The sequence below is a fragment of the Drosophila miranda genome, chromosome 2, assembly GCF_003369915.1.
Source record: "Drosophila miranda strain MSH22 chromosome 2, D.miranda_PacBio2.1, whole genome shotgun sequence".
Taxonomy (NCBI): domain Eukaryota; kingdom Metazoa; phylum Arthropoda; class Insecta; order Diptera; family Drosophilidae; genus Drosophila; species Drosophila miranda.
Window position 1 is genome coordinate 19,395,562 of NC_046675.1, and position 106,924 is coordinate 19,502,485.

Here is a 106,924-nt window from a genome sequence, read left to right on the forward strand (position 1 = left end):
TTTCAGACCCATTAGTCTATCGTCGTTTCTTCTGAAGGCGATGGAACGGCTTCTGGGGCTGCATCTAACGGCGTGTATTCGGCCCAGTCTGATCTCAGACTCCCAGCATGCCTATCGGAAGGGAAGATCCCCCGAAACCAAACTGTGGAAAGCGTCCGTGGTTGGGCACTGGGTAATCCTGATAAGACTCCCGCAATTACCAGAGAGGACAGATTACTGTATTCCTAGTGATCACCTCTCGACGCCCTTCCAGGTATCAATCCCACCTAGGGAGGACTGGGAGATGGGCGAACCAGGACCTGCAAATGCGGTTCACTTCTACACTGATGGCTCAAACTTAGACGGCCGCGTGGGAGGCGGAGTCTACTGCAGCGAGCTGAACATCCCGGATCACTGTAGTGTGTTCCAAGCGGAGGTTGAAGCCATCAAGGAGGCCATTTCGTCTTCTCGGACAGCCAAGTAGCTATTAAAGCTCTAGGCTCAATATCGTCGAACTCGACGACTGTAAATGACTGCCGCAGGTCTCTGCACGAGATCGCAGAGCAGTTAGATCTCTTCCTTATATAGGTCCCCGGCCACAGGGACATCGAGGGGAACGACGCCGCCGACGAGCTAGCCAGGCAGGATACTACGACTCCTCTCCTATCGGAGAGGGAGCAAGTAGCGATGCCCTTGGCTATGTGCAGGCTCCCAACGCACGATTTGTTCGAGCAAAATGCCAATAGGAGAAGGCAGCAAACCGTTTCCTGCAAAGTCTCAAGATTGATATGGCCATATCGATCGAAAAAGCGCTCAGCAGAGCTGTATAGACTCAGCAGAGCACAGTGCTCCGCAGTTACGCGAGCCATTACGGGACACTGGCAGATTGGCACTCATGCCTCTAGACTGTCAATCCCTCATAACGATTTCTGCAGGTGTTATCGCGACGAGGAAGAGGAGGAATCGGTCCCCCACTTTTTCTGCCACTGCCCAACCCTTGGAATTCGTATTCGTATTCTCGGGGCCGTTTTCCTCACAGGCCTAAGTTATTTTCCTTCTCTACGTAGGTACTGGGAGTATTTGAGATATCTATGCGTCTTAATAGTGTTGAGTCTATCTTTTTTGTTTTTGTTCAAAAATTTGGCTTGGTTGGATTTCGGCACACTAATCTTCAAGTTCTATATTGCTAAAATTGATACACTCATCTATACCACTAAACGATCGACTAACATATAATTGGACGTCATCGACTGCACATCACAGTCGGACAATACTATTGGGAGGTCATTTATATAACTGAAGAACAATAACCGACCAAGTACTGATCCCTGTGGGACAACACACTTAACATAAACAAAAGACGACATTTTAGCTTCAGTGATAACAGCCGGACACCTATCTAGAAGATAAGACGTTAGCAACCATACTGCTGCGACAGAGAAACTATAGGATTTATGAAGCTTTGCAATGAGAATACTATAATCAAATGAGCCAAAAGCTTTAGTGTAGTCAAGAAAATTTAGGAATGTTACATATCCGTCGTCCATTCTTTAACGTCTACAATTTTTATTATGGCGGCTGTACAACTTCTATTTTGTCTGAATCTAGATTGGTTGTCGTAATTAATTTATGCTCTGAAAGAAATTTATTTATTGAATTATGTTATTTTGTTTTTGTTATGAGGTTTTTTTTAAGCTTAAATATGGTGTTGCATAGTGTAATCAAAACATCGGGCTTAAAATCCCACTGAACAATTCACATAAAATATAGATTTTTTTTGTGTTTGCAAATACAATTTTATTCATTTGATTTAAGTTATAATTGCTTTCAAGTTAAAAATGTTTGAAGTGTCTCAAATGATAAGCCTGCATTATTTAATGATGTTGGATTCTGTATATTCTTATACCCTTTAAAATTAAAGCAGCGATGAAATCCCGGGTCTAGTCTTAAAAGTGATTGAATTTTTGGATTCGATAAGCCAAAAAAAGATTCTCCCTGCACATCAAATGGTATTTTTACTCTTTTATTAGCATACCGCTGAATGTTATTCAAAAGTTCAGCATGACACATATTAGGGGTTTCTCCAAAATACACACCATCCAAATCATTATCAGGGATTATTTGAAACTGAGGAACTCCAGCGTTGTTTAAGATTTTACAAGTGTATACACACTTTTTGTATGGATCCTTTGGATGGGCATAAATTCGTGTTGCCACATAACCAACTGGATATATCCAACACTCATTATGGAAATTTAAATTCCCTGATATATCGCCTAATGAGTGTAGCAACAAATTATTTAAATTAATTGGAAAAGACTTTTTTAGTTGTGCCGTAGAACCATTTTGAGTATCCTTGTTTATTTCCCTTGGATATGAAACACTTTGTTTATTTTTGTTCAAAGCTCTTAAAAAATTATCATTGGATTCGAGCTTTCCATTTGAAACGCAGTTCGGTTCTTTATGGGCCTTTTCTAAACCTTCGTAAAACATTAGTCGCTTAATTAGGTAAATCCTTTGATATCGAGTAGCAGCTAATTCAGACTGTAGATGGCAAATTTCATCAGTGAGGCACGAGTTTTCCTTAAAAAAAAAAAAGATGAACAATTTAGTCAAATTTGGAAAGCGGGTATAAAGAATTCCGACATGTACAAGGTGCACCATCTTTTAGTACGGTATGGAAACATCGAAAAACTTAAAAAAAAAAAAAAAAAAACGATTTCCATAAGTGAGTTATTTGCAGAAGCTGAATTGTTTCATTGGCAGTGTAGCATGGCGCACCGTCTTGTTGATACCAATAACCGTTTAGACCATTATTTCGCATTTGCGGGCAGACATAATGAGACAACATCCACCGATATCGTAAGGTAATGGCAATCGCAGACAAACGAGCGCAATTTGTAATTGCTAATAGAGGCGGCCACTTAATTAATATTGTTTTCGAAACATAGTGTAAATATATTGTAAAGAACCAAACCAAATAAAAATACCTCACTTATGGAAATCGGTTGTTTTTTTAAAAAGGTATTCGATGTTTCCATACCGTACTAAAAGGCGGCGCACCCTGTTCAATATTTACAATGTATATATGTAAGGTACAAATGTAGTCGAAAATACCACTTAGTACATATAGTTTATTGTTGATGCTTAAATAGGGTTATAATAACGTTTACATAATTATACTAGCAAAAATTTTCAATTATTTTATACCTTTTTTAAATTATGGCTTTTGAGGCTAGAAGTTCTAAGTTAGAACTGATGTTTAAGTCAGAGGGTCGGATCAATGACAGAAAGATGTACATTTTTGGCTATTCAATAGTTTTGGAGTCTCTCGAGAAGGATATTATATCATTTCATTTTAAAATGATTGGAAATTAGAATGGCATAGTCTAAATAAGGTATATGCTTCGATTTCAGTACAAGACGGCTAAGCGACGAACCTCGCATTTACAGCACTCGTCGGTACTATTCGATCGCTCACAAATTTGTATTCCCGATACTCAAAATGAGTATTGGGGTATATTAGATTTGTAGTAAAAGTGGATGTGTTGATTCTTGATCAGCATCAATAGCCGAGTCGATTGAGCCCTGTCGGTAGAATTGTGGTTTGGGGTGTATATGAGGGGAAATTTGGCGATCATCTTGGCTGTAGAGTCGGCGAATTAGTTGCCTTTTATGCCTATATGACTGGGTATCCAGATTATTAGGATCTTAGGGAAGAGGGTGGATAATAAGTTCCTGATCGAGGAGGCGTAGTAGGAGTCATTGTTGGGGTTCCTGATTGAGGTGATAGAGGAGAGGGAGTCGGTGCAGATAGCATATTTTCCACGTTTATTTCGGGTTAATAAGATGGCTTCATGTATTGCAATTATTTCGCTGGAGAGTACAGATGAGTATGCTGGCAGCAATCCAGTTTTTATTACTGCTGACTCGTTTGTTATACAGTAGCTGGTAATGCCCCCGGCTTTGGAGCCGTCTGTGTAAAGGAAGTTGTGTTTGGGGAGAGCTGATTTGATAGATTGGAAAAGTTGGTGGAAGACTATTGTAGGGGTAGTGTTTTTATTGTGATTGGAGAGGTTGATGTTTGTTGATTTGTGGATGGTAAGGATGTTGAATTTTTTGGATGTGGAGGTTCTGATTGGGGAAAAAGGGATGAGGTGTTTTTGGGACTCTTGTATGGCTCTCTCTACCGTGCTGAGAAGTCTGTTTTCTTTTATGGGTTTTGGTAAGGGTATTTAGGGGGGTGGATTTACCTTGGATGAGGTTTTTGGAGATTTTCCCGGTTAGGTAGTCTCGTTTGCTTTCAATGGTGAAGATGTTGGTTTCAGCTAGCATATTATTTATGGGGGTGGTACGGAATGCTCCAAGGGCGGCTCTTATTGCTGTATTTTGGATGGGTTTTAGGCGGTTAAGTTGGGATTCGGGAGCAAATCTATATATGGGAAGGCAGAAATCTATTTTGGAGATGATTATGGATTTTATGATTTGCACTAATGATGACGTGTGGCAGTTATATTTAAGTGAAGACAGGTTTTTTGATAATGCCTAGTGGCTTAGCAAGGTAAATTTTGAGTTTGTTAATGTGAGAGATCCAATTGTATTTGTTGTTGATTGTGAGCCCTAGGATTCTGAGTGTGTCGGTAGCTTGGATGCCACAACCAACCGGTGAGTATCTTGGGTTTGCAGTTGTGCTTGCGGCATATATGAAGGAGTTGGGATTTTTCCTTAGAGAGGATTGAGCCTGAGTGATTGCACCAGTCGTCTATTTGGTTAAATATTGTTTGGATGTTAGTTGTGGGACGTTTTTGTTTCTTGTGATTGATGAGTAGGTGGAAGTCGTCGATTTGTTTGTGGAGGGAGATGATATCGGTGAGTGAGTTGTAAGCTATTCTGTCGAAGGCTTTGGTGAACTCCAGCGAGATGATTGTGAGGTGTTTTTTCAGGGCGATGGCTCTGGTAGCTAGGTGGTCTACATAAAGTAGACTGTCTAGTACAGATTTGCCTCTTTTGAGCCCTAGTTGGTTGTTGTGGATCAGGTTGTTATTTAAAACAAACCACCACAACCTTTTTGCGACAATCTTGTCCAGAGTTTTGGCTAGGCATGAGTTTAGGGAGATGGGTCTCTATGATTTGATATCGGTTTGGGGTTTTTGTGGTTTAAAGATGGGGAGGACTAGGCTGAGTTTAAGAGATTGTGGGATGGAGGAGTCGAGTATCTTGTTGTAGAGGGTTAGGATTCTGGTTTTGAGGGGGTACGGTGAGTTCTTTAGCATGGAGTAAGAAATCCGGTCAAGACCAGGAGTGTTTCCTTTCAAGGTGGACAGTGCTGATGTGTATTCGGTTAGTGTTATGTCTTTCTCGATTTCTAGGGCTGCTAGTTTTGGGTTATAGTTAGAGGGGGTATTAATGAGGAGTTTGTTGGACAGGAATGTTGGGGAGAAGTTGAGGTCGTCTGCTTCTTCTGACCATGTCTGGGCAAAGGAGTTGGCTATTTCGGATTGGCAGGTTGTTTGTGATTGGGTGTAGGGGTTATGTATGGCATGGATATTTTTAGTGGGGTAAAGACCGCAGAGACGTCCGATGTTGGACCATGTTGTGGTTGGATCTGAGTTAGGGTGTGTATGGGTTGTGAACTCAAGGATCGATTTTCGTTTGGCTTCTCTAATTGCTATTTTAAAACTCGCTTTTGATTTTTTGTATTCTAGGAATGAAATTGGCCGGCATGAAAACTGGTCGAATCGCTTCGCTAATCCAATTACTATTTTGAAAATTTTTAATACATTTAATAGATTCTCAATCAACAGCAAAAGGACTAAACGGCACATGCGGCAGTTTGCAAGAGATGACTTGATGAGCTTGATGAACAAAATCAAGACAGAACTCGGATTAACAATTCCTAGGTATGGCCTAGTAGGCAACGTGTGAGCCAAATTTTAAACGAAAATGTTAACCTTACATATCATTGCATTTTTTAAAAACACAAGTTTTGGGACCTCCCTTCTGTATTGTGTCTGAAAAGTGATATGGCATAACTTTTGCGTGTCTATTGTTATTAAACAAAACAATAAATCGAAATAAAAATTTGTCCATACTTTTTCATATGTATCTATACTAATGAGTGTGCCGTCACTTAATTGATTTATTGTATGTACTGTATGGATCTATTTTTATCAAGAGACAAAAGTAAACTTAAATGTTCTACTAAATTGTATAAAATCCACTAAACAAACTAAGCTAACAATAACCATATTGATAAAATCGTTTTGACGAACAAATTTCTTATTCTAATCGAATAAATTTTTAAGGGTCTACGAATATACATACGTATTTACATATTTGTATTACCAGTATGTACAATTTAATACACCGTTTCAATCTGTCGTATTTTCGTTTATAATTAAAATGCATGACTGGTTGAACTGGTTTTGAAAGAGATTTCATATTGCTAGAAGCAGAATTAGAAAAATCATATCTTTCATATAGTGATGGGAAACTATCGAGTCACTATCGATTGTTTCTTTGCCTCGATGACCATCGAGGTTTTTGTTATTCAAGTGCAATAGCATTATGACATTAGACTTTGCTAAGTTTCAAGCGAAGAGAGAGCATGTGAGATAGAACGCCAAATTTTATTTCCTAGCCATCTCCAGACACGTCCACCGGATATTAATCGAACATTTTGCTACCCTGCAATATTGAGTCTAAAAAGCATAACGATAATTTCTCTCGCAGCGATGCTCCCAGCTCAACTGGAAAGCCAAGCGGACGCATATATTTCCTCCGTTCTCACTGAAAGATTTTCCCACAACGTAAGATATTTTTGTTTTTTCAGCTGGTCAGTTAGAAACGTGTGATAACCATAGCTCGCAAACGACGGTCAACACTTTTTCCCTTTGCTGTCTCGTCACTGACAAAACCGAAAAAGACCACGAAGACACGGTCTCTCACTGAGCAGAACACTTTTTGTCTCTTCGCCTGTGTTATGTGTTTCGGGTTTTCGGGTGAGCCCGACACACGATCGTGTCTCACAATAACAACTTAGAAAGACACTTTGGTCAAGCGCTCACAGCAAAAGTGTCTTTAGATGAGCAGAACCAAAAAAGTGTCTGAGTAAAGTGTTTTTAGTTTTTTTTTCGTGTATATGTTTATTTATTCATGTTTTCCGCATCTTTTGGGCTATTGTATTGTAATATGTATATTTATTTGCAAAATTGGCAAACGAACATTTTCGTTTTGCTTTTCACGATTCATTTTAAGCTCCAATAGTCAAACCGTATAGAATTCACAAAAATTGATAGTTGCCATAAGCATCACACGTACAAGCACGCATACATACGAAAAAGACACTTTGTTCGTTCCCTCGCGACAAGATGCTCAGTGAAAAACAGGAACAAAAGAGAAGTGAAAAAATCGGTCTTTGCTTGAGCGAAGAGCGAGTTGAGCAAAAACAGATTTTATCGGGTCTTTTCAGTCCATTTTCTCAATGTGTCCGTCAATGAGAGGTTTTTATCAGACACGCCGAAAGTGACAACAGTTATTTGCGAGCTATGGTGATAACATATAGCTATAAAGAAATTTTAGGTAAGAAGTATATGCTATATTCATAACATGCGGCAAAGGCCGCGGGTCTTCTTTCTACCCAGTACTCAGTCAATATATATAAATATCTTTATAAGGAGTCTTGGCATAATACAGAAGCAATCGAATCTATTTTGCTATCCACGTGCGAAATTTAGAAATATTCTATACTCGGTACAATTTTCTATATTATCATTAGGCAACAATTTATATTTTTTAAATTGGTCGGCAGCGGAATTAAAAATAAATCTTGCAAAAAAAAAAAATAATATAATATTATTGTTGACGGTTGGTGAATGTTGGGAATCGAGTTTTCACATCTATCAAAAGTTTCCACCGTTATCAGGACATGTTCTGTGTGGGAAAATGCTTTAAGTTCTTAATAGCCTATTCCCACAGGCGACCTTCCACCATCCATTTTAAGATGGTCCGTAAGGTTTTCCCGTTCGAAAAATTGCCCAGTTAATCCGCTATCCATCTTGGATGTTACTAAATCACTTGTTTCTATGCGATATTAAGCATACAGTTTACTAATGCAATCCTAAAAACAATTTTGGGTTACGCAGCTCAGTATTCCCAAAAACTCATAGATGATGGCCAGTGGTGCAGCAATGAAGTAAGTCCCTAGTTTTGTTGGTTTGTGCACTGCCCACTGTACCGATCCGACACAGTCATGAACCGACACCCGAGCCTTTAATCGACACCAATCGCGATCGACTCTATCGTTTTCAAATTCTCTCACCTTTCCTTTTTTTCGATATGCTATTGGTCATATATTTAACCTAACAATCGTCGCCTTTCAAATAAATTGATCGCAACATACTCTGCTAAAGAAGCTCAGTAGCTAGAAACAATCTTTAACCAAATAGGTGACTGGTGCATACACTCGGGCGCAGTCCTCTCTAATAGGCTAATGGCCCTCGGTGTCGCAGTCGTCTCCGATATTGGTTGTTACTCCTTGGTTGTTACTTTGGTCACCTGGCGTAGTTGAAAGTACTCATCCATGACCTCAGAATATTTGACTTGCAGCTCCGGCTGCCGTTGGAATCTTCGTTGAAGCATTTTTAATCGATTAATTGCGATTTGACGTGATTTGCCTAGCACCTGCGAAGGGTCAAACAAACGCTTAAGTGGTAACCGTACCAAATACTTGCCGTTCCGTTGACGGATGTGAGTTCGCTTAAAATGCTCCTCGCACCATCGCTCTTCTGGTGTGAGCTGTTTTGCAGAACCGAGATGATCCATTTCGAAGAATTTCTAGACGAGATTCTCTAGCCTGTTGTGGTGACATTTAATGGTGACAGCGTATGAGCGTGTGGAAGTGGCTCGACCAAAGACTATCCAGCCAAGCTGGTTGTGCTGTGCAATTGGTTGATTCTCCTTTCCTCTGCGGATATCTGAAAGCAGGATCTGTGGGATTACGTCCGCTCCCAGCAGAAGATCAATCCGCTGTGATTTGTAGAGCCTGGGATCGGCGAGTTCTATTCCGTTCAAATGAGGACATTGCTGCAATTTGATGGATTGTGAAGGTAATTGCGATGTAAGCGTTTTAAGTATAAACGGAGTTCCAATGGTGGTACAAAACTGTGAAGTACAAGAACTTAATGACAATTCTGTAGTGTAGGTACACCTGTTCTTGCAGGTGGTCCCAACTCCAGCAATTTCTGCCGAAATTGGATGCCGCTTGAGGTTAAGAGCCTGCACTGTGTGCTCTGTAATGAGGGTTCCTTCCGAGCCTGAATTCACTATCGCACGTACCACAGCTGATTGGCCAGTGTGGGGGTTGTGGATTGTGACCAGGGCAGTGGCCAGAAGGACAGTGCTGGGTCCGTGATGTGTTGCCGTAGCGGAGACTAGTTGCGCAGAGTGTGTTCTCGCAGACGAGTCGGTCGCTGCAGACTGTGGATGACCACTGGAACTAGTGTTGGGAACCACTGGGAGAGGCTGTGCAGTGCTCTGAGTAGGAAGTGGGGTCCTAGCGTAGAGTTGCGTAGGTGTAGCCCTGCCAGACGAGTCGCTTGTTGTATACTGCCACGAGTTACCGGAACGAGCGCTATGGAAGGCTGCGAGAGGGTGTGTAGCCACCTGAGCAGGAGATGGGAAGTGCAGCAGTGTATGGTGTCTTTGACCACACTGCGTGCAGTTCCTTGTACTGGTACATTTTGAAAGTCCATGGGAACGGCTCAGACAGTTGAGGCATGCCTTTGCCTGATCGACGATGGCTTTCCTTGCAAAGCAGTCCTTAGACAAAAGGTCCGGGCAATGCCGAAGATTGTGACTGTCGCTTCAGTGCGGGCAGCGAGTGTGTTCGGCAACCGAAGTCTTGACGTGGAAACTGTTGCCCTTGTATGTATGTTACGTTGCCAACTGACTTCTTCGGGTGCCTTTGTTTGACAGGCTGCGGCGCAGGTGTCCGCGTCGTGGAGTGGACACTACTACCTACCTACTTACTACCTACTTTAATCAATCAGCAGAACCGATACGATCTGCAATCGCAACATATTGTGTAGTCCGTAAAAAAAATTAATAAGTTACTTATTATTATTCTTTGTTTTTTTAACTTCTAACAAGTTGCTTTGGAATTTCTCCTGCCTCAGGTCGGGCTCTTCCTTGTTACCGTGGTGGCCCTTCTGTTTTTCGAGTCGGTCTCTGGCGATCTCTGCCAGACACGAAAAGTCGTCGTTTTTTGTTTTCTTTGCACCGTCTATCGCGTAGAAACATGCGGACCATCCCGGACCATCCCCGAAATGGATGGTGGATAGTCGTCAGTTTGAATAGGTCAAGATTTCAGACCTGTGAAACAAACCTGTGGACAAACAAACTTTCAAAATGATTTTGGAGAAAAAGGATTTATGCTTTTCCCTGAATGTAAAGAACATAGTGGGAATTTTAAAGTAAACAATTTATTTGCTGCACTTACATTTCGAAGTCCGTTTAATATGAGGCGGAAAACCGCTGTGCCCCTCATGTTAAGCGCATGTTACAGTCTGAGCTGTTCCATGCACATTTGTGCTGTTATGCGCCCTGGCCAATATTTTTCGAGCTAAATTTGAGCCCCAATTTAAGTGATTTCAAAAGTAAATTGGAAAATTTTGTGAATGTGATAAACGGAGCCTGGCTGATATCATATAGATACCCTATTCCACCGTTTCAATTAAAATCTCACGTTTGCAATATGACACTTATCACCTTTTTCCATACTTCGATTACCGCTTATATCGTTTATATATATATATATATCGATACAACTTACAATATCAATCTCTTTTGGGAAGAACTGTGAACTTTGGCGTGAAATGAAAATTAGGAATATACATTCTTCTTGTTTATTAAAAAACTAAAATGGTTTCTATGCAATTTGTGTTGCAACCTCTTCCAGGCAATGATGATCAATTTATTGAAAGGTAAATATAATAGTGGAGCTGCGCTCATACGCACATGGGAATATAAAATTACTTGTGAAAATATATACATACTAATACGCACACTTATGTTAGCTGCATGTTGTTTCTTTTAACAAGAACCATAAATATATACACAATTTGCATATATCCTTAGATAAGGAGGGTACATATGTATATCTCGTGCAGTATGGCTATAGATATGTATGTACTTCATGTAGGTGTATGTATATACATATGTACATATTTTCCAGAATGTGCACCGAAAAGTATGAATATAATAGTTGAAATCTGTTCCTATCCTTTTTTTCGAAATGATATAACTTAATAATTTTAAGTTATTCTATTATATATTCGTTTAGTTCTTCTATGTAAATTACTACATAAGTCATCTTGCGATCCTGAATACATATCTACATACATGCATACACATGTTTAAGCGCACATATATTTTTAAGTATATAACATTTTCGGCAAACTATGCTGTGAATTATCAAGCTTAATACAAAATGTTCAGAATATTTGTGTACAGCTTTGTTTAATGTAAATACATATATGTACGTTGGGTCGCATATGTATTAGTTGCAAGCCAATCAAATTTTATTTATTTTTTATAGACGGCTACTTCTAACAAATGATTGTTACTTACGCTGTAAAAGACCACGCAAAAAAAAAAAAAAATCTAAAATGTTTAGTTAAAAAATATTGGGATATTCTCCAGGCAATCGTTAACATTGCTCCAATGATATCCATGCTCCAGAAATAATCGTTCAAAGATATAATCGTTAGTATATTTCAACAAAACGCTGACATGGCAAAGACCTGTCGAGGCTTTAAAACTAATTACAGAACTAAATAAAAATACGAGAATTAGGCTAAAGAAATGTTATTTTTAAAGTATAAATATGAAATAGTTAAAATTAAAAATAAAAAGTTTCAATTTCGACGTGGCGAGCTGCGCACAACTTGTTGTTTGACCGATCGTTCCTATGCGAGCAATGTACTATAGTGGTCCTATATGGTCGATTCCAACGTATCATCTGTCTATTTCTTAGGGAAGACTATTATATTGAAATAGCTTTAAAACTAAGAGACTAGTTTACATAAAAACAAACGGCTTTTGTTAAAGTATTGCAGTGTGTGTATCGCAATCCAGCATATTCTTCCCGGCCTGAGACTATTTCTCGGTTCTGAAGTGATTCCCAGTAGCAGGTGGCACTCGACCCGCTATTGGCAGACTGCATTGACCACGCCGGTGCGTCTATTTCCGTTAATTGGGCACAACTGTTCTAGACTGACGCTAAGTTAATGGCTCCGCACTGGTATAACTTTGCTGTGAAAGGGCAGCGATCTTTGATTTAGCTGGTTCCAAGCTGAAGTCTTACGAACAAACGATCAACAATTCGATTTTCAATTATTGTTTATGTTACGCCCTGCCCTATATTCTTAGATCCCGACACAAATTCTCGAATGGTGTTACACTGTTTTAAATTAACGTATTTGTTTATTTATTAACCTTCAAAATTTTTATTGTAGAGTACGGGAAGTTTCGGAAAAAGTGAATCGATTTGGGTATGGCACTCATCGTATATTTGAGCAATTGAAAATTCCAGTAAGAGAAGTCGTTATTGGGCCTACCCATATTGGTGTACTTCTTGAGGATGGTAAAGCATTTCGAGTATCATTTTCTATCAACTCTGAAAAGCTTGATTTGACTAAATCTGATACTAAATGGTATGTTAAGAAGTTATGTATTTTTGTACGATTTTATGTTTACATGGCTTTTTTTTTTATAAGTTCCACAACTGGTGCCGGTGGAACAACCAATGCTTCAAAGGCTCCTTCATCATCGCGTCCCATGGCCCGTTCTAGGGCACGTCTTTTGCGTGCAACAGGCCGGTCAAGCTCAAGTGGTCAAGGATCCGGATCAAGAAGTACCGGTGTAATTATAGGAGGCAGCACATCTAATCGTCCTTTGGTAACTGTACCAGCTACGTATGTCCCAGAGGAACTTATTTCACAAGCAGAAGTAGTTCTACAGGGCAAGAGCAGAAATCTCATAATAAGAGAATTGCAGGTAAGCGTTTAATTTCTACAAACTAATTCAGAAATTATAATAAATTATTTTAAAAGCGCACCAATTTAGATGTAAATTTAGCTGTAAACAATTTGCTTTCGCGCGATGATGAAGAAGCTGAAGATACGGAGGAAGGTGCAGACAATTATGTGCCTGAAGACCTTATATCACTGTTGGACAATGGGTTTAGTGCAGATAATAGCAGCGTTATCATCGATCCTTCAGATGGACTATTTTCAGAAGAAATATTCAGTAACTATTCAAGCATTCGAAAGTAAGTTTAAAAAAACTTCGTTTTTGTGGTCCGATCGAGACGGTTCCAACGCATGATGTGGCCATTCATGAATGATGTATGCAAATTTCGTTAAAATGGTCGCTTAACAAGTCTCGGGCAGCTATATATTATACAACATTTATATTATTTTTAGTTTACTTTTCGACCGTATACGCAGTGAACGCAGTAATTCCAACACAAACGCTGCAGAAAGTAATCAATCAAACCGTTCAACGACATCAGGTGGTCCTATATCTGGAAACAGTGGACTCTCAGCTCAAATATCTGTTAATGCTGATCGCGAAGCCTTCAGTCGCTGGCGGGATCGTCAGTACTACGGGCCGCGCCGCTGGATAAATAAAGACGATTATACATGGGAGAAGGATGCAGGTAATTTTGAAAAGATATATTTTCATTTCATACTTTATAACTTCTCCAAACCATTTTATATTAGATTCTAAAAAAAAAGAACCTTCATCAATGTTGTCTCCAATATGGATATCGGAGGAACTGCAACCATGGCCTGATAAAACTTCGGTCCGATTTAAGACAATCGGAGCTTTATTTTCTGAATTCATTGCACTGTCTGATAATGGAGATTTATACCAATGGCGTTGGTCCGACTCAGAGCCTTATAAGTCAGATGTAAGTGAATGCAAATTAGATATTACTATTATTACTGAAATTGGTAGCTACTAGAGGTTTGCATGAATAGCAAAACACCGGCTAAAAATGGCTAAAATCGATCAAAATCAAAAATAATTTGAAAAAAGTGCTAACTTCGACGTGCCGAGCTGTGCAAAACTTGTTGGCCGACCGAAATATAGCTAAATATATATTTTATATATTCTGACTTTCAACATTCACAATTTTAAAGATGCGAGAAATACGACTGTTCTCACGTTATTTTAATGCAAGAAGTCCTAGAAAGCTACGCATTTGGGTCAGAGAGTATGTACATGGATGCACGATTTATGTTCGCAAAAGCGCATAATTGACTGGACTGGGTCACACTGAAAAAACTATGAGTTGATCAAGTGAAAGAACACTTTTTTTTTTGAGTATACATTACATTCGTATTCCAGTTGAAAAATGCTTCTCAAAGGGATGTTTCAACATGCTAATGAGCCAAAAAATTCGCGAAATTTCGCTAGGAACTGGGTTCCATTCGAAAATATCGACATTCTGCCATGTTTTGCTCAGTCACTAGATTTTAATCTCAGCGAAATCTTGTGGAGAAATGTCAAAGGTATTGTAGCAACTAAAAATTTTTCAACCAGAAGTAAGTTTTTGCAAGTGGTTTAAAAATTGGCTCAAATCTTATTGAAACGAATCAGGACCCTATTGACCCATGCCAGACCGCTGCAAGACCATAATAAAAACAAAATGCATTAAATATTAAATATTTAACCTCAAGAAACATTTAGAACATCTAAAAACGCTTTAAGTTTAAGTCCCGTTGTTTATTTTGATATTCTTAAAAAAAAAACACTATTTTAATGAACAGCGATTTTATAGGTTATTGTATTCAGATTGTGATAAAAACTAAGGGTCTTTAGACAAAATATACAAAAAATATCAATTAAAAAATGGCAAACGTACAAAAAGTTATACCTGACTTTTGTATATGTATTTCCATTTCACATTTGTAAGTGAAGAAACATAAACGATTCTGCTGGTCCTTTTGATTCTGAAGAAATTACAGAGCCGTGAAAAGGTCATGTTTTGGGGAACTTGAGAAAGCAAATTTTTTTGCACGGACCGTAAATAATGATTTTTATTTTTTTGAAGAATAAAACCAATCAAAAAAGAACACAGGAAGACTTAATTTACAGTTATTTTATAAAAACTTAATCTTAATGTGCATGCCCCAGATTTTCGTCCTTTGCGGGGGCGGAAAGGGGTGTGGCGAAAACCGAACGGTCAAGGTCCGATATCACAGGAGTTTGGATACCAAATTTGGTTGCTCTGGCTTTTATAGGTTCTGAGATCCTTGAACTCACATTTTGCAATAGGCAAAGCCGACCAAGAAACCTGTGTGTTAGAGAGACAGAGCGAGCGAGAATGAAATTATTTTCTTGATTCTGGCTATAATAATTATACGATCTGGTTCAGATTTTGCACTCTAAAAGATATAGTCATCCTCTGCGATTCTGCATTTTTGTTTTGTGAATGCCACGAAGCTTTGAAATATACTTGTAACAGTGACATATCCAGATATAAAATGTCGTTGCTCTAGCTCTTATAGTCATTGAGCACTAGGCGCTCATAGGGACGGATAGACGGACAGACAGACAGGGCTCAATCGACTCGGCTATTGATGCTGATGAAGAATATATATATACTTTATGGGCTCGAAAACGATTCCTTCTGGACGGTACACACATCCATTTTCACCACAAATCTAATATAACCCTATACTCATTTTGAGTATCGGGTATAAAAATTCTGCTATTAATCCCACCGCTTTGTATCTTAACCTTACCGTCTGGACAATATTAAGCTTTCAAATTCAATTTTGCAAGGTCCCTTGCTCTATGGCAATGAGCAGCTCCGCCGACGCTATCTTGCTTTTATGGAGGTTGAGCTGCAGCACCCTTAGTGTCATGGGTGGCTAACTCAACCTCACTCGACGGGTTGACTATAATTGTCAGGTCACCGTCCTCCGAGTCGTTCAGCGCAAGACCCTGGGCGGCCTCCACTATGGTTTCAAGACCTAGGTCTTTCTCGACCTCGCCTGACTGAAGGGTGTGCGCATCATTATCCTCGGGGTGGCGCTTTTGCAGTCGTAGGTAGACGCTACCTACGCCCCACTCCATCTTCCCGAACTTGAGATACAAAATATCCTCTGCCTCCTTGCTGATCTGAAAGATCACATGCTGGCCCCCCTCGCTGGGTAATGGGTTACCAGCATGTATAACCTTCCAGTCAGCCGTTGGCACGTCCGAATTTTGCCTCTGCAGCAGCTTCAGTGCTCGCTCCCCTTGGACAGCAGTGAGGAAGAGCAGCTTCGCCTTTGGGATGGACGGGATCAACTCCCTGTCTACCACCTCCAGCTTCGCCCACTCCCACAGAGCTTCCAGTTGGGATACCTTCTGCACCAGCCACTGCCGCGTTGGGTCGTCGTTCCATTTGAGGATCTTGACCCCGTTCAGCCATCCCGCTCCATCAAACGTGGGCATGGAAGTGCTGGGGTCTTCCTCCATTCGCGAGAAGAGGAACTCAACGAGCTGCGCGTGGACTAACTTCCACTGTGCCGCCGTCATCTTCCCATTCTCATCGCTGCGGTCGATCAAGGCCACAATGAGATAGATGTCTTTTGGACACTTCGCTCATGGCCTTCTGTCTCGGCTTCCTCGTCTTCGGCTGGGGGGGTGTCCATCTTGGCCCCGCGTTGCCGCTTGCTTGCCGGAGTGTCTTTGGCAGCACTCTCGATCGAGCGTTGCCTCTTGGTGACCAACATCTCCTCCACCTTGTTGGCGAATCCACCGTTTGTTGCCTTCATCTGGGGCAGCTGCGCGTAGTGTTTGCGGCCCTCATGTACCCGTTGCTCAGCCCAGGCTAGCTTGGATTTCTTCCTTGGGAGATATCCGTCTTGCCCTGGAGCCGGCTCAGTAACTTGAGGGCCGCCTCATACTAAGCTTTACCTTCATCCCCTCCCTGGAACGCTTCGGCCCTTCCCTACGCAGGGAGCTGGTACCTGGTTCTGGCGAGCGGAAAAGGATTTCCTCTTCGGTCTTGCTAATGGATAGCACGCTCTCCGGGTCCGAGTCTGTGTCAACAGCGGCAGCCACGCGGCTCACCCAGCAACGCGTCGTTTTTGTGGCAGTAGTATTACAACTAACATGGCCTGCTCCCACCGTGCCCGAGGTGTGACCGCTGGCGACACGCAAAGAGGATTGCTCCTTCCCGTGCCCGCCGGTGGGCAGTCACGCTTTCCGCCGACGTTTGGGTTGCCATCCCAACCCGTGTTTGCTCCTATCCAGCCTCCATGTTTGGCCCGAAGGTCCATTATGGCTAATATATTTCGGGGGGACCACCCCCTAGCGTTTTATGCCGCCAGGCACCTCTAGCCATGGCCCTGGTTCAGTTTCCCCGAATTTGGATCGGGAAAACGCTGGACCATTGCCTTAGCTAGACACTGCATTACCCCGGACAGATCAAGCGACAGTGTCCATTGCCCAGCTGGCACCATCGTGGAGGGTTCATCTAGAGGGTTTTTGCCAGCTCAACAATAAATAAACAATAAATAGTTAACATTAAACTTTTCAGACTAATGTGCAATTACACGTGCAAAATATTAAAATATCGGATTGTCACCCTCGTCTACCCAAAATGCATGTGTGAATGGGAATGAAATTGGGAGTAGTTGATCAAATTAAAAAAGCCTGTTTTGATACAACTGTCTCCAATTCTAGACAACTAAACAACTAGACAAAAGACACTTATACCACCCATGCGGACATCACACCAGTGAAATACATTTGCGGGCAGCATTTGAGTCATGTTCCGAAGCTACATCAGGTACAAACGTTGCACTCTTTGCCAGATTCAAAGATTCCTGGAAGACTATTGAACAAATCAAGTTTATGTTTGGTGTGACTGATCAGTACGTTGCAGCATTTAAATGACAGAAGAAATTCAATAATTAACTTCTGCCAAGGTTAATCGAGAACTCATGCGCGTACTGATTACGTTGAATTGTTAGAGTTAACTCAAATTTGTTTAGGATTGGTTCCGAAAGGTTATTTTTCCGACTCCTTGGATGCAATGCACCATCCAAGCTGGATGTAATGCACCATCCAAGCTGGATGTATAAGGCGATTTATATCTTTAATATATATTTTTCTAGAGAGAAGTTTAAGTTAACAACGACTTTTCTATTTTAATAGAGCGTTCTTATATAAATTAGCTCAATATCTGGACTTTCAATTTATATGCGAAATGTACAGTGGCGAGAACGTGTGGATACATGTTTATCACTTTCATGGATTCTTTAATTTAGTGAGAAAGAAAAAAAACAATAATTTCAATTCAAAGAGATCCTTTGCCCAAAGAGAATTTAATTTTTTCAAAAAAAGTCCATGCATCCACTTATGCTTTTCAAATTTTTTTAATATAAAATTAAAAAAATATTTTTTTTCCAGAGGGCCTTAGCTTTTGTCACATTTTGAATAAGTTTTGGCATGCTCCACTCCGACTGCACGCGCTCCCAAAAACTCATCGCTTTGGTTCAGACTCTTACTTTTCCAAGTTTTTTAAGCAGAGCCCATCGATGTTCAATCGGATTTAGATCTGGGCTATTGAGCAAGCCACTGGATTAAGTGAGAACTCGAATTATTGGACGACTTTTCACGAATTTAGCCTTGTGCGTCGGGCTACCGTCTTGCTAGAAAGTGATCTCGGATATGGGGTAGACACATCTGTCTACAAAATTTGACAAATTCGTTCCCAAAATATGAAGATAATATTCTTTCTTTTTAACCAATTGGATAACGTCCCATGAGTGGACGCTTACTTCGTCATTTTCTTATATTCTGATAAGTAAGATAACAAAGAATGAAGTTTTTTTTAATTGGATCAAATTAGAGCGAGACGATGAGTATGGACCATTGTCCTGATTACTTGGCAGAGTTATAGGGTTTTATTCTTCTTCTAAGCCCTGTAGTCTGTCAATTCGACCAAGTGCTCCGAAAAAAAGGGACAGAGGAAATGGTTTCAGGGTTAGGCTTATCTTAAAGGACGCTCTCTCCCTGGCATAAGAGAAACTAAACTTCTCCACCTTGTTTCCAACGGCTTTTATTTTACATTGTATAAAAGCATTTACATACATCATTAGATGTGACATGCCGCTTTGGCACCATAGGCCTGACACTACAGACGTTTCTGGTTGTATGGCTGAATTAAGACGCTGAGTTGAGTCTCCCTGGCTAAGAGCTGATCTTACTACTTTTTAAAGCCCCATTCAGCTCCATTCAGCTTGGAGTTTTCCCTCCAAATACTCTACTACTATAACCCGAGCACATCGCACACCAGATTTGTTGAGAACAAAAATCATCGAATTTATAGGTCATCTGTCTTGGGGCCATGACACACATATTTTGTTGTATTTTTTCCGAAATGCCGAAAGAGTATTGTCAAGCATTATTTTAGAGTCAGTTTCTGAGGGCCAAAAGTGCTCTGAAAATTCATAAACATTTTTAAAATGAATCAAGTAATTTTCCATATGTTGTTCGTTTTCTCTTATGATATAAAAACAAAAAGACTCGTTTATAATTATTGACGAATTTTAACGGTAGTTGTAAAACAAATATTCATTTGTGCATTGCTAATTTTTTGTTTGTTTCTGGCTTTTGTTTCTATATTGCATAGCTCGCAAATAACACTTTCGGCGTGTCTGATAAAAACCTCTCATTGACGGACACATTAAGAAAAAGGACTGAAAAGACCCGATCAAATCTGTTTTTGCTCAACTCGCTCTTCGCTCAAGCAAAGACCGATTTCTTCACTTCTCTTTTGTTCCTGTTCTTCACTGAGCATCTTGCCGCGACCAACGAACAAGGTGTCTTTTTCGTATGTATGCGTGCTTGTACGTGTGATGCTTATGGCAACTATCAATTTTTGTGAATTCTATACGGTTTGACTATTGGAGCTTAAAATGAATCGTGAAAAGCAAAACTAAAATGTTCGTTTGCCAATTTTGCAAATAAATATACATATTACAATACAATAGCCCAAAAGATGCGGAAAACATGAATAAATAAACATATACACGAAAAAAAAAACTAAAAACACTTTACTCAGACACTTTTTTGGTTCTGCTAATCTAAAGACACTTTTGCTGCCCGAAACACATAACACAGGCGAAGAGACAAAAAGTGTTCTGCTCAGTGAGAGACCGTGTCTTCGTGGTCTTTTTCGGTTTTGTCAGTGACGAGACAGCAAAGGGAAAAAGTGTTGATCGTCGTTTGCGAGCTATGCTATATTGACATAATCATATTTTTTGCCTACCCGAAAATAAGGCAAACCGCTAATTTCTACCCTTTACTCACCGTTCAAAATATTATGTGTCCTCATTCTGTTTGATAGCATATTAAGAAACAGCCTTTTTTGCTTTCAGGTGGACAATATGTATCATCCAAAAACCTTGGCACTCAACATTAACGAAAGGGTCGTGCATATTTCAGCTAATTTTATACGGTGTTCCGTGGTGACTGAGTCAAATCGAGTTGCCACCTGGATGGACGAACAACTGGGATATCTTGGAGCCAAGCTGGACCATACTTGTTGTACTTTCAATGAATTTATTTCAGATCCAATAACAAACATTTATGTTTGTTCATTGTATACAGTGGTTAGAACGGACAGCAACAACATTTATTGGTGGGGCGTTCTTCCATTTGATCAGCGCCGATATCTGTGGGACAAATTTCGAACAAAAACAAAGAAACCGTTTAAGGTTATTGCAACGGATATTAATGTAGGGGCGCAGGTCATAATGAAAAAATGTCCTATATATCAATCTGGATCAATTGGTTTTACATGTTCCAACGGTGTACCCAAAGTTGGGCAGCTCTTAAACTCGGTTTGGAATTTCACTGATGTGTGTCGTATGAAAATTATAAATATTAGCACACATTTGGGCCCAGATAAATGTCCAGCAACTGGGGTAAACCAAAATATCCAAGGAGCATCTACAGATAAGGATCTTTTGAAGGCAACAGTCATGCAAAGCACAAGCAATAGTAAAAATGGACAAATGAGTTCATCGAGCAAGGAATCAACCGATAGGATCGACATGCCTCCACCACCATCTCCGGCTTCTAGCACCTGCAGTGATACTGGTAGTGTTACATCACACAAACGCACTAAGAGAATGACTGCAAAAGAGGACTCCAACACCAATCAAGAGAGCAGAAAGGACGAAGAGCTATGGCAGTTAAAAGACGTTGTTTTTGTTGAAGATAAGGTCGGCCCGATTGGAAAAGTGCTTAAAGTCGATGGTGACTTTTTAGCCGTTCGGTTTCCAGCATTGAACAACGCCTCTAATGCAGCTTCAACATCCAAAGACGAATGTAAAGAAGACGACTGGCAACAATGTCGTCTGCTTCGGCGCGAAGATGTTCAAGTTTTTCGGACTGTAATGTCAACGCGTGGTCCAGATTGGTTGCAAAAGCAGCCAAAAAAAGTTAATGTTGGTGCTGATACAGCTGGCGTTCAGTTGCTCACAATAGCTGTTGATATGCGAGGTATTCACGTAATCAAAAAGGTACTCGGTAAAATACATTACAGTTTGTACAACTTGTACAACAGTAAGCAGGAGCAAAACTGCCAATTTCCTACAGACTGCGCTTCATTTATTGGCGTTTCTCCTACAAATATATTAATGGCTTGCAATAACGATTGTAGTGGAAATAACAGTACTATTGTGCTCAGAGATGGCAATGGTGCCCTGTATCCATTAGCAAAGGATTGTCTTGGCTCAATAAAGGATCCCCAGTGGTTTGATTTACCCCCAGTAAAATCAATTACCATGGCAACGATACCGCTACCGGCAATGGTTTCTGGATTAAACCTCAAATCAAAGGTGTGCATGACGGCTTTGCTTTTTGACACACAAAAACTCATGCCGCATATACTACGTTGTGATATAAAGAATAGCTTCGCTGCTATAGCCCGGCTTGAAAAGGAAGATCACACTGATACTGCTTCAGTTGTCGAAGAGCGCTGCGATGGGGCTCGTAACATATTCCATGCATGTGTTATTATGTGTGCCCCAACCTCTAACAAGGATTCGCATGCAGATTCTCCTAGTAGTAGCTCTGATAAAAAGACACTTTCGGCTGGGCTTTCGATCACACGTTCTATTCCAAACGCACCAGCATATGTTAGCGGTAACTCTTTTGGAGCGAATGCGTCCACTGCCAGTGACAGCGCTAGTTTCACCACAATGACGGCTGGAATAAGCGCGTCTGGTGCAAGAGACAATCGCATTAATTTGCGTGATATGATGCAACGCCTTATTAATACTGATCAACCTGAGCAATCCGGTCATCCAACGACGAGCGGAAACGAAGACCATGCTTATATTCCATGGCCAGCAGAGGCGTCTTCTGCTAACAATCTAAGCGGGGTCTCATCGCAAAACATCGCAGATGGTATTGAAGATATTTCCAAAGTAATTCCGTCCTCTACCCAGAGTTCCATTTTATCAAGCATTAAATTAGGGTCCCCAAACTACACATTCGATCTATCACAACGCCGTGAGCATGCACTCTTGATTCTGCAACAAATGTGCGCCAGTCCTGCACTACGGCCTTACCTCTACCAGATGCTAAGTACCAAAGATGCGCAGGGTCAAACTGCTTTTATGCTATCCGTTTCATGTCGTGCCTATGAAGCAGGGATTATAATTTTGAACACTATACTCATGCTTGCTGATCAAGATTCTCAGTTTAAGGAATCTATGATATTTCCCAATGGTTCTCCAGCGGATCAATCACCATTACATGTGATATGTTACAATGATACGTGCTCATTTACTTGGACAGGCGCTGATCATATAAACCAAAACATTTTTGAATGTAAAACATGTGGTCTGACTGGATCATTATGCTGCTGTACAGAGTGCGCTCGAGTATGCCACAAAGGCCATGATTGTAAATTAAAGCGCACAGCACCGACAGCCTATTGTGATTGCTGGGAAAAATGCAAGTGCAAAGCACTTATCGCTGGCAATCTCACAAAGAGATTTGCTTTGCTCTGCAAACTAGTTTCTTGTACCGATTTGGTCACGAAATTCAACTCTAAAGGGGAATCTATACTACTATTTCTGATACAGACTGTGGGTAGACAAATAGTGGAGCAAAGACAATACCGTTTCAATGTTAGGGTTCGTAATGTCGGAAATACTACGGGGAACACGAATGGGAACAACACAGCTATATCGAATCGAAAGTCTTCCTCGCTGGACGTAGAAAGTGAAATGCCAGACCATGATCTCGAACCACCGAAATTCGCCAGAAAAGCACTTGATCGACTCCTAATTGATTGGAATGCAGTACGCTGCATGATAATGAGTGGAGCTGAAAAAAACGATATAAATTATCATAATTCTCCGAGCAACATTTCAGAAAGCCCTAGTCCGGATAGTTTCAACACGTTTATACAGACCCAGCAAGGTTCTACACTTCTGGACAAGTTTACTCACAGTTTAATTGTAAAATGCACAGCCGAACATCTTGACACTTTGCTGACTACATTAGTACGCGAGCTACAAAACGTTGGTATTACTAATAGATGTAAGGAGGCTGAGGAAGTTGCAAGGCGCTTCGCTCGCTCCGTTGCTCGTGTTTTCGTTATTTTTAATTTAGAAAAACAACCAAATCCAGAAAAAAAAAAACCACACTCTGCATGCAATAAATATGTTCAAAGCTGTCTGAAAGTTTTTAAGACGTTACACACAATATCTATTGAAGAACTATGTGAGGTTTCTGAAGCACTAATTGCTCCAGTACGACTTGGTGTTGTGAGGCCTACCGCTCCTTTTACAATGTCATCATCAAACCTAGATGTAGGTATATCGCATATTTTCCTTGAAGATGCGTATCACTAATGAAACAATTTTATAGAACTCGGATGATCTATTTAGTGTAGACCCGTTAGCACCCTCGAATGTAGAGCCCCTTTCCGAGAACGTATTGGGACACGATGCTGCAAACGATCAAAGTACTAGCTTTAATATCCAGCAAAACTACGACGTTGTCGCAATGGAAAGTAAGTAACTTCTTTGATTAATCATTCTTATTTAAAATGAATCTACAACAATAATATTATTAGCGATTCGCGATGCTTCAGAATCGGAAGAAGCTATTAATCGAGAAGCAAATTCTCATACTCAGGACGATGATTTGATAGAAAATCAACGAAATGAGGATGGGCTCCAGGATGATGAAAGTGATAATGATTTTACTTTTAATGATGCTGAGACCGAATCAGACTCTGATGACAACCAGAGTAACCAGGAGGTGCAGAGAAACGTTCCAACCGGTGCAACCGCTGGATCCGAAACAGGTGATTGGCTTTACTCTAAAAGTTTTTTAAAAGTAACATTTGATATAAACATACACATTTACTCGTTCTGGATATGGATGGAGAAAAAGAGATATTTTTTGCCCTTTCTAAAACAATATCCAATATCAGCAATTCCAAATGTTCGACTTACGCATACGATTATAATTATTTAATGTATCAGTATAAAGCATGGTATGTTTGGCATCCGATTCGATTTGTCCAGCTTTTGGAAGTTATAGTATATTCAGAAAAAAGCTTCTCAGAAAAGACTCGATCTTTCACTCGGCTTAGCATCAGCGCCGAGCAGCACGGTAATTTGGCCCTTGTATTTTCAGTCTCGAGCTAATCATCGCACCAATTAGATTAACATCCCCACATGTAAATATTATTTTAACTCTCGACTTTCATTAAATTTAAAACTCGCAACAGTTATTAAAAACGCTTAATAGCTGTTAAGCATATATTTACATATTTTGCAAATTTTCTTCAATATATATATTTATACCCGATACTCAAAATGAGTATTGGGGTATATTAGATTTGTGGTAAAAGTGGATGTGTGTAACGTCCAAAAGGAATCGTTTCCGACCCCATAAAGTATATATATTCTTGATCAGCATCAATAGCCGAGTCGATTGAGCCATGTCTGTCTGTCCGTCTGTCCGTCCGTCCGTCTGTCCGTCCCCTTCAGCGCCTAGTGCTCAAAGACTATAAGAGCGAGTGCAACGATGTTTTGGATCCAGACTTCTGTGATATGTCACTGCTACAAGAATATTTCAAAACTTTGCCCCGCCCACTTCCGCCCCCACAAAGGGCGAAAATCTGTGGCATCCACAATTTCGACGATACGAGAAAACTAAAAAAACTGAGGGCCCCATACACAGGAGCCGTGTTCTAAAATCGTACCAACTAGCAAAGTATAGAAAGTCTTTGTTATGTAGGGGTCGTCAAATTCCTTTTTCCTCGTTATAAACCCCCATGGCCTTCTTTACCATGGTCGAAATTTGTTCAGAAAACTTTAGCTTGACGTCTAATATATCACCAACATCATCCACTAGGGCAATTCTCTCAATGCCATTAATTTGCATTTCGAGTCATCAAGGTGTAACAAGGTTGATGCAGTCATATAGTGAAAGAGGTAAACTCTAACAAGTTCGTGGTGTTTGATCGCCGCCTAATAAGCCCTTGCAGAGTTGGAGATATATAAATGCATGTGTTTATTGTATCCAAAGCGTTAAAAAATTCTCGAATTTTGCCATCTCTTTTCGTCTGATTCTCCACTGTGCGACATTTATATGTGAGTGCTTGCAGTAATGAAGCACTTGTAGAAAAATGTTTTAATGGTACCCCCTGGTCCATCGATAAAAAATATTTTTTATCGGACAAACCCCTACACGCTTAAAAACTTCTGGCTTTTCATTGTACGTCTGCTGCATAGTCTTGTAAATTTGACAATGTTCTTAAAGAGACATGGATTCCTCTTCAATTGCCTACTTTTGGATTTTTCGTCTATCAAGTGTAATATTTAAATCAAAAGATTTCAATATAAAGCCCTTTTTGCACAATAAATTCTCTATTATTAACAAAGCTGTCATTTCATTATAATCTTTGGCTAATGTAACTGTTACACACTCCCACATAGAAAATGCATCAGTTTCCCCGTGAATGTGAAAATAGTCGAAAAAATTACGCAGTTTATTTGCCAACATGACAAAAGCGTCATTGATCAAAACTTCCTTGATGATTTTAACAGACCCGCCTCCCTTGCAGATTCTTGAAACTTTCAATGCCCAGCAAATCATTAAAGATGTCTTGTCCCAAAGAGTCAATGGTATTTGCGAATAGGTATAATTTTCGATTGAGGCCAAAAAACGCCATTTACGGTTTTCCCGACTTGATAATGCATCCTTTTCACATTCCAATATACATAAACACAACATGATTTTGCCCCGGCAATTGAACAGGAACAAATGAACTCCACTGCATGATTTCGCAGGTGCATTGGAAGATCCTTTGTATGCCAAGAACTTTAAGCACACACAATGTTTGGATTTCATCAATGTTTTTTTTGTCCAATTAAATGAGCATAACCTTTATCGATGTACTTTTATATATACATATTTGATACTCATTACAGAAGCACAATAGATCTTCTATTTCGAAATTGCGGAAAACCCAGCTTTATCATATCCGTTATAATTGAAAATTGTTGCTATCTTTTTATATCCGAAACTCAAAAAGAAGCGTTGTCGACCCCATAAAGCATTACAAATATATATATATATATCAGCATCAATAGCCGAGTCGATAGAGCCATGTCTGTCTGTCCGTCCCTATGAACCACTAGTTCTTAGAGACTAGAGCTAGAGGCAACGACATTTTATATTTACTGTTACAAGAGTATTTTCAAATTTTGCAACGCTCTTTTCTGCCCCCACAAATAACGAAAATCTGTGGCATCCACAATTTTGAAGATGCGAGAAAACTATAATAATGATAGATAATAACCTATCTAGCAGATTGCCGAAGCTGGATTAGACCAAATTATTATTATAGCCAGAAGGAACAAATGAAATTGCATTCTCGGTCTCTCTCTCACAAATTTTTCGTGTGAGTATCGAGTATAAATGTAGTGTCGCGGCACTAGGTGCAACTCACAACGTTCCTGATCATTTTTTTTTTTTTTTAATTATTTGTCTATGGGGTAGATAGATCAATTTGAAATAAAAAGCAAAACGGCTGACACGACGATCGGCCCGTTGTGATACCGTTGGACTTCTTAATTTCCTTCTCTTCTCCTTAGTGAGACGTGAAAATGTATCCCATCCGGATGCCCATCTAAAGTTTGCTTTCCTTCTCGAAAATATTCCAGAAATTTCGGATTTGTCAATAATGTAACCTTCTTCTCCTAAGAAGATGGACAGGAGTAGAATAGGTCGTCTCTATAACTATATCTGTGTACTTCTTCGGAATTTTGTATTGAGATCTCGGCGTCAAATGGAACGCACGGACATATCGACATCTCTACATTTACCGGATTTTAATATAATTCGTACTCTATAGCTACTATAAATCACATTTGTATGTTTCTGTTGAAACACAAAGAAAATTATAGCAGTTTTACGCACGTAAAATATAGATCTTTAATATTTTATTACTTCCTTTAAAGATATTGGTGTTCTATTTTTGGAGGACGAATCGGGAGACTCATCAGCACAAGAGGAAGATGGTTCAGAAGATGGTGAATCTGATGATCATTCCGATGAATTTAATTTTAACGATCAACAACTTGAACGTCGTAACACTAGTTCAAATGCACGTAGTGATCTAGCTCCCCAGACAATGCAATGGGCAATCAGAAGCCGTGACACTGCTCGGTCATCGGTACGCGTGCCAACGGGTTCCAATTTAGTTTTCATTGACCCGATGGCTTTAAGACGCTCCACAGCACCAGCTTCTACCGCGGTTACTACGCCATCCGCAGAGTCTCATACAATGGCTACAACTGCTAGCAATTTAGCACGGGCATTTGGAATTACAATTAGACAGATTTCTGAACTTATAAGTATTCTATCTTACAATATAGTAAATGATATAGAACCATCATTGAAAATTCAAGGAGAGGAAGTAGTTGCTGTCCAGGCAAGTTATATAATATATATAAACAAAACAGTAATTTAACTTTAAACTAAATTAAAACTTTTTGATTTTAAAGGCATTTGTTGAAAAGCGATTAAAGTCAACATGGGACTGGATGTTTACAGTGATGGACGGAACGGAAGCACAGCTAAAGTTTGGTGCCTATTTGACCAACTATACTGACCCCAATCATCCTCTGCACCCCCTTAACCTTAGCGGACCATCGACCAATAATCAAACACCTACTCCTACCACTTCTACATCCATTGGTGTTAATGTGCTGGGTAAGACAAATTTGTATATTGTAATTTACTTGAAAATTTTATAAAATGTAATTTTCTAAGGATCTAACTCACGTCGAGACTTCTTTACATACTGCCTGTCTCTGATGCGTGCGCACACCTCTGAACATAGAGATGCCCTTCCAGTATTGGATATAACTGCTCTTCGACATATTGCATACGTGCTCGACGCGTTTATTTACTATATGCGCAATGATACAGGATTTTATGATAAGCAGGAAAATATCTCTGGACGTATAAACAATGTGTCACCAATGTCTGAAAATTATGATACGGACGATGAATCAACGAACTTAGAAGAGTTTAGTGACGTACAGCCGTCTACAAGTACCCTGTCTTCAAGCAATCTCGGCACACGCAAACATGCCTTTTTCACTAGATCTGAGTCGACCCTCAGCTTAGGCTGCTCGGCGCCGGACGGCTTTGAATTACCGCTTGATATGGCAATGCCCCTTGCCGATAAACCTCATTTGCTGCAGCCTAATTCCAAACGACAGGAGCTTTTTGCCAATCTACCACTCCTTGTAGTTGCAGGTGCTAATGCTAGTATCGATGACCCTCCTACAAGGCTCGGATTTTCCAATTCCTTAAAAACGGATGGGCCTGTTTTTGAAACTGTCCCATCCCAACAGCCTGTGGAAGTAAAACAAAATCCGGTGAATAGCATCTTAGATGATGATAATATCGCATATGAGGCTGATGAGACTGCAGAAACCAATATTTACCTGCAATTAAAGAAAAAACAGTGTTTCGAAGATTTAAAATCCCGTAAGGACGTTGATGGTACGTTAAATTATCCTTTCTTGCTAACTGTCTCCAAAAACCCATATTTTTCTCTTAGTAGGAAGTCAAAGCTGCCAATTCGATAGAGTGGTATCAATGGATACAGATGAGTTGGAAAAATTAGGCAGTGGTACAAGTACATCAAAAACGACTGATGCGTTAATGGCTACAAGACCAGAAGTTATAATTGCGCCAAACAAAGCATCATTAACGTCGTCGACAGCCGATCATTGCAGCGTTATTGTACTGGCAGGAGGTTCTTGTTTAAAAACGGTTGACTCGGAGCTCAACAGTTCTTCTTCCAATTCCATTTTATTAACTTCGGAAAAAACAAAATGTGATACACTTCAACCAAAGACACCACCGCAGATGTTTGTGTTTCCTATTCGAGGTTTTTTGTTTTACAAAAATACACTTTCGGAACTGCCGTCTTGGAACTTTTTGTTAAGCCGTTGGAAACTAACACTTGATATCTTCGGACGTGTATTCATGGATGATGTTGGAATGGAACATGGGTCTGTATTGCCAGAACTGAGAGGTTTTCCTGTTAAGGAAATGCGTTTTCGACGCCACATGGAAAAACTGCGAAATGGTCAACAGCGTGATTTAGTGTTCTGCAAACTCGAACGAAACCGAGAGACGTTAATTGTTCAAACTTTTAAAGAGCTTAATACCCAATTTGGCAATCAAAACAGGCGACCTCAGCCTCCTATTGCATTCAACAGAGTAAAAGTAACATTTAAAGATGAACCCGGTGAGGGATCTGGTGTAGCCCGCAGCTTTTACACATCCATCGCAGAAGCTTTGCTGGCTAACGCAAAAATGCCTAGTCTTGAATCTATACAAGTGGGGAGCTCGCATAGTAAATATGGAGTGCCGTTTTCGAGTATACTGAGAAGCAGAACCGTCTCCGGATCTAGTCGCGACCAGCCCACATTACAAAGACGTGGCACCAGTAGCAAAATTCTATGGCGAACAGCTCGTGACCGAAAAGTTTTAAATGTAGATGCCAGACCGTATACCCCATCCAACAGTACAGGTAAAGAATATATTTGTAAATAATCTCTTTCTTTTAATTTTAAATATTTTTCAATACTTTTGCAATGCTTACTACTTACATAGATAATTCAATGGCGGAGAGCGCAAACGAACATTTATCTGTTCATTTGCAACAACTTGGAGAACGTTTATACCCTAAGGTAGCCTATGTTCAGTTAATATAACCATTGAAATAATTACAAATGTTTTACTTACCAGATCAACTCGATAAACTCAGCACATGCACCGAAGATAACAGGAATGCTCTTGGAGATACCAACCCCCCAACTTCTATCTGTTCTTTCCTCAGATGAAACACTGCGTCAAAAAGTTAATGAAGCCATAGAAATTATAACTTTTAAGCAAAAGTCGGAATCATGTTCTCAAAATAGTCAACAAAAAAAATCTGCACCAGTAGTGCTAGTCGAACCCGCAGATGACGATAATGAACCATTATTTTACTCTCCGGGTAAGCGAGGATTTTATACACCACGCCAGGGCTTTGCGACCTTTGAGCGCATTAACGCATTTAGAAATATTGGAAGGTAAGACTTTTGCGAACTATTTAATCAGATTTTCGTTTACAGCTTAATTAATTTTTCCCCGTATATGTTTAGACTAATTGGACTTTGTCTGTTGCAAAATGAATTGCTTCCACTGTTCCTACAAAGGCACGTGTTAAAGTACATACTTGGACGTAAAATTAAGTTCCACGATTTGGCGTTTTTCGATCCAGCATTATATGAATCTTTCAGGCAAATTATTCAAAATGTCCAAACAAAAGATGGTGAAGAAACTATCAATCGAATGGAATTATGTTTTGTGTATGTACAAATTGTATTTCACGGAATGCATATTATACAATATTTTTTTTTAGAATTGATTTAATGAAAGAGGAAGGTTGTGGCAACACAGAGTTAATTCCGGGAGGTCGTGAAGTACCGGTAACATCAAGCAACATATTCGATTATATAAGACGTTATACGGAATACAGACTGATTAAATCGCAGGAAAAGGCACTTGAGGTAGGTTACTATTAATGGTACTAGAAAAACATTTTTAATATTTTTTTTTAGGCATTAAAAGAAGGGGTTTTTGACGTTCTGCCTGATAACAGTATGCACAGCTTAACCGCAGAAGATTTACGTTTGCTCTTGAATGGCGTCGGAGATATTAACGTATCAACATTGATTTCATACACTACCTTTAATGACGAGTCTAGTGAAGGTCCTGATAAACTTCTAAAGTTTAAACGATGGTTTTGGAGCATTGTTGAAAAAATGAATATATTGGAACGTCAAGATTTGGTAACTGTTCTTGCATAATTCAAATATTTATATTAACTATTTTTTTTTTTTTATTTTAGGTTTATTTTTGGACAGGTTCGCCAGCCTTACCTGCTTCGGAAGAGGGATTTCAACCCTTGCCCTCTGTTACTATAAGACCTGCGGATGACTCTCATCTCCCCACTGCAAATACTTGTATATCTCGACTGTATATCCCTTTGTACTCCAGCAAATCCATTTTACGCACTAAAATGTTGATGGCCATCAAATCCAAAAATTTTGGATTCGTATAAGCTAAAGAGCACTTCTTTGTTTATAAGTTATTCTCTTTTCCTTGATTCTATTTTAAATTTTGTTTTTGTCTTATAGCAGCTTTTTGCAATTAACCATACCATTCCCATTTTTGATTATGTAAAAATTACATCAAGTTTGATAATTTTTCTCAAATAGATAAATCTTTTCGTAACATTATTGAAAGCGATTGTCGAAATCATTACAGACTAGTTTGGAAAAACTGGAGAAGAATCAAAACTGAAAAAATTCAAGCAAGAAAAGCAATTAGGTATTAGAAAACCTATGTTTTAAATTTGGAATAAAGTATGTTTTCTTACACAAATGTATACAAATCAATTCTAATTTTGCTCTGAAATTGTGTGACACTTTATTTAAAACCTCCATCCGTCGGTTCGTCAGACCTGACCATCACACACTCACTGTAATTGAGATAACAAGATTACAGGATAACACAGCTTGTAGTTTGGTCGTGCTTTACATATAAGAAAACGTTCCAGCAGAATTTGAGGCGATAGCTGTCGATTTCGGCTATCTTCGGTTCGATCCATTCATTATTAGACATAACATACTTTTAATATACGAATATAATAAGCGGATATACATACTGTAGCGGACAGTAAAATGTGGACAGTCAAAAAAAGTTTTTTTTTTTTTTTTTTTATAAAGTTTTGGTTTGTTTTCTAAGAAGAAAGCTCATTAAACTAACTAAACTATATAAAAGGCTAACGAAACATATTAAAAGTTTGAATCCAAACATCCTTGATTTAAAAAGAATCCTTTTATCAAAAAGTAATCCCTTGGGTATTCAATACGAAAAAATTCATTCTAGGTTTTCAGCCCTTTTTAAGTTTACGTAATGAATAAGTTTAATATTTTTTTTAGCCTCTGCGGAACTCATTTTCTACGCGAAGGATTGGTACCTCCTAATTTGCAGATTGATTCGATATTTATATCGTTATACTACGCTTTTTCAAATATTTCTTTCAGTTCAGATAAAGTTTTGGGTCACTGCTTTCATATTAAAACGTTCATGATGTGCTAAAAATTCTCGATCGGATTAAAACCAGTACCATTTCCCGGCCAGTCCAATGTCTTAATTGCAGGTGCGGGTTTTACCTGCGGTGTCAGCTACGCATAGCTTCTAGTCAGGAGTCCTCAGACCAGATACCCTGTTTCCGAGGATCCAGGGCTCCTGAATGAGAACTATGTCGGCTCCACCCTTGGCTAGGTGGAGCAAGAGAGCAGCGCATGCTGCCTTACAATGGTGGAGGTTTATCTGCAGGAGTATCAGTGACATTCCTGAGGTTCACCTCCACCATTTTCTTGTCGTGGTCGCTTTTGGAAAAGTCCAGCTCCTCCCCAACCCCGATGTGCTTGAGATCCCTAGTAAGATCGCTCACGTCAGACACGTAAATATCTAGTATGTCATCCGACACCACTGATGCCACGTCCGAAACCGGTTTGATCTTCATGCTAGGGATCTCCGGAGGCTCCAGGTCTGGCTCGACCTCCGGTTGCATGCCCTTAGAGTCGGACTTGTACGGTACTATGACTACCTTCTTGTAGCCGTAGTCCACAGTGCCCTCGGTGTCATGGAGAAGTCTAACCGACTCCTCGTTCAGGACGAGGATGATTTGGCGCCTCAGTCCATTGCTCTCCTCTACCTTGGCCGCCTTCCAATCGGCTGTAGGAAGGTGGGGGCTGCAGACCTGCAGAATCCGGAGAATCTTTTCCGGCTCTGCAGGCTTCGCTGAAACCCAAGCTCTGGCCCTCGGCTTGCTGGGGATGTCTTCCCATTTTACGGCCTCCAGCTTGGCTCCTGGGTAGACCTCCTTGAGCGATGCTACCGCTTTCGTTTAGAGGGCCGCCGAGCGAGCATCTTGGCAGGCGATGGCTTTCACTATGCCTTGGTGACCCGGCGTCCTCACACTTGGGTAGTGTTCCTCCATTTTCCTCCAACTGCTGGAGGAAGCGGTCCTGGAGCTCGTTTTCTTCGTGGTGCCATTTGTCCCGAGGAATCTACCTGTCTTTAGAGCCCCTGTCTATGACTCCAATTAGGGTTCTTCCCCTCGCCACCTCGGCAAACGAGCGGTTGGTCAGGGTTTTCGTCCTCTTGGCCTGTTGGACTTGCGTGGTGGTGTCTTCCGCCGAGCGTTGCCGCTTGCTTGGGGACTTAGTCTCCTTCCTCGTCGTTTTGGGCACTGGTTTCCCAGATGCGTTTGAAGAGGGATGGTCTTTTCCCTCCGGAACTTTCGTAGGAGTACCGAGCTCCTTTGCGGTGTTTTTTTTATTTATCTTCAAATTTGGCATTGTTAGGGGTTGTGAAGGGGTTAGTCGCCCGGGGCATAGCCCGCGTGCCCCGGGAAGCCTTATTAAAACTGGAGGTCGGTAGGTATCCAGAGTCCGCATATTAACGACCAAGCACTTCCTCGGCCATGCATCCCTCGGCATATGACAATGTCACCTTGGATTGGGGTTATTTAACTGATAGTTTTCTTCTCTCCGGCCGACTACAATTAGGCAGCATCCTGACAGAGACATGACCGTACCAGGACCTGTTTCCAGCCGCCGTCACGGGGAGAGTATAGTCGCACTTCCACTGGTGTGTACAGTTACGGCGGGTGCCGGTTTGCACGTGACCACCTGTATCCTATGGCGTGAAGCACAGTCGCTTTGGATTCAGCGCAAGCCATGAACCCGAGGCGCCTGTGCCCCGTTTCGAGCTTACAGTTGTGACGAGCCGACCCGTCATCCGATTATCCCTCTTTAGCACCCGATGGCTCACGTCCTGATGGAACTTAAGTAATTTTAAATCATGATGACCTTCTTTTAACAATTTTAATTATTTTTTTTTAACTTATCCATTTCATCTGTATGGTTAATTAATAGTACTGTTAATGGATTCCAAACAATTTTTTGTCTTTTACTTATATTACTTATATAAAAGGATGAAATTGGCTCGTAGCTTTCTGTTTGAATACTTTGATGAGGTACTAGTATTTTATCATCGGTTCGCACAGTACAACCATATATTATTGTTAAAATTCCTTGTTGCGGAAGATCAATTAGTTCTTGATTTGAGTTACAACATTGAATTCTAGCATTAGTGTTTACTAGAACTTTGAAGATAAAACTACCCTGTATATCTAAATCGACCCAAAGTGACCTTGTCTCTGCTATCTTTCTACGAGGCTTGTCCGTAAAAATAAGTTCCACGGGCTGCCGCTGGCGCTAGGATCGTTTCTTTGCGCCGCCAGGCAACAGAGGCAGGTTGTTTGGTTTTACCACTCCAATCCCTTACCAAGCCAGCGTCGCTGTGACGGTTAGTCTTGGCTCAGCAGCCGTCAGCGATGGAGCTCCCTTCTGCGTCTCCAGCGAGCTGCGAGTTGCGGTCTGTTATTCGTTTCCTGGCCGCTAAGAAGAGATCGTCGAAGAAAATTCACGAAGAACTTTGTCAGATGTATGGAGAAGAGTGTATGAGCTCCAGGATGGAGCGCAGATGGGTCAGGGACTTTAAAAACGGCCGAACAGACGAACACGATGAAGCCCGTGTATGGTGGCCATCGGTTTCCGATGAAACAATTGTCAAAGTCGAAGCGGCAATGCTTGAAGATCGACGGATTAGTGTTCGGGAGCTGTGCGAAAAGATTCCGCAGGTAAGCAAAACCACAATTGACAAGATTTTGACTGAACATTCTACACGGAGGCGGCAGAGTTCTATGACTCTGCTTTGAAGAAGTGGGTGCATCGAATGCAGAAGTGCATAGAACGCAACGGCGATCATGTAGAAAAATAAAAGTAATTCTGAACTGTCCAAAAATGTACTTTTCTTAGCTATTAAACCAGTTTTTTGATGTGAAAAAAATTCATGGAACTTATTTTACGGACAAGCCTCGCATAAACGCAATTTGAATGACCTCATGGCATCTTTTTTATTCATTTCTGAGTCTTGCTTTTCTGATTCAATTCCAGCCAATGCATTGCAATGGACAAATTTTAGTTATAGGTCGTTTTATCAACCCGTCTTGATGTTTTATAGTTACTACTCTGACTATATCGTCCCTACCTCTATGTATTTCTTCTATTTTTACCAACGGCCATCTAGCTGGGTTCATTTCTTGTTAACACAATCTGTGTCCTTTTTTAATATTCTGCATTCCTATTTTCCATTCCAAATAGGAATGTGTGAAAATAATCTTCCTTCCATTTAATTCAAAATTCTCTTTTCATTTTCTGAATTAATCATCACCTATCCAGATTCCCGATTTTTTCCTCTGAAATTGTCTCAATCGGGCCAAATATTGGCCTTCCAATAATAAAATTACCTGGTGTTAAAACATCCAATTCGTCAATATAATTTGTAGCTGTATGCAAAGGGCGTGAATTTGGTACCGCTTCAATTTGACATGATAGAGTTTCCATTTCCTCATAGGTTAAACTATTGTCCCTAATTACTCTTTTTAAGGGATATTTCACTGATTTTACCCCAGCTTCCAAAATACCTCCAAAGTGAGGTCCTGCTGGGGGAATGAAGTGCCACTCGATCTGTTCTTTTTCTAATATTGGCAACAGTTTTAGGGCTCTTTGGTATTCCTCGTCTAATTTGCGCGAAGCTCCCACAAAGTTGGTTTCATTATCGGTTTCATTGCACATTTTCCCCCTTCTTGAGAAAAATCTTCTAAGTGCAGCCAGAAATGCACCTGAAGCAAGATCGCTGACGACTTCCAAATAAATAACCTTTTTCAACATGCACACGAATACGGCAGTATATCCCTTATAGGATTTCTGCGCCCGGTTTTTAGAGCATAATTTATTCTTTAATAATGAGTTTTTTTCGAACATTATCGAGTCGAATCTGGACGGATCATGTAGCTCCAGCTCCTTTTCTTGCAACATAGGCCTCGCCAAAGCGAACCAAAAAAGTCGACACTTCATGGATGGCAGAGATCGCCAGAGAGCAATTCGAAGAGCAGGAGGACCTTCACAGGAAGAAGGAAGAACATGATATGAGGCAGGAAAAGATAGCCTCATCCACACGCAAAAAAATTCCAGAATGATTTATTGGAAGTGCTGAGAAATATAAATAAATAAGTTTATAATTTGCATTATGGTCTAAACAATATTTTGCGATTGCAGATCGTATCTGTTCTGCTGACTGATTAAAATCACTAGAACTGTTGCTGCTATCGGGCTGTTCGCATATTTTGCTGTTGAAACACGGCCGAAATAATTGCTACATCTTGATCATCCATTATAAGAACCAAAAATTAATAAATCTTCCGCGCAAATTTAATGCACTTGTTATTGGCATTAGCTGTTTTTGACGGATGGTGGATGGTGCCAGTGTGAATCGGAGTTTCACATCTGTCAAAAGATCCCACCATTCCCCCGGGATGGACTCAGTGTGCAGAGCCTATAATCCTATAAATTTTATTCCTTACCACTAAGTGAAATTTTACAATTCGAAAGAAAACTGTGGTCATCTGCAATTTGTGCCAGTGGAAATCAGTTTTTCACATCTTGAAAAAAGTTCCCACCGTAACCCCTAGATGTTCTCCCTTTAGGTAACAACCAGCGTCAATGTAATGACACCTAGTCTGCGTCATTGTGTCTATTCAGACATCGATAGACAACGCGCGGTGTAAAAACGATATTATCTCTTTAAAACATCGCATATACACTTTATGAAGTATCGATAAGATATCGAGAAAACATCATTGGTATTCATATTTGCTTATCAAAATACATATGTTATGGGAATAGCGCAATTAAACATATTTTAGTGAAGCGTAACCGGAAAATTGATTCTGTATAGAATATGGATGTTCATACCAAAGTATTACTTGTAACAGCTAATGTTGGGAGTTTATTCGAAGATGTAAGTAGAAAATATTTGAAAAATAGAGGTTTGTTTACATTTTAACATTTGTATGAACATTTGCATAAATGTATACATCACTATTAGAATGTATGTATATTAGAAATTTTCATGTACATACGAGCATTATTTTAATTATTTCATAATGCAGCCAGAGGGACTTCTTCAGACATGGCTACACGAATTTCTTTCCAAGGTTTCGTATATTCAACCAAAATTTTTAGCTTTACACCTTCAAGAAGTGGGAGGAAAAACTTACGAGAAATCAATGGAACACGTACAAGAATTTATCAGATGCTTGTGTGATGATAGTGTAATGGCAGCTTATTTATCCGTTCATGCATATTTGGATGAAGATTTTAAGTCAGCTGAACACTTTACGGTAAGTAAATAAAGCCAGTCGCAACTTCATAAGCGACCATTAGATACCCCGATGGTATATGTACACTCGGTTTCTACATACATATACACATATGTACACATGTACATATAAATCGAATGGTTTAATTTATTAATATTCGTTTACATGGGTATATATGTCAACCATTACCTTAATGGTAAATAGGGCAGGTTACCAAATACTACTAGCCTGCTCTAGTACTAATCTTATTGGGAGAGAGCGGCCTTCACATGCCAGGCATCAAAAACCCACCCTTAACTGATAAGTCTGACCAATGGAGAGTGTTTTCCTTATTCCGTCCTCCATCTTAGGAGTGAGTAGATAACATTAATATAGATACGTTATGGTGGTATTCCACCAGTTTGAGAATAAACGACGGGGAACGTTGTGAGTCAGTATGGCTCTCCTCCGGCAGACGTCGCTAATATTAAACGACACGACAAGGAGTGCGTGCAAGAGAGACAGAAAATCAGTCGAGCGCTGCGTAGCCAGTGCAAATTGATTTGTTCCTTTGGACTATAAAAATTATCTGATCCACATTCAGCAATCTGATAGATATGGTCATCATCTATGATTCTGCGTTTTTAGTTTCGCAACAGATTTTCGTCCTTTGTGGGGGCGGAAGGTGGTGGGGCGAAATTGGCAGATATACGTTTTATAGTGAGATCTAACAGGAGTGCTGATACTAGATTTGGTTACTCTAGCGTTAATAGTCTCTGAGATTTGTGGTTGCCCCAGATTTTCGTCCTTTGTGGGGTCGGAAGGGAGTGTGTCGAAATTTTGACACAAAACGGTCAAGGTCCGATATCACAGAAGTGTGTATACCAAATTTGGTTTCTCTGGATCTTATAGGTTCTGAGATCCTTGAACTCATATTTTGCAATTGGCAAAACCGACCATGAAACCTGTGTGTAAGAGAGAGAGAGCAAGAAAGAATGAAATTGTTTTCTTGATTCTGGCTATAATAATTATACGATCTGGTTTAGATTTTACACTCTAGAACATATAGTTGTCCTTTACGATTCTACGATTTTCAGTTTTATTGTATCTTGGAATTTGTGGATGCCACAGATTTTCGCCCTTCGTGGGGGCGGAAGTTGGCGGTGCAAAGTTTTGAAATATTCTTTTAGCAGTGACATATCACAGAAGTCTGGATCCAAAACATCGTTGCTCTAGCTCTTATAGTCTGTGAGCACTAGGCGCTGAAGGGGACGGACAGACGGACGGACGGACAGACGGACAGACGGACAGACAGACAGGGTTCAATGGACTCGGCTATTGATGCTGATCAAGAATATATATACTTTATGGGGTCGGAAACGATTCCTTCTGGACGTTACACACATCCACTTTTACCACAAATCTAATATACCCCAATACTCATTTTGAGTTTCGGGTATAAAAATATACAATGACGGAGAGCAAAAACGTGGTCACTATTCAACATTTTTTGCACTTTGGTGTAAAATAAAGTAGTTTCTAAGAGAAGTGTGCTTACTTTTACAATGCTAACGGATCTTATGGAAACAGCAACAAAAAAAACACTAAAAACGCTTTTGAATAATGAATTTTATTTTTCTGATCGTGGTATTTTGACTTCTTGATTGAATTAAAAAGAAGTAGTTATTGGTGGTGGAATGCACTGAAGGGAAGAAAATAGTGTAAGGATGAAAATATTAATTTCAGAAGACAACACCTATGCTAAGGTGGGGCATGATATCCCCGTGATACCATGATTCCCAGTAAAACTATGGGCTGGAGAGAGCAAAAAGGACCCGTTGAAGCCGGTCACACAGCTAAAAAAGGATCTTAAAGATCCTTGCAAAAAAATAAATTAAGTGCCCCGTAGTCTGTGAACAATTCCACTTTTGACTAGAAAGTATTTACATAGCAAAACGAATTCGGAAAAACTTCCCGTGGTCCGACGAAAGCCAAATTTTTTATTGGTATCAATGGGTCAGTCTTATAAAAGACGACTACCTAATGCAGAATACAACTCTCTAACTCACATGTTAAACCATTGAACACAGAGGAACAATCACGGTATGGTCATGAATTTCGTATTATGGAGGTGATCCAAGTCATGTTGATATACTATAAGAAAGAGTGATGCTACCTTATTAGGACGACAGCATAGCTCGCAAACAACGGTCAACACTTTTTCCCTTTGCTGTCTCGTCATTGACGAAACAGAAAAAGACCACGCAGACACGGTCTCTCACTGAGCACTTTTTGTCTCCTCGCTTGTGTTATGTGTTTCGTGTTTTCGGTTGAGCCCGACACACGATCGTGTCTCACAATAACAACTTAGAGAGACACTTTGGTCAAGCGCTCACAGCAAAAGTGTCTTTAGATGAGCAGAACAAAAAAGTGTCTGAGTAAAGTGTTTTTAATTTTTGTTTTCGTGTATATGTTTATTCATGTTTTCCGCATCTTTTGGGCTATTGTATTGTAATATGTATATTTATTTGCAAAATTGGCAAACGAACATTTTAGTTTTGCTTTTCACGATTCATTTTAAGCTCCAATAGTCAAACCGTATAGAATTCACAAAAGTTGATAGTTGCCATAAGCATCACACTTACAAGCACGCATACATACGAAAAAGACACTTTGTTCGTTGGTCGCGGCAAGATGCTCAGTGAAAAACAGGAACAAAAGAGAAGTGAAGAAATCGGTCTTTGCTTGAGCGAAGAGCGAGTTGAGCAAAAACAGATTTGGTCTTTGATCTTTGATTTGATCGGGTCTTTTCAGTCCCTTTTCTCAATGTGTCCGTCAATGAGAGGTTTTTATCAGACACGCCGAAAGTGTCAACCGTTATTTGTGAGGTCTGGACGACAGTAACCTAAAATTTACCAGAAAGACAGTTTATTTAATGTAATGAATTGGTCTGTTCAGTCTTCAGATTTAAACCCCATTGCAAATATTTTGAGTAAAGCTCAAAACAATGTGAAACCAAATAACAATAAAGATCTGCTTGATTCGTGGATCAATATCCCAAAGTAAATATGCGAATTAGTCTGCATTTTATGTGCAAAGCAGCCGATTTGCGAGCGGAAAACTGTTTCATGATGATGCCTACTCTGATGGTGATTGATACTGAGATCATCGTCGAATGCACAAAGCGCTTCATTACGAAAGTTATTTGTGCTGAGTACATCCAGAACATCGGGAACTTCTGTAATTGCAGAAAAGGGAAGAAAATATAGCATGATAGAAATTTCAGATGTTGAACTCTGAATTTCGTGGATAAGGGTGGATACATAGTGTTTTGCGTTATCGGAAAGTTCTCTCTCCAGTTCCTGGTTTTGGTGATTATGTTCTTTAAGATTCATATCCTGCACAAGGCCGATCTGAACCGGCTTCGTCCCTAAGTCATTCTTGAGCTCCTAATTCTCCGATCGCAGTTATTCCATCTGCTGCTGGCACTCGTGCATCTGCTTCCTGTATTGCTGCTCTTGATCGTCTGCCTTCTGGCGCCATTCCTGAGTAAGCCTGTGTCTATCGTTGTGGGACGAAAATCCTCAAAAGAGGTGTGAGCGGAATTTTTAAATTGGCTAACGATGCACGTTTTTCCTTCGCAAGATGCTGGATAGCTAGAACATCCGCTTGCTAGAAGGATAATCGCGGCCTCTTGCTGTATCGATTCCTCTGTCGTTGAAGAGGAAGATGATGCACCAGCGCTCGATGGGATGGGGAGCAACGTACGATGTTTGGCCTGGCAATGCCTGCTGACCTACACCTCTGCAATGTACGGCCTTTGGTGAGCCAGTTTTACATTGGTGGCTCTCCTTTGTTTCTTTATGTCGATGAAAAGCAGAGAGATTTAGGATCTAGATATGTAATACTCATAGGAATTGCAATGGTTACATCCGAGGTTGAGGCTGATAAAGCTATTCACATTCTCCCACCTGCTAGCTATGACTTTTTACCATAACCGATCCTAAATTTTGCAGCATCCGAAATCACGCTTCCAAGAATAAGGCCATGCTTGACCACAGAGACAATCTTGATGTCGGTTGGTTCTACTCCTCCCCCACCTTCTCCAACTTAGTTCCAACTAAATCGAGAAAGCTGCATCTCGGGCAGTCGAGAACGGCCTATAATATCATAGCGAATGCTCCTCTAAAGTATGCCGAGCCGTTGAATTAGCTAGCTTTAACCGTGTATTCCGCTTTGTATTCCATTTGTATGTATTGGTTAGTTCATTGCACTACACTCATCGAATTATTGCAACAGGCAAATTAATTGCCAAAAATGTGTGTTTGTGTGTATGTTAAAGCACCGAATTGTTCTCAAAACGCCGAAGGCTAACGAGCGAGCGTTTATTCCGAAAATGATTGTTTACTGCTGGTGTCACACGGGCCACTTGATGGTGCAGTAAATGCATCGCCTCTGGAAAGATGCAGTCATTGCATGTCAACGTCCAAATTCAAATTTTGGAAAAATATACCACAAAAATTATTACATTTGAAAGCTTAATATTTTCCAGACGGCAAGGTGAAGCTACAAAATGTTTAGGTCCAATATATAGCTGCATTTATCTGCTTTTCAGAATTGCAACGTTCAATACAACCAGATGTAAGATACTTAAGTTATGTTGGAAAAATAAAAAACGAAGTAGTACTGATAACGAAACAAATTTAAAGAAAATTGGGAAATAAAAAAAACAAAAAATGATTTTTAGGGGTTTTTGAAGTGCAGTATTTGTATTTGTATTTTAAAAATTATCGTCTTGTTTTACCAAAATGTATGCATCACATAGTTTGTGGTTTCAAGTCATGTTAGCGGGCACCCTAGTTTTAAATGTTTAATGCCTGTGTTTGGTTGAGCAACTGCTTAAAATCGTGGTTTATGTCAAAGAAATGTATTGAATCACTGTTTTGATGAATTACGTGACCTTTTTCAAGTCAACGCCGGAAAAATCATTTAATCTATTGGCGCAGAAAGTAGATTATTTTTTTATTATTTTTTAGATTATTATTTTCTTTATTCCTCACCAACTTCTCCGTCTTGTCGATACAGCAAAAGTGGCTCTTGAACCCAGCTCCGATCTCTAGTTCTCGCATAGTTCTATTTCGCAGAACTACCATATAATAACCGTAACTTTAAGCATTATTATTGTATGAGTAGAGAGAGCCGCCTATGTTGTAAAACGTTGACTTTCTGCAGAGCTGATGCGTTCTCCCGCTAAAGGGGCTCTCTGCCGCCGCCACTTCGGCAATTACCTTGATCTGCCGCCGCCACTTCGGCAATCACTTTGATCTGGCGCCGTCGTCTATTTTAGTTATACGCTAACCCCTCTGCGCATTGGTTGAATATCGATCTCGCCTAAATTCTATCTGGCCATAGCATACAATCAGTTTCCGCTAAGCCACCAAAATTAAATACGAATTATAAAGATTAAACCAAATTCTCTTTTCATTTTTGAAACAATAGGTGCCAAAAAAGCTTGGCATCTCAAACAGGATGTTGCCATGGAAAAAAGCCACCGAGACCAAAAAAATTCTTATTGAATAAAATCACATTTTTATTTTTTAATTATATATATTATTATTATATATTATTTTCCAATATTTTTTCTGTATATTTTAAAATGTTTAATACCATGTTTCCTTTATTATTATCGAACGTAGAGATCAATTATCTTAAAAAAAATCGAAGAAAAATGGACCAACGGCGGCTAACGGTATATTTAGTATCTGTTATCACCACAAGAAATTATTGTCCCGTGCAAGATGTCTAGCAAAAATGCGCTTCACATTAAACAATTTTTTTTTGTATTTTTAAAGATTCAAAACTATTTTTAAGACACAGTTTGCTTTATTTGAAATTTTTATAAATATAACATTATATAATTTATATAAACATAATATTGTCTCTTATAGGCACTTGGAAATCTATACTTCGCTCATATAGACATAGTGTCTTTGAAAATATGGAATTTTTTAACTCACAACTGGGAAGAGCAAATCCAAAAAGATAAACACATATATTGCGGCAATATTGAAACAATTGCAACAAAGGAAAAGTCAAAATTCCCGCAAAACTATTTTCCAGAAGTAAGTATTTATTTATTTTGCGTAATTAAAAATACGTAACACACTCTTGAATTCTGAGAAATGTCAGGACTTAGCATGAATCGCACATTGACTTGGGTTGCACGTTCGAGCCTGATGCTCCTTATGGAAGCATATCTTGACCTTTTATTAAAATTAAAGCATGAACACCGGATTTCGTTTTGAAATTTCGATTCCACCCCCGCTTCTACCGATCGAGAAATACTTGTCATCAATCTCCGAAAGCACTGAAATAAACGAGGGGGAACGTTGTGAGTTGCTGCGAAGACCGCAACTCTACATTTATACCCGATACTTAGTCAGTATGGCTGTGTGTGTTAGAGAGAGACAGAGCGAGAGAGAATGACTTTTTTTTCTTGATTCTGTCTATAATACGATCTTGTTCAGATTTTGCACTCTAGAAGATATAGTCAGTCATACATTAAACGCAGGTTTTCTGTTTTATCGTATCTTTGAAATTGTGGATGCCACAGATTTTTGCCCTTTGTGAGGGCGGAAGTGGGCGGAGCAAAGTTTTGAAATACAATTGTAACAGTGAGATCTAACAGGAGTATGGATACAAAAATTAGTTGCTCTAGCTCTTATAGTCTCTAAGCTATCGGCGCTCATAGAGAGGGACAGACGGACGGACGGACGGACAGACAGACATGGCTCAATCGACTTGGCTATTGATGCTGATCAAGAATATACATACCTTATGGGGTCGGAAACGTTTCCTTCTGTACGTTACATACATCCACTTTTACCAAAAATCTTGATACCCCTATCAACACAACGGACCTTTTATAGGTCCAAAAGAGCTTGGGGGCGGGAGGCTCTTATCCCCCCCCCTCCCGGCTACCGCCTTAACCTAACCTATACTCATTTTACGTATCGGGTATAAAAACAGTTTAAATAAAAGTTCGGGGAGAGTGCGACCATGTGAGATTCTGGTGGTTGACTACTAAGTAACTGACTGTTAAAATAGTTGTGGTATACGACTGATGTTTGGGGGACTTACATCACTATCATCATCACTCAATGGCCGCCTCAATAATCCAGGACTTGAGGCAGGCAGCAGTGTCGCTTCAAGGATACGCACCTGGAAAATACAAAAAAGAAAGGAAAAATGTTATAAAATTTGCTAGCTATAGATCCTTAATGATTTAAGTACATTTAGTAAGGGACACGGCCAATGCCTTTTATTTATGCCCAAGAATCCAAAAAAAATAAAAAATTATAAAAATTAAATGAAAATCGATTATAAATAAAGGGGTATGAACTATCGCGGGAGTGTCTATGTGGTTTTAAAGTCCACGAGAACCGAGGTGAACAGCACTTCCTCTGGCGTCCTCTTGGAGGCATCTTCAAGCGATACCAGCACCGAGCCGCCTGGGTATTTCCTCCATGCTCTTAAGAAAGCCGGTTAGCCGATTACCCCAGGTTCTACACATTTCCTTCAGCTGTCTCGGCTTGTGATTCTTCAGGTGGTAGTACTCCTCCACCTGCTTTCGGTCTGTAGTCTGGGCTGCATCTCTAAGTCCCTTTGCAGCGTTCTAAGTGAAACACCCATTCCCGCCCATTCTAGGTTCTCTCCTTCGCCAGCCCAACGCCGTCCTTAGCCAGGACGTCAGCCATTCCTTGGTGGCTGGGAACCCAAGAGATTCGCACTGACTTTGTCGTGCTTAGGGTGTCTAGTGCCTGCCTACTCGCCAAGACACTTCTGGAACTGACCGCGGACGCCTGCATGGATCTAATTGCCGCTTGGCTGTTGACGAATAGGTTTACCGTATCGTGGGCTCGTTCTATAAGCTGTGCGCGCTCTGCTGCTTTTCTGATGCATCGGTCCGGTAGCTTATACGACAGCCTTATCTCAGGGGCTGTGCAGAATAAGCCTGCTCCTACTCCTCCGTCCATCTTGGAGCTGTCCGTATATATGTTGAGGTGCTTAACTTGGTCCCTTCCCTTTTTGCAGTCTTCGGGTCCGAGAGATGAGATAGTTTTGATGTCGAGGCAAGTTTTTTTTCTTCACCCTTTCCACTACATTGGGTCTCCATGCCAGCTTGCTGTCCAGTACTGTGCCTTGGTATTTCACCTGTGCTTTTGCAGTCAGCCTAGTTTGTTCAATTTTTGGGGGGGTGTTCTATATCGGTACCTTGTACCTCTTGGTAAAGAGAATGAGGTCCGTCTTGTCCGCGTTGATTCTGAGTCCAACCTCTTCCCCCACTCACGTATCTCCCTGAGTGTACGTTCCATTAAGGAGCTGAGGGGCGATACCAGCACCGAGCCGCCTGGGTATTTCCTCCTTGCTCTTAAGAAAGCCGGTTAGCCGGACATCGCCAGCCATTGCGGGGGACGCCGCAAACTGCCGCAGTCGGAGGAGATGTCCCACGCCGTGCGCTTCTTCAAGCGATACCCCCTCTACCGGATTCGTGCCAAGAAGTCCCAGATGGCGGACTCGGTCAAGTACCACTTCGTGGAGGACGGGGCCCAGGCCGACGACAATGCCTTCATCCGGCACACCATAGCCAAGGAGTGGGTGAAGGTCTACGCCGCGAGGAACTACCGCAGCTGGGCCAGTTGGTGGAGCGACTTCCAGGACTGCGGCCGGGACATTGCCAAAGAGCTGGAGCGGTTCGATGGCTTCACGGTGAAGCGGAACTTCGAGCCGTCCGAGGGGCCCATTTACTCGGAGGCCTATCTCCGCATGGCCGTCGTCGCCCTGGAGGAGAACAACATCACGTATCTGAAGAACATGCGCTACCTCTACCGCCTGATCGACTTCAATGTCCTGCAGAACCTGAGCGCCAACGCCTCCGGCCATCTGCAGGACATCATACGCTCCATTCCGAACCACTTGTGGCGCTACAAGATGCGCTCCTTCCTCTTCCTCTGGTCGTGGTACCGCAAGATGGCCAACAGCAAGGCGCCCCACGGCCAGACGAACCACCAGACCATCCCAAGCTGTGGAACAGCCCCGTGCTGCACTGGCTGGCCAAGCAGGCCTTCGACGAGATGGTTGCCATCAGCAAAATCGAGTACAAGGGCTTCAAGGCGGCTCAACTCCAGGGACCACCCAAGGGCCTGCTGCCCCAGCCCCAGCCCCAGCCCCACCCGGAGGACCAGTCCTGAATCTTTGCTTGTACTTTTGATACCCCTAGAATAAATCGTATATAGATTATATAGCCCGTACTTAGGCATGCTGAGTATATTGCGAAGAGCCATGGGGTAATAACCTCTTTGGTCAACTGCATCATGGCCGGGAATATCCCGTCCAGTCCTGGTGCTTTTATGCCCGCGAAGGAGTCTATGGCCCAGTGGATTCTCTTAGTGGTTAACAGACCTATTGGGGGAGCTGTTCCTCAGTTGCTAGGTCCTGATGCTCCTTGGCGTCAGTGACCTCGGTGCATCCAGGGAAGTGCGCCTCCATTAGTGCTGTTAGGGCTTCTTTACTGCCCTCTGTCCACTGTCCGTTGTCTAGTTTTAGTTGGCTCTGTACTGTGGGCTGCTTTGAAAGCAGCTTCCGGAGCCTAGCGGTTTCGGGCACTTTCTCGATGTTGGAGCAGAAGGTCCTCCACGAGTTCCTTTGTGCCTTACCTATTTCCTATTGTAGCTCCTAAGTAGGATTTTATATTCCTCATGGATAATCTCTTCGTTCGCTTGTTTGGCGATCTTGAAGAATTCCTTGAGGTTGTTCCTTTGGAGAGAGAGATCTCGGTTCCACCAGAGTGGCTTGGACCTCCTCTTCGTTCTCGAGGGTTTGCACGATGCATGGTAGGCGTTCAGTAACTCGTTGGATAGGGTCTTTAGGGACTTCACTATATCCTCCGCGGATTTCACTGAGCCCGGATTCGCGAGCATCGAAGTAACAGTCTTTTTAAACTTTACCCAGTTTGTGTTTCGGGGGTTTCTATAGACTGTTATCTTCGAAGAGTGTTTGAATTCGCACTTGAACTGAATGTACTTATGGTCTGAGAAGGATGGTCTTTCGAGGACTCTCCAGTCAGATACCAAGGTACTCTTTCTCGTTACAAGAGTTAGGTCTAGCACGTTTGACGAGGTGGGACAGACGAAGGTCTGTTCCTCCCCCACGTTTGCTACGTCTAAGTTGGTGGATAAGATAAAGTCTAGGAGTGACTCACCTCTATCATTAATGTCGGGGCTTACCCCACACATTGTGATGGGCGTTGGCGTCTGCGCCATTGAGGAGTTGGAGATTTTTGGAGCCGGCTACTGTCACCAGACTCCTAAGTTCGTCCGGTGGAGCGGGCCTGTCGTGTCCCATGTAGCAGGAAGCTGCCATAAGGCGCTTTTCCTCGCTTTCCAGCATCACTACCGTCAGGTCATCCGTGCTGTAATGAGACATAAGATTCCCTTCCACCTTGGGCCCGTGTTGCCGCTTGCTGGCCGGAGTGTCTTTGGCAGCACTCTCGATCGAGCGTTGTCTCTTGGTAGCCAACATCTCTTCCACCTTGTTAGCGAATCCACCGTTTGTTGCCTTTATCTGGGGCAGCTGTGCGTAGTGTTCGCGACCCTCCTCTACCCGTTGCTCAGCCCAGGCTAGCTTAGACTTCTCCTCTTGGGAGATATCCGCCTTGCCCTGGAGCCGGCTGAGTAACTTGAGGGCCGCCTTATACTGAGGCCTTCATCGCATTCCTGGAACGCTTCGGCCTTTCCCTACGCAGGGAGCTGGTACCTGGTTCTGGCGAGCGGAGAAGGCTTTCTTCTTCTGTCTTGCTAATGGATAGCACGCTCTCCGGGTCCGAGTCTGTGTCGACAGCGGCACCCGCGCGGCTCACCCTGCAACGCGTCGTTTTTGTGGCAGTAGTATTAAAACTGACATGGCCTGCTCCCGCCATGCCCGAGGTGTGACCGCTGGCGACACGCAGGGAGGATTGCTCCTCCCCGTGCCCGCCGGTGGTAGCAGTCACGCTTTCCACCGGCGTTTGGGTTGACATCCTACCCGGGTTTGCTCCTTTCGAGCCTCCATGTTTGGCCCGAAGATCCATACTGGTTAATATTTTTCGGGGGGACCACTCCCTAGCGTTTTATGCCTGGCACCTTTAGCCATGGCCATGGTTCAGTTCCCCCGACTTTAGATGAGGAAGACGATGGACCATTGCCTTAGCTAGACACTGCATTATCCCGGACAGGGCAAGCGACAGTGCATTACCCTCGCCCGGGATAATGCAGTGTCCATTGCCCAGCCGGCACCCTCGTGGAGGGTTCAGCTAGAGGGTTTTTGCCAGCCAATTTTGATGATAGATATGACTTTATTTATTTACTTATTTTTGTTAATGGTGTAATTTGTATTTGAATATAAAATATTATCACAGATACGAAAAAAAAAATACAATTATGGTATGGTGCTTTTACAGTTTGAGCAATTTATCTAACAGTCAAAGCAAAATTTAGTTACGATAATTTGTATACCCGATACTCAAAATGAGTATAGGAGTATATTAGATTTGTGGTGAAAGTGGATGTCTGTAACGTCCGGAAGGAAGCGTTTGCGACCCCATAAAGTATATATATTCTTGATCAGCATCAATAGCCGAGTCGATTGAGCCATGACTGTATGCCTGTCCGTCCGTCCGTCCCTATGAGCGCCTATAGCTCAGAGACTATAAGAGCTAGAGTAACGAAATTTTATATCTAGACTTCTGTGATATGTCACTGTTTCAAGTATATTTCAAAACATCCCACTTTCACCAGAGACAAAAATCTGTGGCATCCACAATTTTTAGGATCCGAGAAAACAAATAACGCAGAATCGTAGAAAATCGCAGAAAATGACTACACCTAATTCTGTTTTTACACGGTAGATTGGTTCCTGAAAAAACCGTGTAAAAAATTCATTCCCTACCGGCAAGCGAGGTGTAGGTTGCCGCTTGTAGCGTCCTGTCAGCTTCCAAAGGGCGTAATTTGAGTGTACGTCTTCTGTGGCCTCCGATAGCAGTAGCCTCCTTACCCAGTTAGCCACTCTACTGAAGAACCTGTCAACCTGCGGGTTATTGGTGTGTATGTACTCGTACCTGAGTCGTTTCTTGAGCAGAGAAGCCCTTAGATCTCACTTGAAGTGTCAATTTTGGTCACAAGAGTGTCGACTGCAGCATCTACATTTTGAGCGGTCCTTAAGTATGTGTGTAAGTCTAGCGAAATACCCAGAATTTCCTTGAACAGGGGAATGTTTGAGTTGGGTTTCAACAGACTCGTCATGGCTGGGATTGTCTGCGGAGTTTTTGATAATGTAGCAATAAGAGACAGGTGGTCGGAGCTGAGGTCATGCTCCTCACCGATATTTAGGACGTCGCCCAGCGCAAACAGGCTGCAGCAATGAGGATTTTTCCGCGTAGCGTTGAATCCATGACCGCCGCAAGCTGAATCGGCTCCAATTGCACAGCGTATTGGTGAAAGTGGGAAATATCCTTCCGAACGAGTACATCTCGTCCTCCTCCAGACCTGTTGGAAGGGTGGTCGGCTCTGTAACACTCGTATCCGTAGAGAGTGTAGTTTTTTCGTGGGTATAGGTAGGTTTCAGCCACTAACATGATGTCAATGTAATGACGCTGTAAAAATAGAGCCAGCTCATTAGTGTTATGAGCAAGGCTACGGGCGTTCCAACATCCGATCCTTAGGTCCGACAGCATTATGGTTTTCTGGTGTACCTGCGTTACGCAGTTGGTCGAGGAATTGCAAGATACCTGCTGCTCCCGTTGTGAGGCCCGCTACTGACCTTTGCAGTTCCATAAGAGCTATGGAGTTTGTATCCGTCTGCGGTTCAGGATGAGAACCTTGAGCGTTGGTGGACCAAGTTGGTGGTCTGCGTACTCCTTGAAGCAGAGGGAACTGGGTGATGTAGTCCTGGTGTGTCGAGTAGTGCCGGCGAGTATCAACGTAGTCCTGTTGGGGTTTGTTTCGTCGGAAAGCATCCGCGGAGCATATCCCGCGCTGTACTGCCTTTGAGGGGATGCTTGTAACACCCAGAAGGAAGCATTTCCGACCCCATAAAGTATGTATATTCTTGATAGCCTAGTCGATATAGCCATGTCTGTATGTCCGTCCGTCCCGATTAGCGCCTAGATCTCAGAGACTATACAAGAAAAGATTTTTGGCATCCACAATATTGAAGATACGAAAAAACACAACATAGGACCATATCCATCAAATTGCAAATTTGAACCAGATCGGATCATTATTATAGCCAAAAGGAACAAGTGAAATTGCAGTGGCTACGATAGCGTAGCCACGCGCTTACTTATTCCCTCTCTTTCGCACACTCTTCATCGTGCAGTGTGCGCCCTACTGACTGAGTATCAGCTATAAATGTAGAGTCGCGGCCCTAGCTGCGAACACCAAATTCTGTTTTTATACGGTCTTTTCTTACCCGGTTTTGATTTAACACGGTTTGAAAATCAACGAGGGCGAACGTTGTGAGTTGCTGCTGCGACCGCAACTCTACATTTATACCCAATACATAGTCAGTATGGCTACGTGCGTGCGGGAGAGACAGAAAACGTGTGTGAAAGTGTCGTCCGGCGCTGCCTAGCCACTGCAAATTGATTAGTTCCTTTTGGCTATAAAAATGATCCGATCTGGTGCAGATTCGGCTATCTGGTAGGTGTAGTTTTTTCGTATCTTCAATATTATGGATGCCACAGATTTTCTTCCTTTCTAGGGGAGTAAGGGGTGAGGCGTATTTTGAAATACTTGTGCAGGTTCGATATCACAGGAGTGTGGATACCAAATTTGGTTGCTCTAGTTCTTATAGTCTCTGAGATCTAGGCGCTCACTTTTTGCGATAGGCAAAGCCGACCATGAAAATAAATTGTTTAAATAAAAAAAAAGAAAATAATAGATTCTATAGATTCTGCAGTCTAGAAGACTATTGTCTATTGACTATTACCATCTCGACTCCGCATTTTTGGTTTTCTCGTATCTTTCAAATTGGGGATGTCACAGATTTTTGACCTTTGTGGGGGTGGGGTGAAGCGTTAAAATACACTTGTTACAGTGACATATTACAGAAGTTTGGATACAAAATGTCGTTGCTCTAGCTCTTATAGTCTCTGAGCACTAGGCGCTCATAGGGACGAACAGAAGGAAGGACGGTCAGACGGACGGACAGACATGGCTCAATCGACTCGGCTATTGGTGGTGATCAAAAATATATGTACTTTATGGGATCGGAAATGCTTTCTTGTGGACGTTACACACATCCACATTCACCACAAATCTAATATACCCCTATACTCATTTTGAGTATCGGGTATAAAAATGTTAAATTTTTGTACACGATTTTATTCTATTTTGCATAATTCAAAATAACACAACACAAATAAATAAAAACACACAGCTCACAAACAGCTAGAAACCAAACGAAAACAAGAAATAGCATAACGAGAATAAGTACATATTTGTTTCTATTTACTGTAAATAGAACAACTTTGGCGAATTCACTTTTTGTGGAAATTTAAGAGGATTAAATTTTTGCAATAGAAATGTGTTAGTATTTTGTGAATTATCACTGCAATCAGACGTGTTTGATAAAGAAATTTTTCCAACGCTCCCTAATTATTTTTTACACGTGTTTTTTAGGAACTAATCTACAGAATTAGGCGTAGTTCCCTAAATCCTAAATCCTGAAATCCTACATAATCATAAAAGTTATTACTATTGCTAACAGAATTCATTTTTTAGATGTACAAAAATACGAAAAATTATATTATTAAAAAAGCAACTATGGCTCCGCATGTTTAATACTGTTAAATCTATTCCAATAAGATATATATTCTTGAACTTTTTTCCTGCTTTAGTGTAAATGGTCTCGGAAAGGTTTTATGCGCACACGTTGGGAAATTAATGGTACAGTGATCGATCTAGTCAATATCCACCTTTTTCATGATGCATCAAATTTGGTTGCTTGTGAAAGTTTTCCATCTGTATATTGTAAAACAAGGAGAAGAGCGTTAGTTCATACAATTGAAAGGTACTATTAAATAAATAATTAAATACAAAAATGCAATTCAATTACATATATTTTAAAACAGATTTCATTCGGATGAAAAGAATGGTTCAGTACCATATTTCCTATTTGGTGATTTCAATTTTAGATGCGATACCGACGGCGTCGTAAAAGTAAGTTAACAATATCAACCTAAGAATCTGTATTTTTGAACTTTTTGAACAGGAACTAACGAAGAACCTAAATCGCTATCGCGCTGAAGATACCAGGATTGAAAACAATAAAGTTCATTATCGTAATTCAATTGGAGACACCGTACTTACTATAGGAAAGAAGGAATTTAGTCATGTCGATCATCAACTGAAGTTTAAGGAAGATTGGGTAACTATTTATTGCAGATCGTAAGGCTATATTTTATTATTTGCTCTAATTAGCTCAAGAAGTATGACAGAGAATTGGAGCCACTTAAGGATACTCTAGACGAATACCCGATAAATTTTTTTCCAACTTATCCTTTTGAAGAGGACCCACACATGCCCATGGACTATATGTCAACTCGTTGTCCGGCGTGGTGTGATCGTATTTTAATGAGTCCCCAAATTAAGGAAATGGTCGTAATTGATGAATGGAAATATGGCATGATCGGTGAATCTGCATGCATGGGAGATCATAAGGTAAATTCAATAACTATGAGAAGCTTAAAACCAAACGTTGGGTAGCTAAACGTTGTACATATATGTACTTAATAGTAGATAGGAAAAAACCATTTTTACAGAGAATGACTATTGTATTGTAGTTTATTTTGTCAATGACTTGGTTGGTCCAGCTGATCGTAAACTTAAATATGATGTGTTTCATTAAACGGTGCGCGGAAACTAAACGACTTTACACATTATACATTATATTCCTATCTTATTTGTCTGCTGTTTGAATACGGTTTAGATGCTTGGAGTACCCCAATGAAAGGTTCACCAAGAATGGATTCATCGGGAAATTCATTTCTAGCAATTTATATTAGAGTGCACAGTCTGTTCAAAAAAGATGTTAACGCCATGGAAATATTTTAGAATATTCTTATATACATGAATGAACGCATTGAAGTCTTTAGCCAAATCTAGTATATTCTATATTATATCGAAGAACTAGAAATAATTTTAAATGGTTTTATTGTTTCTATTCTCTAAAACTTGCCCACTCAATATTAACCAACCATTGACCATTGACCCAACACAGATCCTATTAAAACGGCAAAAAATTACATTAAAAATCTGTTAAATTTGAATACGTATTAAGCGGAATATAGAATTATTTTGTGTTTATATGTTCTTGAAAAAAGAGCAATAAAACAAACCTCACAAAAATCAATTGCACAAATTCGGGTAAAAAGAAAATTAAATCGAAGGTCGGAAGTCTGCCGGAATAGTACAAATATACAACCGTTTTCGCTTCAGGTTGATTGTCTCAAGCAGCTAGAAAACAAAGTTTATAACCAGCACCTTATATAGCTCCGGCTAACTATGCAACACCATATTGACGCCTTGAACCAAACAGATTTTTTCTGATAGATTTGGGGCCTTCATTTGTTTTTTTTATACCCGATACTCAAAATGAGTATTGGGGTATATTAGATTTGTGGTAAAAGTGGATGTGTGTAACGTCCAGAAGGAATCGTTTCCGACCCCATAAAGTATATATATTCTTTATCAGCATCAATAGCCAAGTCGGTTGAGCCATGTCTGTCTGTCCGTCTGTCCGTCCGTCCGTCTGTCCGTCCCCTTCAGCGCCTAGTGCTCAAAGACTATAAGAGCTAGAGCAACGATGTTTTAGATCCAGACTTCTGTGATATGTCACTGCTACAAGAATATTTCAAAACTTTACCCCGCCCACTTCCGCCCCCACGAATGGCGAAAATCTGTGGCATCCACAATTTCGACGATACGAGAAAACTAAAAAAGCAGAATCGTAGAAGATGACTGTATCTTCTAGAGTGCAAAATCTTAACCAGATCGTAAAATTAGAACTCAGAACTCTCAGAACCCATAAGAGCTAGAGCAACCAAATTTGGTATCCACACTCCTGTGATATCGGACCTTGACCGTTTTGTGTCACAATTTCGCCACACCCCCTTCCGCCCCCGCAAAGGACGAAAATCTGGGGCATCCACAAATCTCAGAGACTATTAAGGCTAGAGTAACCAAATTTGGTATCCGCACTCCTGTTAGATCTCACTATAAAACGTATATCTCCAAATTTCGCCCCACCACCTTCCGCCCCCACAAAGGACGAAAATCTGTTGCGAAACTAAAAACGCAGAATCATAGATGATGACCATATCTATCAGATTGCTGAGTCTGGATCAGATCAGATCATTTTTATAGCCAAAAGGAACAAATCCATTTGCAGTGTCTACGCAGCGCCCGACGTCACGCTCAGACTGATATTCTATCTCTCTCGCACGCACTCTTTGTCGTGTCGTTTAATATTAGCGGCGTCTGCCGGAGTAGAGCCATACTGACTTAGTATCGGGTATAAATGTAGAGCTGCGGTGTCCGCAGCAACTCACAACGTTCCCCCTCGTTAGTGATAAATTTCTTTTACTTTTGAACACATCAGTTTCACACGGAGTGTTAAAATTCTTGTTAAATTTGGTTTGTATATAAAGATTTTCAAAAGATCCCGTGAAATAAATATATACAGTTAATATAAATAACACAGTGCGACATAATAAAACTTTTGGAATGTGTACTTTGTACGAGACAAAAATTATGTTTAGGCCTGGTTGAGTAGATCACACTTAGATCACATCACTTTGTCTCGTGCAAAGTACAAAAGCTCCGTCGCATAGTGTAATAAGTAATACTAATTGAATTTAGCGATATTGAAAAATGTTTTTAATCGGTCTAATAATTATTATCTCTTCTCTTTTATCATGTAGCCTATTTACTTAAGTGTTCGTCTAAAGGCAAACAAAGGTACTTGTAGATCTTGTGTTTGCACATATACACAAACTTATGCAAAAAGCGAAAACTTCCCAACATCACCTCTACCCGCAGTCAGAAACATATGTCCCTATTCCAATAAATTATTTTTGGAAATTTTATGCGAATGTAAAAACATACCTAGCAGTGCAAAGCTTACAAATGTAACCGATGTACGTAATGTATTCGAATCCTTAAAAGTAAGTCAAAGTGAACATAAAGAAGGAATTACTCCCTCAAATATTCCGAATATAACTATTAATGTAATTGACTCTGATAATGTCTGCTTGTGCTTGTGTGCACAATTACCTAGTACAATTTTGCAATTTGACGATCAAATGGAAAAAACTGATGAATTAAATTGCGTCATGTGTCGTAATATAGGGAAAATACAGACAACCGCGTACCAACACAAGCTTTTTTCGGAGCGCCTTCTGCTCCCCCAAGACACAATAATCAGCACTATCGATCATCAGCATCTCAACACAGATATTGAACATGTTCATGATGATCCATATACTCCAGAAAGCAATGAGTCACACTCACCTCATCCTGAGATGACATCAATCTCAAACCAAATTCGCAATCCGTTTGATCCTACACTGTCACAAGACAGATATTTTGAAATTAAAAATACGGAATTGGACCCTTCGGATAGTGAAAAGCTAGCAATATCAAGAAATTTTGACTCTGAAAAACAACCGAGAGGAACTGTACCTCCTGACCAATTGAAATCTAGGTTAGAAAACTTACAGAAGTTATCAATACGTTCTTTGGGGCGTGATGACCATTTTGTTCGGAATGGTGATGTTGAAAATGTTAATAACGTATGCTCAAGTGCTTGTCCATCTCGCACAAGACGAAACTCAATTGTTATCCCTATGTGTTGTAACATTAATTAACATCAGTTTGTTTTTATTAAATGATTTTGCTAAAAAAAAAAAAAAGTATTCCAAGGTCGTCTTCTTTTCATTCTTTTCTTTCATTCTTGTCATTCTTTTCAAATACAGCACATTATCTCTAATATGTCGATTTTTCGGTATCAGTCCTAGAATTTTAATATTTATATTAAAGGGCTTACTTAATAGGAATACTCCAATTCGAAAAATTCAGCTACGCAGATGGAGGGTTTTGATTCCGGAAGAATATGGGTTTGAATATGATTCAAAAATAGTTAAATAACTTATTTGAAAACAAAAAGTCGAAAGAAAAGAAAATTATATTTTTACATACAGACGGACGATGCTTAATTTTATTAAACTCAAATAAAACTAAGAAGATGAATTTACATTTGAATTAAATATCTTTTTCAAAAATTCAGCAAACGAATTGTTAAAAAAATTGTTGGGTTAAATTTGTATTCAATTTGTTTCATCTTTATTATTTTGAAACGAATATAAATTTGAAAGATATAAAATAAACATGGTTGGATAGGTCTAAAATGTTGAATTTTCAAATGACAGCTTTTATTTTCTAAAGATAACTTTTTCCAGATTATTAAAAAAAATCCATCTTTTGGACCATAGTTACCTTTGCTGTGGTATAAAAAATCATTATCATAAATCAATTTAGCACCAAAAAAAGTTGGTTTTCTTTTAAAAAATGTCATTTATACATTTTTACATATGTACGTTTTTTTATAAATTCATTTGACAACTCATTTTATTTAATGTAATATCGTTTATTTTTTCGCAGTGGAAGAAATTCAGCATAAGCCCGTTCTTAAACATTTGTTTTGGATTTATATATTTTTTATTTTTTGTCGATCAATTTAAGAAAATAAACATTTACAATATACCTTCAAAATCGTTTATATTTTTTAACTATTAATTTAATAATATTATTGTAGTTAATTTTCAAATATTTGCGTATTTGTGTAAGATCAGTCATATATGAATGTAAACGTAAGGAATCAAAAATGCCTAGGCTCACCCAACATTATTACAAAAAAGCACCCAAGCATTATAGGATTTATTAACTTTTTATTGAACATTTTATCCAACAAAATTTTTTGTGTTACATGTATGCTCAAAATTATGGTGTGCCTAAACTTTATTGATCCACTTACAAGTTAGTCTTTTAATTATACCAAAGACTTTACAATACCAAGATGTTGCATGATGGAACAAAAAGCTTTTCATTCAGGGTTTCATTTTTCTTTTCACATACATATGCTTCGACTCTGGCCGTGGCCCGCTGCCTTGTCGGCCACAACAAATACGAAGGCGCAGAAACGGCGTACTTTTCGGTCCGGTAATTTTCCAGCAACAAATACACATTCTTTGGCGACCCACAAAGTCTATCCTCTTGCACAAGAGAATGGTTCGAAACGGAATTTGCAATAGTGCAATAACAAATTGTAGGTCTCGGCATGATAGGCTTATTTTCTCCGAGACGGTGACAAAATGCGCCTCGCCAAAAACCGAGTATTTGTTATAGGCCGAAGCCGAGTAGGCAGCGGAGCCGACGGAAAGCGAAGATAGCCTTAAAGTGAATTGTACTACATACAAGTACACCGCGCTTAAATACCAAGAAGCGTCAAACGAAAATTTGAATGGAATTTGTTCCTGATGCAATACCGTATTCTATAGTCTTTGATTATACACCAACAAAATTATTATTCACGAAATTTAAATTTTAGTGGTTTTAGTGACTGGTATTTAATGGATTTAAATCTAATTTATTTTCTATTGTTATAGGCTCTGCGCATATCCCTTATGTTCCAGAATCGTTAAAAGTTTTAGGGCATGAAGCCTTGAATGATGATAGCCTTTGGATGGAACAATCAAACATTGATACTTGTTGTTCTTCGAACAGTTTGGTTGCCAATACGCATTATATACGTATGAAGCCCGTCTCTACCAGCCCGAGTAAAGACATGAAAGACAAGAATGGTATTCTTTCTTGCAACAATGAAGATTGCAAAAGTCTTGACAATGATAATGCACTGCTGTTAAAGGAAACAACCGTTTAAAAAAATCACGTCAAGAATTTGTGTAGACTGGCCCAATTACTTGTACCTTAAAGTATTGTTTTTAAATTATGTATGTTAAATGCGTCCATCTTAAATAATGTTTTTAAATGGAGAGCTTGGAATATTAAAAAAATATATAAACATGTGTACTTTATTGATTCTTGAATTTATTTTAAACGAAAGTTAAGAGAGGATTCATGTTTTTTAAACTATTCAATAAGTTTTTTTGCTTTAAAATATCTGCGAAGATACAGGACTTGCCACGTAGCCAAACCAAGCAAACAGCACATGCTGAAAATGCTAAAGAATAGGACTCGACTATTTGTTTTTTCTGCAATAAGAAGATTAAAATTTTTTTTTATAAAGTTATCATTCTTAACTGGCGAAGACTGTTTTCACTTTTACCATTTGTGTCACGCATTTCTTCCTCTCGCTTGCGCATTAGAATAAAATCCCGCACTATTGAATCGGAAAGGTCTTCCAAGCGTTTAAGGTCGACTTCAAGAGGTTTCAATTTGGAAGCCTCACCAATCTATAGAATAAGAGTTTAAAACTAAACGTGGTACCCATTTAAAAAAAAATCAGTTTGACTTACACCCTCGTAGCTTTTTGTTTCTACACCTTTTTTTGTCACTAGCGAAACCTCTTGCGGAATCCCTCGTTGATCTGTAGCAGTATTATTTATATAATATTTATGGGTAGAAGGCATTGTTTTACATACGTGGTGGTACTTTTGAGATGAAGCATATTTCGTAGGCGTCATATACTTCTGACATAAAACTGAATTTTCCTTTGGTAATGTGCTCCTTTTGTGACAATATATGTCCTTTTGTGTCCCGTGCCTAATTTTATTGAATTTTAGTTTCGATTTCGTTTTAAAAAATGATGATCAAACTTACAACATAGTCGATGATTTGGCCAGGCACATCAGAAACTTCGTATTCCCCCATTACCAATTGATTTGCCTGAATGTCTTCTTTGAGGCACTTTTGGGTGTTTGGCGCCAGGTTAAACATAACACTGCCAATTGGCCAAACATATCCGATGAATACAAAATAAAAAAACGTTGCTTTTTCCATGTCGTGAGTTTCAATATAAATAACTTAATGAATGACAAAGATGAGGTGGCCAACTTTTCTTCTTCCTACTTCATACTCGACATTCAAAGTAAATTTATTGACATTCCAACAATTGCAACCCTGCATGAAATTTAATTTTAAGTGTTGAAAAAGTAAGAGCATTATTACTGGTATTCGTTAAAAGGATTTCCATTTGCTTAAAATATCGTAGCTATCGGTTGAGAAATATAATTGTCACTCATGTGATGAAACTGTTTATTTAGAATAAAAAAACAATTTTTTTTCTTCAGTTAAGTATTTCCAACCCAAAAAATAAAAATGTTATACATACAGACAGGCTCCTTTTTTCACATTCACAAAAGTTTTCCGATTTACTTTTGAATACACATAAATTGGTGCTGCCGTTTTCACAATCCGCAAGAGTTATTTGTTTTCAAAACGAAAACATTTTCTTTGACGAAATGATCAGTAAACGGCTTTTTATAGAACGAAACGAACTTTAATTGCAAAAAGAAAAAAATAGATAACTTATTGATGCATTAATATAATCTTGACACCTATATCAGGGTAATTTAACTTTTGCTTTCTTTATAAATAATTTTATTTTAACCCAACCTCAAATTTGACTCGGAAAACATTGGCCTGGACAACATCAATTTTCGTTTTGGTGCAAACAGCAAAAATATGTGAAAACTGGAGAACCTTAAAACGAAAACGAAACATTTTGGCTGAAAACGTAAGCCGCAACAGTAAATGAAAAACGGAGCCTGTCGGTATATATCGTATGATTCTGTTTTTGGTATCTTTTATTAGTTTCATTAATTCTTAGGAAAACTTTTAAAAAAATATGGTCAGTTGTATAGGCAGTCGTCTAGAAAAGCTTGTTGTGTCAAATGTCAAATAATTCTTAAATTACAATTGAACTTAAATAATTTGTAAGCAGCAGTTTGCTGTGTAACGAACTTCATTTTTTCTGTTGTCTGGTCACACTCTGCTGCGGGCGAACAACTAGTTCAACTAGTGAAATTTGTATCTTGTATCTGTTAGTCATAATTCAGTTAACTGATTCTGAGTTTATTGACAGCCAATCAAATAAAATAGTTCAACTAGTGAAATTTGTATCTTGTATCTGTTAGTCATAATTCAGTTAACTGATTCTGAGTTTATTGACAGCCAATCAAATAAAATCGAATCAAAAGTAAATGTAAAAGTCCTCAATTGTCGAAACGATACTATACGCATGTAAAAGTTCACGCAACATATTGGTTCACGACTGGTCTCGGAGGCACCGCCGCTATAACAATTTACGGCTTAGGACGCGTTAAGCATTTTATCTACATATACTTTTGTAGAAGTGCGGGTGGTGTCAGTGTGTGGTTCTTTAAGTAGAAAAAATCGCAGTTTTCTAAAAATTTTAAATAGCAAAATATACCAATCTTGAGTTTTTTATAACTTATTTTTAAAGAGGTAACTTCAATAATTTAAAATTTTAAAAAGCGGTACACTTGTAAACTTGGGTATCATGTATCTTTTTCCAGGTAGCAAACTGCTGCAAATGTCAGGCGTGGATCAGGTAATTTTATTTTTCATAAATACATATGTATGTACAAACATATTTGTACATCTAAATATATGAAACTTTAAAAATCCGTGCGTGAATGGATGTACACACATGCGTTTGCACGTATGCATATGCGTTTGTTACATTTTGATTTATATGACTCGTTGACGGAACATTTTTTAAATTATGTGTTCACTTTTTTTTTGCAGATGAAAATATCAGGAAATACAGGTATTCTGCTAAAAACGATACATTAGGCATTCTAATAGTTAAAGACGTAAAAATGGAACTTATATTAAATTAGAATATTAAAATTTAACGTTTTACGGAATTTCATGTGTGTATACATTTATATACATACCCTTGCAGAGAATACAATTCCTATGGCGATACGATTACAGCCCAGGGAATAAAGCGTTAAGTATATGTACATGCATGTATGTACATGTATGTATGCATGAAATGTACATATGTACATAAATATGTACTTTAGGTACTTTAGTGCCGAATCGATATAGTACTGTCCGCCCGTCTGTTTCTACAGAAACTTTTCACTCAGTTTTTAGGCTACATATGTACATATGTATCTGACCATATCTGCACAGACTTCACAGAAGAAACCATACTCAAAACACTAGTTTTATGTGTTTTCCATAGCTCGCAAAATTAGATCGAAACAAAGATCTAAATTTAAAACTAGAATAGGAAGGTTTCATCTGCAAGGGTATACATATGTAAAAGCTTTGGGACCCCCGATGCGAGACTTACTTCTTGTACCATTAATGATACCAAAATCTAATAGCAAAATCGGTTGAGGAGCGTAATATACCATGGAGCCAACAAGTTGATGAGGCATCGTATGAAAATTTATCTTCTCCAAGCGATGAATTCTCTGGTATGATAAAAACTGCTGTTATATAAGCTACATTATTTAAATTTTGTTCTTTTCACTATAAAAAGTACATGAAAACTCGATGCAATTCCAATATCCGCCGTTTAACCTTAAAGAGAACTATAATTTACCATGGAGTAACATGAAGGGTCGACAAATTTCTACAGACCATGGTATGTATTGCTAATTTACAGTACTAAGTAATACGAAATTAATCAATTAAAAAGTAGTCAAAATATTCTCTGATAAAAATGTAATTTTCGAACTTGTTTATTTTTAACAAAAAACTACATCCCCAAGTAAAACTGTTTATAGGCGGTCAAAATAATATTAATGTGAACTAGGAACATACTGCTCGCTTTAAGAAGTTGAAAGATCTTGTTAGTTGTTTACAGATCCATGAGATCAATACAATAATAACGTTATCAAAATAGTAAAGCAAGAGTAAAACAATTATACCAAAAGATTTTGCGTGTTGGGAATACTATGTAGTAGAATGTGGTAAATTTTAAATTTTCAGCATCGCCAAGCAGGGTAAACTTGATAAAACAACTGCTAAACTATTTAAAATAGCGGCCAGGCTCCGTTTTTCACATTCACAAAAGTTTTCCGATTTACTTTTGAACACACATAAATTGGGGCTCTCGTTTTCACATTTCGCAAGATTTATTCGTTTTCAAAACGAAAACATTTTCGTTTTGGTGCAAACAGCAAAAATATGTGAAAACGTAATCCCCAAAGTAAATGAAAAACGGAGCCTGCCTGAATAAACCGAATTTCAATATGCTCATCTTTGACCAAACGGACTTAAATCCATCCATTTCTTAAACGGCTACTTCCTTATAAGTAAACACGAACCATCTAAGCATCTACAAATATGTAAACAACTGGACTGTTTTATGATAACGCTTAGTTGGTATTGTTTCCACATATTGTAGTTTGAATCTGGCGCCAAGGAACTATCGTCGAATAGACGGAGCTTTTCAGTTCCAAGGACCAGACCTATGAGATAGGATTAGATGTGTGTTAATTGCCATTCATTAATCAGTGTCAGTCAGGGCAAACAGATCTAGCTTAGTAATCTAGCGTCGCTTCCATTTAAAACCTGGATGGCATGTTTTGTCTAGAACAAATTCTTTAACAAAGTCTAGGTTTTTAAAAACCCATTTTTGATACTGCTTCTTCATGGATTTATTTAAAAATTAATTTTCACGATAATTTTATTTATTTCGATTTGCAAAATTACTGCACACCAATATCTGTAAAAGTTAGTTTTATAACTGTTGTGCTTATTAAGTATTAAAGCGGATCTTTACCTTAGCTTTCAAAATATCTTCAGACCAGTCCTCTTTTGAAATATTTGTTATTGCTTTGCTCAGTACCTTTTGGAGTTTTTCCACTTTGTTTTTAAAAACATATATTATTTCATGGGTAGTTGCAATTGGTTGCTTTGCGCACCAGCACTCAAGGTTAGTAACCAGCCCTATCGAGGCATATAATATGCCCGCTTCCTTGGACAAGGTGGCTTCAGGAGATAGAGTCATACTGAGCAGATCTGCTCCCCATTTGCGATATATATTGTTTTCAGCAAGTGTCGAATAGCGAGGTCCTTCGAGTGTAAGAACTGTTGCTTTGGAGTGCGTGGCGAGGTCAAGTTCTTGTGCAGCATTTAGAAGATGCTGCCTTGTACGCTCGCAAAATGCAGGATACATTGGTAGATGACAGACACCAAAGGGACTGCCCAGTGCACCATCATAGAAAGTCTGAGCACGCCTTGTTGTGTGATCTATTAAATCGTGTGGCACGACAAAGTCTCCTGGCATAATATCCTCCCGCAAAGAACTAAGGGTGTGGGTTACTAAGATGTGTGTGCATCCTAATTTACGCATGGCCCAAATGTTAGCTCTATAGTTAATATTTGTCGGCATGATATCATGCAAACGGCCATTTCTAGAGAGAAGGGCACATTTTACGCCATCGAGTAAGCCTTCAATTATAATGTCAGAAGGTTTTCCAAAAGGCGTACATACAGCATATTCCATTCGATCTTGTAGTGAGATTGTTGTATCCAGATCAGCGTCTCCAATTATTCCAATTTTAATTGGGAAAGGATCTTCATTTATCGGTGCTAAGTTGTTTTCCATGTCTAACTTTAAATTTTATGTGAACTTTTCGAAAAGTTTTTTTTTTTTTTTTAATTTTATTTGTTTTTAATCAGTTGTAAAGATGATTTGTGTTTCTCAGAACACTTGTTCAAATGAACTGTATTTCTTTTGAAGAGGGCTAAAATTTAATATAATTGTATTGTAGTGCGTTGTATATGCTTACCAGACTTGCCATGATGGTTAGTTTTTTAGACAGTAATTCATTAATCGCAATGACAATCAGCTATAACAAGCCCAGTATTCGAAGATTTTAGGGATATAGTATTATTTTTGTGGCAACACCCAGAAAGAAGCGTTTCCGAACACATAAAGTATATACATTCATGATAACTATCAATAGCCGGAAAAACAATTGAAACAAAAAAAGTTTTCTTCAGTGAGTATATATTTTTTTTAGGTTTTATAATTTTGATTGAAGATGTATATCATTTACGTATCAAAATATAAAAAAACAAAAAAATATAAACGAAAACAAAGGTTCTTATATTGTTTTAAAATTATAGAAATCGAATTATTAAGCCAACATTTTATAAATACACACAAAAGAAGATATAAAATTATTCCTGTGGATACAGGTGTTTTTGTTGCTGTTATACGTTTCAGAATGGGTCGTTGAGTACATTGCACGGATATTAAGAGAAATCATATCCAAAATCTAAATGAGGGGCAACGTTTGTGAGTTTGTGCTTCGGCCGCGACGCTACATTTGTACCCGATACTCAGTCAGTATAGCTCCTCTCCGCCAGAGGGCGCTGATAATTTACGACAAAGAGTAGTGTTGGGTAAACATTGCTCATTTTGGTGAACATGTTCACTTGTTCTTTTTTAGTAAGTGAGTCAACTCACTCATATTGCTCACTTGCTCTCTTAGATTGCTCAGTTACTCACTTGCTCAGTTGCTCACTTGCTCTGTTGCTCACTTGCTCAGTTGCTGACTTGCTCACTCAGTTGTTCACTATTCATGCACAGATGGTTCCAAATTTCACTATACTTTCGAATTAGCGACATACTGAATATTTGAAAGAGTAAACAGCTTTGCCGGTAACACAAAAAGTGTGAAGTAAACGCAAATATGAGCAACAGCTGCCAGATCGCGAAATGCCCTTTGAGGAGCAAAATTGCGCAAAAAGTGAGTAGAGAACAAGTGAACAAAAATGAACAAGTGAACAACAAAGAACAAGTGAGCAAAAAAGAACAAGTGAACAACAAAGAACAAGTGAACAACAAAGAACAAGTGAACAAAAAAGAACAGCTTGGAAGGAACATGTTCAGTTGCTCACTTAAGTAAACAACTCTTTTTTGTTCACTCACTCATGAGCAACACAACACTTACAAAGAGTGTTTGAGAGAAAGACAGTCTGGAAGGTATGGTCATTCTCTATGGTTCTACGTTTTAGGTTTCTCGTATCTTTAAAGTTGTGAATGCCACAGATTTTCGTCCTTTGTGGAGGCGGTTTTTGAAAGGCGTTTGTACCAGTGCGATGTCACAGGAGTCTAGCTACAAAATTTGGTTGCTCTATGTCAATGAGAACTAGGCGTCAAACAAGACGGACGGACAAACAGACAGACATGAATCATTCGACTCGGCTATTGATGCTGATCAAGAATATATAACATATACTTTATTACACACATCCGCTTTCCCCACAAATCTAATATACCCCTATAGTCATTTTCAGTATCGGGTATTGTCCAAAAATGGTGAGCTTGGTGTGGCCAATTTTCAGTCTATTTATTCAGTATATTTATTATGACTTGGTGCCTTCTATAGGATAGTGTTTGAGGGGAGAGTTAGTGATAGATAGATTGCTGATTTGTTGGTACCACGTAGCGGTATTTGTGAGGAGGTCGGTATTTGGAGGATTTGTTTTAGGAAGTGTGAAATATCGCTAGAGTTGTGGTTTGGGTACTTACGAGTATGGTTGCAATCCAGTTTTTATTACTGATGACTCGTTTGTAATGCTCTATCTGGTAATGCCCCCCTTTGGAGCCATCTGTGTAAAGGAAGTTGTGTTTGGGGAGAGCTGAGTTAGTGTAGTGGAAATGTTGGTCGAAGACTATTGGAGGGGTAGTGTTTTTGTTGTGATTGGAGAGGATTATGTTCATTGATTTGTAAATGGTTAGGAAGTTGAATTTTTGGCATGTGGCGGTTCTGATTGGGCAAAATGGGATGAGGTGTTTTTGAGATATTCATATGGGTCTGTAGTCCGTGCTGAACAGGCGGTGTTTTTTTTGTATGGTTCTTTGTAAGAGTTTTTAGGCGGGTGGATTTTCCGTGGATAAGGTTTTTGGAAATTTTGGAATTAAGGGGGTGGCGTCCTAAGGCTCCTAGAGCGGCTCTTAATGCTGCATTTAGGATACTTTTTAAGAGATTAAGTTGGGATGTGGGAGCATATCTATATATGGGAAGGCAGAAGGGGTTTCTCTCTAGAGAGGATTGAGCCTGAGTAAATGCACCAGTCGTCTAATTGGTTAAACTAAATTTTTTGTTAAGGAAATATGAAGTGATATACAGTGGCGAGCACATGTGGATACATGTTTATCACTTTTCACTTTAAGCGCCTGTAAAATCTTTAAAAATGAATCAATCCTTGGGATTTTTTTTTCATAGATTCTTTAATTTAGCGAGAATGAAAAAAGACAATAATTTCAATTCAAAGAGATCCTTTTCCTTAAGATATTTTAATTTGTTCAAAAAAAAGTGAATATATCAACATTTGCACGTTTCAAAGTTTTGCTCCCAAAGGCTCACCCAATCCCTTTGGTGCAGACTCGTACTTTTCCAATGTTTTTTAAACAGAGCAGATCGATTTTCAATGAGATTTAGATCTGAGCTATTGAGCAGGCCACTGGATTGAGTGAAAACTCGACGAATTTGGGACGAATTTAGCCGTGTGCGTCGGGCTATCGTCTGGCTGGAAAGTGATCTCGCATATGGGAAAGACACATTTGTCTATATAATTTGACAAAATGGGTTCCTAAATATTAAGATAATATTCTTTCTGCATTATTTCATCGATTTTAACCAATTGGAGAACGTTCCACCAAGTGTAGAAGCCCTACACCATCAGGCTTCCTCGTCCATGCTTTATTGTTTCCCTGACCTGATGATTTTTCAGCTTTCCACTTGAGCTGTGCCAGTATTATTCATTTCGATCAGACTGAAAACGGTATATTTTGGTATATCTGACCCAATTACCTTCTTACAATCTTTCGTGGTCCAGTTCCTAAGCTCCTCGCTAAATAGATGCGCAGCCACTTTTTGTCAGAGAGGGCAGGTTTTATCTGCCTATCTGCCGGTGTCAGTGAAGAATGCCGCACATTCACGTCCTTTGCGGGAGCGGAAAGGTGTGGGGCGAAATTTTGAAATATACTTGTGCAGGTTCGATATCACAGGAGTATGGATACCAAATTTTGGTTGCTCTAGCTCTTATAGTCTCTGAGATCTAGGCGCTCACTTTTTGCAATATGCAAAGCCGACCATGAAACGTGTGTGTTAGAGAGAGAGAGAGCAAGAAAGAACGAAATTGTTTTCATCATTCTGGCTATAATGATACGATTTGGTTCAGATTCTGCAGTCAAGAAGATATAATCATTCCCAACAATTCTGCGTTTGCTGTTTTCTCGTATCTTTGAAATTGTGGATGCCACAGATTTTCGCCCTTTGTGGTGGCGGAAGTGGGCGGGGCGAAGTTTTGAAATATACTTGTAACAGTGACATATCACAGAAGTCCGGATATAAAATGTCGTTGCTCGAGCTGTTATAGTCTTTGAGCACTTGGCGCTTCCTTCTGGACGTTACACACATCCATTTTCACCACAAATCTAATATACCCCTATACTCATTTTGAGTATCGGGTATAAAAATACCGTACCGTAAAAAAACCATACTTCAATAAGAATATTTTAAAGCCCCAAATCTCAGAAATAAACAGTTTGTTGTTGTAATTAGAAGGGGCTTAGTTAAAATACAAAATTGGAGCCTCTAAATAGGTTACGATTACCAACAGCTACAGGTGAATACCCGCAGGTAATGGGCAAAATTACAAAAAACTTTGAAATTCCAAAGATGAACCTACAGCATAATTTTATTGTAGCTGATATCATGGACGATGGAAATCCTATAAATATGAACCACGTCCGACCGCCAAATAGTTTTCACCTAAATTCTTGATAAATCCTCATTATTTTTTAATGATTTTCTTTATTTTAAATCCTGTTAATCGAACATTTCCTTTTTTCTCATTAAAAATTAAATATTTTATTAAATTGTTGGATTGATAATTTTAAAGTTAAAATAATATCCATCTTCAACACGGCAAAAAATAATGGAATACTGTAAGGCATCGTATCGACAAAGCGCTTCCGAAACACGTTGAAGTTCTGAATTCCTCCGATGCAACACAATGTCACACGGACGAAATTCTTTTCCAACAATTAGAATAGAAACCTCAACGATCGTAGGTTCATTAAATCTCTTTGCGTATTGGTCAACAGGAACTTTATCAGCACGAATAACGATCGTATGATTATACGACGGCATACGATTGAAAGCAGGTTTAAACAGGTTTTTTTGATATATTTGTCAAAAAAGGGGTAGCCACACACGAACCAAATTGAGTGGCCAAACCCGAATTTGGAAGTGATTTTCAAACTTCACGAAAAAATGGAGATTACGTAAATTGTGTAGGCTATCGGTATTGAATCACAAAATATAATTTATTTACTGTCTAAATATGCACAGCACTTACCGTTTCTATTGGTTCATATCGATTAATAGTACTTTTTAAAATGTGTTACGGAACTTTCACGGCATAAAAACACAATATATGCAATTGTCAGATTTCATATCCTTTCTGTGAAAGGAGAGAAGGATTTCGCCACGGGCGAACCTTTTCCCCGACATTTAAAAATAAAAATACATTTAAAAATCACGATTATTGGAGCCGCGGTCGCGCTACCGATTATATATTTATACATATATTATATATATATATATATTTACATATATATCTGGCGAATGCGAATCCAACAAATATCATTAAAATCGTTTCAGGTGTTCTTGAGTTATTAAAAGTTATTACATATAAAAAAAAAGATTCTTTAACTTTATAAGAGGTATAATGTAATGTCTATAATATATCATATCATATAATTATCATACTTATACAGATACAGCTCGATAGAAACCTGCATATGATCTTTTTCTTGTTGATTTCTGATTTAAATTTTCGATGATCCCAACATCTTTACAGATTCATATAAAAGACATGGACATAGTATTATTAATAATACACGACGAGACGACCACCAAATACCTTCTTGGAATCCAAAAAAACTGTTTGAAACGAGTTGTGCACTTCAGGTACTTCAAAAATATACATAATTATGTGATTTCAAAACTCTAAACCGCTTCTGGTCCGCATGATAATAGTAATTCAAAAATCTCGTTCGGAGTACTCCAAAGAGCCCACCAAATATAAAATTTTTAGATATTCTGGGATACAGAAGTATGGATATTTGAGCTATCGGGGTGCCACAGAAAACTGTAGAGTCTTTGACTCATTGTAGAGTCTTTGACTCCCTTTGAGCAAAAAGTTGTAGTATTACAAAAATAGTTTTGAGAAATGTTGGTTTATTTTAGTGCTTTTCATTAGGGAAAGGACAGTTTTTTGTAAGCCTATGCAGAGAAAATTTTTACTTGCCCAGCTATTGCGTTTGAATGACAACCTTGACAAAAATAAGTTTTTTGTAAAAAACATGGCAGACAATATATAAGAAAAATGAACCTTCGTAATGAAACAGTGAATCGCAGTATACTTAGAAGCACATCAGACCCGTTTTCCACTGTCCACACAGTTACAGCTTTCGTTTAAAGTTTCGCTCATTTTATTCTTGACAAGGAATACATACCATTTGCATTTATGTATTTTAATAATATGTACAAAACTAAGTAAGTTGAAAAATGTTCGTAAAATTGAGAAGCGAAGCCGAACCGAAGCACATTATTGAAATTTCTGTTGGCATTGCAACGAGTGATTCCAGATGGTGTCCGCAGGATGGTGTCGCACAGCCCCATCAGCTCCAGTGATGACATCGATCACCCGTGCTACGGGCCAATTCAACGGCGTCAAGATGTTGTCCTTAATACATTGTGGTGTGCGCCATTTGGCACGTTGTTGGAGCAGACACAAGTACTCCTCACTCTGACACTCCCAAAAGCTTTTGCTGGGCACAGGTGATTCGTTGCCAGCGATCAAGTCGATTGACTGGCTCAGGAAACTGCATCAGTGGACGAAAATGTTCTGATGTAAGGACTTCCAGATCTTCAGGGTTTTCTGAAATGGAGATAAGATGACGAGAATTGATTACAGCGTGGATTTGGCAGATCAATGTCCGCAGCTCGTAGAAGCCAAAGAGCGACGATCCCAAGAAGCTGCCTCCCATAAGCCCCGAAATACGGCTAGCGAGGCGGTATTAATGAATGTATAATGAATAGCCGCCAAAGGTCCACAAACTCGTTCCTTCCGCCCACAAAATTGGCGGCATTATCCGACTGCTGAATGTCTCTGCTGAACGAAGGAAATGCAAATGAGTGTGGTTCTTTCGTAGGCAATTAACGCATAACAAGAGCCTCTTTGATTCTTTGTGACGATCATTCGGCGATAAACTTTTAAACCGTTGAAAATTGGCTATCATATTGTGTGCGTACTCACGGTTTATCCTGACTTTCAAACCTCACCATCTTGTCCTTGCAAGATGCCCTTCAAGAGTACGACATCTTTGTTTCAAAAAGGCAGTAAATTTCTTTCAGAATGGAAGATCGTGATTTAACGAAGCTGCTTCCCATTAAGAATAAGACGCCATATACAAATTCTGCCAGGTTACGTGGACGATTGCTCAATCTGCAATTTCCATGTTGGTGCGGCGTCCGCAAAACGACCGCAGCTTGCCAACCCATGAATCCCTACGCTACAGGCTAAATATCTCTCTAATATGTGCCTGTAGAACGAGACGTTAATTAACAAATCGTTTCTTGAGAATATCTAGTGCTGTATTGCAGTTAGCCTCGCTCATCTCCAACGAACTGATTACATGACCTGTAACTTCTCGATAGAAGCCAGCTCGGCCTCACTATAAATGAAATCTGTGAAAATAATGGATTGGGATTCACTTAGATTCGAAACGCCATTTGGCGCAATTTTTCACTATCCATATCTGTGCCCATGGACTATAGCCTGGACTCTCGTTCATTTGGAAGCAGTCTGAGTTTATCGCGTTCCTCCACTCTGCCATTTTGGCTGCTGCCTTGGCCGCCTCTGCGTTCCGGGCGACAACCCTGTTGGATTTGGTCACTTCCGCGAAAGAGGTGACAGAATGAATTTCCCTGGCGGACTCTGAGCTGTTATTTAGGAGTTCAGGGGAGCGGTTAGATTGCCAAATGGGTCTGGGAAACTCCACCTGATCCCTTAGGTTGGGGGAAGTTCTATTAAAAAGAATCGGATATCTAGCCTTGACCTCAGCTCTAGTTAGGTTTTCTAGTGTCATACACTTTTGTATGGCGTACGCTTTTTTCCTGGCCTCACTGCGGGTGGGTGGCAGCATGTTTCCCCTTGCAGTTTGCACAGGCCAGCCCTGAGCAGATAATATCCTTGTTGTGATCTTGTCCGCATTTGAAACATTTTCACTCTTGCAATGTTGCGCCAGATGGCCAAACCTAAAGCACCTGAAACATTGAATAAACTGAACAAAAGGTATCACTTCTACTTTAGAATATAAAAAATTGATTTTAGTTGGTAACTGCTCTCTTCTGAACCAGAGTTTCACCCTGCCAGTAGGTAAACTTTCCCCCGATGCTCTCTCTCTTCGCGTAATCCGAACTATCTCCTCAATTGGGATGTCCGAGGTTACAAGCTCTGCTAGCTGTTCCTCCGAGTAATGCCCGGGGATCCAAAAAATTAATCCTGCTTTTTGGACGAAGTGCCGACCCGCACACAATCTTGCACCTGCCATAGCCTATTCTAGCAACCTCGTCGATATCGCTAATGCCCTGTTTCAGCAGCAGATCGGATAGATCAAACTGGTTAATAGCATTTCTGGCATTATTCGCACTCATTTTGTCGATATAAACAATGTATGGGCATGGCGGATCTAGCTTCTCCTTCCCTTTTTTCGCGTTTCCATGCGAATTTTAACTCCCGTCGCCTTCTCCGTGGCCATCCTTGTATTTCCTATGCTTGCCATGCTTCCCATGGTCCAGACGGAGTTCCAAGACCCGTTTTAAAAGTTATACCGGATCGCCATGCGGTAAAATCCAGGTTCTTCGACTTAATTAATGAAGCTTTGGGAATTTGATTTTTTCGTCTTCGTAGGCGTGTGAGGCGCCCCCAGAAGCTTCGAAAAATGTTTTTTTTTGATTAAAACTACCAGCGAATGTCTTGAAATATGATCATTTTTTTCCTTCCGCAAAAAATTTTAGGTACTCGCCATACCAGTGTTGAACAACGTGTTGCAATCAGTTATTTAGAGTGCGGCCCTAACTATTTTTTGATGAAAATCATTTTCAATAGATTTAGAATTTTGAATACGCTGGGAAATTTTCGGAACGGCAAAACCTTACGGACCACCCCGAAATAGATGGTGAATGGTCGTCTGTGTGAATAGCCTATAACGGTAAAATTGTATTTTTGTGGGTATCAATCGGTAGGAGGTTTAGGAGTCAAACTGTTAAACGGTACAAACCTACTTAATCTCCATTCGTTACAATACTTTTTCTGCTTTGTATTCTGTTTTGTTTTAGATTTATATTCATTTTCTAATTTTTGTATTTTTGCCAGTAGCGTGCCCCTTTTTTTTTATAAATGTTTGATTTCGAACATTATTGGCACTTACGGCTGCCTCGTATCTACTTTGAGTTCAATTCATCAAAAATTCTTTTCCAACTTTACTAATACATTTCAAGTTGTCATTGCTTTGATTTTCTATTTCTTCGTCCCTATATATGCGGTACAAGCATGATCTTTTTTTTTTTTTTTTTTTTTTTTGTTTCCTCCAGTGGAATACCCAAAAATGTACCAAAAATTCTATCTGTAGGAGGAAATTGAAACATATTTTAACAACCGATTTTATTTAAAGTAAATGTAAAGACAAGGAATGGCAGGAAATTATAAAAAAATACTGTTGTTGAAAAATAAAAAGAAAATATTTTAAATATCTATCTGTATTTATATACCTTTTTTTTAGCCAAATCGTAATGAAAACGAATACCGGTCAACACAAATTGACAACCGCACATGCGATGAAGCAGAATTTCATGGAGCTGTGGCAGCACCCAAAAAGACAACCTGGGCGTCTATTGCATCGCAGCCGGCTAAACTGTCATCAAGAGTAAGTATTTCATGATATCAATTTGATGCAAATATAACTAAAGTAAATACACAGGCTGCATCGACTACTTCCAATCATAAAAAAAAGGGTCCTGGTATGCCACCACCACCAATGGTACCCGGAAAACACAATTTAGATGTTAATGTATGGGACTTACCAAACAATAAGCCACCGCCTGTACCGACACCAACATCACCGATTGATTTGGTTTATTCTGATTTTAACTCGGATTTTTCAAAATCATCCAACACAGAGCCTCTTCTAGGGGCACGATCTGAAAAGGCTTATAAAGACTCGGAAAATTTTCATAATTACGAGAACAAAAGTTCGGCTAACATAAGTAATTCCAGCAGAATAAAGGTATCTCCAAAATGCCAAACTCGCAAAAATTTGGGAGCACATCCGGTTCATCAGCCAGTAGGTCCTCAATTGAGTAATTTGGAAACTCACGGGTCATCTATCCGACGACCCGAAGGTGTTAATCTTACAAATCGGAATAATGACCGTACAGGCAGCTTTTCTAGTTCCCGCAGTGATTTTGAAAGTACATCCAAGTGTAAATATCTGGATCAAAACAGTTCTCGACCAATAGAACCGCCTGTAACTGAAGAGATTCCTGTTGATCCACAATTACTGTTGGAAGAATTAAAAGACAAAAACAATTACAATCCAAAACTAATGGACTTAAACAAAGCCACAACAGCACGGTAATTAACCCTATTTAACATAACTATAATTTTTTACTTTTCTACTTTCATGGACTCCCCAAAGACTCTTTTTATACCCGATCCTCAAAAAGAGTATATTAGGTTTGTGGGGAAAGTGGATGGGTGTAACGCCCAGAAGAAAGCCTTTCCGACCCCATAAAGTATATACATATATTCTTGATCGGTATCAATAGCCGAGTCGTTTGAACCATGTCTGTCTGTCCGTCCTTATGAGCGCCTAGATCTCAGAGACTATAAGAGCTAGAGCAACGACATTTTGTATCCAGACTTCTATGATATGTCACTGTTACAAGTATATTTCAAAACTTCGCCCCGCCCACTTCCGCCCTCACAAAGGGCGAAAATCTGTGGCATTCACAATTTCAAAGATACGATAAACAGAAAACGCAGAATCGTAGAGAATGACTATACCTTCTAGACTGCAGAATCTGAACCAGATGGTATATAGCCAGAATGATGAAAACAATTTCGTTCTTTCTTGCTCTGTCTCTCTCTAACACACACGTTTCATGGTCGGCTTTGCCTATTGCAAAAAGTGAGCGCCTAGATCTCAGAGACTATGAGAGCTAGAGCAACCAAATTTGGTGTCCACACTCCTGTTAGATCTCACTGTTACATGTGTATTTCAAAATTACGCCCCACCCCCAGCAACTCACAACGTTCCCCTCGTTTTTTCCAAAAGTATGACTTTGAAAACTCGAATAAGCAACTTCTTGTACAGGTACATTAATTGGGCGTTCTTTAAGGTATCGTTTGTAAGAATTTATAAATAAACGATTAAGGTGCAGCCGTTTGACAAAACCTCCTAAACCCACATTTTACCGTTAAATACCGTTACCGCTAAATATTGTTGCTAGTGTTATTTTTGTCATTTGGTATCCCATATCTCTCAGAAAGAGTAAGTCTGATACGCATTCGAATTAAACGTTTTGTCACAAAAACTGGACGATATACAGATTTCGTCCAATTTTCCAATTTTCCCTACTTCTGCATGTATCCAAAAATCCGCATCAGTTTTGAAATTCCAAAGAGGCGAGGGGAATACTATAAATTTTCAAGTGTATAAATAAGTTATTAAAGGAATTAAGCGAGCCATCTACAACTATACATATGTATATAAAAATTATTCGTCTGAATTTTAAGTACGATTCTGTGGTGTGTTGCCCGTAGTATTGACTACACCAATAGGCCGCAACTGCGATAAAAATGCATGATTGCATTGGATGGGATTGGATTTTATTTTCAACCGCGTATCTGTAAAAGCTTGTTAAGACTTTCAAATTTGCAGTACTCCTTTCATGATATTAGCCTATTAAGCCTTTAGCTTGGGTCCCTGTAAAAAAAACTTAGACAACCGACTCTTTCTAATTTTGTCAATTCAAATATTCATAAAACGTCTATTTTATTGCATAACATTAACATTTAAGAACTAGAAACGATTGGAAAATACTGCATTCTGTGTAATTTAACATGCTTCTCTGCTTCTTATTCTTCTGCTTAGACGGACAGTTGATTACCAATGTCTTCGACGAGAATTTGACTGTTACATACATTTACATGGAATTTATATACTCATGTACCTTTTCGCTCTGCCAATATTTATTTGTGTGTGTGTGCAGCCCTTCCCACAAATAAACATAGAATATTCCATCTGCCATGGAAAAAAAACCGCACCAACCATTGTGAAATTCACAATTTGGCATTTCTTGCATTATCTGTTTCTTCTCCGTCTAGAAAATCATAATTGAAATGCAGAACTACGCGTTGTCATACTATAAAAATATGGTAAAAATATTAATTATAGCGTGGAGAATCTCCATCAAGAACTGACTAACTTACTATGTCCACATATACGCAAAAAGATTCATTAGTTAGATCAATAGATCAAAAAACGTAATATGCTCTTTATCACACACACCAGTATATCACTTCTGTACAAAACAGAAGATAATCGCCTTTTTCGGATAATCATTGCACTTGTTTGGGCATGATTCTGTGCATTTATGATGGGCTCTAATATGATAATACGTGGCATGTATTTATATTTGTGATCGTTCTTTTAGTTTGTGCTTTAACTCTATTGTTAAATTATGAGGTCAAAATCGAAACAATACACAAGACATTTACTAAAAGAAAAGATGGTAATAAGTTAGTTACTATGTTTGTGAAGAAAAATTGAATAATAAATATTTTACTTTTAATTATACATTTTTGTCATTCGAAAGGTTAAGTATAGCTCATGACAATTTAATTTTCTTTTTTTAGTTTTTTTGTCATCAAATCGTATTCTGAAGATGATATCCACCGTAGTATAAAGTACGAAATTTGGTGCTCAACTGATCATGGAAATAAGCGATTGGATGATGCTTTCAAAGAGAGACATAAAGAAGGTGGACAAATTTTGCTCTTCTTTTCTGTGAATGGGTCTGGCCATTTTTGCGGGATGGCGCAGATGATGACTCCAGTAGATTACAATTCTACTTCAAGCGTTTGGTCTCAAGACAAATGGAGAGGCAAGTTTAAGGTAAAATGGATATATGTAAAAGATGTACCTAATGGAACACTCCGCCACATCCGTCTGGAAAACAACGAAAACAAGTCAGTGACGAATTCTAGAGATACCCAGGAAGTGCCAAATGACAAAGGCATTGAGGTGTTACAAATATTGCACTGCTACAACCATTCTACGTCCATTTTCGATGATTTTGTTCACTACGAGAAGAAACAAGAAGAAGAAGTCTCTTCGAAGCGTCCGCCAATGCATGTCCATGATGGCAATAATCATGTCAAACCACCTTTAAGTCGCAGTTTTAGTCGAAACTGTGACAATAAAGAAAGGGAACGCGATAACCGCGGCAGTGTCATGTCCCAAAAACATTTCATCGCTGGAGGACCTAGTTTCCGTAATGTAGTTCATAAAAGTTCCTCGGGAAGCGGGGGCTTTAACATCAACTACACTGAATATCGTCGTGGCTTTGACATAAAAAAAACTTTTAGTAGTGGTTATCACTTAAAAAATAGAGAAACCGTGGAATTTGAGAGAGAAAACGAATGTGGAATTCAGCATGTTTCGAAAAACAGAAAAAATGAATATCAACAAAATAATGCCATTAAAAGCAATTTAAAAAATCGTGATCGAGATTTCAGTACTGAACAAATGAAAATCGACGTACGCTTTCGTACTGGTCTGTGCACATCCAAGGATATGACAAGAGTAAGTGCTACTAATATTCAAAATCTTTGTAAACGCGATATTTTTATACCCGATAATCAAAGAGTGGATGTGTGTAACATCCAGAAGGAAGCAATGCCGACCCTATAAAGTATATATATTTTTGATCAGCATCAAAAGCCGAGTCGATGTAGCCATGTTTGTCTGTCTGTCTGTGTGTCCATCTTATTTGAGACCATAACAGCTATAGGAACGAAATTCGGTGTACAGACTCCTGTGATATTACACTGAATCATGTCTGCTACCTCCACAAAGAACGAAAATTTGTGGCAGCCACAATTTTGAAGATACCAGAAAGCCGAATGTAGAATCATAGCGAATGACCATATCTACCAGATTGCAGAATTGCAGTGAAAATTCCACGCGCTTACTCATTTTCTCTCTCTGTTTCATACACTCTTCCGCGCGGAGGGAGAATAGATAAAAAGATACATTTAAAAAAAGTACATGTGACTTCCTGAGTATCGGGTATAAATTAAGCTCACGTTCTCACTTCATTTGTTTAGTAACTTGATACATTTCTCTTACAGAACACTGATAAAGGTCCGAAGCAATGAATATCAATTAAACATAAGTTTGCCAAGATTCAGTAAGATTATTTTTCCAAATAATATTGAATGGATGGCTCCCATAAATCTACGAAATTTTAAGTGAGACGTTAATGTAAAAGTTTAACATTTTTTAACTATTGTGTGTATAGGAAAAAGCCCATTTCATGATAAATATAGAAAATAACACCAAACAAGTGGGAATTAGGATAAATGATTAAAATATGATTTTTTACGTAATTATTTATTTTAATATTTATATAAATCTATTGACGCTCACATTGAACAGGACATACTGAAACTAATGACCGATTTGTACAAGATTTCAAAACATCAAGGAACTTTCTTATTTCATTCCTTGTAGTTGCACTGTAACAAATTATAAGAGTTATCTGAATCTAAATAATTTTTACACGACCTATGTATGTATAATATAATTAAAGCATTCAATTAATCATTTTCTGAAGTTTTTATGTTCAACTTATCCTACTATATAATCGACATTTGTCTAAAGAAAATTAACTAGAAATTGATATTACTTATTGAAGTACATACTTCACAGCATTTCGGGAAAAGGCAACATTTTTGGAATGAGTGAAAACAGAAAGGTGAGGTACAAATATGATTTATAGATTTTACACCAGAAGTTATAAACAAAAAATCAATATTGTCATGAGTCTAATACTCTGACTTCGCTAGATTTTAATAAATAATGCCTAAGTAGAAGACTGATACACATTAATAAAAAAATGTATGTATGTGCGGAGGACTCACATTCGAAACTAGAAAGTCCACATTATATTCTATTGACAGATATGTTTTCCTGTCCTTTGGGACTACTTTCGCCTATTCAATTCCATAATAGATCACTTTCGATTAACAAAAAAATTATGAACTGTTTTAAAAATGTATTATATAGATATAGTGTTTAAAATAAATGAAGTTAAAACACTAGTCGACATTCGACTGTAACATACCCGCATCTCAGATTTGTTGTTTACACTAACTGGAAATTATCTAATTGGAATTTAACAGGCGTGACCTATAAAATGACCTATTATAATAAACAAAAAAGATTGGAAAGCCGAGAGTGTCTATTTCGTTTGCTGGAAACAAGGACACTAATAAGAAAGTATGGTCATGCTTGTCTCCATTTCAGCATACGTTTTTCACAAATCCATATTGGTCTGTTTGTGTCACGCAGCAACAGCTGCGCAGATACCAAAACACATATATGCATTACCAATTAAATGAACCACCAAAATACTCCTTTAAACCAAGATATCAGCGATTTTTCCGGAAAAAGCTACAAATATGCGGAGTCGGACAACCTTGGAAATATGGTTGATATTGATGGTCAACGGAAATGGTCTTTTGGAAGATATGGCGCAGTGCCGCCATATTATTTATTCATATTACGTAAATAACAACAGTTGTGTACATTTTTTGCATTATCCTTGTGCATGCTCCATTATTCTTATTCCCGCTGTCTGGTTTGTATTGCTTTCGAATCCGGGCGTTGGTCTCGTTTTTTCTCGTTTCGCATAGATCTGAAAAACAAATGGGAGTTATGTGCCGAGCTAATACAATAATGTATAAATTAACCTAGTTTTTTAGAAGCAAGATAGAATATACGCATACCGAATCAAATAATAAAGTACAAAAGTTGTATTTATTTTCCCCTGTAGTTTGTTTTATAATTGAAACTTTGATTTAAGTGTTGCGTGCGTTTTGTATTACAATACACAAGCCTTGTATTGCTAAGTTCTGTACAATTGCAGCTACCCACTATGTATGTGTGTAGGCGCAATCTTAGAAGAGGTTCTGACTAAAGTGCGGAGAAGAGGACTCACGCGAACCTCGGAAGCAGTTTCATGAGCAAATGAATAAATCGAAGTGAAGGTGAAAAGCTTCAGAATGTGAAACAGGCAGGTAGGACCGGCAACCAAAGTGGCAAAGATGGTGCTGAAAAGAAAAAAACAGACCATACCGCCGAAACCCACAAAAGGGCATAATAAGGTAAGGTACAAAATTATAAGGAATTTTGAGCATTCGACAGGAAAGCCATATAGGAAAGACAGGAAAGCCCATCGAGTGGGTTTTTTCCTTGAAGCACAAGAAAAACGTTAGGCGGTGCTGCAAACTGGAAAATCCGGATAGGTTGAACAGAATGACGGGGGCCTCAGAGCAAAATGTTTGGTCTCTAAGGACTAACCTTGGCATAGCGACATAATCTCGTAAACGTAGAGCGCCGGCGCCACATATATCACTATAATCATATATATACTAATAAAATCATACTCAAACAAAATACATCTTATTAGATTAAGATATAAAATACATGAAAATCAGCATTTCCAAATAAACTGAGCTTTATTACCGATGCCAAGCAGTATTTATTTTATTTATATACAATAAATATATACATTTTACAGGGACTCGAAAACACTGTGCACAACGAAGAAATAATTTTGTAAAGAGCTTGCTGATCCATATGTTTTGTTTGAAACCCCCCATCTGACCATAAGCTGTTCGCAGAGCTTATGAAAAATCGTTAATATGTAATCAAAGTATCTTTTGTCGATTGGTGAAACAAAATTAAAGTATCAACGTAGGCCTTTTGGGGTTCGTTTCGACGAAAAGCATCCGTGAAGAATATCCCACGCTGTACTGTCATTGATGGGACATTCCTCACCTTTCTAGCATCTTGGTTTTTCGGAGAGATGCTCACGGCGGTTTGGCGATTTTTAAGCATAATGACGTAGATCTTGCATGCTTTTCGCTACAGTTTAAGCATGTGGGGGTTATCCTTGGTCATTGCGTTGCATCTGGGCACATCTTCATACACTGCTCGCTTTAGACAATAGCTCTTCATGTGGTTGAATTCAAAGAATCGGATTAAGAGCTTCATTGTTGTTAGGGGCCTGGGCGAGGTCAATAAACCAGACGTTTTGGTAGGGTGGGTCCTGCCTGACTTAGCGCTGACAGAAGGGCTCCTCCTGGACTTCGGGTTGTACAGGTTGACCACTCGATGTCCCAACTTCTCAAATGCCTGGTTGATGACATCCTTGGGTGTGGATGCTGCAAGATTTTTTGCCACTATCCTGAAGTTTATGTCCGACCCCATAAAGTATATATATTCTTGATCAGCATCAGTAGCCGAGTCGATTGAGCCCTGTCTGTCTGTCCGGCTTTATTCGGTTGCAGTATTGGCTGATAGGCGGAATGAATTGTGCGCACATAATGGCAGATTTGCTAACGAATCTAGTGTAGAAATTACTGCCACTGAACCCTTCAACAAAAAGACAGATGTACGCAACAAGACCCCACAGAATTGCTCCATAGCAGTAATTATTTGCTTCACCACCAAGGCAGTATAGCTGGAGCTGGTGAAGGATCTTCATTCTTGGCTGCCCTGAACGATTCATGGTCGAACAATGCCACTAATTTCTTTGTCGCATAGAACGAGCGGGAGAAGATGAAACACCTTTTTGAGCCAGAACCACCAGGACGAGGTATATGTGCATTGTCTGAACAATGGATTCGAGTGGCATTTTATCCCACGGGAAAGTAGGACGAATTATCGTCGCAAGGTCGGTGAACGCTATATAAGTTAGTGCCTGAAACGCACGGTAATGCAAGTAGGCAGCAATATTTTCTGGGGATGTTTTTTATACATGATTCTCAGAATGAGTATTGGGGTATATTAGATGTGTGTAACGTCCAGAAGGAATCGTTTCCTACCCCATAAAGTATATATATTATTGATCAGCATCAATAGCCGAATCCATTGAACCCTGTCTGTCTGTCCGTTTGTCCGTCCGTCGTTGATCTAGCTCTTATAGTCTTTGAGCACTAGGCGCTGAAGGGGACGGACAGACGGACGGACGGACAGACAGACATGGCTCAATCGACTCGGCTATTGATGCTGATCAAGAATATATATACTTTATGGGGTCGGAAACGATTCCTTCTGGACGTTACACACATCCACTTTTACCAAAAATCTAATATACCCCAATACTCATTTTGATTATCGGGTATAAAAATACAGGAATATAAGACGTGCAAGACATCACGAACTAAGCAAAACCAAGTCCTTCTCAACATGTTGGCAGCCACTGCAGATCAATATATTTCATCCATTAGATATGTGATCATCCCAAAATAAATCGGCAAGCAGTTATTCTTCAGAAATGATAAGTTTATTAGATATTCCTCCCACTAAACAGGAAGTGGAGGATTATTTTACAGAAACAAAGAAAAATTAGAGCAGATTTCAAATGAAAAAAATTGTTATTACAATTTTTTTTTTAAATTAGGTTAAGTTGAAAATTAAATAAATAATATTTCAAAGTAAAAAACCCTATTTAAAGTACCTTATCGATCAAAAAAAGATCAGAAGCAAGCTGAAACGGCTGCCCCGTTGTGCGTCGTAGGAGCCACGGCGCGGTCCATAGACTCCTCAAGGGCAAAGATGGTCAGGCCAGCGCCTCGTGCGCTCCAGTCCCCACACACAACTTCTCCGTGGCCGTCCATGCTGGTCCTTTTTTTGATTTTGACTGATTTTTCTTTATTTTATTTTATCATTTGTTTCTATCGTTTCTCGGCTTATTCTTTTTGATATATGTTTTGCTAAGTATATTAAGATAACAAAGGTAGACAATCCAAAAGCCACCAAGAGAAAAACGTTGTCAGCATTCACAAAATTTTGAAGGCGATCAAAGAATAGTGAGCTTCTGAAAAAAAAGACAAAAATTTGTATTGTCAGAAGTAATTATTCAATTCGAGATACCTAAAGGTAAACCAGATCAAAAGATTCGATCTTATCATAAGTAAAATTATTGTATATCGTGATGTTTAATAGTAGTGGAAAAGGTTCGCCCGGAGCCATGGTTCGGTTGTGGCCACCCCTACTTAAATTTTTACAGAAAGGACATATATCAAATCTGATAATTGTCCGGTGTGTACATATTATCAATACACATTGTTTGTATGCGAATACTAAATGGATCAGGAGTCTCTGCTTATTTCTGTGAAAAAAATAGATTTTTCATGTGTAAATTGACGTGGAAGTTCTGTGACACATTTTTAAAAGTACTATAAATCGATGTGAATCAATAGAAAAGGTAAGTGCTATGCATATTTTGACATTAAATTTATTATATTTTGTGATTCAATACCGATAGCCCACACAATGTACGTAATCTCAATTTTTTCGTGAAAAATTCACTTCCAAATTCGGGTGTGCAACGTTCGACGCCGCATAGTGGTGTTGCCTGATCCGACTGTTGGCCACGCCAAAGAAGCCATCTACTTCTTAAGTTTCCTCTCTTCAGCTTCCATTTGGTAATAACAGCCAAGGCATCGGCTAAGCGCGGAAAAGCAACTTCAGCCGAACTGCCGGGTAAGCGATCCAAGATCCAATTCCAGTGAAAAGATCGGCAAGGCCCGCCCGTCTCTGACGAACAAAGTTTATAAATAAATAAATTCTTATTTTTAATATATGTACATGCAGTGGTTTCATCTCGTTTTTTCCCATTTCTAGGATATTTTTTGTTGGATTTAAATAGCCACTTTACTAAATACTTAATAACATTTTTATAGTACACCGAATCAATTTAGTTTTTTTACAAGTTGTTAGTACTAGTTAAGGTCTGTAGCATAACATAGATATAAATAAGTTAATATAATGTCCATTTGGTCACAAGTTATGAGTTAAAAACAAAGCTGTGGCCACATCCGAAGCACTTTCCCTAATGTTTTTATACCCGATACTCAAATGAGTATCGCAGCATATCCTTTCATTTACTTTGATCTGAAAACCTTTTATAAAAAGCATAAGTTCACTTTTTCGGTATTTTTTTATATAATTTGTATTTTTATAGTAATGTTTTCGTTCCTATATTCTTTCTCCTATAAGAAAGATAATTCTAAAAAAATGTTTTTCCTCAAAGTCTCTCTAAAACATTGAACTATCTAAAAAATTCCAGAAAATATGCTCAATATCAGTAACGCAATATATTTTAAAATGTATTAAGCCAAGAAATTAAGGCTTAAATTACATTTTCAAAAACAAAAAATTATATTTGGGTAAAGCTATAACCATTTTAAAAGGGCAATGCGCAATATTTATCAGAAATTTGTATTCAAATATGGCCTCAACTTTCGCTGAAATCTAAGTTTGAATTTATCGCCGCGAAAACCACTTAAATTTTTGTCCCTGCGACTACCTGGCTTTTTTGCAAAAGTCTCGAAAACGAATAGTTTCCCAAAATCTTTCTTAGGACCACTTATAGGTCTACTTTATAATAGAAAACAAATCTTAAAAATCCGTCTTATTTTGGCCCCTTTAACCACTTGCAATATTTACGATTATCACCTTTAACATCTGTTAGATGCCCATATGTAATATTTGATTTTGGCCATTCCAACTTAAGAATACGTACTGCGTACCGCACAAAGTCAAACTTTGTTAACAATATGACAGTTATTTTGTCATTCGATTTGAACTTAATTTGGATGTAAAGAGGTCTTGAAATAAAATTGTATTTTTAACAAAGAGGTCTTGAAATAAAATTTCTATTAGTTTTCATTGACATAAGAAATAGATAAACATGCCTGACTTTATAGTCGACCAAAAGGACTCTATGTATGTGTGTAAAATGTACATAAATATATTATTCGTTATTTTAAAGAAGTAATATACGGTATGTTGCATAAATATGACAAAAAAAGAATAGTTTATAACTCACATCACACTAGGTGGTTCTGGCACCATTTGGGAAGGGCTTTCTAAATAACCCAATTCTGCAAATTGAACGAAGTCTTCTGGACGATACGTTTTGGCTATATAACGATACATTTTTCCTTGACGTATGCTGAAAGATTTTTATTATTATATTTTTCAAACATTTTTATGAATTTTACTTACAAAATGAATTCTGGAGAACCCAATATTCCCAGTCTTTTTGCTGTGGAAATTCCAGTCTCCAACCTATTCATTCGAGCGATATTAAACTTCTGCCTGAGCTTTCCACCTACAGACTCCCAAATAGCATACAAGCGTTGGCAGAGAACACAATCAGCGGAATAGCTATGGATGTATATGAACTTTATTTATAGTCATGTTTACTGCATAAAAACTTATTTCGATTCTTCTAAAAGATCTACACTATTGCGGTTCGAAATAATAGAATCGAAATAAGTTTACTTCTCTTATGCTAAGGAGATAGCCTCATTTAAGATAAGAGTCTCCCCAAATCAATTTGCTCTAACACTATTTGCTCTCCCGAAATTTGGGCGGAACATTTGACGGTGAAAGAGTTTGAGGCTAAGAAGAAGAATAGGCCCCCCATCCACATCTTCTTATCCTGCTTCCACCTATCAAAAAACTAACTTCCCTCATATTATCTGACCAAAATGTTAGAGGCTTACGCAGTAAGCTCGATATCCTCTTTCGATATAGTATTGCATATGTATCGAACGATGTGGTGTCTACCGAGACCTGGCTAAAACCGGACATTTTTACCTCAGAAGTGTTGTCAGTTCGGTACAGTTTCTTGGTGACTTCAACTTGCCAGGAACTGTTTGGTCATCCTTACCCATGGCATGTTCAGTCCTTTGTTAAATGAACAGTCTTTACTTCACGATCTTCGACTAGTTAAGCCGATATTTTCACTGGGTCCAAACGGGTTTCCAGGCTGTGTACTCATGTACTACGTTTATGTTCTGTATGGACCCTTGCTTAAACTATTCACCCTGTCCATCCATTCTTCTGGCTTCCCCCCGATCTGGAAGTAATCGTTTAAAATTCCTCTCCATAAAAAAGGTAGCAAGTCTGACGCAAAAAATTATAGAGAAAGTATTAACTCCGTACTTGCAACATCTCTGCAAGTCACTTATATCTCCAACTCAGCATGGATTTATAAGGCGCCGATCAACCACCACGAACTTGTTAAAGTTTACCTCTTTCATGATTAAAGGCTTTCAAGGTAACTTACACCAGGTTTAGTTCGAAAACATTAGAGTACAATTCTTTTTCTTTTAAAAATTGTGTTGGCTTTGGACCACATTGACTAGTTTTTTTTTATCGTTAGGCTGTAAGTCCTTTATTTTTCTGTTAAGGTCATCTTTTTCGGCTATAATGTGAGCTGAAGTGAGCCTCTAGCTCTTATAGTCTCGAAGAACCAGTCGTCAAACAATATGGACAGACGGACGGACAGACAGACATGGCTATATCAATTAGGCTATTTATGCTGATCAAAAATATATTTACATTATGGGTTCAGAAAAGTTTCTTTCTGCGTGTTACACACATCCTCTTTCATTATAAATCTAATATACCCCTATACTCTTTGAGTATCGGTTATAAAAAGGGTCACTTTGCTGACAAAATAACAATATTTACAAGCATATACAAATTCATAAATCATGCTTACAAAAAAATAAACCAATCTCCCGTCGTGGCACCAGAAGAAGCTTGGGTAAGATGCTCAAAATTTTCATCAGATAACTCTTTAACTGCTGGTTCCTTATTGTCATTAAAGAATTCAACAATTTGGTCTTCAATAATATTTCCGTGGTAAAGAATCGGAATTCCATGCCTATAATATACAAGAGCTGGTTCCTTGGTGGGGTCGTATATTCCAACTAAATTACTTTCATGGGCCTGAACAACCATTGCTCCCAAAGCCTCCTTTAAATCATTTTGTATTAAGGATACAGTCGTTTCATACTCCAAACATCCTTCGCAGTTATTTTTGCCTAGAATAGAGAATAAACCATGTAAATTTTCTCAAAGACTTAACAGTTATTGTTGGAAGCTGCCGAGCTTTTTCGGCCACTCTGACTCCACATTTACAAATTAAAAAGTGCTCCGTTGTTAAGGTTACCATTTACGTTTCGATATTGGTTGTGTGTTTTTGTAGAAGCCGCGGCCGTGAACTTATGTAGCTTTTAGGTGTTAGGTGCCTTCGCTGACGATGACTGACCGCATGCTTTTAGGTGCTGAAGGGTCGAAGCAGTGGACTATAAGTAGTAAGAACGTTACATATGTGTGTGCGTGTATGCACTGAGAGCGTACATTGGATGAGCGCGATAATCGAAAATTAAGAGAGAAGTTCTTGACGTTACTTAAAAGCTATAACCGGCTGCTGCTTCGAACAATTATATGTTTTATGTTTTTTATATATGTTTTTTTATGAATACATGGTGACCCCGACGTGATCTAAAACTGCTTAATAGCGTTCCGTTTAAAAAACTTATTAATTATACAATATTTTGTTTTTGGGTAGTTTAACAGCCAACAAATATATTTTGGTGCACGTTAAAAAACAGTTTAAGGTGCAAATTCAGTGAGAGTGCGGCTGGAATATTTATATACATATTCCGGTACTTTAAGCGTCGAATTCATTCATTCATTCGCGGCTCATGACTTTTCGTGTCTTCCATTCTCGCTCGCGTTTATACATCGTCGCTTAAGCTGTATTTAATCTTCCGTCGCTGTGTCGAATTGCACAGCTGTTAACATGGACAACGATCCGAATATAGGCGCGGACGGAAATATTGTGATGGCTGATGTACAGACATGGCGAATCATTCGCGAGGAATAAAATTTACAAATTGAACACCGCGGGAGTCGAGGTGCGCCTTGATATAGTGGCAGAAATTCGAAAGGAATTCAACAAGGCTGCGCGAAAACTTCGCTACTCTTTTCAAATCATTGAAAGCTGAGTTGCTGGCTGCTGTTGAAGTATGCCAGTCACACGCCGCTGCCCATTTTGCGTCTTTGCCAAACCATTCCAGACATAGTACCATCATCTTGGCTCACAAGCAGCGACTTTCTGAGCTAAAGGTGCCTAAGTTTTCTGTTGGATACGTTGAGCTTTCGGATTTTATGGCAATGTTTAAATAGGTGATTGAAGCGGATGCGGATCTCAGTGACATCGAGAAATTCCAGCACCTTCACTCTTGCCTCGCTGTTGCGGCTTTGGATTCGGTTCGATCGTTGGAGCTCTCCAGTGCCAATTATCGTGTGGCTCTGGATATACTTAACGCTTTAAAAAACAAAAGACTTGTTTTCCAGGCACACATCAAGAAGATTTTTGGGCTGAAGAGGGTATACTCGCCTTCTGCTAAAAGGCGTCGGGAGTTTTCGGATGCAGTCAATTTACACATGCGAGCGTTGCAGACATTGGGAACTGCTGAGGAGATTTCAGGACTCATGGTCATCAACATGCTGCTGCAGAAGTTGGATTCGAAGACGCAAACCAAGTGGGAGGAGCATACATCGTCCAATGCTATACCTACAGCTGAGGAATTCTACGAATTCTTGCAGCAACGCTGCCAGAAAATGGAGCTAGTAGCGATCAGGTGGGAAAAAACCATTCCTATACGCATGTTAAAAAAACGTTTGTAGCTTGCAACTCTTCCGCCGACCCGTCTGTGTGCGTCTTTTGCCACTCAGCGGGCCATGGAATATACTCGTGCAAGATATTCGGAAATCTTTCACCGTTGCTGTGCCACAAAGAAGTAAAAAAGCTTTCCCTATGCTTCAATTGCCTTAAAACGGGGCACCGGACCCGCGCATGCAATAGTGGAAAATGTCGAGTATGCGGCGGTAGGCATCATTGCCCACAAACAGCCCACAACACAAAGCTGCCCAGGTATTACTCCTCCCGATCTGGCCGTTCAACCAGAAACTCTTTCCGTTGCTCAAAATTTTGCTAGCAGCTCGCCTCTACATTCGTCTACCTCTCTAGCTGCCCAAGGTCTTCACTCTGATGTTGTGCTTCTGGCTACAGCCGTGAAGAATCGGTCTGGTGTTTTAGTTCCTTGTCGTGCCATTTTAGATTCAGGATCGCAGCTGCATCTCGTCACATCCACGTTCGCCCAGCAGCTTCAGCTTAGGAGAACTCAATCGTCTGCACTTGTGTCTGGGCTGGGCGATACCAGTGTTTCTACTGAGGGATCCTATAAGCATTTGTATGCATTCTCGCACCTCTGCTTACACAACTACGCTTACTGCTTTCATCGCCCCCACGATTACCGATTCTCAACCAAGTATGACAGTAAATGTATCTGATTGGAGTATTCCATCTAACATTCAGCTCGCCGATCCTGCATTTTCCAATCCTCAACGGGTTGATCTCCTCATTGTTGCGAGCGTTTTTTATCTGCGTAGGGCACTTTTGGCCACGCACAACTGTCCAGATTCGATAGCTGAGATGGAAGCAAGGTTGGATAAAACTCTTCGTATGTTTTAGGAAGTCGAGAACTGTGTGAGGCTGGTTTGAATACCAAAGAAGAAGACGATGGCGAATCCACCTTTCACGGTTGCCATCCGGGGAGTATGCAGTTCGTCTGCCGCTAAATAACAACACTGATCGTTCAGGAGAATCTTATTTTATTTATTTATTTATTTATTAAATTAACAAATTATCTGTTAATAATGGTACTTAGTTACTAGTTACCAAGTCAACACTGATTCCCGTAGCCTCTGCAAATATTTCTTGCCTCATCACTGTGTCCTAAAGGAGGACAGTACGACGACAAAACTCCGTATCGTTTTCGATGGATACCCAGCTACTCAACTGGATATTCTCTTAATGATGTGATGATGACAGACCCTGTTTTTCAACCTGCATTGTTTAACATATTGATTCGCTTTCGAACATATCCAGTCGCTCTCACTGGGGACATTTGTAAAATGTACCGCTGCGTACGAGTGTACGGATTGAGGGAACCCCTGAAGATGACATAGAGAAATTCCTTAAGTTTAATGATGGAAGCGACACAGCCAAAACTCTCGGCTTAGCGTGGGACCCTGCTTTGAATCAGCTGCTTTTTGCCTTGTCCGCACTGGACACGAACTCAAAGCCATCAAAGCGGTCGGTTTTATCTACGATTGCGCGGTTCTACGACCCTCTTGATTGATAAATCCAGTCATTGTCAGGTGCAAAATCTTCCTTCAGCAACTTTGGAGAGAAAATTTGGAGAGTTGGAGAGAAAAGCGTTGCATTCAACTTGGATGGACTTGAGAAACATTTTGGCAAGCAGTTCTCGGATCTCATTTCCTCGCTTGGTTCTTCGTTCTACAGTGGCTACAGAAGTTCACGGATTTTGTGATGCCAGCTTAGAACCATATGGCGCCTGCGTATATGTCGTGTCTAGGGAAGCCCAGTCTTCGAGCCACGTTTTGTGCTCAAAGTCGCGAGTGGCGCCACTAAAGACCATATCGATTCCTAAGCTGGAATTAAGTGGAGCCCATTTGCTTGCGAAAATCATGCAGAATGTAAAGGACATGGGAAGCTTTACAGGTCGGTTTTATTGCTGGTCGGATTCGTCAACAGCATTATCTTGGATTAGGGACGAGCCAGCCAAATTTCAAGTTTTCGTGGCAAATCGAGTGGCATCAATTCAAGAGTTGACGGCAGCCATGGAATGGCGCTATGTTCCCACAACTTTAAATCCTGCTGATATCCTCTCGAGAGGCTCGCTTCCCAGCCATCTTATCCAGTCAGAGCTATGGTTTCACGGCCCATCATTTTTGCTAGGCTCCAAGGATAAGTGGCCTGTATCTCCTGCTAACGACATAGCAACTTTGGAGCTTCGCAAGAGAGTATTGCTATTGTCCGGATCAAATTTGCGAATTCATTCTTTCGCATGCAGCGCACTTTCGTCTACATGCATAAATTTATACATCGTCTTAGCCATCCAGGACTCACCGTTTCTGATATTCGGCAAGGAACGCATCTTCTAATTGGTGGATGGACATAAAGGAGATTCGGCGCAATGGTCATGTCATGAAATCCAGTTCTATTAGTTAGCTCAACCCGTTCATCGATCATTCTGGACTACTTAGAATTGTAGGTCGTCTTGGCAACTCATCGCTAGGATTTGACGCTCCGCACCTACTCAATCTGCCAAAGGGACATTCCATTAGCTTTGCGCTGATAAGATATTATCACGAAAGAAACCTCAATGCCGGACCTCGCGCCCTGCTATAAAAACTTCGGCTGGAATATTGGCCCATTGGAGGTATTAAAGCAGTGTCAAGGGTCGTCAGCAAGTGTGTGAGATGCTTTAGGACTAGGCCGCGCATGGTTGAAGACATCATGGGATACCTACCTAAGGAACGTTTGGAAGGAGCTCGAGCTTTTGAAGTCACTGGAGTAGATTACTGTGGACCTTTTTTCTACCGATCCGAAATCCGCACGAGGCCTCCGATCAAGTGCTACATAAGCGTATTCATCTGCTTCACTTCTAAGGCTATACACACGGAGCTCGTGGCTGACTCGATCGACTGGCGTTTCATCCCACCACGCTCTCCGCATTTTACCGGGTTGTGGGAAACGGCCATGAAGACAAAATATCACCTGTACCGCTCAGTTGGACCATCTGTGCTTAGCTTCGACGAGCTGCGCACTCTGATCTGTCAGATCATGGCAAATGTTAACTTCGCCCTTTGCACTCGCTTCCTGCTCATCTGGTTCTAGGCTGCCCTTGCAATCGGCTTCCGCTAAGCCACCAAGATTAAATACGAATTATAAAGTTTAACCCAAATTCTCTTTTCATTTTGAAACACATAAGTGCCAAAAAAGCTTGGCATCTCAAACAGCAACTTTGTGAATTATCTTGGATTACATCTTGATTGCAGACATGAAAAAATCACAATAAGGCCAAACGGCAGGAACTTAAATTAAAATAACAACGAATGTCCTGGCTGATAGGCCAAAATCCCAAACTAACCTGGAAAGCAAAGTTCGTCTCTGTAAAGCCTTACTAATCCTGTGTGAACATATTCAATACAGCTGTGGTGTACTGCTAGCAACTCGAATTTTGAAATTTTTCAGCGCTAACAGCCCTTTCTACGTTTCTAATGAACCATACACAAAGATCTAAAAATTCCTGATGTGAAAGAAGAAATAAATAAACTTAGTAAAAATACATTGATAGACTTCCAAACCACGAAAATGAAATATTCTTATATCAAACAGCGTATAGTCTTGCAGTAAAATTTCGCGTTAACATTTCTTTGACCGAAAATGTGTCTGAAAACGATAAATTGATTTTCTCAAGGGCTAGCACGAGAGTTGACTCTTAACTGGCTGCCGGTGAAGAATTTATTGGCTCTATTGACAGTTGATTTAAGGAAGCCAGTGCGATAACTTTCCAGCTTCTTGGCAACAAATTCACTTCGGGATTTTCTTTTTAAATCGACGAACTTGTCCCTGAGAGTTTTCATTGGACGAATTATTGCAGTTTGTGCAGCAAATTTGTTCTGCTTCAACAAAATTGCATTTTTTTTACGAAGCTATGAACCAAACCCATTTTTGATAGATTTGAGGCCTTTAGAGTTGTTTAATAATTTATTTTTTTTCAAGGATTTTAAATCTGGTTATTTTTTTAACTGTTTTTTTTGCAGAGGTAGTGCAAAAAACATATCTGATGAAAACGTATCTGATTCCGCTTTAAGCTTATTGATCTTTTTGGTTTCCAGCTGCAGTCCTGTTCTTCGACTCTACTTTCGACTGGTGCAGACGAGAGCTGCTGCAGTTTTTCTTGTGTGAACATTCAGTTCAGCGATCTTCTCCGCTTCCTCGTACGTTTTTCTCTGATTTAATGACTCATCTGATGAAGCTTCGATGTTAGCGTCAGTATCCCCGATGACACGCCATACGCATTACATGGAGACGTCCTAGGGCCTAGTCGATGCCATTGCTATGACATTGCCATTTAGTAGGGCATGCATTTTATAAGCGATGATTTTCGTGGAAAAATCATGCATTTTATAAGCCATGATTTAATGTCCTCTTAGGATGTACCCGACCCATTAGGTTCGGTTTTTTGTTGATTTAATAATAAAAAATATGTATTGTAATTTCTATAAAATACTATTCATTTGGACGCAATTATATGAAAAGAAAGTTGGAAAAGATTCTTGAAATTTTCCGTTCAAATCGATATGTAAAACATTTGAAAAAAAACAAGCGCCAATATATTAACTTGCTGGACTCAATCCTAGCATATAAGCGTTCTTTCCTGGTTTTGCTGTTGGACTGCTCAGAAATTAAAAGTTCGAAAATATAACTCGCTTAATTCTATTATATTTTTTTATTCTTTAGAAACATAACAGCATGAGCATTAAAAGAATAAAGAAATATTGAGTAGTGTGAATACGGTTAAATCCAGTTTTTATTTTTCTCCAAATTTAACATTTTATAAAATTGATATTTTCATTTTTTATTATTTACCACGCACACTACAAATATTTAAATTTACACACTGCACTTCCTTGATAAGAATACATAAATAATATAAATATTTTTCACTTTATTACTGAAGTTTCGTTTCTCACTCTTTTGCGCACAATTTTAACAATGTAATATGATAAATATGAACAGGATAAGAGAGTTCTGTGGACGCACGCGCAAAAATTAAAAGAAAATACCAAATTTAATTCTACTGCGCACGATCAGCAGAGCCGAATTCTGTTACGAAACGCGCGGAAATGAAAGAACCGAAGAGAAACAAATGCATATGTACATATGTATGTACATATGTAGGTAGATTCGGCCAGCGCATGGGCCAGTGTCATAGCTCATTTCGCTCTGACTTACGTTTTAAACCTACATATGTATGTATGTTGTTGATTTATACGGATTACAGTATTTATTCGAATATATGTATATATTACGAAATTGTTCCAAATGGAATTCTTCTTTGTGAATAAACCCTTCAAATTATAAATAAAATCATAGTACGTTGGTTGAAAATATAGGCAATTATTTTCCCGTAAGCTTAAATTTCAACATAATGTTTAAATAATTAATTCATTTGAAATAATAGATACATATGTATGTACATACATACATATTTAGGTGCAAGATCTCGATTGTTAAGTAGGCTTTCATGTGTGCATACTTACATATGTACATAAGTATATAGGTAAAGGTGTTTTTGTACATACTAAATAAAACCACAACGTTGTGTTCGACATTTAAAAGATGAATCAAGTCAGAATCGTCTACACGACGCAATTCGGAGCAATTAAAACTTCTTAGGCTCATGCCTATAACAATTAAAAGTATCAGTAACATTTCCATTTCTAAAACGAATGGACTGCAGATCGTCTGCTTATCGATAACATATACTCTCAGACTCAGCAATATCACTAACCATACAGTATATATGTACATAGATGTGCCAGTTCATACTACGAAAGCGTCACACACACGGGTTTTGGTCTGGGCACCCCAGAGACTTCGGCTCTGGCGTTCGGGTACTCACGCGTCATCAGAGAGAGAACGCAGAGAGAACATCTTTGCCTGTGTTAGTACACACGCAATATGTTTCGACAAAAATATGTGATTGTATGGTTTTTTCTTTTTCAGATTTGTTGCTTCCAGCATGTTTTAATGTATGGGTGCACATGCATTCTCACGTACTTAGCGCGTGTGTGTGTTTAGTATTGCTCGCCGCTAGAACTGAAATTTGAGTTTGGTTCTTGTTTTGGGTATTTTGATGAACTGACATACCACCACAAAATGAAGAATGGGCAGGGGGTGGGGGTATGGTACTTTAGGGCGCGGGAAATAATATAAAAGCTGTTATTTGTTTGATTTATACCACAATATATAAAATATTACAATAATATAATTACACATTTATTTGCTTATATTAAACAACCAAAGAGCTACCCAGATGTGGCTAACAGGAATTGTCGAGGAGGCAATCCCAGGAGCGGACGGGCCAAGACGAAAAAAAATACTGATGCCCATCAAAGAAGCACCTCCCATAGCCACCCACACATCGGCCAACGCACGTAGGCCAAGCCACGATCACCGAAAGCTGCCACCGAAGACGACAAACAAACCTGAAAGCTGGAGCTTGAAGCTTCTCCAGAAAAAGCTGATGAAAGAGAGCTCCGGAAATCACCTCCGTTTGAGACATAAAAAGATTATGTCGGGGAATTCAAATCTTAAATCTTAAGTTTATACCAACCTTTAATCCGACCCCGCGTCTTCAATCGACGCCGTCTTGAATCGCATTCAGCTGACTCGTCATGATTGTTCGCGATTTTTTGGCCGCTATGCTTTAATACACAGCAAAATAAACCTAGAATATACTGAACTAAACAATTATTGACTTTAATAAATATATCGAAAATTACGATGCTGAAAAGGCTCAGCTATTTTTGTTTGTAAGAAAACTGTTACATCATTATATGTGAGACCTGGGGCTAGCCGTGAGACCAAACTTACTTTTAGGCTTGGAGCCTAGTCCAAGTAGTCTATTAACTGGTGGGAGAGACGGTGAAGTGCATGGGGATTAAATGGGAACTGACGATGTTTTTGAATCCGACGTAATGAATTCGGCTACCGTTCCTGAATCAAGAGCTGCTGTCGTTACAAACGAAATGACTTCCTGCACTGAAGAAGTGGTCAGAGTAAGTTTTTCAACTACCGGTGGCTGGGAGATAGTCGCGACACTTGCAAGTCCTCAATAATCCAATACGCCACGGAGACTCACGCAGCAGCTATGAACCTCTGAACTGAGTGTCGACGGCCAGGAGGTGATCATATTGCTTCTTAAAGCCCACGATCAGCTCTTTGAAGCCATACCGCGTATGTCTCAAGAACGATCGCATTTTGTTTTCAACAGCTTGGCATTCCTCGCAACTAGAACAACTAGGTGACAACGGTGGGAAATGACTACGCTGTCGCAGAGCCAGCTAGGGATACTCCGCTGGTCGGGATTAATCTGCTTCTTACAGTTTTTCTTAGCGCGGACCCCAGAGTATTCCATATCAAATAGAATTGTTTATTATTAAAAATTCAAAAACATATAACATATGTATATGTATGAGACCAATGTGTCAAACAAATTCTTAAAGCGAAATAAGTAAAAACTGAAAGCAGAGCAGTTGTAACTACAGCTAAGAACAGAGAGCGTTACTGCACAGAAAGTTTCGCGAGTGAAAAACTATTTAGGTTTGGGTGGTACGGAGAGAGTTTTAGAACAGAAAAAGTGATAGTGATAGAACAAAAGAGCATGCTTAATGCAATATGATATCGTTCCTACGAAAAGCAACAAGACAAACACACGACAAACCGACGTACGGAATGAATAATTAAATTATATTTCTAAAACAATTAAAAGACACGCACTTGCGGTTAAGAATTGATTGATGATTTAAAGATTATTAAGGGACTCATTAAAAGATTTTGTGGGTAACCACCGGCTAAAATAAAATAAAAAGAAAATGCGCAAAAAAAAGCAACATCTGGTCACCACGAAAGAACGAGATCTTTGAGTGAGGGGACGTTTTACACCACTGCCTTAACATCAACAATTCCATCCGTGTAATAGTACAGACCCTCTCTTTGTAGCACAGAAACCACCCAGCAGTAATGGAAACTAGTTCGGAGGTGGTGATATCATTACTCCCTAACAGACCACGGGTACTTTCTTTACTAGCCCTTAACGATGCTTTTCATCATTTCCATTTTTACCCGCGAGTTTCCAACCCAGCTTGTAGCTACTGAAATGGGTAACAGTCTGGTGGGTAGTGAAATGGGAACCCGTCTATACTTGTGGATAGATATGCTTATTTCATTTTGATTTTTTAATTTGCTTAATTTAGTTATTGTTGTTCGCGGTGGTACTAATTTGGAAGAAGCGTTATTATGCAGCTGAAGGACTTTTAAAGCCTTTTTAGCCTTATGTCATCTATAAATATAAATTACATATATAATGTGCATACAAAAACAAAAAAATGTACTTCCAAGTAACACCCCATACAAATTCCTTAAATTTTTAAATGCCGATTTGATTTGGACTCCTTTGCCGTTATATTGCTAACGACGGCATTCTCCAAAATGTTAAAATTAAAATATTTAAAATCCCGCTGCGCTGTAAATCAATTTTTATGGCATCAATCTGTAAAAAGAACACTATTCAAAAATATGCAATAAAATTGTAATTTCAAATATATTTACGTATTAGTGCTGTTTATTTCCATGCTCAGCTCTATTAGTCAATTAATTATTAGTTAATACAGGGAAACAATTGGCGACTATTTGCCCCTGTGCCTGCTGCCTCACTAGACTCTTCAACGTACCAGCTTGCTCTGCAGGCATTTGTTCGATAGATGTATTATGTTGGATTATAAGCCAACTAGCCTCTAATATAAACCTCTACTAGGATTCTTTTGGAGATCTTGTCAGTCCTTTACGTTACCTTAGAAGCTCGCAGTTTTGTATTTATGAGTTATATATTTTTTAAAGATCTTACTACACAAATAAATTTACAAAACTTTAAAAACTTAATGATATATTTTAACATCTTAACCTAAACATAAATAAACAAATCTTTAAAACTTAAAAAATATGAATTGCAATTTCAAATATTTATTTTATGGTTTTCGTAAATCTATAGATTTCTTTATTCAAAATTACGTAGAGAATAAATAAGAAAATCGTTTAGATTTTCAATTCGTTGTTCTAATTTATCTGGAAAAAATATTTGTTTTTGATTTGTAGTATCTTTATACATACATATATACATTTCCTTACCTTTGTCTGTTTGCAAATATGTTCTGTCTGTTCCCTCACTTACGGCAGTCATTTCATCTTTAAAAATATTTTTTAGCTTTGGTAATACCAAAAGTAAAAAAATCAACACGATAAATTTAATAGTTTTTTTTAAAATCAAAATCTTTAATAATATTTTTCCGAGCGTATAAAGGTTAATTTTGGATTTCAGTTTTTCCAAAAGCCAAGAGTTTTGTGAATGGTATGGAATTTGAGCTGATGGCCCCCCTGACGGATAGTAGTGCGGTCTAGACCCGTACCACGGATGAAAACCTGAAGGTTCATACCCATACTCCGTAGCAAGTGGCGAAGTAGCCGGGGGTACAAAGTGGCTGTTTGTTGGTGAATTATATTGATACCCTCCGTCGGTATTATCTAAGAAACAAAACTATACAATTAGTTAAAGCAAACATATGAGCAGTGTGTACCAATGATCAGAAATTTATTAACTTTAATTGTCTTGTGTAAAGAAGGTACAGGTGTAATTGCACAATCTTTAATAGATTGTGGGACAAAAATATTTGTGAATAACATTAAAAAAATTCGATAGAAACGCAAATTTCAATATACAATTTTCGGGCCAAAATTATTTAGAAAATCTGGCCTTGATACCACAGGTTTATTGGCTGTTTCATAGTGTAATATGTGATTAAGTAATTTAATTCTATTTTGAAATGTTTACTAATTGACCAGTTACCATTAAGCAGACATACGGACATTCATAATAATCCTAATGCGGCGTAAACAAAATTCGTTTAGACTAGCTTCTGGTCCGCTTTAATTTCCTTGCATATCCATCGTTTCTTTGGCTGTTTAATGAAGTTAACTGACTATTTACATATATGTATCTCTATAATCTATACTGCCAAATCAAAAAATAGGCGGAAAAATGAACGAAACAATACAAAAAGGGACCTAAAAATTGTTGTTTTTTTTATTATTTTATTATTATTATTTTTATACCCGATACTCAAAATGAGTATTGGGGTATATTAGATTTGTGGTAAAAGTGGATGTGTGTAACGTCCAGAAGGAATCGTTTCCGACCCCATAAAGTATATATATTCTTGATCAGCATCAATAGCCGAGTCGATTGAGCCCTGTCTGTCTGTCCGTCCATCCGTCTGTCCGTCCCTATCAGCAACTAGTGCTCAAAGACAAAGAGCTAGAGCAACGACATTTTATATCCGGACTTCTGTGATATGTCACTGCTACAAAAATATTTCAAAACTTTACCCCGTCCACTTCCGACTCCACAAAGGGTGAAAATCTGTGGCATCCACAATTTCAAAGATACAAGAAAACTGAAAACGCAGAATCGTAGATGATGACTATATGTTCTAGAGAGTAAAATCTGAACCAGATCGTATAATTATTCGTTTTGAAACGAGCCCCAATTTATGTGTATTCAAAAGTAAATCGGAAAACTTTTGTGAATGTGAAAAACGGAGCCTGGCTGAATATAATATTTTTTGGTGAGAGCGACTCTATACTGATACTTTTTAACGAAATACGGTCAGAACGGTTTGATAATTTTAATTATTTACAATTATATTTACAGTAGTAAATAAATTTTACACTGAAATTTTTGTATACTTTTATTCGTAGATTTACTTTCGGATGTATTTTGTGAAATTTGTATTTATATTTTGTAAAATCAATAAAAACAGTATACATAATTTGTATTATCATCATATTTTTTTCAAATAAATTCAAGTAAAATTACGCACCGAACTCCGTTGAATGTACATTTTTAAAACCGTTCACGAAGCTTTCCTTTAAACAAAATGACACATTAACTAACGAAGCGCACATTAAGACTATGAACAAGATGTTACACATGGTTTCGACTAATGAATGAATTGAGCCGTTCCCAAAAATCAAATAAACCGTTTTCTCGTCTACCGTCTTTTTATAAATTTCGACCTTTCAGAAACTTTTTATAATGAAAAAAAAAACAATGAGGAAAACCAATTTTATGCGACGAAGATTCAATACCCTAGATGCTTGACAAAATTTTCAACCACTTTCTTTTAACTTTATGATTTTAACCATCCAGTCCATTTGCACACATGAAAATAATACTATTTCTTGTTTATAGAGTTTTTAACTAACTCAGTAAGAACCAGGGTGATCTTCAGAAATAACTATATCGATTCGGCTTTACGTGAGTTTAATTATTATATTTATAGGATGTAGTCGTACCATATTTTGGATATTTCAAACACCTTCCAAAAATTAGAATACCCTGGTTGGTATAGGTATAAGCACCGTCTGTGTAACTGTCAGTTTTACTTTTCTCTATAAGGTTGCCCCTATCGAACGCTGAATCACTTGTGTATTCTTGTGGCGAACACCGCTGGCGTCACAAGGCTTTTTAGTATTCATGCTGCGTGCAAGTACTTGGATTTTGTCCGAGATATCGGAAAAAGAAGTGCATAATTGAATTCGAAATAACTTTCTCAATTTTTCAGAACAAATTCCATTTAACATTTTTTATTAGTATTGAATATTTGTATACGTATTTTTATGCAAATATCATACCCAAAACATAAAATATGAAATTTACGGTAATCTGGATCGTTTCAAGAATTCTTTTTTTTACATTAATTAGATAATTTAATAAACTTGATACAAATATATATGTACATTGTACATGTATATATGTAAATCGAGAAAATAATATGGAAATGCTCAGGCATGATCCGGCTTACACGTATTTTTTTTGCGGATTACGTTTCCAATCAAAACATTTCGTTTTCAGGTACTCCCGGTTTCACAAATTTGTTTAATCGACATGATTAATTTTCTAATCGATTCTGGCAAACAAAAACGGCTAAGCGCGATTTAAAAAGAACAATACATCTTAGAAGCAACACCAGAGTATTTAACATGTCTGACGAACTGTGAGTAAAAGCATGCACATTGCAAATTAAATTGCAAAAGGTTAAACAATTTATTTTTTGCACTTACACTTTGAGTTTAATGTGGCGGGAAACAGTTGTCCTTACCCAGATGTTCTCTTAAGCGTACGTTACGAGCACAGTCTGTCCTGTTACGAGCAACTTTGTGCTGTTAGGCGCAAAAATGTATTTCTTGTCAACGTTCCGATAAGCCAATCGGGCTGCATCAGCTGTAAGAACGAAAACGAAAAGTGTTTTTGCCCTGACCAATTATTTCAAAGCCAAATTTGAGGTTGGGCTAAAAAAAAACAATTTATAAAAAGGTGAAAGCCAAATTGTTCTGGTAATGGTGTCCAATTTATGTAACTAGATCAATAAGTCATCCTTTTTTTCCTATTACTTGTCATTTCATCAAGGAAAATGTTTCTATTTTCAAAACGGAATAATTTTTTATACGTTTAGTTATATGAAATAAATCACAACTAATGAGTTTTGATGGATTTATAATTTTTAAGATTTCGGCTTTCGTGCAGAAAATGTATGGGTCAGTAATTCCATATTTCTAGCTACATATGTATATACATATACATACATATGTATATAGTTAAATATCCGCAACTCGAGACTGGGTTTTTGGAGACTCCATGGTTTTATGCTTAGCTCTGATTGGTCCTCATGAGTGGCGTGATTTTAGGGAATCGATCTCTTGAGGGTGGCGTGATTCTGGCGTAGATGAATCAATGTTATATCTGTTAATATATTATTTAGCTCATCCGGATATGGAACAATTTTATAGATAGGGACATTTGTACTATCCCTAGGAATGTTGAAAATGAATAAGATTTTTTTTCTGTCGGATTTTAGCCATGTAGAAGTTTAGTATTTTCTCGTTTCTCGTTTCAGGTAATCTGGTTTTAACAATTTCGGATTGAATATGCCGAGTCTAGTTAATTGCATTCCTAATTCTATGTCTTCGATATGTTTTGTGAAATGTTATTCATTCGTTGGAACACTGTAAATTGCGAGATTATCTATCTTCTGTTCTAACTAATCTTCCTCATCCAGTGTTCCTAATAGACATTTACATATATGCAGTTTACTATGTTTACTAGGCCTCGCTTATTTCGTTGGGCTATTTTTTGCCCACTCATCTCTCTTTGTAGTTTTTCTACTAGATATTGTACCTGGATTTTGCCTTCAAATTTAGTAACTTGTACTATAAAGTATTGGTATGTTTCTTTTGTTTTTGTTACATTTACTGTGAGATAATGATATTCGTTGTTACTGGGTATATTAATGGTTCCTGTTTTAAATATAAGATATCCGTTTCGCGGGCTAAAGGGGCTTATCTCGGTGTTTTGTCCATGTGTGATCAGAACAGTAAACATAAGTAAGAAGATAGTTATAATTATGTTGAGGTTCGCTGATCCCATTAGCTTCCTCTGATTCTCTGGATTCTCTTATTATATTTACTCAAATTAGTTTTCTTCTCTTTTTTGAATTTCGATTTATAATGTGTTACCTACCCCTACTCTATTCGTCTACCTGTCTAATTTCGCCTGTCCTTGTGAAAGGGTTTGTTACCTTGGACTTATCTAGAGGAGACAGGTTATAGCGGGTACCAATCTCGTAATCTATACGATTTTTATTCAGTTGAGTGATTTTATTCACTTTATTCAATTGTGTGTCATAGTTGGGTTTGCATTCATAAATATATATATCTTCCGGGGTCCTATTCGTGGTATTATGTTTAGTTTTGTGATTATAAGTCTAAAGGATTAATTCGAACTTTGTGAATATATCTTTTAGATTATCTTCGGGTTGGATCACCTTCGGGTAGACGTCGGCGCCTAAGACCAGAGAGATGGTGGCTGGTCGATGAAATTGCGCATCTGCGACCTTGAGATCGTCAAATCGCGTCCGAATCGTATCAGTCACAGGTCGGATCGGCGTGCGGATGAGCGAGCGGGGCTCGACCTTAAGGATGGTTTCCAGTAGGAAGTCGCCCGTCTTGGTTTGAATGACCGCGGTACACACTTTCTTGTTGCCACGCGTAGTAGGTAGCTTGAAGGCGGTGGCCAATGAGTCGTCAATGCAGCTCACTGGCGTGCATGGGTCGATGAGCGCACCCGTTTCGAAATCCTTACAGCCCGTATCCACGACCACCAGCGCCGTCGGGAGGGTATTGAGGCTCCTATGTTGTAGAAGGGAGTCTATGGAGGGCGCTGGTGTCCCTACAACGGGGCGGCTCACGGGGTGACGGGGACGGCGTACAGCTTGAGACGCTGGACTCGAAGGCGATGAGGTCGATGAGATGAGGTGGCGACGGTGCAGCCGAGGCTGAACGGGCTGGACGACGAGGGCGGCGACCGGCGTTGGCCGATGTATCTGGCGACTGTATTCCCGTGGCTGAGCGGGCTGGACCGCGAGACGCGGGTATGTGGAGTAGCGTGTGGTGGTTCTTGCCACTCACCCTGCACAGCCCGCCACTGAAGCAGTCCTTCCCGGAAAGCTGGTGCGCTAGGTAATTTGCGCAGTATTTGTTTCTCAAGACGGCTCGGAGCCTCTACTCAGGGCGCAGGCGCAGAAACACGTGGCAGGTCCGTAGCGAATGCATTCCTGAGCAGACTCGGCAACGGTAGATGGTTCTACCTTGAGGGTGCCGGTTCTCCCCGGTGCGGTTGGCGAGAGAGCGTGGGGCCATGTCTGGATGCGATGAGCTAGGGGGGGTCGAATAAGTATTAGTAACGAAACTTGGAGCTTTGAAAGGAACATTCACGTTATTGTTGGACGAGACTAGGGGGTTCTGATGGAGGAGAACGACCTTTACAACAGGTATTTTGAGGACGCTGCGGGCAGTAAGGATATCTACCACACGGACTCTCCCGAGCTGATGTCGACCATATCGCCAATCTGGAGGTTTGGCGTCGACGTCGGCGTCTGCCACTTAGTGCGCTTGAGGAGCTCTTTGAGGTATTCCTCTTTCCACCTGACAAAACCGTTGGGTGAGGGCCTTCAGATGCTGCCATCGGTTGATGATTGATTTGAGGTCACCATTTATTTCGGGTTCGACCGTAGACATCAAGGGTCCCCCGATGAGAAAGTAGCCGGGGGTAAGGGCCAGCAACTCAGTCGGATCTTCGGACATCGGCGAGAGCGGCGTGGAATTAAGGCATGCTTCGATCTTCGCGAGATTTCTCGGTCGTGAGATCCGACGTGGGCTCCAAATGGATCGCCTTCGCCGAAAAACACATCAACACACACACATACCCCTTGGTTAAAAGAGGAGAGAGTGTGAAGTGTGAGCAAGTGCGGACGCGTTTCCTTGGTGCAGGGAAACGAAACCAGATGGGTAACTACAACAACACAATCCAGATATCAGCTGCTCAACAGTGTTAGGCAGCGGAGAAACCCTCAAGGTATCACAGCAGCAACCCGACCAACAGATGGCGCCAGCAGACAGGACAGCTCAAAACAACGGCGCCCATCGGCAAGATGTGACAAAGAAGCCGACGACCAGCACGCAAAACACTGACCCAGCGCAGAAGTGGAACGAGGTCAGAGGGCAGACAGCCCGGCCGGACGCGGTACTGGTGAAGTGCACCGAGGGAAAGTCATATGCCGACATCATGAAGGTGCTGAAGGCAGCGCCAACGCTCCAGGCTCTGAAGAGCAAGGTCCAGGCAATGAGGTATTGGAAGCAATTACAGCAGCGATCGACCTGGACTTGACCCAAGCAATAAATCCGAGGATGCGGACAGCGTATGGCGCCACGGATGTGGCTACACTAAACCTGGTGGCACAGATGCTCCTGGAGCTTGGCAAGGTGCGAATCGGCTGGGTGGTGTGCCGCATGCGACGACGGATCGCGCCAACACGCTGCTTCAAGTGTATGGCCTATGGCCAAACGGCAGCGAGGTGCAGAAGCCAACGTACAGTGGCGAAGGATACCTGCTTCAGGTGTGGTGGAGAGAGGCATGTACAAAACAAATGCACCAACCCCTCAAAGTGCAACAACGGAGACGCTCGCTCAACAGCCCACTCGGTCCTCAGCCGCAGCTGTCCCGAGTATAAGAAAGCCCTTTCCCAGCTGCTAGATGGTTAAGCTACTTCAGCTGAACCTCAACCACTGCCAAGCTGCCCAGGACTTACTAACGCAAACGGTTCTGGAGTAGCAGATCGATGTAGCGCACCAAAGCACAGACGGCGGTGCGGCAATCTGGAGCTGCCCAAACCAGGCCAGCTCACACATAGAGCAGCTAGGGTGGGTTATGTGAGAGCCAAACATACAGGGGGATTGGGGGTGATGACACGGCTGGATCGGGATTTGATGGCCTTGGTTTCCATAGGTGATACTTCTTCCGGAAAATGTAGGCAATGATCCATAGAATTGATATTGCTAGGACTGCATAGGCAGCGAGTTGATGGTGCTGCACGGTGGTGAGATGGTGTTGCAGCTCGTGATGATTGATGGCTGATAGTTGCTGGCGTAGATCATCAAGTTCTTGAAGATAGTGTGATGTCTGATTCTTCAGTTGCCACATTGGTGGCGAGGGTAATGTCTCCGGTGGGCTCACGTCACCAAACCGAGTGTAGGTCGATTTTACTTCGCTGATTGTGGTGCTGAAGGTGCTAATGATGCTTACTTCAGTATTGCGAGCAGTGCATTTAGGGGACATGGAGAGTAGACTAGTTCCTTCCAGTGTTATGGTTGACGTTGAACTCCGTTGCATACTGCTTGAAGTTAAGTTGTGGAATGCGTTGCGAAGATCCATTTTTTTGGATGCTGAGTTTTTAGCCACACCATGTCAGCCTTTATGTGTGTTACCTGACACAGTGTTTCTGTTTTATTGTTAAACAGTTGAAAATCACAGCGATTGTCCACATTGAAGATCGTCTGATGGTCAAAGCAGATGAACTCCTCGTTGTGTACGTTAAGAGAACGTCGCAATTCCTTTTGGGTAGTGCCCATGATCTGGTCTCGGTGGATGTTCACAGTTACTATCGTGCTTTTGAGGTCAAAAATACTCCAGCTTGTTGGATACCAAAACGGAATTGGGATGGTACTGAAGACTTCGAGCTGAGCTGTTGAGACCAGAGGTAGCGTCAACTTGAAGATGACTGGTTCCTTCGGCTCGCATGATTCTGTATAGTTGAATCACTTCTTTCGTTGTGACCGGCAGCATTTGCTCTTGTGGCAAATCACCCCGTATCTGGTCTAGTTGGTCTCTTAGTTGCTCGGAAGACACCAGCGTAGGGCTTATTCTCCGATGATGAATAGCGATTAGGACATCAGATATGTCGGACTGCATTAGAGACTTGTTGTGAGCAGGGTTAATTGTGCTATTAGTCCTAAGTGCGCTTGAGTCAGATGATCGCTTGATGATTCAAGGCTTGTTTGCGAACTGTGTCACATTTATTGATTGTGACAATGCTAATGGAAGCATGAGCAACAGCACTCATAATGTTGATGTTAATGTAGGTATAAATGTTTTTGTTCGCTTTGTGGGTGGCTCATTAATCTCCGTGGCGTCACTGATCACGTTGTGGGAACGTTTGATTGTCACATCGTCTGGAAATAGCGGCGCTAGACGAGTGATCGGGCGCTTGTATACGCCAGATGCTGTCTTAACTGCAACCACTCGTACGTGGTTGTCCTGTCCAGGATATGTCTTAACGATGCGATCCATTGGCCACTTCAGTACTGTAAGGTTGTCTTCCTTTACCAAAGCGGTCTTCCATTTATGCCATTTTTTCCTTGATGATCAGTATTGATTTCAGGTGGCGTTGTCAATGGTTCACCATTTCACATTGGAGTGATGGGTCGAGAATTGATAATTGCTTCAATTTCGA

At 39.4% G+C, this 106,924-nt stretch overlaps 7 protein-coding genes and 1 long non-coding RNA gene across 29 annotated transcripts; 3 read left to right on the plus strand and 5 right to left on the minus strand.

Annotated features, from left to right (window-relative positions):
* Positions 1–1,750: 1,750 nt before the first annotated feature.
* LOC108154081 (transforming growth factor beta regulator 1) lies at positions 1,751–6,474 on the minus strand. The gene is made up of 2 exons (XM_017284193.2): positions 6,325–6,474; positions 1,751–2,562 (listed from the first exon to the last, which is right to left on the minus strand). Exons 1-2 carry the CDS (start codon positions 6,418–6,420, stop codon positions 1,807–1,809), a joined length of 852 nt encoding a protein of 283 aa, XP_017139682.1. The 5' UTR covers positions 6,421–6,474; the 3' UTR covers positions 1,751–1,806.
* A 4,330-nt stretch (positions 6,475–10,804) lies between these two features.
* On the plus strand, positions 10,805–32,060 carry LOC108154071 (E3 ubiquitin-protein ligase hyd). Of its 3 annotated transcripts, none has more exons than XM_017284163.2 (19): positions 10,805–10,961; positions 12,495–12,692; positions 12,756–13,035; positions 13,092–13,309; positions 13,464–13,699; positions 13,764–13,954; positions 20,430–23,882; positions 23,941–24,085; positions 24,149–24,382; positions 27,552–28,024; positions 28,098–28,305; positions 28,366–29,106; positions 29,165–30,145; positions 30,229–30,305; positions 30,364–30,689; positions 30,762–30,968; positions 31,022–31,169; positions 31,221–31,451; positions 31,511–32,060. In XM_017284163.2, the coding sequence occupies exons 1-19, from the start codon at positions 10,900–10,902 to the stop codon at positions 31,721–31,723; spliced, it is 8,622 nt and encodes a 2,873-aa protein (XP_017139652.1). In that variant the 5' UTR covers positions 10,805–10,899; the 3' UTR covers positions 31,724–32,060. The 3 variants fall into 3 exon arrangements, with proteins under 3 accessions (XP_017139652.1, XP_017139653.1, XP_017139654.1); XM_017284164.2 differs by having other exon boundaries at positions 29,168–30,145; XM_017284165.2 differs by having other exon boundaries at positions 13,488–13,699.
* Positions 32,061–37,431: 5,371 nt separating this feature from the next.
* LOC108154075 (inositol polyphosphate-5-phosphatase A) lies at positions 37,432–59,127 on the plus strand. Of its 7 annotated transcripts, none has more exons than XM_017284182.2 (9): positions 37,433–37,602; positions 37,754–37,984; positions 43,891–44,064; positions 52,878–53,050; positions 53,112–53,199; positions 53,252–53,407; positions 53,461–53,700; positions 55,962–56,892; positions 58,704–59,127. In XM_017284182.2, the coding sequence occupies exons 1-9, from the start codon at positions 37,543–37,545 to the stop codon at positions 58,976–58,978; spliced, it is 2,328 nt and encodes a 775-aa protein (XP_017139671.1). In that variant the 5' UTR covers positions 37,433–37,542; the 3' UTR covers positions 58,979–59,127. The 7 variants fall into 7 exon arrangements, with proteins under 7 accessions (XP_017139665.1, XP_017139671.1, XP_017139664.1 ...); XM_017284178.2 differs by having other exon boundaries at positions 37,437–37,602; positions 55,962–55,998; XM_017284179.2 differs by having other exon boundaries at positions 37,437–37,602; positions 55,962–56,204; positions 58,704–58,833.
* LOC108154085 (transmembrane emp24 domain-containing protein bai) lies at positions 59,122–60,147 on the minus strand. The gene is made up of 5 exons (XM_017284199.2): positions 59,878–60,147; positions 59,700–59,820; positions 59,574–59,644; positions 59,384–59,510; positions 59,122–59,309 (listed from the first exon to the last, which is right to left on the minus strand). The coding sequence occupies exons 1-5, from the start codon at positions 60,055–60,057 to the stop codon at positions 59,188–59,190; spliced, it is 621 nt and encodes a 206-aa protein (XP_017139688.1). The 5' UTR covers positions 60,058–60,147; the 3' UTR covers positions 59,122–59,187.
* A 938-nt stretch (positions 60,148–61,085) lies between these two features.
* Positions 61,086–79,041, plus strand: LOC108154074 (YTH domain-containing family protein). Of its 5 annotated transcripts, XM_017284170.2 has the most exons (10): positions 61,092–61,524; positions 61,596–61,630; positions 61,828–61,849; positions 62,421–62,513; positions 62,579–62,683; positions 69,931–70,040; positions 73,919–74,062; positions 74,117–74,769; positions 77,056–78,004; positions 78,553–79,041. In XM_017284170.2, the coding sequence occupies exons 2-10, from the start codon at positions 61,613–61,615 to the stop codon at positions 78,577–78,579; spliced, it is 2,121 nt and encodes a 706-aa protein (XP_017139659.1). In that variant the 5' UTR covers positions 61,092–61,524; positions 61,596–61,612; the 3' UTR covers positions 78,580–79,041. The 5 variants fall into 5 exon arrangements, with proteins under 5 accessions (XP_017139661.1, XP_017139659.1, XP_017139660.1 ...); XM_017284172.1 differs by lacking the exons at positions 74,117–74,769; positions 78,553–79,041 and having other exon boundaries at positions 61,086–61,524; positions 77,056–77,109; XM_017284171.2 differs by lacking the exons at positions 62,421–62,513; positions 62,579–62,683.
* On the minus strand, positions 63,687–64,747 carry LOC108154080 (purine nucleoside phosphorylase). Of its 2 annotated transcripts, XM_017284192.2 has the most exons (3): positions 64,541–64,633; positions 63,827–64,460; positions 63,687–63,769 (listed from the first exon to the last, which is right to left on the minus strand). In XM_017284192.2, exons 1-3 carry the CDS (start codon positions 64,543–64,545, stop codon positions 63,731–63,733), a joined length of 678 nt encoding a protein of 225 aa, XP_017139681.1. In that variant the 5' UTR covers positions 64,546–64,633; the 3' UTR covers positions 63,687–63,730. The 2 variants fall into 2 exon arrangements, with proteins under 2 accessions (XP_017139681.1, XP_017139680.1); XM_017284191.2 differs by having other exon boundaries at positions 63,827–64,747.
* Positions 79,042–82,939: 3,898 nt separating the features above from the next.
* On the minus strand, positions 82,940–94,736 carry LOC108154079. Of its 3 annotated transcripts, none has more exons than XM_017284187.2 (5): positions 94,502–94,736; positions 87,012–87,336; positions 85,505–85,666; positions 85,326–85,451; positions 82,940–83,306 (listed from the first exon to the last, which is right to left on the minus strand). In XM_017284187.2, exons 1-5 carry the CDS (start codon positions 94,677–94,679, stop codon positions 83,144–83,146), a joined length of 954 nt encoding a protein of 317 aa, XP_017139676.1. In that variant the 5' UTR covers positions 94,680–94,736; the 3' UTR covers positions 82,940–83,143. The 3 variants fall into 3 exon arrangements, with proteins under 3 accessions (XP_017139676.1, XP_017139675.1, XP_017139677.1); XM_017284186.2 differs by having other exon boundaries at positions 82,940–83,309; XM_017284188.2 differs by having other exon boundaries at positions 82,940–83,309; positions 94,544–94,735.
* Positions 94,737–96,820: 2,084 nt separating this feature from the next.
* On the minus strand, positions 96,821–102,155 carry LOC108154089. 7 transcript variants are annotated; one of them, XR_004471889.1, is made up of 6 exons: positions 101,664–102,155; positions 101,142–101,301; positions 99,899–101,072; positions 98,151–98,226; positions 97,575–98,087; positions 96,823–97,515 (listed from the first exon to the last, which is right to left on the minus strand). It is a non-coding gene; the product is annotated as an uncharacterized LOC108154089 (long non-coding RNA). The 7 variants fall into 7 exon arrangements; XR_004471887.1 differs by having other exon boundaries at positions 96,850–97,515; positions 98,151–98,543; positions 101,664–101,898; XR_004471891.1 differs by lacking the exon at positions 99,899–101,072 and having other exon boundaries at positions 96,821–97,515; positions 101,664–102,126.
* Between the last annotated feature and the right edge of the window lie 4,769 nt (positions 102,156–106,924).

What these genes read in the sequence shown, in the direction of transcription:
- LOC108154085 (XM_017284199.2), bottom strand. Translation starts at nt 60,057, where the DNA reads ATGGAAAAAGCAACGTTTTTTTATTTTGTATTCATCGGATATGTTTGG. An exon ending in AAACAAAAAGCTACGAGGGT is followed by an intron (nt 59,511 to 59,573) that starts GTAAGTCAAACT and finishes CTTATTCTATAG; the next exon opens with ATTGGTGAGGCTTCCAAATT. An exon ending in AGAAATGCGTGACACAAATG is followed by an intron (nt 59,310 to 59,383) that starts GTAAAAGTGAAA and finishes TTCTTATTGCAG; the next exon opens with AAAAAACAAATAGTCGAGTC.
- LOC108154081 (XM_017284193.2), bottom strand. Translation starts at nt 6,420, where the DNA reads ATGAAATCTCTTTCAAAACCAGTTCAACCAGTCATGCATTTTAATTAT. An exon ending in GTATTAAATTGTACATACTG is followed by an intron (nt 2,563 to 6,324) that starts GTAATACAAATA and finishes TTTTTTTTTAAG; the next exon opens with GAAAACTCGTGCCTCACTGA.
- LOC108154074 (XM_017284170.2), top strand. An exon ending in GAAAATATCAGGAAATACAG is followed by an intron (nt 61,850 to 62,420) that starts GTATTCTGCTAA and finishes AAAATCTAATAG; the next exon opens with CAAAATCGGTTGAGGAGCGT. An exon ending in CATCCAAGGATATGACAAGA is followed by an intron (nt 78,005 to 78,552) that starts GTAAGTGCTACT and finishes TTTCTCTTACAG; the next exon opens with AACACTGATAAAGGTCCGAA.
- LOC108154080 (XM_017284191.2), bottom strand. Translation starts at nt 64,654, where the DNA reads ATGGAAAACAACTTAGCACCGATAAATGAAGATCCTTTCCCAATTAAA. An exon ending in AAGATATTTTGAAAGCTAAG is followed by an intron (nt 63,770 to 63,826) that starts GTAAAGATCCGC and finishes TAACTTTTACAG; the next exon opens with ATATTGGTGTGCAGTAATTT.
- LOC108154079 (XM_017284186.2), bottom strand. Translation starts at nt 94,679, where the DNA reads ATGGAAATGTTACTGATACTTTTAATTGTTATAGGCATGAGCCTAAGA. An exon ending in GGAGATTGGTTTATTTTTTT is followed by an intron (nt 85,667 to 87,011) that starts GTAAGCATGATT and finishes ATACATCCATAG; the next exon opens with CTATTCCGCTGATTGTGTTC. An exon ending in CCAGAACCACCTAGTGTGAT is followed by an intron (nt 83,310 to 85,325) that starts GTGAGTTATAAA and finishes CTTTTTTTTCAG; the next exon opens with AAGCTCACTATTCTTTGATC.
- LOC108154075 (XM_017284182.2), top strand. Translation starts at nt 37,543, where the DNA reads ATGGATGTTCATACCAAAGTATTACTTGTAACAGCTAATGTTGGGAGT. An exon ending in TTAGTTCATACAATTGAAAG is followed by an intron (nt 53,051 to 53,111) that starts GTACTATTAAAT and finishes ATTTTAAAACAG; the next exon opens with ATTTCATTCGGATGAAAAGA. An exon ending in ATACCGACGGCGTCGTAAAA is followed by an intron (nt 53,200 to 53,251) that starts GTAAGTTAACAA and finishes CTTTTTGAACAG; the next exon opens with GAACTAACGAAGAACCTAAA.
- LOC108154071 (XM_017284163.2), top strand. Translation starts at nt 10,900, where the DNA reads ATGGTTTCTATGCAATTTGTGTTGCAACCTCTTCCAGGCAATGATGAT. An exon ending in CATTGGTGTTAATGTGCTGG is followed by an intron (nt 28,306 to 28,365) that starts GTAAGACAAATT and finishes TAATTTTCTAAG; the next exon opens with GATCTAACTCACGTCGAGAC. An exon ending in TACCCCATCCAACAGTACAG is followed by an intron (nt 30,146 to 30,228) that starts GTAAAGAATATA and finishes CTACTTACATAG; the next exon opens with ATAATTCAATGGCGGAGAGC.